Source organism: Hevea brasiliensis, chromosome 5, assembly GCF_030052815.1.
Source record: "Hevea brasiliensis isolate MT/VB/25A 57/8 chromosome 5, ASM3005281v1, whole genome shotgun sequence".
Lineage (NCBI taxonomy): Eukaryota > Viridiplantae > Streptophyta > Magnoliopsida > Malpighiales > Euphorbiaceae > Hevea > Hevea brasiliensis.
In genome coordinates this window covers 18294387-18438565 of record NC_079497.1, presented here as the reverse complement: position 1 = coordinate 18438565, position 144179 = coordinate 18294387, and the positions used below count along the sequence as shown (strand labels likewise).

Here is a 144179-nt window from a genome sequence, read left to right as displayed (position 1 = left end):
AATTGGTCTCATATCAACTGGGGCAAAAAATTTTCAGTTATGGCCTTTTAAGTGGACTATGGTCAGGCTGTCCAGAATTGGACACTACCATTCGGAACTCAATTCCAATTTTAATCATTCAATCAAAGTCCTAACTACACCAATTGACCAATTTAAGCATCAATTGGGTCAATTTGCTTCAATTCACTAAATCCCCAAATTTTTCCTCAAAATTTTCAATTGTCAAGAACCCTAATTTTGAATTTAATTAATTTATGTCAATTCAACCATATTAATCATTCTCACATACTTTCTTAAGCTTAATTACATCTTTAATTTCATTCAATTTGATCAAACCTAATTCCCCTCCATGATAGCTAAAATTTGTGGTCTTCCCAACATGCATAAAATTTTCCCTTTCTAAGTGAGTTTCTAATTATATTATTTTCCTAATTATAATCAATTTAACTTAAAGAAAGAGACTTACCTCACTTAAAAAATTTCAAGCTTCTTAAATTCTTCACTTTTCTTCAATTTCTTTCTCCCAATCTTCTTTCCAAGACTCACAACCAAGTTTTAATTAAGGGAAACTAGGAAATTTATGGTTAAAATAGGTGGTTGTTCAAGCTCAAAATGAGCTTTAATGGTGGAAGAAGGAACAAGGAAGAGAGAGATGAGAGAGAGGTGGGACGGCTACAAAGGTGGAAGAAGAGACAATTTCTTTTATTTCAGTTTTTGTTCTTATTTTATGTGTAATTATCTTCACACTTAAATAATTAGAAATTAAAATGATTAATTGTGTCATGCTTACCTCATTTGATGATGTCATAATTTATGTTTTTCAATTTCTTTTCTTTCCCTTTCCTACACCTCTTCATGTTTTTAATTATTTTTCATAAGTTTAATTTCTTACATTTTGATGGACATTGAGGCCATGAGTCACCTCTAAGGGTGAATTGATCAAATTGCCCCTTACTTGTCAGATCCGTCTTTCCAATAGCATTAAATTGCTTCCGAAACTCTGGTTCAATTATTTAAACTGGTTCTCTATTCTTTTCCATGGTTTTCACATTTCCACTAACTTTGCAATAATTCTTAGGCCTGGGATGTCACAGTGTCCTACACGAAATTTGGGCAGCAACTGATCTCGCAGTCATTTCCCGGTATATCACCCATCATTGTGGCCTTGGCTCATTTAACCTTTTATACTTTGTTTTTCTTATTTGTATTTCTCCTTCATATAATTTCTATTAATTTTTATTTAGGACTTTTCTGAATGACATAAATATGGTTCTAAACATGCTGATTGTCAAGATAGACACTAGTCACCAAAACAGTAGAATGTTATAGACTGCTTTAATATTGGTTTCACAGCACCTTTACCAGTGGTATCTGCTTTTTCCTCAGCTGCTTCACCTCATATGCCAGAATCTCTATGGGTTCTTCCTCATAAGTGAGGTCTGGATTCACCTCAATCTCTTATACTGGTAGCATAGGAGACGGGTCTGATCTGTACCTCCTTAGCATAGATACATGAAAGATATTATGTATCTTTTCTAGCTCTGGAGGTAGTGCCAATCTATACAACAAAGGACCTACTCTTTTCAGAATCTCATACGGTCCAAAAAAGCGAGGACTCAGTTTTCCCTTTCTGCTAAATCTCATGATTTTCTTCTAAGGAGAAGCCTTGAGGAATACCTTGTCACCCACTGCATATTCAATATCCCTCCTTTTCAAATCAATATAGGATTTCTGCCGGTCCAATGCAGTCTTGAGTCGATCTCTAATAAGCTTAATCTTCTCCTCTGTCTGCTGAGCAATTTCTGGGCCAATTAGCTTTCTTTCACCCTGTAACGATTGGGCTCCAACCACTAGAGGAATTGTCTGCTTTGGCCATAAGCCTCACAGTTTTGTCCCATAGGTGGAATGGAGAACTTCCCAGGAGGTCACCCATCCTAGGATTTCTCTCAAGCGAGCACACTTAACCCTGGAGTTCTTCTAACTCTCCAGGCCATTCCACCAAAAGGCGCCTCTAGTGATTAGTTCCCCCATCTTATATATCATTACTTTTTTAATCCAAGACCATCTCCGTGCTTTGCCGATGTGGGATTTGCCTAAGGGACCTTTCTCCCCCCCTTTCGGTACTCAGCGTCCTCGCTGAGGTTTGCCCCACCATCGCCCAAGAGGACACGCTAGCGGCTCGGATACCAATTGTAACGATCGGGCTCCAACCATTAGAGGAATTGTCCGCTTTGGCCATAAGCCTCACGGTTTTTTCCCATAGGTGGAATGAAGAACTTCCCAGGAGGTCACCCATCCTAGGATTTCTCTCAAGCGAGCACGCTTAACCCTGGAGTTCTTTCAACTCTCCAGGCCATTCCACCAAAAGGCGCCTCTAGTGATTAGTTCCCCCATTTTATATATCATTACTTTTTGAACCCAAGACCATCTCCGTGCTTTGCTGATGTGGGATTTGCCTAAGAGACCTTTAGCCACTCGCGTGTCCTCTTGAGCGATGGTGGGGCAAACCTCAGCGAGGACGCTGAGTCCCGAAAGGGGAGGAGAAAGGTCCCTTAGGCAAATCCCATATCGGCAAAGCACGGAGATGGTCTTGGGTTCAAAAAGTAATGATATATAAAATGGGGGAACTAATCACTAGAGGCGCCCTTTGGTGGAATGGCCTCGAGAGTAGGAAGAACTCCAGGGTTAAGCGTGCTCGCTTGAGAGAAATCCTAGGATGGGTGACCTCCTGGGAAGTTCTCCATTCCACCTATGGGACAAAACCGTGAGGCTTATGGCCACAACGGACAATTCCTCTAGTAGTTGGAGCCCGATCGTTACACACCCACTTCATCCCAACAAAGAGGAGTTCTGCACTTCCTGCCATATAGAGCTTCATATGGAGGCATACCAATGCTTGATTGATAGTTGTTATTGTAAGCGAACTTAATCAGAGGCAAGTGTGTATCCCAACTATTTTCAAACACAATTACACAAGCCCGTAGCATATCCTTCAATATCTTAATCAACCTAGGACTGGTCATCTGTCTATGGATGGAATGTCGTACTGAAGTTCAATCTAGTTCCTAAGGCTTTTTGCAAACTACTTTAGAATCTAGAAGTGAACCTTGGATCTCTGTCTAACACAATCAATACCGGTATCCCATGAAGTCTCACTATCTCATCCAGGTATAGTTTAGCTAATCTATCCAAACTATAATCCATTCTCACAGGCAAAAAATGTGCAGACGTGGTTACTCTGTCCACAATGACCCATACTGCATCATGATTCTTCTGTGTTCTCGAAAGTCTCATCACAAAGTCCATCGTAATCCGTTCCCATTTTCACTCGGGTACTGACAATGGATGTAGCAAACCAGCTGGCACTTGATGTTCTGCCTTTACTTCTAACAAGTTAGGCATTTGGCTATATACTCAACTATATCTTTCTTCATCCCATTCCACCAATAATATTCTTTTACTGTTCTGTACATTTTCGTCCCACCAGGGTGCATAGCAAAAGGAGAGTCATGTGCTTCCTTCATAATGATTTGTCAAAATTCTACATCATTTGGAACATACATTCTACCCTAGTGTAGCAGTAAGCCATTATCATTTACCGAAAATCCAGGTTTCTTGCCATCCATAGCTTCCTCCATCAATTTCTGATATTTTTCATCATTTGAATCTGTTCTATCAATACTGGTTTCACTTGCCAAGTAACTATCATCTGCCCCTCATCATTAACCTCCAAACTAGCATGCAATGCTTTTAATTCATGCACCATAGACAAAGGAGAAACCCTTAGATTAGCCATAGTCTTGTAACTTAAGGCATCTGCTACCACATTTGCTTTTTTTGGTTGATAATCTATCAAGCAGTAATAGTCTTTAATCAATTCTAACCACCTTCTCTGCCTTAAATTCAGTTCCTTCTGGGCACCCAAATACTTCAAGCTCTTGTGATCTGTGTAGATATAACATTTCTCTCCATATAAAGAGTATCTCCAGATCTTAAGAGCAAATACTATAGTAGCAAGCTCCAAGTCATGTGTAGGATAGTTTCTCTCATGTGGTTTTAGCTGACGTGATGCATAAGCAATGACATTTCCGTCTTGCATCAGTACACAGCCTAACCCATTGTGAGAAGCATCGCTATAAACAGTGTATTCTTTACTCGGAGTAGGTAAAGTTAGGACCGGAGCTTTAGTCAAACATCTCTTTAATTCATCAAAACTCAACTGACATTTATCAGTCCACTGAAATTTTATATCTTTCCAAAGTAGCTTGGTCAGTGGAAATGCCAACATAGAAAATCCTTTAACAAAATGGTGGCAGTATCCAGCTAAACCCAGAAAACTGCGAACTTCTGTAACATTCCTGGGTGGCTTCCAATTAAGGATAGCTTCAACTTTGCTGTGATCTACCTTAATGCCTTCAGCTGACACAATGTGCCCCAAGAAAGAGATTTTTTCTAGCCAAAATTCACACTTTGATAACTTGGCATACAGTTGTTTCTCCCTCAAAGTCTGTAGCACAATCTGCAGATGTCTATTATGCTCCTCTATACACTTCGAATATACCAATATGTCATCAATAAACACAACAACAAACTGGTCTAAATATGGCCTGAAGATAGTGTTCATCAGGTCCATAAAAGTAGTTGGAGCATTAGTTAACCTTAGTGGCATAACCAGAAACTCATAATGGCCATATCGAGTCCTAAAAGCAGTTTTTGGAATACTCTACTCTTGCACCCTCAACTGGTAATAGCCCGATCTCAAATCAATTTTGGAAAATACAGATGCACCCTTCAACTGATCAAATAAATCATCTATGCGGGGCAATGAATATTTGTTCTTTATTGTTACCGTATTTAACTGTCTGTAGTCGATATACAGATGGAGAGTACCATCTTTCTTCTTAACAAACAATACTGGCACTCTCCAAGGTGACACACTAGGGTGAATGAAGCCCTTATCATGCAACTTTTGCAATGCACCTTCAACTCCTTCAATTCAATAGGTGCCATTTTGTACAGAGAATAGAGATTGGGTCCACACTAGACATAACCTCTATTTCGAACTGCACCTCTCTTTCTGGAGGTAATCCTGACAATTTTTCAGGAAACACATATGGGAAGTCACATACTGTAGGGATGTCCCTCAATGCTGGACTCTCTACTTGGGTGTTTATCACATGGGCCAAGTAAGCTTCACACCTTTTTCAGATCATTTTTCTGGCAAGTGCAGCAGAAATAAGGGTTGATGGCAGTAACTGCCTCTCCCCATGTATTACCATATCACCATACTGAGGGAAACCAAAAGTGACTATCTTCAGTCTATAATCAATCATGGCATGATGCTTGGCTACCCAATCCATGCCCAAGATAATATCATAATCTCTAAAGGGCATTTCAATCAAGTTGGATAGGAAGGTGTGTCCTTGGATCACCAAAGGACAATCCTTATACATTTTATTTACTCTAACCTCTTATCCTAACAAACTAGTCACTAACACCTCAAAATTCATTTTCTCATATGGGACAGCGTCAAGCAAGCAATGCTAGCACTAACATAGGAATGTGTAGATTCGGGATCAAACAGCACAAATACATTTTGGTTAAAGATAGAAAATGTACCAGTCACAATATCAGATGTTTTTGCCTCTTCTCTCTACCATATAGTGTATACTCTGGCTGAAGCACTACCCTGCTCTGACTAATTAACAGTATCCTGACTGCCTGAGGTATTGCCCCTACCTCTACCTCTGCCTCTACTAGCTGGTTGTGAACCTCTAGTGGCAGAACTCTGAACAGATCCTTCTGCTGTGGTAGTAGGTGGCCTAGATCTGCGGGGACTGGTGTAATCCTTTGCAAAATGTCTCATACCACCACAGTTATAACAAGTACCGATAGCCTTATAACATACCCCACCATGGTTCCTACCACAAGTCTCACAGGGACGTGGAGGGAGAGAACTTCTAGTCGTCTGCTGACTAAATTAAGGGGGTCTATGTCCCGAAAATCTCCCTCTACTAGACTTCCTACTGCTCTGTCCTCCGAAGTTCTTTCTCTTTCCAGCATTGCCACTGGAACTTTGATCCACTGGCTTCCCACTCTTCTCTTTTTCTATCTATTCTTTCTCAGATGCCCCTTCTGATTCAATCCTCTCTAGCTCCAGTGCTTGTGATATTAGTTCAGAGAAGTTTTCATGTCTAAACCCCACTACTTGCATTTTCAAACTGGGTTTCAAGCCATCTTCAAACCTTTTGCATCTTTCTCTACTAGTAGCAAGTAGACTCCCAGGATAGTAACTCAAGTGGGAAAATTTCCTTTCATACTCTGCCACTGTTCTACTTCCCTATTTCAAACTTAAGAATTCTTACAGCTTCATATCCACATACGCATCCAGGACATATTTTTGTCTGAACTCTCTGAGAAAGTTGTCCCATGTCAATACTGGCGGTTCCACCAAACTATGGGGGATTGTTTTTCACCAGTCATACGCAACCCCCTGTAGAAGTGAAATTGAGTACTCAAACTTCAACTCTTCTGTGCAGTGCAGCTTCTTAAACACCCTTTCCATTCTCTCCAACCACTGCTCTACTTCCAACGGGTTAACTGTACCCTTAAATTCAGTAGCACCATACTTGATGAACTTATCATACTGTCTGGCTGGAGACTGTGGTTGCACTACTGGTGCTTGAATTGGGGCTTGAGTAGGTATGTTCCTAGCCATTCATTGAAATAAAGTAGCCATTTGCTGATTGAACTGAGCAGGAATCTGTGGCTTGGGTGGAACTGGTGCAACTGACCCACTAACATTCTGGAGAGCTGGGGCTTCTCCCTATGCCTTAGCTTCGACTAATTGCTCAACTGAGCAATCTCCTTCCTCCATATTCAATTAGAGGGTATTCTATCTCCTGAACAAACAATACAAAGAGATTTTCCTCCGTCAGTTCATATTCATAATGTAATGCACTGTATGTGTTACACAATGACATTGAGCAGTTGTACTTATTAAAGAAAATAGTCAAATCTCCAATTCAAAACTCATTCAAAAATAATGCTTTAATATCACTGAAACATGTCACATCTTACCCCTCTGTAAGGTATAACATGATCCCATAGTATACTTAATGAATTACTGAACTTCGCCTACCGATGACTCATTAAATACACTCCAAGGGATTTTAAACTAATTTCCATTCCTTTTTAAAGTGGTGGGTAATTTTGCACAAGTATTAAAAACCTTTTAATTGAAGTTAAGTCATAATTAAATTTTTAATTAATTTAAAATCTCAGCAATTTTTACAGAAAATTCGGGAGAGTGCCATCTACAATTTGGAAAAATAGTTCTTCAAAAACCTGTGAAAACACTCCCAACATATATATCTCAATCCCAAACTCCAATATTATCAATACAACTAAATTTTCAATAATCTCAATCTCGGCAATTCATTATTTGACAAATATAAAAAGAAACTTAAATATTTCATTAAATAAAAATAACAGTTTTACATTACAAAGATTTACACAAATGAAAGATAAATTCCAAAATTTATTGTAAAACTACTCAAGCCAAATTTACATACATACAGAGTTACATATACATTACAATAAAAATTTACAGGGGTATAATCTATATACTCGGTAAAAATCCAAAATGCTGGTCACTTCAGTCCCAAGTAGCCTACTCTGCTGCCTTATCTATCTCTCTACCTGTGACAATAATAAAAAGCCATCGCTGAGCCAAAGACTCAGTGTTGCACAACTTAAAGGAATAATAATTTACACAACAATTAATCAAAATTTTTCCAAAGTAAATCAATTCGAATCTTAACACATATAAAATCATGCTTTATCTCTAAAGCCAGAAAATTTCTTAAATAAACCAAATTTCATTCCATCATCACAAGATAAATTTTGAAAAGTCACACAACTTAATCGTGACTCTAATATCCAATTCATCCCACTAGCCAAAGGCTAATGAGGAGTACCAAGGCTAGCTAGCACAATTATATGAGTACTCATTCAATTCGTCCTCAACTGGCACACACCTCAATACTTCAGCCAGAGAGGGAATACAAAACCAATTCATTCCACTATTCAAGCTAGTGAGGAATTCAAACATATAGTCATGAAAACTGTGGTTTCAAACCATTTCAATAATTATCCAAACCTCAAAATATCCATCAATTCACATACAATTCAATTTCACAAAATTTGGGCTAACAGCATAAAATTCTTTGTCAACCAAATTATTTGATATCCATGAAGTCATAAATAAATTTCATAAATCATTCAATTAAAAATTCAAATTGAAAATCAAATAGAAGTTAATTATTGTGTACAAACCTCAAATGAGTCGCCTCTTGGCCTTGACTCACTTTTTCTTTGTCCTTCCCAGTGTCTCATTCTACTGAACCACACAATTTAAAGTGTTTCAGTACTTATTTAAATCACTTTTAATAAGTAATCCAATAATTAATATTTTTATAGCCTTAATCTACCCAATACGATTTATACATTTGAATTTTTTGCATTAGGTGCATTTGTGGTTACTATTCATTTGACCAATTAGCTAAAATATTGACTTTTTCATAGTTAATAAGTTCATTAGTTCTAATTACTCCCACATACCACATTTTGGGTTACAATTGTGTTGGCATTGATTGCCAATTGAAATTCCAAACTCCTTAAGTGAAATTCCAAAATTTCAGTTTTGGGTTTCTTGGATCTACTATTTCATTGGACCTTCTACAGTGGAAATTTGGCCAACTTTCCTTTATCAAAGTTGTTTCTTTATGGCTTAGCTTTAATTTCCTTTTTGAATTACTCTATTTGGAGTTTTTTAGCTCAAGTTATAGCCATTTAACCATAACTGGCCAGATTAGTCAATTCCAGAATTCTGGGCAAGTTTTTTGGTTCTGGCAGATTTGGTAATCCAACTTTGGTTGGCAATTTGATTTGATTATAGTCAAAATTTGGAATTGTGTTCTGCATAAAAGTTGTTCTACTAAGTCTAAGTTTTCCAATGATATAAAAATTAGGTCATTTAGACCTCTCTACACCAAGTTATGACCTATTGAATAAGTACTACTCATATGGTCAATTTTGCCTAGTGGCAGGGTACCTAATCCGGATTTAACCAAATTTTACACTAACTTATAGTCGGTTTTAGGGCAAGGTTTTTGCATGAAAATTGTAACTTTAGGTCTTAATTTTCATCTCCAATTGGCCTCACACCAACTGGGGCAACAGAATTTCAGTTATGGCCATTTAAGTAGACCATGGTCAAGCTGTCCAGAATTGGACACTACCAATCGCAACTCAATTCCAATTTCAATCTCAATCACACTCCTAACTACACCAATTGACCAATTTATGCATTAATTCGGTCAATTTGCTTCAATTCACTAAATCCCCAAAATTTTCCCCAAAATTTTCAATTGTCAAGAACCCTAATTTTGAATTTAATTAATTTATGTCAATTCAACCATATTAATCATTTTCACATACTTGCTTAAGCTTAATTACATCTTTAATTTCGTTCAATTTCATCAAACCTAATTCTCCTCCATGATAGCTGAAATTTGTGGTCTTCCCAACTTGCATAAAATTTTTCTTTCTAAGTGAATTTCTACTTACTCATATTATTTTTCCTAAGTATAATCAATTTAACTTAAGGAAAGAGACTTACCTCACTTAAAGAATTTTAAGCTTCTTAAATTCTTCACTTTTCTTCAATTTCTTTTGCCCAATCTTCTTTCCAAGACTCACAACCAAGTTTTAATTAAGGGAAGCTAGGAAATTTATGGCTAAAATAGGCGGTTGTTCAAGCTCAAAATGAGTTTTAATGGTGGAAGAAGGAATGAGGAAGAGAGAGATGAGAGAGAGGTGGGACGGCTACAAAGGTGGAAGAAGAAACAATTTCTTTTATTTCAATTTTTATTCTTATTTTATGTGTAATTATCCCCATACTTAAAATAATTAAAAATTAAAATGATTAATTGTGTCATGCTTACCTCATTTGATGATGTCATAATTTATGTTTTTCAATTTCTTTTCTTTCCCTTTCCTACACCTCTTCATGTTTTTAATTATTTTTCATAAATTTAATTTCTTACATTTTGATGGACATTGAGGCCATGAGTCACCTCTAAGGGTGAATTGCTCAAAATGCCCCTTACTTGTCTGATCCGTATTTCCAATAGCATTAAATTGCTTCCGGAACTCTGGTTCAATTATTTAAACTGGTTCTCTATTCTTTTCCGTGGTTTTCACATTTCCACTAACTTCACAATAATTCTTAGGCCTGGGGTATCACAGTGTCCCACAAGAAATTTGCGCAGCAACTGATCTCGCAGTCACTTCCCAGTATGTCACCCATCATTGTGGCCTTGGCTCATTTAACCTTTTATGCTTTGTTTTTCTTATTTGTATTTCTCCTTCATATAATTTCTATTAATTTTTATTTAGGACTTTTCTGAATGACATAAATATGGTTCTAAACATACTAACTGTCTGGACAGACACTAGTCACCTAAACAGTAGAATGTTATAGACTGCTTAATATAGGGGTGTTACAATTCTCTCCCCCTTAATTAAATTTCATCCCGAAATTTTACATGATATTAGTCTTTGAACAGCTGTGGGTGCTGCCTCCTCATATCCTCCACGTGCTCCCAAGCAGCCTCCTGGCCTGAATGATGGTTCCACAACACCTTTACCAGTGGTATCTGCTTGTTCCTCAGCTGCTTCACCTCATATGCCAGAATCTCTATAGGTTTTTCCTCATAAGTGAGGATTGGATTCACCTCAATCTCTTCTACTGGTAGCACATGAGAGGGGTCTGATCTGTGCCTCCTTTGCATAGAAACATAAAAGACATTATGTATCTTTTCTAGCTTTGGAGGTAGTGCCAATCTATACACCAAAGGACCCACTCTTTTCAGAACCTTATACAGTCCAATAAAGCGAGGACTCAGTTTTCCTTTTCTGCCAAATCTCATGATTTTCTTCTAAGGAGAAACCTTGAGGAATACCTTGGCACCCACTGCATATTCAATATCTCTCCTTTTTAAAACAATATAGGATTTATGCCGATCTGATGCAGCCTTGAGTTGATCTCTAATAAGCTTAATCTTCTCCTCTATCTGCTGAGCAATTTCTAGGCCAATCAGCTTCCTTTCACCTGCTTCATCCCAACAAAGAGGAGTTCTGCACTTCCTGGCATACAGAGCTTCATATGGAGGCATTCCAATGCTTGATTGATAGCTGTTATTGTAAGCGAACTCAATCAAAGGCAAGTGTGTATCCCAACTACCTTCAAACTCAATTACACAAGCCCGTAGCATATCCTCCAATATCTGAATCACCCTATCAGACTGGCCATCTATCTGTGGATGGAATGCCGTAACAAAGTTCAAGCTAGTTCTTAGGCATTTGGCTACATACTCAGCTATATCTTTCTTCATCCCATTCCACCAATAATCTTCTATTATTGTTCTATACATTTTGGTCCCATCAGGGTGCATAGCAAAAGGAGAGTCACGTGCTTCCTTCATAATGATTTGTCACAATTCTATATCATTTGGAACACACATTCTGCCCTCCTGTAGCAGTAAGCCATCATCATTTATCGAAAATCCTGGTTTCTGGCCATCCCGAGCTTCCTCCATCAATTTTTGATATTTTTCATCATTTTGTGCAGCCATTTGGATCTGTTCTATCAATACTGGTTTCACTTGCCAAGTAACTATCATCTACCCCTCATCATTAACCTCCAAACTAGCATGCAATGCTTTTAATTCATGCACCATAGACAAAAGGAAAAACCCTTAAACTAGCCATAGTCTTACAACTTAAGGCATCTGCTACCACATTTGCATTTTTTGGCTGATAATCTATCAAACAGTCATAGTCTTTAATCAATTCTAACCACCTTCTCTGCCTTAAATTCAGTTCCTTCTGAGTGCCCAAATATTTCAAGCTCTTGTGATCTGTGTAGATATAACATTTCTCCCCATACAAATAGTATCTCTAGATCTTTAGAGCAAATATTATGGCAGTAAGCTCCAAGTCATGTGTAGGATAGTTTCTCTTATGTGGTTTCAGCTGACGTGATGCATAAGCAATGATATTTCAGTCTTGTATCAGTACACAACTTAACCCATTGTGAGAAGCATCGCTATAAACAGTGTATTCTTTACCCGGAGTATGTAAAGTTAGGACCGGAGCTTTAGTCAAACATCTCTTTAATTCATTGAAACTTTGTTGACATTTATCAGTCCACTGAAATTTTACATCTTTCCGAAGCAGCTTGGTCAGTGGAGATGCCAACATAGAAAATCCTTTAACAAAACGGCGGTAGTATCTATCTAAACCTAGAGAACTGCGAACTTCTGTAACACTCCTGGGTGGCTTCTAATTAAGGATAGCTTCAACTTTGCTAGGATCTACCTTAATGCCTTCAGCTGACACAATGTGCTCTAAGAAAGAGATTTCTTCCCGCCAAAATTCACACTTTGATAACTTGGCATACAGTTGTTTCTCCCTCAATATCTGTAGCACAATCCACAAATGTTTGTTATGCTCCTTTGCACTCTTCGAATATACTAATATGTCATCAATAAATACAACAACAAATTAGTCTAAACATGGCCTGAAGATAGTGTTCATCAGGTTTATAAAAGCAGCTGGAGCATTAGTTAACTCGAATGGCATAACCAGAAACTCATAATGGCCATATCGAGTTCTAAAAGCAGTTTTTGGAATACTCTGCTCTTGCATCCTCAACTGGTAATAGCCCGATCTCAAATCAATTTTGGAGAATACAACTGAACCCTTCAACTGTTCAAATAAATCATCTATGAGGGCAATGAATATCTGTTCTTTATTGTCACCTTATTCAACTGTTTGTAGTCGATACACAGACGGAAAGTATCATATTTCTTCTTAACAAACAATACTGGCGCTCCCCAAGGTGACACACTAGGGCGAATGAAGCCCTTATCAAGCAACTCTTGCAACTGCACCTTCAACTCCTTCAATTCAGCAGGTGCCATTCTGTACGGAGTAATGGAGATTGGGTCCACACCAGGCATAACCTCTATTTCGAACTGCACCTCTATTTTCGAAGGTAATCCTAGAAATTTTTTAGGAAACACATCTGGAAAGTCACATACTGTAGGGATGTCCCTTAATGTTAGACTCTTTAGTTGGGTGTTTATCACATGGGCCAAGTAAGCTTCACACCTTTTTTGGATCATTTTTCTGGCAAGTGCAGTAGAAATAAGGTTTGATGGCAGTAACTGCCTCTCCCCATGTATTACTACATCACCATACTGAGGGAGATCAAAAGTGATTGTCTTCAGTCTATAATCAATCATGGCATGATGCCTGGCTAACCAATCCATGCCCAAGATAATATCATAATCTCTGAAGGGCATTTCAATCAAGTTAGATAGGAAGGTGTATCCTTGGATCACCAAAGGACAATCCTTATACATTTTGTTGACCCTAACCTCTTGTCCTAACAGACTAGTCACTAACACCTCAAAATTCATTTTCTTATATGGGACAGCAATTAAGCAAGCAATGCTGGTACTAACATAGGAATGTGTAGATTCAGGATCAAACAGCACAAATACATCTTGGTTAAAGATAGAAAAAGTACCAGCCATAATATCAGATGTTTTTGCCTTTTCTCTCTGCCACATAGTGTATACTCTAGCTAGAGCACTACCCTGCTTTGACTGATTAATAGTGCCCTGACTGCCTGAGGTACTGGCCCTACCTCTTCCTCTGCCTCTACTAGTTGGTTGTGAACCTCTGGTGGCAGAACTCTGAATAGATCCTTCTGCTGTGGTAATAGGTGGCCCAGATCTGCGAGGACTAGTACAATCCTTTGCAAAATGTCCCGTACCACCGCAGTTATAACAAGCACCAATACCCTCTTAACATACCTAACCATGGTTCCTACCACAAGTCTCATAGGGACGTGAAGGGAGAGAACTTCTGGTCGTCTATTGACCAAATCGAGGGGGTCTCTGTCTCGAAAATCTCCCTCTACCAGACTTCCTACTGCTCTGTCCTCCAAAGTTCTTTCTCTTTTCAGCATTGCCACTAGAATTCAGATCCACTGGCTTCCCACTCTTCTCTTTTTCTGTCTTTTCTTTATCAGGTGCCCCTTCTAATTCAATCCTCTTGTAACACCCCTATGTTCGGTAGTGCGTTCTACTGCTCCGGTGACCAGTGTTGTCCCGACAACTAGGATGCCTAGAACTACACTTTGATATGAGGGAGGAGATATAAAATAATGAAATACGAGAAAAGAAAATACAAGAAAAAACAAAGGAAAAATAATAGCAAAGAAAGGTAATCAAGTTAAGCGAGCCGAAAACCCTAGCGATGGGTGACCGCACCGGGAAGTCACGGCGTGGACCGTTGACTAGCCCTGGACTGCGAGGAACCCTGGAAAATATTTTTTAAGACTTAAAGAGATATCAATTGAAGTATAAATATCATTAGAAATATCAAAGAAAAATTAATTAATTAGTACAAAGAAAAGTGAGAAATCGAAAAACAGACAAAACCCGGTGTTACCGAAAAATTGGGAATGTAACCCGAACAGGGGCATTATGGTCATTTGACATCCCGAATTATCTTTTGACCTAAATGTCCATTAAAAATAAATAATATTACACTTAGAAAATAAAATGAAAAATTAATTTGGTGGTACCTAATGTAAATAGCCAAAAGTGGAGTGAAAATTGTGTAAATAACACATTTAACATATTATATGATTTAAATTTGGTGAGTGGGCCACTATTGAATAAATTAAGAACAAAAAGGGGCAGGTGTACACCTAATATGCAATCTGCAAATTCATTTTCTCTAAGTTCTTCATCCATGCCGAAATGGGAGAGGTGACATCCTCCATTGCCGTTTCACTTAAAGCTTCCTCCACTCCTTCATTTCACCTCCAATCACTTAGGTTTCTTCATTAAGTTTTATCCCCACATCACAAGGAAGAGTTTGATACTAAAATCAAGAAGTTTAGTTAAGGTTTAACAAGTCCCAACCAAAGGTAAGTTTGTATTTTTGAATATTGCTTTGTTAAAGTTTGTATACATGTTATGGGTGTTTGCTATGTGAAGGAAATTTTAAGTTTTGAGGAGTTCTTGATATATCAATTTTGGACAGCCATGGAGTTGTATGTTTAATGAAATATTCATACATATATTTGATGAGAAATTATGTTGATTAGGGTAATTTAATGTCCTAGTAAATTATTCCACATGTATATGGTGATTGTGCACTTGGAATGGAAATTGATGAATTGTAGGACACTTTGGCATTGTGGAACAATTCAGCAGCCTTGGGACTCTTTGGTGAATGTATGAATTCATGAAGATATTGGCAGAATTATGACATTGAGGATTGATGGATATGTATATAAATTAGTGGTGGAAATTGTATGAAATGATGAGTAGTGTTATGTGTATTTATGGTTGTAATTGAACTTTATGAATTAGAGTTTTATTTGGTGTATTGAGAATGTTTGTATTCTGCCCAAAATGATTTTTATGTGAAGTGGTAAATGGTTTTGGTAATGTGCCAAAACAGAATGGGTAAGAGAGATGGACTTAGAGTAAGGTAAATGTGTAATTGATACATGTTTATGCAAGGTAATTAAGGACAACCTACATTTTAGCCCATAACTTTAAATGTGTAACTCCAATTGGTATGAGACCAATTGGAGGTGAGACTAGGCACAAAATGTGCCAACTTTCATTGAGAAAGCATACCAAAATTCTGCTTTCAATGTAGCATGAAAAATGACCAATTCGGATTAAGTACAATTGAGGCCTAAAAACTAACCATTTGGGCAGCAGTTAGTGTTTAGCCCATAACTCACTCAAAACAGGTCCAATTGACCTGAAATTTTAACCATGAATAGTTAAGACCCATACCTACAAGTCTCATGAAGACATCAAAGCCCAGAAATGACCATAAGCAAGTCAAACAGCTTGCACAAGTTCGGGTCCAAAAACTGGCCGAACCAAAGTTGACCAAAATTGACCTAAAATGACCTAATTTGATGCTATTTGACCAGCAATAGTAAAATGACCATAACTTGGTCTACATAACTCGGATTGACCTGAAATTTTGCCCCGCGTGCAATAAGACATAGATCTACAAGTTTGTAGTTTTGATCGAAACCCGAAAACCGAGGAAACTAGGTCGTCCGGCTAGGTCAAACTAGTATACCGGAATTCAGTAAATTGCAATAAAATGCACTAAATAAGGAAATGAAATTGGTAACGAGTACCAACCCTAAAACACTATCGAATATGACATATTAGTGACACTAAAACCTAATTTACCTAGAACGCATTGAGGGTCGGTATATTAGGTGATTAAGCAAATAATAGCTTTCAGTGAATTATTTGTCAAACATTATCGATAGAGACAGTTTAATTTAGTACTGAAACACTTCAAATTGTGTTTCTCAGTTACCAAAGACTCAGGAAAAGGGAAGGAAACACTGAGTCGGATCAGAGACGATCATCGAGGTTTGTGCACAACAACTATTTCATTTGAATTTTTCAATTGAAATGAATTATGACTATTTGTACATTATTGTTTTAAATTGTGGAAATGTGTTTGAATGGATATTTATTGCTTGAAAAGCATTGTAAATGATTTGAAAACTGTGAGAAATTATTTGAATGATATTGATGGATATTTATTGCTTGAAAAGCATTGTAAATGATTTGAAAACTGTGAGAAATTATTTGAATGATATTGATGGATACTTATTGATTGAAAAGTATTGGAAATGGTTTGAAACCACAGCTATCATATATATTGATTGTATTCCTCGCTAGCTTGTCTAGTGGGACAAATTGAATTCCCTCTCTGGCTGAAGTGTTGAGGTGTGTGCCTGTTGAGGACGAATTGGATGAGTACTCATATTTTTACTAGCTAGCTATGTTATTCCTCATTAGTCATCGACTTTTGGGACGAATTGAACTTTGGAACATGATTAAGCTGTGTATGATTTATTGATATGTACTGTGAGATTGTGAAATGAATTTAAACTCTTATTGACATATACTGTCTTTTGAATTCAACCATGATCTGACTTATTAAAATTTATTGTGATATTGAGAAATGGAGTTTAAATTCTTGTTGACAATTACTGTCTTGAAATTAACTATGGTTTTAAGTATCCACTACTTATATGATTTATGAATTGTGATTTAAATTATATTTGGTTAATGTTGTGCTCCACTGAGACATTGTCTCAGCGATAGCTTTATTCTTTATCGCAGTAGACAGACACAGGCGTGCAGACTAGGCTGCTAGTACCTCCAGCGAGAGATTACCGGGTATAATGAGTATACCAACATTTTGCATTTTGTACTGTAATGTATGACCACTGTATGTACATATTGTTTTTGGTTTTGAGCAGTTGTAAATTAAAATTGTACATTAAAGTTGTAAAATAATTATGAGTTATTTTGGTTGGTAAAAATTGTATTATATTTCTTGTATCGCAATCTTTGAAAAATCACTGTGGATTTGAGTTGAGAAACATGTTGTGTTGAGAAAAATGTTGGAGTTGAGATTTGGAAAAATATTGAAGTGCTTCTTACAGGTTTTCTGAAGAACTGTTTTATCCAAAATACAGATGGCACTCTGCCAAAATTTTTATAAAAATTCCAAATAATTCAAATATGTTTGTTCTATCACTACAATTCAAAAAGGTTTTTAATACCTGTAAATAGTGCTCACCACTGTAAAAGAAGTAAGAAAAGTTTTTAAAATCCCTTATAGTATATTTAATGGGTTATCAGTAGACGGAGTTGGTAATTCATTAGATATACTACGGGATCATGTTATGCCTTACAGAGGGGTAGGGTGTGACACCTCTCTAGCTTCAATGCTTGTGATATGAGTTCAAAGATGTTTTCATGTCTGAACCCCACTAGTTGTATTCTCAAACTGGGTTTCAAGCTGACTTCAAACCTTTTGTATGTTTCTCTACTAGTAACAAGTAGACTCCCAGCATAGTGACTCAAGCGAAAAAATTCCCTTTCATACTCTGCCACTGTTCTGCTTATTTCAAACTTAAGAATTCCTGTAGCTGCATATCCACATATGCATCCGGGACATATTTCTGTCTGAACTCTTTGAGGAAGTCATCCCATGTCAATACTGGGAGTTCCACCAAACTATGGGGGATGGTTTTCCACCAGTTATACGCATCCCCCTGTAGAATTGAAATTGAGTACTCAAACTTTAACTCTTCTGTGCAGTGCAGCTTTTTAAAAACGCTTCCCATTCTCTCTAACCAATGCTCTGCTTCCAACGGGTCCACTGTATCCTTAAATTCAGTAGCACCACACTTGATCAACTTATCATACTGTTTGGCTAGAGACTATGGTTGCACTACTGGTGCTTTAATTGGGGCTTGAGTAGGTATGTTCTCAGCCATTTGTTGGAATAAAGTAGCCATTTGCTAAGCAAACTGAGCAGGAATCTGTGGCATGGGTGGAGCTGGTGCAACTGACCCACTAACATTTTGGAGAGCTGGGGCTTCTCCTTATGCCTCAGCTTTGACTAATTGCTCAACTGAGCGATCTCCTTCCTCCATATTCAATTAGAGGGTATTCTATCTCCTGAATAAACAACACAAGGAGATTTTCCTCCATCAGTTCATATTCATAATGTAATACATCGTATGTATTAAATAATGACATTGAGCAGTTGTACTTATCAAAGAAAATATTCAAATCTCCAGTTCAAAACTCATTCAAAAACAATGCTCTGATACCACAAAAATATATCACACCTTACCCGTCTGTAAGGCATAACATGATCCCGTAGTATACCTAATGAATTACAGAACTTCGCCTACCGATAACTCATTAAATACACTACAAAGGATTTTAAATCAATTTCCATTCCTTTTTAAAGTGGTGGGTAATTTTGAACAAGTATTAAAAACCTTTTAATTGAAGTTAAATCATAATTAAAATTTTAATTAATTTAAAATTTCCTCAATTTTTACAGAAAATTCGGCAGAGTGCCATCTATAATTTAGAAAAACAGTTCTTTAAAAACCTATGAAAACACTCTCAACATATATATCTCAATCCCAAACTCCAATATTATCAATACAACTCAATTTTCAATAATCTCAATCTCGGCAATTCATTATTTGACAAATATAAAAAGAAACTTAAATATTTCATTAAATAAAAATAACAGTTTTACATTACAAAGATTTACACAGATCAAACATAAATTCCAAAATTTATTATACAACTGCTTAAGCCAAATTTACATACATACACAGTTACATATACATTACAATAAAAATTTACAGGGGTATAATCTACATACACGGTAAAAATCCAAAATGCTGGTCACTTCAGTCCCAAGCAGCCTATTCTGCTGCCTTATCTACCTCTCTACCTGCGACAGCAATAAAAAGCCATCGCTAAGCCAAAGACTCAGTGGTTCACAACTTAAAGGAATAATAATTTAAATAACAATTAATCAAAATTTTTCCAAAGTAAATCAATTCAAATCTTAACACATATAAAATCATGCTTTATCTCTAAAGCCAGAAAATTTCTTAAATAAACCAAATTTCATTCCATCATCACAAGATAAAATTTAAAAAGTCACACAGCTTAATCATGACTCTAATATCCAATTCATCCCACTAGCCAAAGGCTAATGAGGAATACCAAAGCTAGCTAGCACAATTATATGAGTACTCATTCAATTCGTCCTCAACTGGCACACACTCAACACTTCAGCCAGAGAGGGAACATAAAACCAATTCATTACACTAGGCAAGTTAGTGAGAAATTTAAACTTATAGTCATGAAAACTGTGGTTTCAAACCATTTCAATAATTATTCAAACATCAAAATATCCATCAATTCACATACAATTTAATTTCCCAAAATTTGGGCTAACAGCATAAAATTCTTTGTCAACCAAATTATTCGATATCCGTGAAGTCATAAATAAATTTCATAAATCATTCAATTAAAAATTCAAATAAAAAATCAAATAGAAGTTAATTGTTATGCACAAACCTCAAATGAGTTGCCTCTTGGCCTTGACTCACTTTTTCTTTGTCCTTCCCAGTGTCTCATTCTACTAAAATACACAATTTAAAGTGTTTTAGTACTCATTTACATCACTTTTAATAAGTAATCCAACAATTAAAATTTTTATAGCCTTAATCTACCCAATACGATTTATACATTTGAATCTTTTGCATTAGGTGTATTTGTAGTTACTATTCATTTGACCAATTGGCTAAAATGTTGACTTTTTTCATAGTTAAGAAGTTTATTAGTTCTAATTACTCCCACATACCACATTTTGGATTACAATTATGTTGGCATTGATTGCCAATTGGAATTCCAAACTCCTTAAGTGAAATTTCAAAATTTCAGTTTTGGGTCTCTTAGTTCTACTGTTCCATTGGACCTTCTACAATGGATATTTGGCTAACTTTTCTTCATCAAAGTTGTTCCTTTATGTCTTAGCTTTAATTCTCTTTAATTCTCTTTTATAGAATATTTGGCTAACTTTGGAGTTTTGTAGCTCAAGTTATAGCCATTTAACCATAACTGGCCAGATTGGTCAATTCCAGAATTCTGGGCAAATTTTTTTGGTTCTGGCAGATTTAATGATCCAAATTTAGTTGGCATTTTGATTCAGTTATGGTCAGAATTTGGGATTGTATTCTTCATGAAAGTTGTTCTACTAAGTCTAAGCTTTCCAATGATATAAAAATCAGGTTATTTGGACCTCTCTACACCAAGTTATGACCAATTGAACAAATACTGTTCATATGATCAATTTTGCCCAGTGGCAGGGTACCTAATCTGAATTTAACCAAATTTTATACCAACTTGTAGTCAATTTTAGGGCAAGGTTTCCACATGAAAATTGTAACTTTGGGTCTTAATTTTCATCTCTAATTGGCCTCACACCAACTAGGACAACAGAATTTCAGTTATGACCATTTAAGTGGACCATGGTCAGGCTGTCCACAATTGGACACTACCATTCACATCTCAATTCCAATTTCAATCATTCAATCATACTCCTAACTACACCAATTGACCAATTTAAGCATCAATTGGGTCAATTTGCTTCAATTCACTAAATCCCCAAAATTTTCCCCAAAATTTTCAATTGTCAAGAACCCTAATTTTGAATTTAATTAATTTATGTCAATTCAACCATATTAATCATTCTCACATACTTGCTTAAGCTTAATTACATCTTTAATTTCATTCAATTTCATCAAACCTAATTCCTCTCCATGATAGCTGAAATTTGTGGTCTTCCCAACATGCATAAATTTTTCCCTTTCTAAGTGAATTTCTACTTACTCATATTATTTTTCCTAATTATAATCAATTTAACTTAAGGAAAGAGACTTACCTCACTTAAAGAATTTCAAGCTTCTTAAATTCTTCACTTTTCTTCAATTTCTTTCTCCCAATCTTCTTTCCAAGACTCACAACCAAGTTTTAATTAAGGGAAACTAGGAAATTTATGGCTAAAATAGGTGGTTGTTCAAGCTCAAAATGAGCTTTAATGGTGGAAGAAGGAACAAGGAAGAGAGAGATGAGAGAGAGGTGGGACGGCTACAAAGGTGGAAGAAGAGACAATTTCTTTTATTATAATTTTTGTTTTTATTTTATGTGTAATTATCCCCATACTTAAATAATTAGAAATTAAAATGATTAATTGTGTCATGCTTACCTCATTTGATAATGTCACAATTTATGTTTTTTAATTTCTTTTCTTTTCTTTTCCTTTGCTGCACCTCTTTATATTTTTAATTATTTTTCATAAATTTAATTTCCTACATTTTAATGGATATTGAGGCCATGAGTCACCTCTAAGGGTGAATTGACCAAATTGCCCCTTACTAGTCTGATTCGTCTTTCCAATAGCATTAAATTGCTTCTAAAACTCTGGTTCAATTATTTTAACTGGTTCTCTATTCTTTTCTATGGTTTTCACATTTCTACTAACTTCTTAGGCTTTGGGTGTCACAATGTCTCACACGAAATTTAGGCAGCAACTAATCTCACAATAATTTCTTGATACGGTCACCCATCACTGTGGCCTTAGCTCATTTAACTTTTTATGCTTTGTTTTTCTTATTTATATTTCTCTTTCATATAATTTCTATTAATTTTTACTTAGGACTTTTATGAATGACATAAATATGGTTCTAAACATCCTGACTGTCTGGACAGACACTAGTCAACAAAACAATAGAATATTATAGACTGCTTAATATATGGGTGTTACAAGTAAACCTTAGATAACTTTGATCGAACATGCAAGCTCTTGTGTGTTACTCCATTAACAATTTAGTCAAAGCTCTCATTAGTTGATTTAGCATGTAAAGTTGTCCCTCACCCATGCTTGGACCCTCTTCACCTTCTCTACCAACTCATTTTCGTATAGGTTTATTTTCACCACTATCACAGCTTCTTTTGCAGCAGCATTGGTGGTACCTCCATCAGACACAATGATAGTTATCAAAGAAAGGAAAGAAAGGAAAATTATGGCTTTAATTTTTCATCAAAGGAAGGAAGCAGTGAGAGATAAAATGCTTGGCTTCATGCTCGAGTTGCTTCTCTTTTCATTGAAGAAGCTCAACTTCTTGATATATATAAATTTGAGGTGAGGAAAGGATGGAGGGACTAGTTAGTAGACAAAATAAAAAGTTAGAAACTAACAAATGTAATTATCAAAACCAAGAGACGAACTAGCAAATCTTGATCAAAGTGTAGGAAGATTGATTAGCCAAAAAGAAGGAGGCCCATTTATCAATGGAAGGTCCACAATCTTGTTAATGATTGAGGTTAATTCAAGAATTTTGTTGTGTGAAGACAAGTGGGGTGTGTCCCCAATTCCACCTACGCCATTCTTTCCTCTCATTCCTAGACTCACCAAAGCGCTCATTTCCCTCACGGTCTATACAACTTCTCAGCCATCTCACCACTGCTTTTCCCCTAACCCAAAGCAGCCGAAGCACATTAATGTTGATGATTCAAAATCAAAAGGGACGGCCTTTGCTGCAACAAAGTTGAGCTCAAAATTAACAAATGTTGGTATGGCAGAGGCTTGTTTGATGGTGAAAAGTGGGCTATTGAAGTAATAATGTGGAAGATCTCTGGCAAGAAATTATTGCAGGTAAATTGAATTTGTCGAGTTTCATTTATGGCAAATACAGAGAAACTGAATAGAATGAAATGAAAAATGTGAATGGTAGTAAAATTGAAAGAAGCAATGAGAAGAAATCAATGGAGGGGGATGCAAATAAGGAGTTGAAGAAGGCATTGTTACTATCCAAATAACTTGCTAAGTAGTCTAGTCACTAGTCACTCCTTTTTTAATCAATAAATGAAAGAAAATTTATTTAAATATTTTGTTAATCAAGTGATGATGGGCTCAATTTTATTTACATGTTAAGTAGAGATTTTTTTTTTTTAACTTATAAACCAAATCAAATAGTAATCTACTTATAATTTTTTACTTATAAGCAATTTTGATTAACTTATAAGCTAAAGTAAACATTCTCTTAAATTAGGATAATTATCAATGTTGTCTCTCAATTTTATGAGTTTTTTTTTTTATAAAAGTTACTAAATTTTAATTTTTTTTCATAAAACTTATTGAATTTCAAGTTAAATTCATAAAAGTTATTGTAACTGAAAATTAAAAATTTTTCAAATTAATTTACTGACCTATCAACTATTTTACAAATAAAATTACTTATTATTGATGAATGAGAAAATGGAGAAAAGGGAGGGGTTTGACAACAAGGAAGGTAGTTGAATATGTTTTATGCATCATATTTTCTTTTTTTTTTTTTTTTAAAGAAATTAATAAAATAAGATAATTTTATTTGTAAAATAATTGACAGATTAATAGGCTAATATGAAAACCTTTAATTTTTGGTTATAGTGATTTTTATGAAATCAAATTAAGGTTCAATAAGTTTTATGAAATTAAATTAAGGTTTAATTGTTTTTATAAATATATTTATAAAATTAAGTAATCGCGTATGACATTTACCCTCTTAAACTATTTAAAATTAACATTTAAGTAATCTTATCAAATAATTAATTATTTATTTTTAAATTGATTTATAAGTAAAAAAAAATTAAATAAAAAGTTAAAAGTAAATAGTTAAATTAAATATGCTTTTAGTATTTGATTTGATTTAAAATCAAAAAAAAGCTTTTGGTTTAAAAAAAATTATTTAAAATAAATTAAAAGCTACAAATAAAATACACATATGACTTATGTACTTATTTTAAAATTAAACTAAATAAAAAAATATTATTCTAATATTTTAAAAATATCAATGTTGTCCAATTTTAACATCCAAAATACTTAATTGATATATTTTTTAGTCATTTTGATAAATTAATTTACTTTTAAATACTTTTTAATTAAATACTTAAATTATTTATAATTAATTTTAAGTAAGTTTATTAAATAATTAATTATTTATTTTTAAATTAACTTATAAATTAAAAATATATTCTAAATTAAAACTTAAAAAAATAATTAATCAAATCCAATATTACTCAACGTGAAAAATAATAAAAATTTAGATTTTTAATGTAATAGAAAAAAGTTAAGAGTCAAATAAATTATTATACACTAATGAAATATTCTCTAGAACCGTTAAGTGTGAATTTGAATTTAATTAAAATTAATTATAAAAAATTAACTTAAAAAAAATACATGAACTCAAATGTGAAGAAAAAAAAAAAAACACACACACACCGAATAAGTTCTAACCGACATGAGAGGCTGAGACCACGCCCATTAATTATTATTATTATTATTATTATTATTATTATTATTATTTATCTTCTTCCGAACGCCATTTTGGAGCTACTAACACACGTAGCATCTTGATGCTATGCCTAAGCCATTTTTGTTTTCTATCCACTGCATTTTCCCTACAATTATTGCTCCTACCACACCAATCGCCACCAGCCCAGAATCTCTCCCACTGAGCTTCCAACACGGAAAAAAACAATCCAGAAACAAGAAAACAGAAAGAACTATACTTTTCCTTCGCTTTCATGGAGCACCCACCTAGTTCTATAATTTTCATTTCGCCTGAACCCCCACCCTTCCCTGCACCGCCCAGAAGCGTAGATTTGTCTCCTCTCGAGTTCATTCTTGGTCTCCTCGCTGTTATCACCATCCCTGCCTTGATCTACACCTTCTTTTTCTCTATCAAGTGCCCCCCTAGTCCTTTCAGGAGGCGGCGCTGGACCGATTCTGGGGAATTTCCCGGCATCGATGAGAACCCAGCTGAGAATAAAGAAGCGGTTTCGGATGTCAAGTATCAGAAGGATACCCATGTGAAGGATATTGGAAGCGAGTGTCCAGTTTGCTTGTCTGTTTTCGCTGATGGGGAAGAAGTGAAGCAATTGAGTGTGTGCAAGCATAGCTTCCATGCTTCTTGTATCAATATGTGGTTGAATTCTCATTCTAGTTGTCCTGTTTGTCGAGCTTCTGTTCCTGTTAAACGTCCTAATAATGGGACGTCGACGGCGGTCTCCTCCTCCTCCTCTCGAGCCGATGATCTCCACCGTGGTTTGCCGGATGCTACCTCTTTGGTTTGAGTACAAGATCTAGCTTCTTACTTTAGCTATAGCTTTCTTAAATGGGTATTTAATTTTGCTTGTTCTTGTTCAATTCCTGTTTGTTTTTGCTTACTAAAGAAAGAAAATCAATCTTGATAAGAATTGCATAATTCTTTGCTTGCATATATTCTAGCAATCCACTGATTGTGAATTGTCAATTAAATTAGAAGAATTCAGAAGGATTTTCCCATAAATGACTCCAAGTTGAAGAAAATGGAGGATGAGGTAGGTAGATATTTGATACCTCAAAGACTTATGTAGATCTCCATCATTAATTGAAATGACAAAAATATTAGTACATCAACTAATTTTTCTTTCTTCCTCATCATTGATTCCAATACCAAATTTGAGAAATTTTTACTCATTACCCAGCATTTGGCTGAAATTATTCTTTTGGTGTATGTATTGTAAGACTCACAAAAGCAAATTCCATGTACTTTTTTTTTCCTATAAATTCTATATCCTTTTGAATCTCCTCTTCCTCGTTTTATCTAACACAGCCAACCCCAAAACTAATTATTTAATATGTATTTTGTCTTTCGTTGGGCTATTTAATTCTTTTATTAATTTTTTTATTAATTAATAAATTTTAATATAAATAAAATTATTATTTAATTTCTTTATTTTAATAAAATTAATTAATTAATTTTTATATTTAAAAAAATTTATTATTTAATTTTTTTAATATTAATTAATTAATACATATATTTTAAAAAATATAATATTTTAAATAACATATTCATACATAAAAATGATAATTTTATTGTGTAAATATTAAATTTAAATTTATATTTTTTAAAAAATTATTTAAATATTTTCATTTGAATTTTTATATGATTTTTATATTTTATTTGTTGAGAAATAATTTTTTTAGAATATTATCTTAATTGCATGAAAAAGATCTGAGGAAACTGATATCATTTTTTATCAAAAATGAAAAATAAAGAGATAATGAAAAAAGAGAGTGTGAGTGTTGGGAGAAAAAAAAATGAAAAGAAAATAAAAAAAAAATAAAAAGAGGAGAGTCAAGATAATTTTGATATAAAAAAATGATTAAAGAGGTTAAAAAGTTAATAAAATTAAATAATAAAAAATAATTAATATATTTTTTAAAATATAAAAATTAATTAATATTATTAAAATAAATAAATTAAAAAATAATTTAATTAATATTAAAATTTATCTATTAATAAAAAAATTTATAAAAATAAAATATAAATATATTAATTAATTTTATTAAAATATAAAAATTAATTAATAATTTTCCCTATTACCTAACAACTTTTATGATTGTGATTAATTAGCTGGAAAGTGTCAACAGTGTAGTGGTAAATTGTCAATTTCTTTTAATTTAAGACAGGATGGCGAAGTGCCTTTTCAGTTAGATATATACAACTGAACAACTTATCATATAAAATTCTTGACTTTTTCTTCTTAGAGATAGTTTTGGGTAGTATAATCATTAAAATTACTTTTTAAAATTTAAATCATCTTAAATTTAATTAAAATTTATTAACAACCATCAAAATTTATCTTAAATTTATTATTATTATTATCTAAAAAATGTCTAAATCTATTTAATTTTATATATTTTAATTAATAATTTATATTTTTAAAAAATTTAATAATTTTATAAAATATTAAAATTTTATTTTATTTAAAATAAAAATATAAAATTTATAAATATTATTATAAAAATATATATTTTATATTTAATTAAATATTTATATAAATAATTCAAATAATAAATACTTAATATATAAAAATAAAATTCATTATGAATAAAATTATTTAAACACGAATTCAATTATATATTATTTAAAATTAATTATATATTATTTAAATCTATTTTATTAGAGTTTAATCAATTAAATATATATAAAAATTTAATCTCTTGTCATGCCGTGAGATATTAAAAAAGTTTTACATAAAACTCAGTGAATTACAAATGATAAAATTAATATATAAAATATGTAAAATTATATATTTATATTGATAAACAGGTGAAAAAAATTAATATAATTTTTCATATTGTAAAAATTAAATTAGCTGTCAATTATTATTTAAAAAAAAATACAAACTATACTTAAATCTTATTTCGTTAAAATTTTTAACTTTCTGAAAAATGAAATTCTCATTAAGTAACGTGCTCCCATGGCAAATAAGTTACTTTTTTTTGAATCGAAGGATGTCGCTTTTTTTATTTTTTAAGAAATAGAGTTGAAATGATAATTGAAAAAATTAAATTTATTAATTTTAGGAAAAGTTGAAATTTCCAAGTGAATTTATCCAACCAAACATGGTGTTATTTGTAAGCTTTTTGGTCTTGCAAATTAGCCGTCGATTTTGACTGGAGGAAGACTATTTTAATGGCAATAAAGTCTTAATTTAATTTATAATTATTATTTTAACGTTGTAATTGTTTACTTGGACTAATGATGACCATGTTGAATATAGTTTCAACAACCAAGGGCCCATCTTAACCAATTCAGGTCCCACCAGGGATGGCTAAACTTAGCTGGGAAGACACAAGCAACTTGGAACGCATCATGCCATTGCGACTTGTGAATTTGTCACCTTCATATGATGTTTTGTATTTTTTTTTCTTTTCAAAAATTAAAAAAAAAAGAAAAATAGGGAGAGGATTTTTTTTTTCTGTAGGAAACAAAGCACAGGGGCTTAAATAAAATATATTATTTATTAAATAAATAAAAATTAATAAATTTTTTTTATAAAAATTAATATGTCAAAATTAAATATTTTAACTTATTAAAAATTAAATGAAATTGTTGTTACTTCAAAATTATAATGAATGTTTTATATTATAAATTACTATGATAGTCTAAAATTGAATTTTTTTTTTCAATTTGTTTTAAATTTATTTTTTTAAATAATAATGAAAAGTAAATTCAATTAAAGAAATATAAAAAGTTATTCTAATAATAAATTAACAATTATTTCTAATAATATAGGATGCATAAAAGATATTTTAATAAAAAATTATACTTATTATATATTTGAATAATAAATGTATATATTACATTTAAACTTTTATATATATATATATATATATATAATTTAAAAAGTGAGGGACCCCCTATTTAATTTTAAAAATACAATTAAATTTTTAGTTTCACCAAAATAAGAGGAATTTAATTATTTCAATTGAAATTTAAGTTGATAAATTAACGATATATACTATTTTATTGATAGATTAAAAGGTGAAAAATAAATTTATTTAATTTTAAAAATATATAAATTAAATTATATATTTCACTAAATATTAAGTACTAAAATATAAATTAACTTATAAAATATTTATTTTTGAAAAACTACCATCATACCCCCTTAAATTTTTAAAATTTCAGGGACCAATGCCTTTAACCCTAAGCTTCCTCCATCGGTGTGCTTTATATTTTGAGGTAATTTTTAAAAATATATTATGTGATTTTATATTTTATATTTTAAGAGTTAAAATTTTATTTTTTATTAAATAAATATTTTATAATTTCATATAGCAATTACTTTATTTTTTTTATTAATAATATACTAACGTGACATCTACCTAATTTAGTGTTTGTTTAATTGAATTTGCACTCTTCATTAATTAATGGTTAATCAATGGATCGTTAAAAAGAATATTTGGATAATGAAAAATTTATTATTTAGTATTTATATTTTAATGAACTTAATTATTATTTTTTAAAAAATATATTATTTAATCATTTATTTTTAGTTCATTAAATTGCCTTTTTATTAAATTTTTTATTTATTAATAAATTTTAATATCATTAAAATTGCTATTTAGTTCTATATTTTAGTGAAGTTAATAATAGTATTTTTAAAATATAAAGATTAATTAATTAATTTTATTAAAATAAATAGATTAAATAGTAATTTAATTAATGATAAAATTTATTAACTAATAAAAAATTAAAAAAAGAGACTAAATAGTATATTTTTTAAATAAAAATATAAAATAATTAATTTTACTAAAATAAAAAAATTAAATAAAAAATAATAATTTTTTCTATAATAAATGTAAAAGCTGACTTTTATAACTTTAATCGATAGCTTTTGAACTTTATAATTAAACCCTAACAATATTGAAAATTTCAGCTTTTAGAAATCAAAAGCTAGCTTACTATTTATTTTACACAAAATAACATTTTTTTACTATAACTATATCAATTTATAATTAGAAATTAAAATTATTAAAATACACATATATAATTAAATTTCAAAACAATTAAAAAATCACATATTAATAATTTAACAATAAATAATAAGAATTTTTTTTACAAAAATTAATATGTCGAAATTAAATATTTTAACTTATTAAAAATTAAATGAAATTGTTGTTACTTCAAAATTATAATGAATGTTTTATATTATAAATTACTATGATAGTCTAAAATTGAAATTTCTTTTCAATTTTTCTCAAATCTATTTTTTTAAATAATAATAAAAAATAAATTCAATTAAAGAAATATAAAAAATTATTCTAATCATAAATTTGTTTTATCACATCACACACACACAATTATTTCTAATAATTTAGGATGCATAAAAGATATTTTAATAAAAAAATTATACTTATAAATGTATATATTACATTTAAACTTATATATATATATATATATATATATATATATATATATATATATATATATATATATATATATATATATATATATATATTAAAATGTAAGGGACCACTATATTTAATTTTAAAAATTTAACAATTAAATTTTTGGTTTCACCAAAATGAGAGGAATCTAATTATTTCAATTGAAATTTAAGTTGATGATAAATTAACAATATATACTATTTTATTGATAGATTAAAGAGTGAGAAATAAATTTATTTAATTTTGAAAAATATATAGACTAAATTGTATATTTCACTAAATATTAACTGCTAAAATATAAATTAACTTATAAAATATTTATTTTTGAAAAACTACCATCATACCCCTAAAAATTTTTAAAATTTCAGGGACCAATGCCCTTAACCCTAAGCTCCCTCCATCGGTGTGCTTTATATTTTGAGGTAATTTTTAAAAATATATTATGTGATTTCATATTTTATATTTTAAGAGTTAAATTTTATTTTTTATTAAATAAATACTTTATAATTTCATATAGCAATTACTTTATTTTTTTTATTAATAATATACTAACGTGACATCCACCTAATTTAGTGTTTGTTTAATTGAATTTGCACTCTTCATTGATTAATGGTTAATCAATGGATCGTAAAAAAGAATATTTTGATAAAGGAAAAATTATTATTTGATCTTTATATTTTAATGAATTTAATTGTTATTTTGTGAAAAATACATTATTTAATCACTTATTTTTAGTTCATTAAATTGTCCTTTCATAATAAATTTTAATGTCAGTTAAATTACTATTTAGTTCTATATTTTAGTGAAGTTAATAAAAGTGTTTTTAAAGTATAAGGACTAATTAATTAATTTCACTAAAATAAATAAATTAAATAATAATTTAATTGATAATAAAATTTATTAATTAATAAAAAATTGAAGAAGGGACTAAAAAGTATATTTTTAAAATATAAAGATAAAATATCAATAATAACAATACTTATCATTTTAGCTAATAATAATAATAATAATAATAATAATAATAATAATAATAATAATAATAATAATATGGGTAAATGGCTATATATATTATCGTATGACAGTGGGTGGGAAGAGAAAGGGAGACAGATATGTAGGTATAAGAATATTTTTAAAGAGAGAGAGAGAGAGAGAGAGAGAGAGAGAGAGGTATAAGGTTATTTTTTAGAGACAGAAAGATGGTTGAAATGTGTCAGGGGGTTAGAAGTTTGGGAACTAAAATGTAATTTTTAGGGACTAAAGGGGATATTTTGTATCTAATTTCATTTATGTAATTTTAGGGGTGTGATGGCTCAAACATAGTGATGTCTCCTCCTGCCACAACCTATTGTGTTCCTAATGCTCTTTAAGAGAGAGTGACTAGTTGACTACCGTGGAGCAACCGGTATAGCTAACCTCTGGCATGGTGAGTTTCTATCCTGCTACTCCTTATACATTCCTCCTACCTACAAGTGATGTAAGAACAATCGATCTAATCGTATTGATTGTGATAAATGAATGAAAGAAGTGGCCTGTTCTTGATATATTTGTCCTCATTCTTTATTACGCTTGAGATTGTTAATATACGATGCTTGTGATATTTTTCTCGATTGGCTTACCAAGCCATGCTAATATAATCAGCTTGTTGGACAAATTATTGTGAGATTCTCTTAGCTGACTTGTCTTGAAAGAGTTCAAACTAAGTGCCACACAGTCCCAAAGATGTTCTTACACTAGGCCTGTGACAGTTAGTCTCAGAGCAATCACCTATCAATGGATGGTAGAGAGCATAAAAGAATTTACTGTGTGTATTAACACCCTATAAAAAAGGGGTCGAAGTGATTTCACTTGAGGTAATGAATGTCCCATTGATTGCCCTGCCAAGCATTCTAAAAAAGCGTAAGCAAGGTGATTGAGTTCCACATTTGTTGAGAAAGAGGAGGTCTTGTTCCATATAAGTGGGGGTTGCTACATGTTTCCTTAGTTGCATCTCTTAGGGAGAGGATAATGACCATAAGTGGGGGTGCTGCACACTTCATCAGTTGCATCTTTTTGGAGAGAAGGTAATTATCCCATGAGAATTTTAAGGGAATAACAAGAAAGCTTGAGTCAGTTCACCTCAGCCTTGAGCATTGAGATAAGCACATTGAGGCATTGAAAGAGAAATTGAGTATCTTTGGCTATGGTAGCCTAGCTATATAGGGTAAGGTGGCGTAATAGAGCTTGAGGCCACCCAAAATCCCATGCTTATAAAAAATATCTTTTAGCCGTGATGGCTAAGCTTTCTTGGGGTTAGGGTGAGCTAATAGAGCTTAAGGCCTCCCAAAATCCCATGGTCATAAGCAATATCTTTTGGCTATGGTAGCTCAGCTTTCTAAGGGTAAGGATATGCCAATAGAACTTAAAGCCACCCAAAATCCCATTTCTTTTTGTTGGAAAGATCAGTTAGGTAACTTTGAGAATAATATGCCAGAGTTTGAGGCAGTGGCCTATCATATATAAAAGGTATTGTGAAAAACTTCAAATCTTACCACTTCTCACAATTGTCTTGTAAGGATTGTGGTTGACATTAATGACGATGTCGAGGAGACTATGAACATGATTCAAGGTGAACTTGCTGGTGAGAGCTACCAATAATTCTAATGTGACTGCCTATGAGTTAGGTAAGGCTAAAATTCCGAAACCAAAAGGCTTTTAGTGGAACTCGCAACGCGAGAAAGGTAAAAACAACTCCTTCTTTAATATGAAATTGTATTCCAATGCTACTCAAAATGATTTTGATAAAGACATGTTAAAAAGATAGTGCTAATGTATTTGGCTAAATGATGCCAAACTGTGGCAGCATGCTAAAGTGGAAGAAATAATAGTAGAACTGGAAGCACTATTTTTACCTTAAGTAGGTAGCTCATAACACAAGATGCGAGTTAAATGAAATACAATAGATAGATTGAATCCAGGAGTATGTGGAGACCTTTGTAACACTCATGCTAAGATAGCAAGGGCATGGTAGAAACATATAAGTTATTCAATTCTCTAATAGGCTTGAAACTTTGGGTAAAGTACTAGTTGACGAGACAAAACATGAAGGAGCTCAATAAAAGCTTGGTCAAAGCAAAAAGTCTAGACAATTGCCCTATCAAATGGGGTAAGGTTTTGAGTGGGGGAGTAGATTGGAGTAACCCCATTCCTAGAGGGAAAAGGGGAGATAGGCTAGCAAACCTAGGAAGAGAACAATTTTGTGCGAGATCGTGGGATAATTAGTACTAGAGTTCAAACAACTTAATAGTGGTTGAGCTTAGAATATCAATGTAACACCCCCGTTGCATAGCCTGGTATATTTCACTGTTTCGGTGACCGGTGTCGGTCCGGACAATTAATGGGATTAGGGCCACACTTAAGACAATTTGAGAAGCCATAAACACAAATAATTAGTAATGTTTAATTAGTTAACTATAAATAAGAAAAACGGAACATAAGAAGTTAAACGAGCCGAGAGTCACAGCGATGAGTGACCTCCTCTGGAACGACTGCGAAGTCGTTTTAAACTCAAATTTCGAACCGTAAAAAGTGACGCTGCGGTCCTTAGGACCCTTATGAACACAGTGGAAAAGAGAAAATCACGAAAAAGAACTATTAAGTCAGTCAAATAATTAGGTCAGGGAGCCGGAAGAAATATTGGATTATTTGCAAACCGGGATGAACAGGCAAGGGGCAATTTGGTCAATTGACCCCGAGAGCTGACTCCTGACCTAACTGTCGAATAAAATCGGAGAAAAGAAAATTTTGGAATCGAGAATTAAATTAAAGAACTAATAGAAAAATAAATAAAAAAAAAAGAAAGAAGATGGAAAAGTCAAACTGATGACATCATGCATGATGTCATAAAGGCTTAATTGATTTATTTTATTAATTTGGGAATTTTGGTCTTCCTAAGACATAAAAGAAAAGAAAAGAAAAGAAAAGAAAAAATAATAAAGTCATCTTCTTCATCAAAAATGTGATTCTCTCTCCCTCACCCTCTCCCTCACCCAAAACCTCCATTAAAGCTCATTTTGAGCTTGATCAAATCCCTAATTCCACCATAGAAAAATTAGCCACCATAGTTAAAGCTTATCTAGGCAACTTGAGAAGAGGATTGAGCAAGAAAGAAAGAAGGAAAATTTGAAGGAAAGGAGGAAGAAAATTGCTACACAAAGGTTAGTATGCTAAACTCTTCATTTATCCATTCAAATGCACATGTGATGGTTGAAAGTGAGCTTAGAACTTGATTAAATGAAACAAACATGGGAGAATGACCATTGCTGAAATTTGGCCTGGTTGGGAGGAGTATGGTTTGCATGAATATGATGCAATTGAATGAGTTTAGAAACTTTACATAGTTAAATGATTAACATTTAAACCATTAGAACTAGTTAAAGGCATGAAAATGATGAGTTAGGGTTTTCAATGCTAGGGTTTATGAACCAAAAATTTGAAGAAATGCATAAATGGCATGTTTGACCTATTATGAAGTGAAATAATGGTCAATTATGATCAAATGGATTGTGTGGGAATGGTAGGAAATTAAACCAAATTCGTAGGTTAATGGTCATGCTGCTGGCAGCATGACCAAACCCACTTTGAAGGACCAAAACTCAAATTTTACATGTCCAATTGATATGCCACCAATTGGAGATGAAAATAGACATAAAAGAGCACAATTTTCATTAAGGAACCATGGCTAAAAACTGACCAAAACTTGGTGAAACAATTGACCAAAGTGGATTGATTGCAGGATGCCACTGCACTAAACTGACCAAATGAACAGTAACTGTTCATTTGGTCATAACTCGAGTTAGACAGGTCAAATTGACCTGAAATTTGGCCAGGGGTTAGAGGTCATATAGATATAAAACTTTCATGAAGAACACCAACCCAAATTAGGCCATTAACCCTTTCAAAATCATTGAGCAAAATTAAATTACTGTACTGAGATTCTGCAAAATTTTCATTGAGCAGCAATGTTTGGATGGCTATAACTCTCTCTAGAAAACTCGGATTTAGGCGATTCTTGAACCGATGGAAACATAAGACATAGTACAACATTTCATATGAAGAAAGTGAGACCAAATTATGAACTTAACTTGATCAAATTATTAACCAAAGTTGGACCAAAAATCTGCCAGCACCAAAATCTCAGTATGAACAGTACACGTGAACAGTAAACTTATTTTGGCCATAACTTGAGCTACAAAACTCCGATTGAGGTGATCCAAAAATGAGAATACACTTAAGACAATAAGGAACATTTTCTATGAAGGAAGTTTTGTCAAATTCCAACAGTAGATCGACCAATGGAACAGTACAACTTCGGAGAACCAAAACCGAAAATTGGCAATTTTGCCAAAATGACCTAAGCTTTAAACAAATGACCAAAACCAACAAGTTTGGTGACCAAAATGTGGTATGTGGGTGAAGTTGGAGTTCTCATACCCATTAAGCCTTAGAAAGTCAATAATTTGACTTGAATAGTGCAGTGAATAGTAACCCGAAACACAAAATTTCGAGAACGTCGAATTTAACACGTTAGAGCTAGGTAAATGTGAAGTTAAGTTTATTTTGGATTTATTTTAAGTTTTAGTATTGAAACATTGGAAAATTTCATGTTTCAGTGGAAAAGAATACCGGGACAGAACCCGAGGAGTCGAGTCAAGGCCAACAGGCGACTCGTTTGAGGTTTGTGCACAACATATACTTTTATAATCATCTTTTGCATATCGTTTTGAATAATGTGAAATATTGGATTATGGCATTCTTATGATGTTTGATCTAAATTGTTGAAATTTATTATGTATATTTGAAATGACAATGTTTAGCAAATTGTTAAGATAAGTTTTGAAACCACAGTATCATGACCATATATTTGAACACCTCACTAGCACGACTAGTGGGGGTAATTTGTTTTGAATTTTGATTCCTTCTCTGGAGAAGTGTTGAGGTGTGCCAGTAGAAGAGGATGTGAATGGATATCCATATATTTGAGCTAGCTAGCCTTGTGATATGATTTCTCTTTAGCCTCTGGCTATTGAGATTCTATTTGTTTCGAATGGCGTGATCTAACTGTGGGTTTTATGAAATGTGTTTTGATACTTTGAAATGAACTTGGTTTACATGTAAAATCTTACAATGCATGATTGTATTAAATTTTCATGTTTAGCCAAATTTTTGAATGAATGTGCTTTAAGTTTGCATAAAGATTATTTTAGTATATTGTGCACCACTGAGTCCTAGTACTCGGATAGCTTTATTCTTTGTCGCAGATCTGAAACTAGAGGAAGCAGATCGAGTCTTTGAGGTGTGAGAAGCTACCAGCCTAAAGTTTTCGGGTATAATTTATACCCTAACTGTAAATACTTCTTTTGATGTATATATTGCACATAAATGTATGGACATGTAAAAATGGGTCTTGAGCAGCTTGTACACAAATTTGTATGAAGTTTGTAATAAAGTTTAGTTTGTGTTTCTTTTGATATAAATTTGTAAGGTTGTGTATAAATTATTTTGTTTTTAATGAAATATGAATGATATTGATTGACAGTATTTTGAGAAATTGATTGAGTTTGATTGTGAAACCGAAGTAGGGGTTGAGAAAAACTTTTAGAAGTGCTTTTTACAGGTATTTGAAGAACGGTTTTCTCAAAATACAGAGGAAACTCTGTCAAAATTTTTACAGAATTTGCGAAAAACTAAAATGGACCAAAAATATTAACTAGTTTTAATTTTAACTAAATGTTTTAAATACTTATTAGAAATGCTCACCACTTGTCAAAGATAAGAAAATTGTTTTAAAATCCCTTGTAGGGTACTTAATGAGTTATCGGTAGGTGAAGTTCGGTAGTTCATTAGGTATTCTACGGGATCATGTTATGCCTTACAGAGGGGTAAGGTGTGACAATCAAAGTGCTTTTCTCTATGATGGATGACATCGCATCTCTTAATGTTCTCACAAAGATGTTTAAACATTTTAGGGGCCATCTGAGAAGAAAAGAAGGGTCCCGAAAGAAAAGAACAGAGAAAAGAAGATAGTGCTTCATCAATGGTAGATGCCTTATGATTCTTTGGAGTCTCGAACAAGCAAAAGCTAAAACCAACTACTTAAAAGGGATTAATGCATATTGATTGGTGTATCACGAGAAAAACAGCAAGAGCTCTAGTGGACACATGAGCCATTAATAACTTCATGGTAGAAGTGATGGCATCCCATTCTGAGTTAGACATACGAGAAGATATGGGAAACATAAAAAGCTGTTAACTCCAAGAGCATGGAATGTCATGGGAGTGAACCATTGAGTAGTTTACTAAAAGGGCCTAGAAAAGATTGTTTTCTCTTGACAGGAAACCAACCCTGTGTAGTACTTATAAGTTTCATTCCCATTTGTTAAAAGAAATTGATATTGGCTCTCCAATTTGAGGAAAGATGTACGAAAACTTAAGGAAATTGATGAACGTATGGGGAATAAACCCAAAACCATGTGGGTGACACGATATAGTATCTTTGAATTTCTTGTACCTTTTGAACTAACAAATGCTTTGGCTATCTTTTGTACTCTAATGAATCAGTTTTGTGATTATCTCGACAAGTTTGTGGTGTCTATCATGATGAGATCGTGTGTACAATTCTACTTTGAAAAAACATAAGGTACGCCTTTGCTCTGTTTCTTAAGAAGTTGAGGGAGAACAAACTCTTTCTGAAGAAGAAAGAATTTATTATTGCCCAAACTTGAATCAAGTTTTGGGCCATGTGGTCAAGAAAGGCAGTATCCGCATGGACTTAGTCAATATGAAAACAATCCAGGAGTGAACAAATACCTAAGTGCATCATGCAATTGAGATCTTTACTGAGTTTGACAAACTATTATAGGTAGTTCGTGTAGGCTTACTTTTGGAGGATATGCTCTCTTATGGAATTGTTGAAAAGGGAAATAGAAGGGAGGGGATAGATAAGTGTCAAGCAGCCTTTGATAACTTCTAACAGGCAATGGTAGTGGTGACAATATTGATCCTTCCAGATAGGATGAACTTTAAAGTTCAAACTGAAGCTTCCGATTAGCATTAGGAGGAATGTTGATACAAGAAGGTGATTTATTGATTTTGAAAGCCGAAAGATAAAAGATACATAGACTTGATATGTAGCTTAAGAGGAAGAGTGACTAGCAGTTGTGCATTATTTTTGTACCTAGATACGCTATTTATTGGTATCTAAGTTTATGGTGGAGATAGACAATACAGTGGTCAGTCTGACATCCAAACGAGTAGGATGGCAAGAATGTCTGGTTGAAGTAGATTTCCAATTTGAGTATAAATTGGGGAGTTCAAATAGAGTTGCAGATACATTAAGTAAGAAGTCAGATTTGACATTCCCAAAGCAAATAGCACCATTGTTTAATAATAGAGGAATTGTCTAGTAATAAAGGAACTACCACACTGCAGGAACAAATTTGGAATAACTTGCAGAAAGCCTCCCAAGTTATAACTCTAATAAAACTAATAGTAGAAGGGAAGACTAGATAGTTTGGTTGGAGAATGACCTTTTGATGACCCAGAGTGATCAAGTGTATGTCGGCGAGTAACTTGAGAAAAGTATTATTATAAGAATGTCTTGGTACTCTATGGACAGGACATCGGTGATAGCAACACACACTAACTTTGTTTAAAAAAAAAAAATAAAGTTACGATTGGCCATAATTAGAGGATAATGTAAGGGAATAAATGAAGACTTGTTTATTATGTTTGCAAGATAAGGTGGACTGACAGAGACCTATGGAATTGTTACAACCACTACTAGTTAGTGTAAAAAGTGGGAAAATGTTTCTCTTGATTTCATTATTGGCTTATCGAAGGTGGGGGAATATGATCATACCTTGGTGGTAATTGATAGACTTTCTAGATATGGACTTTTATGACAATGTCAAAATATTATTCAACAGAAGATATCGATCGTGCATTTTTTAAAAAAATATGGTGAAGTATTGGGATGTGCCAAACGAGTATCATTAGTGGTCGAGACAGTCGATTTATGAGATCATTATGGTTAGAGTTGTTTTATATCTTAGGCTTTAGACTAGATGTCTGAACCAGTTTTATCGATAAATAGACAGTAAAACAAAGAGCTGGAGGACTACTCGTGACATTATCAATGCCAATTACAAGAATTGGGTTTCATTACTTGATATTGCACAATTTAGTATTATTTCCAATTTTATTTGTTTTAATTTTTTGAAAAGCTCTACTACTAACAAGAGTCCTTTTGAGATTGTTACAGGTTAGCGGCCTTTGGCGCTTATACTCTAGATGATCCTTATACAGGTAAAAATCCTAGAGCATACCACTTCATGGAGGAAGGGGAACAGAATGCAGAGATTGCAAAAGTCCAGATAAAGGAAAAAAACATCTAGACACATAAGAAAATAGGCAGATGAGAATTGAAGGACACAAGAATATGCAGTTAAAAATCAAGTCATGGAGAAGCTGTTATTAGATTAAGATTCCTTCACAACCAAGATAAGAGACTAGTTCACAAGTGTGAAGTGCCAGTATCATTTGTTGATGAAGTAGGCCAAACTGTTTATAAAGTGGAGTCACCAGAGTGAGCAAAAGACTTAACTAGTTTTTGTGAAACCAAACCAAAGCCATAGCATTCGGATGAGAAAATAATAGTCATAGCTGATCTTTCACACTAATAGTCAACAAAAGAATCAAGGAGACCCTAGCAGAGCGAGTTGTCAGAAATAACCAAGCACGCACTATTTACTTGTCAAGTGAAAAAGTTTGAGCAAGTAGACTATAGTTCGGAGAAGGAAATAGACCATTAACCACATGAGTGAAGTAGATACGCATTGTATTCTTTTCCTTCACTAAGGTTTTTTCCACTGGGTTTTTCCTAGTAAAGATTTTTAATGAGGCAGTATTCCATTGCGTATGCTACAACAACCACATGCACAATGCATGAGAGAGTTGGCACAAGCTCAGTCAATGAGGATGTCAACCATTTGAGTGGGGGAGAATGTTAGGGGGTTATAAGTTTGGGAAGTAAAATGTAATTTTTAGGGACTAAAGAAGATATTTTGTATCTAATTTCATTTATACAATTTTAAGGGTGTGATGGCTCAAGTATAGTGATGTCCTCTCCTGTCGCACCCCATTATGTTCCTAACACTCTTTAGAGGGGAGTGACTAATTGACTACCGTGGAGCGACCGGTATAGCTAGCCAATGGCATGGTGAGTTTTTATCCTGCTACTCCTTGTAGGTTTCCCCCTGCCTACAAGTGATGTAAGGACAGCTGATCCAATTATATTGATTATGATAAATGAATGAAAGAAGTAGCTTGTTCTTAATATATTTGTGCCTCATTCTTTATTACGTTTGAGATGCTTGTTCTTATACGATGCTTGTGATATTTTTTCCGATTGGCTTGCTAAGCCATGCTAATATAATCACCTTGCTAAACAGATTATCATGAGATTCTTCTGGCTAACTTGTCTTAAAAGAGTTCAAGCAGAGTGCCACACAGTCCCAAGGGTATTATTACACTCGACCCATGATGAAATGGAGGGGGGGTGTGTGCGCGTCTCTCTCTCCCTCTCTCTCTCTCTCTCCTACCCATATATATATATATATATATATATATATATATATATATATATATATATGAATGAATGTTGTGCTATTGTTGATCTTTGATGAGATATTTGACATCGTTGTCTTGGTATGCGCTGGAGTAGGATATGATGCTTATGACTAAGTGAAGGAAAGCACTCTTGATGAGGCCAATATAAATTGATTTGTTTTTTTTTTTCCTTTTGCTTATTTTTTATGTGTATTTCCAATTTAATAGTTTTGGTTTTTTGGTTTCTTGCAGCTATTAGACCAATGGGTTTTTTTTTTTACTAGAATCGGACTCTCAATAGACCATGGTTTTGTTACAATGCCAAAACAACTCAAATTAGATGTCATAGGAGAAGAAGGTCAGCCCAGTTTTCCTGGATATTGACAAAGGGAATTAGAAGATTAGGCTTGACAATATGCTAATAATTTGATCATTATTGCTGGGCAAGTTGATCCAATTCCTACAACTATAAGAGAGATTGGACCATCAATTATATAGCAACTCAAATTCTTTTAATCTTTTTTTGGTTCCAACATGCAGATTCCAACTATTCTTATTTTCCTATAAAAGAAATAAGGCTTTGTTCAAGAAACTTAAGCGGCAATCATAGCTAGTTTTAGTACTACATGTGAAGTATATGAATTAGGGATGCCAACGAGTATGGTACCCACAAAAATCATCCTACTCAAATTCAAACTTAATTAATATTATTAATACTTGAACTCATCCCAAAGCCGATTAAAATTTATCATTAACTACTCAAACATGTTCCAAACCTAATTATTATTACTCACAAAGATTTTAATTAATAATCCCATAAAAAATATTTTTTTAATAATAATTTATATTTTTAAAATTTAATAATTCTATAAAATATTTAAATTCTTTTTATTTAAATATTATATATAGAAATTTATAAATATTATTATAAAAAATATATTTTATATTTAATTAATTATTTATATAAACGTATTCGAGTAACAAATGCCCATTACGCAAAGGTCAAATCCTATTTGAATCAGTCATGGATATTCTTTTTTAAACTTTAATCCATCTTAAACCCGATTATATACTACCCAAACGCGTTCTATTAGGATTCGATCGGATTGAACATTTGTATATATCCGACCCGTTGCCATATTTATTGAGAACTTCTTTATAAGCAGGGGAGTGCATTTTATTTAAGTTAGAATTTTTACAGTTGTTAATTTGTTATATAAATATGCATTTGTGGTGGGGAAAGACTTCATCCAAAGATGACAAGAAGAAAGCAAAGTATCATTGATGCAACACATTAATAATTGAAGATTTCTTTAGAGGAGCAAAGCAATAGTAGATCAGGAGGATCTCAGGGACATTGTAGTGATATTGTTTCAAAAAGATTATCTAGATCACAATTGCCATCAAGGTACCATCACCTTCGATGCTAAGTAGCACGTTGTCAAAGTTTTGCACAAAGGCCTCATGCTCAACCACTTCCACTTTCGTTTCCCTTTACAATTCCTATTTCTAGGGTGTACCATACATCAAGCATCAAGTCTCATGTATCAAACATTTATCCTTTCTTTGGATTGAGAGAAATCAAGAGAGAAAAAAAAAAGAAAAGAAAAACATCAAATAAAACAGAGAATTGAAAAGAAAGAAAAACAAAGAAGGAGACATTTCAACCCAAAATATTTCTTTCCAAATTGGTGGGAAATGTAGAAAATTATCGTAAAAAACTTATTGTTTCCCCATGAAATTGATTTTACTCAATTCATGCGTGTTAAAAACACATATGGCCTTTCTTCACATGTGAACTGGATTGTTGGCATGTTAAGGATGCGTACAATTCCAATGTGAAATAAATGTGTGCCAGTCTGACTTCTGAACAGGGCGATTAATGGGAAAGAAAGGACCTAAGCTTCCCTTGGGTTATCTAACTCTACTAGGATGCACTTTATTAGGATTTCTACTCATTCAACTTTTGTGAATTTAGAAAAAGATTTGATCGCTTGAGAAATTTAAATGAGAGCTTGTGCATTGAAAAGTAAAATTATGCTTAAAAAGTAAATTGGTCATTACAGAAAAAGTAAAGATTGCATTAGAAAAGTAAATTGAGCACTTGGCTGAAAATTAAATCTATGCATTTGAAAAGTAAATTGATCGCTTTGCAGGAAAATTAAATCTTTGCATTGAAAATATAAATTGATTGCTTTGCAAAAAAGGAAATTAATCGCTTAGAAAAGTATGAAAAAGTAAATGATCACTTTGTAGAAAATCAAATCATTGCTAAGAAAGTAAACTGAACATTGAAAATTAAATGGGCTAATTGCTTGAAAGAAAATATGAACAGAAAAGCAGTAATTTACATTGAAAATGAAAAAGATCGCTTATAGGAATTAAAATATGTGCAAGAAAAATGTCAATTGATCGCTTGAATTGAAAATAAAAGACTAATTGCTTGGTTGAAAAGTAAAATACTACAAGAAAATGTAAAGATTGCTGAATTAGAGAAAATTTGAGCCAAGACATTGTGTCTATCAGGTATTGATTGATTGGTTGTGTGTTGTCCTGCTTTTGCCTAATACATCAATTTATAGAGAGGCTTTGCTTGGTGGCCAAACCAAGTAGTTACCACTTCTCCACCACTAGCCACCTTTTTCTCCCACTAGCCCATTACTTGCATAATTTCCATAACCACCCATTTTCTCCCATAACCACGCATTACACCACTTGCCCACTTACCCACTACTCCACTTCCATGCTTATCTTCAGTAAATATTTTTAGACACTGAATAAATAATACCCACTTGTAAGGATAATTATTTAATCAATCTGATTCCACGCAATTAATACCAATTGACTGTTGATCTTCTGCCAAGTTGAGCTATGGGCTTGGTCTCATTAAATTGGCAATTTAATTTAATATTTGATACTCAATTAACTGTGGTCTAAAAATATTAAAATTAAATTGTGATGTAAATAAATGCTCCCACATGTATATAGCTTGAGGAATTAGGTTGTATACATGTAAAGAAGAAGTTGAATGTCACCTTGGTGGTCACTTGGCTGTCTTGAACTAAACTTGTAATTCTGTAGCTTCTATATTGCTCTTATTATCTTGCTTCCATGGAGAAATTTTTAAAGAATTTAATTTATTGAATAAAATTGGTAATATTAATAGAGCTAAAATTGTACCCAATAAATTAAATAACAGAATATTTTAATTCTATTAAATAAAATTTAACTAGCAATGTGCCAATTAAAATTTATTTAATAAAATTTTCGCATAACTAAGGTCATATTTTTCTCTCAACTCTTTATTTTATATATATATATATATATATTTGTACACACCATGCTTTTTTATATCTCACAATCCATGGATCAATTTTCTCACAACCTAAATAGACCTTGAAAATTAAGATAATATAGTATTTTAATTTTAAGAGGCCCACTCATAATTTATTTTTCTCTCACCCAATTATAATGGACCCATCAACTCTCTTTCCCATAAATAATAACCCAGTCTCACAATTTCTTTACCCAAATACAATGGACTTTAGCTTTCTCAAGATGGGCTTGATTCACAACTCTCATAAACCCACCATTAACCATTTAACAATGTCAAGCCTATTCTCTGAATCATATTATCCAAACATATTGGACCCAAAAAATTTCAATTGGACTGGACCCAATCTCACACCACTCTCATGATTGGGCTTAAAATCACCATTCTAGCTTATGCAAATATAAGCCTATTAGCTCACATAAACACCCTAACCTCATAGGTAACCCAAATTAACAAAAGACCAAGACCCTCACACATTCTTTCTCTCTCCTATCATCGACTTCTCTCTCCCACTCCCAATCTCATGCCATCTCTCTTCCTACCTCTTAATTCTCTCAATTTCTTTCCCAATCACACAGTTTTCCAAACTCACATCACTCTCACTATTTGGCTTAAAATCGCCATTCTAGATCACCCAAATACAAGCCCATTAGCTCACATAAATACCCAAACCTCACAAATAACCCAAATTAATAAAAGACCAAGACCCTCACACATTTTTTCTCTCTCCCATTGGCAATTTCTCTCTCCCACTCCCAATCTGATGCCATCTCTCTCTCCACCTCCTAATTCTCTCAATTTCTTCCACAATCACACAATTTTCTCTTAATTCATTTTCCTCATCACACAATTTTCTCTCAATTCCCTTTCCCAATCACACACTACTTGCACTTTTTCTTCCAAATTCCCACAAAACCTCTCAAACTTCACAAACCCATATCATCTAACACTAAAAAATTGACAAACAAGGAGGAGGGACATCCATTGCCGTCGACCAAGAGAGGAAGAAGAAAGAGTTACTGGCCAAGGGAAGACCTAAGGCGACGTGACGCAAGGAAAGGAGGAAGAATGGGGCAATGCCAGGAAGAAAGGGAAGGAAAAGAAAAGAAAAGAAAGGAAAAGAAAAGAAAGGAAGAAAAAAAGTGTAACGACCCGATTTCTTTTTAATATATATAAATATATAGAAAATATTTTAAAATTTTGATTATAAATTATTACTATCTTATTCAAGGTACCAAATTAGTATTTTCATAATAATAATATTTTACTTTATGAATATTATTTTTACATGTATTAGTGTTACTATTATTTTAAATTGTTATTTGTAATGTTGTCATTATCTGAAAAAAAAAATAATGTTAATTAAGATTAAATTAAAATACTAATAATTAAATTTCTTTAGATTAAATTTATTTTTATTATTACCAAAGTTTTATTAAATTTAAATATAATAAAAGAATTTTGGACCTACTTGAATACACTAGAAAGTTTAGAGACCAATGGGGTAATTAAAATTAAAAAAAAAAGATAAAAGAAACCTAGAAATCATGCAGCAACCCCCCCTCTCATCTCTCTCCCATTCACTCTCTTTCCCTCCCCCCTCTACACTTTTCTCTAGCGACCCATCAACCACCACCGTCGGTGAAGCACCCAACAGCTCTCCCACAGCGTGACAACATCGGCGAGGAACTAGGCGGTGATGAACTGCAGCAACGCCGGCGAGAAGAAAGAGGAGAGAGAGAGAAATCACGCATAAGGGACCCAACTTCCCGATGTCATTCTGGCCACTTATGACAACCATTTTTGGTGGTTCCAAGTGCCATGAACTTCTAGGATGACGAGCTTTCAGATGGGACTAGTGGTGAAGGAGCGGAAGCATGAAAAACATAAGTTTAGATCATTGAATTCAAAAATTTTTCTTCTAGGGTCTCATGCATCATGCAAGATTCATTTTTATCTATTTGATTTCAATGTTAAACAACATATTAAAACACTTTTAATATGTTTTTGGATCTACATTTGCCATTTAAGATTTTAGAATTAACAGATTAATTCATTAGAACCCTAGATTAAATCAAGAATAAGTACACTAACCTTTTGATGCACTGCAGTTGTGTTTGGCACCTTTGGGATGCGCCTAGGACACCGGATGTTGTCCCTCTAGCTTGTCCACACCAAGATCACCAATGGCAGTGAATAGCTTCTCAAGCCTTTCCAATTAATTAGAAAATCAGGTTTTGCCTTTAGAGATGTTATAGATGTATTTAGGACACTAGAAATAATTTCTAGTATTTTTAATTCAAGACAATGTTGGCTATTCTCTTTAAATTGATGAGAGATGAAGAAGAAGAGAAGGGAGAGGTGCTTTGGGTGGCGGTACCAATGAAACAAATAGTAGCTTGTATTTTTTTTTTCATCCTTTCCCTTATATAGCTAGGTCACCACTTAAAATCCTTGCCACATGTCACCTTCTGATTGGCTCTAGATTTAATTGACCCAATCACATTGTGCCAAGTGTCAAACCTATATTTAATCTTGACTTTGATCATCTTACATGATTAAAAGACATATGGCAAACTTATGTGTAGTGCCATGTGTCACCATCTCATGGTGCCACATGTCACCCTGTGAAATGACCAAAATACCCTTGTGTCTTAATTTTGAGTTTTCAACCCAAAATAATTATTTCTTTTCTTCTAATCAATTTATATCAAATATAAATTAATTAATTAATCTCTATTAATTAATTTCTCATAATTAAATTCATATTTAAACACTTTAAATATAAATTTAACTTATACTATACATCCAATAACCTAGATTTGATTTCAAGTCATGCTAGGGACTTTGCAATCTAATTGCAAACTAAACCTATTTAATTAATCAATTAAACTCTTTAATTAATTAATTAATTAAATCACATTTAATTTGGTGATTTCTTGTGTATGTGTGTGACTTTCTAGGCTCATCACTAATTGGCAATAAGACATGATATCAACTCTTAATATCATCAGAACTCTTATAATTTCTCTAAATTATTTTATGCACCTCATAAACCATGGTTAACACCTAGCATAACATGCCATGGCCACCCAATTAGCAATAAGATTTACCTTAAATGAATCTATAATCATATGTTACCATGTACTAGAATCTCTCTGTTATGAAATCCCAACTCGAGTTGGAGTCATGGTTTATGTCAAACCCCATTTGCTATGAATATTATGTTCTCTTTTAATTCCAGTTCTTGATTAAAAAGATTTTCTCATTAGAAACTCTTTTCTGATTAAATCTATCTGTCCTAGCCAGGAACTTGAAACATTAAGAACAATTAAATGAATATAAGATTTTATCCCTATTTACTTAGGGTAACAGATTCAATCTTGATTAACACCTACCTCCATATATAACTAGTAGGAGCCAACACATGCCCATATACCCTTACACAGTACAAGTATGAAAAAAGTATCAAACTCAAACCACCTATATACAAGATAACTATGCTATCGATGAAGGAACGGAAGCGTGAAAAACACAAGTTTATACCATTGAATTCAAAAATTTTCACCTAGGGTCACATGCATCATGCAAGATTTATTTTTATCTATTTGATTTCAATGATAAACAACATATTAAAACTCTTTTAATATGTTTTTGGATCTGTATTTTCCATTTAAGATTTTAAAATTAATCAGATTAATTTTAGAACCCTAGATTAAATCAATAACGATTACACTAACCTCTTGATGCACTGCAGCGTGTTTGCGCCTTTGAGATTCGTCTTCAGGACACCAGATGTTGTCCCTCTAGCTTGTCCACACTAAGAACACCTATGGCAGCCCTTGAACAGCTTCTAAAGCTTTTTCTATTAATTAGAAATTCAAGTTCTGCCTTTTAAGAGATTAGAGATGTAAACAGGACACTAGAAACAATTTCTAGTGTTCTTAATTCAAGAGATTGATGGCTAATCTCTTTGAATTGATGAGAGATGAAGAAGAATAGATGAAAAGCCTCAAAGTGGCGTGACAAAGGAGAGGAGTGGCTGCTGGTTATTTTTCTTTTCATAACAACACTTAAATAGCTAGGTTAACACATTAAACCCTTGCCACATGTCACCCTTTGATTAGCTCTAGGTTTAAGTGACCCAATCATATTGTGCCAAGTGTCAAACCTATATTTAATCTTGATTTTAATCATCTTACATGATTAAAAAAACATTTGGCAAGCTTATGTGTAATCCCATGTGTCACCATCTCATGGTGCCACGTGTCACACTGTGAAATGACCAAAATGCCCCTGTGTCTTAATTTTGAGTTCTTAACCCAAAATAATTATTTTTCTTCTTCTAATTAATTTAGATCAAATATTAATTAATTAAATTAATTAATTTCTCATTAATTAAATTCATATTTAAACACTTTAAATATAAATTTAATTTATACTACACATCCAATAATCTAGATTTGGTTTCAAGTCATGCTAGGGACTTTGCAATTTAATTGCAAACCAAACCTATTTAATTAATCAATTAAACTCTTTAATTAATTAATTAAATCATATTTAAATAGGTGATAACTTGTGTATGTGTGTGACTTACTAGGCTCATCACTAATTGGCAATGAGACATGATATCAACTCTTAATATCATCAGAACTCTTTCTTACCATAAATGATTTCTCTAAATCATTTTATGCACCTCATAGACCATGGTTAACACCTAGCATAGCATGCCATGGCCACCCAATTAGTAATAAGGTTTACCTTAAATGAACCTATAATCATATGTTACCATGCACTAGAATCTCTCTGTTACAAAATCCCAACTCAATATGTAGTCATGGTTTATGTCAAACTCCATTTGCTATGAATATTATGTTCTCTTTTAATTCCAATTCTTGATTAAAAAGATTTTCTCATCAGAAACTCTTTTCTGAATAAATCTATCTGTCTTGGCCAGGAACTTGAAACATCAAGAACAATTAAATGAACATAGGATTTTATCTCTATTTACTTAGAGGAACAGATTCCATCTTGATCAACACCTACCTCCATATATAACTAGTAGGAGCCAACACATGCCCATATACCCATACATAGTACAAGTATGAAAGCAGTATCAAACTCAAACTACCTATATACAAGATAACTGTGCTATCTCAGGTCTAAAGATTATATGCACTGATATGATTTATGACAAAACATTGACAAGAGTAAACTTCATGTGCTTGTCATAAGTGTCACTGGTTCGGCCTACTTATCATTTATAAGTGCCTATCATGTTTGTTATATGGCATGAGACTCACCATTCCATCTTATTTATATCTCATATAAATAACTTGGGAACAAACATGAATACAATCTTTCTGGATAAGTCATGTCCTTATTATGAAGTATCCTCGATTGTGAACCTATTTATGATACTTTGTGCGAGAAATATTGTCACTCATATTCTTAACAACTTAAGAATAATATTTCTAACAAAATATCAATGGACCTTTTCTATTATACATAAATATATTATGTAAATGGAAAAGTGGAAATGCCTTTTATTAATAAAAATATGTACAAGATACATACTAAATGATATGTTCTAGGGCATACTACTAACAATCCCCCACTAGTACTAGAGCCATTCATTATAATATCTTAGACCCATCTTCTTAAGATGTCGGTCTAACTGAGCTTGTGATAAAAGCTTGGTGAATGGATCAGCTGCATTTTTCAGCTGATGCTATTTTCTGCATGGCTATATCGCCTTGCCCAACTATCTCTCTGATAATGTGGTAGCGACTTTTTATGTGTTTGGATTTCTAGTTAGACCGAGGTTCCTTATATCCAAACAACTTCTTTTGTAGCATTTGATGCAGTAATATACTCGGCCTCTATAGTGGAATCAATAGTCGTACTCTGTTTGGAACTCTTCCAACTAACTGCACTTCCATTACAAATGAACACATACCCAGAGGTAGACTTTCTATCATCGATATCTGATTGGAAATCAGAATCAGTATAACCATCCAATTGCAAGTCCCCACCTCCATAAATCAAGAATAAATCCTTAGTTCTTCTCAAGTACTTAAGGATATTCTTGACAGCTATCCAGTGTTCCAAACTTGGATTGGATTGGTACCTGCTAGTCAAACTAACAGCATATGCGAAATCTGGCCTAGTACACAATATTGCATACATCAAACTTCCAATGGCCGAAGCATATGGAATCCTGTCCATTTTATCTCTTTTTTCAGGTGTCTTTGGAGATATCTCTTTAGAAAGGTGGATACCATGTCTCACTGGTAACAATCCTCTCTTGGAATCAAGCATGTTAAACCTCTTTAACACCTTTTGCCAAGTATAGACTTTGGGATAAACTAATTATTCTTTTCATTCTATCTCTATAGATGCGAATCCCAAGAATATAGGTTGCTTCCCCTAAGTCTTTCATGGAGAATGTATTTGACAACCATACCTTTACAGTTGTCAACATACCTGTGTCATTACCCATCAACTGAATATCATCCACACATAAGACAAGGAAAGTGATAGCACTATCACTAACCTTCTTATATACACATGGCTCATCCTCATTTTTGATAAAACCAAATGACTTAATGGCTTCATCAAAACGGATGTTCCAACTCCTCGAAGATTGTTTTAACCCATAAATAGATCGCTTTAGCTTGCGCACTTTGAAACCATCTTAGGATTTAAAACCCCTAGGTTGTTCCATGAAAATATTTTCTTCAATGTATCCATTGAGAAAAGCTATTTTGACATCCATCTTCCAAATCTCATAATCATAGTATGCAGCTATTGCTAATAAAATCCTAATTGATTTAAGCATGGCAACATACGAGAAAGTCTCCTCATAGTGAATTCCTAGCCTTTGGCGAAACCCTTTTGCTACTAGCCTTGCTTTATAGGCTTCTACCTTTCCATCAAAACCAATTTTCTTCTTGAAAACCCATTTGTTCCCTATAGGTACAATACCTTCAGGTAGGTCAACAAGATCCCAAACTTGATTCTTATACATGGAATCAATCTCGGATTTCATAGCATCAATCCATTTTGAAGAGTCTATATCCGATATAGCTTCTTCATAGGTAAGTGGATCATTTCCATGATCTACTTCTTCATGAGTAGACAACTCTTGTTTTTCTTCATGAAGGAAACCATATCTCCCTAGTGGGTGAGATACCCTGGTTGTTCTTTGAGGAACAGTTGTAGATGTTTCATCAATAGGTGTAGGTTGACTAGATGGATCCATATCCATTTGATCTGTTGGTTGGTCAGAATTCTCCAATTCTAACTCTATTTGCCTTCCTTTGCCTCATTCTTGAACAAACTGTTGTTCAAGAAATGTGACATCTCTACTTACCACATCCTTTTGTGATGTAGGCAAATAAAAATAATATCCAAAACTATCTTTTTGGATATCCAACAAATTGACCCTTTTCTGATATGGTTTTCAATTTATCAGTGTTCAGCTTTTTAATATAAGCTGGACAACCCCAAATCTTAACATGCTTAAGACTTGGTTTTCTTCCATGCCATATCTCATAAGGAGTGGAAGATACTAATTTTGATGGAATCCTATTCAGAACATGCAAAGTTGATTCTAATGCAAATCCCCAAAAGGAGATTGGCATATCAGTATAGCTCATCATACTACGTACCATATCTAATAGGGTATGATTTCTCCTTTCAGATACACCATTCAACTATGGTATTCTTGGAGGAGTCAGCTGGGAAACAATGCCATGCTCTCTCAAGTATTCATCTAATTCAGTACTCAAGTAGTCACCTCCACGATCTGATCGAAGAGCTTTAATACTTTTTCCTGTTTGATTTTCTACTTCAGATTTAAATTCTTTAAACTATTCAAAGGATTCATGTTTGTATTTCATCAAATACAAATACCCAAACCTTGATTTATCATCAGTAAAGGTAATAAAGTAATGAAAACCATCTCTAGCCATTTCCTTAAATGGACCACATACATCACTATGTATTAGATCCAAAATATTTTCAGCTCTTAGTCCTTATCCAACAAAGGGTGATCTTGTCATTTTGCCTTGAAGGCAGGATTCAGAAGTTAGAGTACGTCCAAAACCCAATGAGAATAAAATCCTCATTTTCTCCAGCTTTACAATCCTATCTTCTACAACATGACCTAACCTTAAGTGCCAAATATATTTTGAACTTGAGTTAATTTTCATCATGGCATTGCATTTTTTTAGATTGCTTGCATTAGATTTGTATTTAACATTATTATCTAGATAATAAAGCCGATCATGCATATAACCCGAACCAACATATTTATTTCCAAAATAAATATTGCAAACATCATTTATAAACTTAAATTCATAACCATCTCTAGTCAAACTAGATATAGAAATGATGTTCTTAAAAGGCATCAAGTACATACAAAAACTTATTTATATACAAAACATGTCCACACATGTATAAAGATTTAGATCCTATGGCTAAAGCTTCAACAGTTGAGCTTTTGCCAACCCGGAGTCTAATATCTCATTACTGCAAGTTGCTTCTACTTGCTATACTCTGGGCAGTTCCTATTCCTGTGCCCATTCTTTTGGAAGTAGAAACACTTTCCTTTGCCTTTGTCAGCTTTGATATTTGTTTTTTTCTGTTTGGCTATCTTCTTGTAAGATCCTGGAACTTAAGGTTTCTTTTTCTAATTGCCCTTCTTCTTGTTGGACTTTCCAGCAGAAGAAGATGCAATCAAAGCTACCTATTTTCTTTTATTGCTTGGCATATTCTTTTAAGCAATAACCAGCATGTTGAGTAAACCAGCAAAGGTGCATTCCTTCTTAGTCATATGGAAATTTATCACAAAATTTCCAAATAACTCAGGAAGGGACTGAAGGATCAAATCCGTTTGCAGTTGGAAATCCATGTTAAAGTCAAGATGTTCCAACTGCTCAATCAGTCGAATCATCTTTTGGATATGGTCCCCAACATTCTGTTCCTCAGACATCCTCATGCAGAACAGCTGTCTAAATATCTCATACCTAGCATTCCTGTTGTGCTCACCATACAACTCTTGTAGGTGAAGGAGGATCTCACTCACACTCTACATGTTCTCATGCTGCTTCTGTAACTAATTACTCATAGAAGCAAGCATGTAACACTTGGCTTTCATATCATGCTCCTTCCACTTGTCCAAAGTTTCATGTTCCTCTTGTATGGGCTCTGGAGGTAAGGGACTAGGAACCTGTGAGTCTAGAACATATCCTATATGTTCAAGGTTCAGGACAAGTTTCAAATTTCTTAGCCAATCAAATAGATTAGGTGCGATCAAGTATGCTTGCAAGGATATTGGATGGTGGTGGTTGTTCTGTGCTCATTATTATCAGAAAATTAACTGCGGAAAAATAACCAGATTAATTAGTAAATGTATCATGTATTTAATCAAAATGATTATGGTCTTTTAATCCAATCGGTCCTCCCACTAACTTAGCGAATCCTACACTTCCAAAGTAGAAAATGAAAATCCTAGTTGGATGGATTTCTAGTGGGTGATTGAATTCTTATAATCCTATTGATTATCCTCAGGCACATCCATTATTGGAATTACAATAAACTATAAGTGAGCAATTCCTTGCCCATCATATCTCATGTGAGGTTCAATCCTTTACCTAGCCCCTAATGCTTAAACTCTCAAGCACATCCATTATTGACTTATCTTACATTAGTTAAGTTGATCCCATTGAACCAGTAAACATGCAAATAATTTTAATGTCCTCAGGCACATCCATTATTGGCCACCAAACCATTTACATATTTACAACATCTCATGCTTAATAATTATTCTTAAGAAAATCTCTTAAATTAATTGCATCATATGCAACTATTTAAAATTTCTTGAAATAATTGCCCCAATGGAGGGCCCATGTTATAATTACTTTAATTATTCCATTTCCAACTTAATCATTTGTTTGGAAGATTTGGTGGTCGTCCTAATTACTATTAAGGTCTCACTTTGCACATTATCCAATTAACATGCATGTATCATATACTTGCATACATTCCCATCATTCCTTCTTAGTCATATGGAAATTTATCACAAAATTTCCAAATAACTCAGGAAGGGACTGAAGGATCAAATCCGTTTGCAGTTGGAAATCCATGTTAAAGTCAAGATGTTCCAACTGCTCAATCAGTCAAATCATCTTTTGGATATGGTCCCCAACATTCTGTTCCTCAGACATCCTCATGCAGAACAGCTGTCTAGATATCTCATACCTAGCATTCCTGTTGTGCTCACCATACAACTCTTGTAGGTGAAGGAGGATCTCACTCACACTCTACATGTTCTCATGCTGTTTCTGTAACTCATTACTCATAGAAGCAAGCATGTAACACTTGGCTTTCATATCATGCTCCTTCCACTTGTCCAAAGTTTCATGTTCCTCTTGTATGGGCTCTGGAGGTAAGGGACTAGGAACCTGAAAGTCTAGAACATATCCTATATGTTCAAGGTTCAGGACAAGTTTCAAATTTCTTAGCCAATCAAATAGATTAGGTGCGATCAAGTATGCTTGCAAGGATATTGGATGGTGGTGGTTGTTCTGTGCTCATTATTATCAGAAAATTAACTGCGGAAAAATAACCAGATTAATTAGTAAATGTATCATGTATTTAATCAAAATGATTATGGTCTTTTAATCAAACCGGTCCTCCCACTAACTTAGCGAATCCTACACTTCCAAAGTAGAAAATGAAAATCCTAGTTGGATGGATTTCTAGTGGGTGATTGAATTCTTATAATCCTATTGATTATCCTCAGGCACATCCATTATTGGAATTACAATAAACTATAAGTGAGCAATTCCTTGCCCATCATATCTCATGTGAGGTTCAATCCTTTACCTAGCCCCTAATGCTCAAACTCTCAAGCACATCCATTATTGACTTATCTTGCATTAGTTAAGTTGATCCCATTGAGCCAGTAAACATGAAAATAATTTTAATGTCCTCAGGCACATCCATTATTGGCCACCAAACCATTTACATATTTACAACATCTCATGCTTAATAGTTATTCTTAAGAAAATCTCTTAAATTAATTGCATCATATGGAACTATTTAAAATTTCTTGAAATAATTGCCCCAATGGAGGGCCCATGTTATAATTACTTTAATTATTCCATTTCCAACTTAATCATTGTTTGGAAGATTTGGTGGTCGTCCTAATTACTATTAAGGTCTCACTTTGCACATTATCCAATTAACATGCATGTATCATATACTTGCATACATTCCCATCATTCCTTCTTAGTCATATGGAAATTTATCACAAAATTTCCAAATAACTCAGGAAGGGACTGAAGGATCAAATCCGTTTGCAGTTGGAAATCCATGTTAAAGTCAAGATGTTCCAACTGCTCAATCAGTCGAATCATCTTTTGGATATGGTCCCCAACATTCTGTTCCTCAGACATCCTCATGCAGAACAGCTGTCTAGATATCTCATACCTAGCATTCCTGTTGTACTCACCATACAACTCTTGTAGGTGAAGGAGGATCTCACTCACACTCTACATGTTCTCATGCTGCTTCTGTAACTCATTACTCATAGAAGCAAGCATGTAACACTTGGCTTTCATATCATGCTCCTTCCACTTGTCCAAAGTTTCATATTCCTCTTGTATGGGCTCTGGAGGTAAGGGACTAGGAACCTGTGCGTCTAGAACATATCCTATATGTTCAAGGTTCAGGACAAGTTTCAAATTTCTTAGCCAATCAAATAGATTAGGTGCGATCAAGTATGCTTGCAAGGATATTGGGTGGTGGTGGTTGTTCTGTGCTCATTATTATCAGAAAATTAACTGCGGAAAAATAACCAGATTAATTAGTAAATGTATCATGTATTTAATCAAAATGATTATGGTCTTTTAATCAAATCGGTCCTCCCACTAACTTAGCGAATCCTACACTTCCAAAGTAGAAAATGAAAATCCTAGTTGGATGGATTTCTAATGGGTGATTGAATTCTTATAATCCTATTGATTATCCTCAGGCACATCCATTATTGGAATTACAATAAACTATAAGTGAGCAACTCCTTGCCCATCATATCTCATGTGAGGTTCAATCCTTTACCTAGCCCCTAATGCTCAAAATCTCAAGCACATCCATTATTGACTTATCTTGCATTAGTTAAGTTGATCCCATTTAGCCAGTAAAGTTGAAAATAATTTTAATGTCCTCAGGCACATCCATTATTGGCCACCAAACCATTTACATATTTACAACATCTCATGCTTAACAATTATTCTTAAGAAAATCTCTTAAATTAATTGCATCATATGCAACTATTTAAAATTTCTTGAAATAATTGCCCCAATGGAGGGCCCATGTTATAATTACTTTAATTATACCATTTCCAACTTAATCATTTGTTTGGAAGATTTTGTGGTCGTCCTAATTACTATTAAGGTCTCACTTTGCACATTATCCAATTAACATGCATATATCATATACTTGCATACATTCCCATACATCTCATGCATTCATGGATAATAAATATGGTATGATCATGGATTTTATAAGGGATTCAATTCTGAGCCACCAAGAATTGAATCAGGGCATTCCTAGGTGCATTTGATTCATTCATATTACAAGAGTTGCTGAAGGAGTACATAATCAACACTTGATCTTGAATTCCTCCCACTGGTGCCACCAATGCTCTTGACCTCCTTGATCTTCTTGCAATCCAATTACATAGTAATCCTTTACATACCAAGGCGAATTTACAAGAACTAAATAAATGAAATTACAACTCAAAATATTACAACCTTTATAATACATGCCCAAAATAAATTAAAATAAATTAATTAATTTACAACCCAAAGAAATATAAAAGAAATAAATCCAATCACATTGGTCTTTTATTGTCCATGATCATCTATCATGCATATCACTATTTAACAATTAAATAAAACATACATACTTAAATTAAATTGAATATCTCATATTCAACTTAAAAATATAGATTTGAATATGATTCAAACAAATTTAAAAATTCATATTTGAATCACATTCAAACAAATTTAAAAATTCAGATTTGAATCAAAATTTAATTATGTGATTAAAACTCTAATTAAACAATTTAATTAGACATAAAATGGACATAATTATGAGCATTAGATCATACAACAATTGCACAAACATTGCCCAAAACCATGCACACCATAAGGAGTGCACAAACCATGCGCACCATGGTGCAACCAAGCATGCCGCCACTTTTGTTGGTCCAACTAGTAATGAAACAATCATCTCATGATCAAATCACACAATTAAATCATATAAGCAATAATCTAAATGGCAAATATAGTGGCTCTGATACCAATTGAAGGAGCGAAAGCATGAAAAATATAAGTTTAGATCATTGAATTAAAAAATTTTTCTTCTAGGGTCTCATGCATCATGCAAGATTCATTTTAATCTATTTGATTTCAATGTTAAACAACATATTAAAACACTTTTAATATGTTTTTGGATCTACATTTGCCATTTAAGATTTTAGAATTAACAGATTAATTCATTAGGACTCTAGATTAAATCAAGAACAAGTGTACTAACCTTTTGATGCACTACAGTTGTGTTTGGCACCTTTGGGATGCGCCTAGGACACCAGATGTCCCTCTAGCTTGTCCACACCAAGATCACCAATGGCAGCCCCTTGAACAGCTTCTCAAGCCTTTCCAATTAATTAGAAAATCAGGTTTTGCCTTTAGAGATGTTATAGATGTATTTAGGACACTAGAAACAATTTCTAGTATTTTTAATTCAAGAGAATGTTGGCTATTCTCTTTGAATTGATGAGAGATGAAGAAGAAGAAAAGGGAGAGGTGCTTTGGGTGGCACACCAATGAAAAAAATACAAGCTAGCAGCTTGTATTTTTTTTCTTTTCATCCTTTCCCTTATATAGCTAGGTCACCACTTAAAACCCTTGCCACATGTCACCTTTTGATTGGCTCTAGGTTTAATTGACCCAATCACATTGTGCTAAGTATCAAACCTATATTTAATCTTGACTTTGATCATTTTACATGACTAAAAGACATATGGCAAACTTATGTGTAGTGCAATGTGTCACCATGTGAAATGACCAAAATACCCTTGTGTCTAAATTTTGAGTTCTCAATCCAAAATAATTATTTCTTTTCTTCTAATCAATTTATATTAAATATAAATAAATTAATTAATTAATCTCGATTAATTAATTTCTCATAATTAAATTCATATTAAAACACTTTAAATATAAATTTAACTTAAACTATACATTCAATAACCTAGATTTGGTTTCAAGCCATGCTAGGGACTTTGCAATCTAATTGCAAACCAAACTTATTTAATTAATTAATTAAACTCTTTAAATAATTAATTAAATCACATTTAATTTGGTGATTTCTTGTGTATGTGTGTGACTTACTAGGATCATCACTAATTGGCAATGAAACAAGATATCAACTCTTAATATCATGAGAACTCTTTCTTACCATAAATGATTTCCCTAAATCATTTTATGCACCTCATAGACCATGGTTAACACCTAGCATAGCATGCCATGGGCACCCAATTAGTAATAAGATTTACCTTAAATGAACCTATTATCATATGTTACCATGCACTAGAATCTCTCTGTTATAAAATCCCAACTCGAGCTGGAGTCATGGTTTATGTCAAACCCCATTTGCTATGAATATTATATTCTCTTTTAATTCCAGTTCTTGATTAAAAAGATTTTCTTATTAGAAACTCTTTTCTGATTAAATCTATCTGTCCTAGCTAGGAACTTGAAACATCAAGAACAATTAAATGAACATAGGATTTTATCCCTATTTACTTAGGGTAACAGATTCCATCTTGATTAACGCCTACCTCCATATATAACTAGTAGGAGCCAACACATGCCAATATACCAATACACAGTACAAGTATGAAAGCAGTATCAAACTTAAACTACCTATATACAAGATAACTATGCTATTTGAGGTCTAAAGATTATATGCACTGATATGATTTATGACAATACATTAACAAGAGTAAACTCCATGTGCTTGTCATAAATGTCACTGGTTCAGCCTACTTATCATGTATAAGTGCCTATCATGTTTGTGATATGGCATGAGACTCACTATTCCATCTTATTTACATCTCATATAAATAACTTGGGAACAAACATGATTACAATCTTTCTGTATAAGTATCATCGATTGTGAACTAATTTATGATACTTTGTGCTAGAAATACTGTCACTCATATTCTTAACAACTTAAGAATAGAATTTCTAACAAAATATCAATGGACCTTTTCTATTATACATAAATATATTATGTAAATGAAAAAGTGAAAATGCCTTTTATTAATAAAACATGTACAAGATACATACTAAATGATATGCTCTAAGGCATACTACTAACAAGTGGCACTTCGTTTGGTGGCTTGAGGACGAAGAATCGGTGAGGGAAAGTTGAAAGAAAAACACATGGGTTTCAAGCTTTCGGGCCACTTTTTTAGTGCTTCGACCGTTGGATCGGAAATCTGAGGCCACTAATGGATTCAGGGCAATGAAATCTTCGAGATGGGAATGGCCTGCTCCAATCGAATACTGTTTGAAAAAGGCGATCATCGGACGATCTAGATCGCTTGATGAGATTTTCAAACTTTTTCAATTCTCAAAAATTAAAAATAATTTTATGATAATTATTAACAATTTTTGAGCTTCTTTTAAGTGCAATCGAATCAATATTAGCTCACCAACACCTGGGATCGAGTTTTTGGCCAGCTCCTGCTGTCTGGCGGCCTATCCCAAAATGTCGCCAATATTATAGTCAATCCTAGCATTTTTAAATGCTCTAAATGCATTCCAAGCATTGGAATCTGCATTGGTGAATCCAAACATTAAGTTTTCTTAATTACCTAGTATCAAGTTTAGGATGAAAAAATTCATAAAATATTCATGGGTGATTAGAAAATTATAATTCTTTTTGCAATAGTCTTATAACCTTGTTAAGGACCATGAGGCAAAATTTTAGAATTTTTAGAGCTCGTTTGAATATTTTTAAAAAATGTAAGTTTCAGGGACTAAAACATAATTTTTCAATTTTATGAGTATTATCTGTTTTGAAGGGCTCAAGAGGGGCCATATGACGTTGATGGGATATGGATTGAGGTGTTTGGTTTAGAAGAGTTATTTGAGTCCTTTTGCAAGTTAGTTATGTCCTAGGTATAGAGAAAACTTTACCAAATTTTCAGCATAAACTAGGCTGTCTTTGACTCTTTCAAAGTTTTGTTTTAAGTAAATATTGATAAGTTTGTAATGTAATTGTAATAGGAAAGGACAATGACTGCAAGTCAGAGAATAATAAGTCATAGAATATCAGTAGATAAAAGGGAATATAGAAATGAAAATTTAGATAGTTGGTTTCAAATGTAACAGGAGAGAAATTCAAATGGCAATGAAAGTGCTAATCAGAGTGGTCGAAAGACCAAACCTGAGTAGTACAAAGGTGAAGATGACCTAGCAGAGATAATGAAAAGTACAGTTATCTAGCATAGCTGTCAGGTCAAGAAGAAGAATGGAACTGAAGAATAAAGTAATCAAGGTTCTATTTTGGGTAAGATAAAAGAGATGAATTAAAGAGCAAACCGAATAGCTAAGAATAGGACAAGATTAGGAAGATCAAAGTGAGATATAAAGTATATAAGGTGCCATCCTAGGCAAGGTCAATAGGATAAACTAAAAAGCAATATTGGAAAGCCCAAAATGAGATTACATGAGTGAGGATAGTTGTCAAGATATAGAATCTAGAAGTGTAGGACTTAGAGCAGGTCATAGTTCGAGCAGTGTTAGGAGCCAAAACATAGAGTTCAGAGTTATAGGATATGGATCAAACTCTATTGTTTCCCAAGATGGAGTAGATAGCTATGGGATAAGATCCATTTAAACTTCTAACAGTGTAAGAAAAGTTAGTTAAGGATTGCAACCAGAGCAAGCAAAAGTTATGGGATATGTAATGGTGCCTTGAACTATCCTATCAGGAAAAGGAGTGAATTAATAAGTAGTAAGTTAAATAAAAGTAAACCTAATGGTTCAAATAGGCATAACGAGCAAGAGGGATGGTGGAAAATAGCACATAGGCTTAGGTCCTGAAAAGAGATGGCGAGATAGCATTTATAGGGTCTGCAATAAAGGGTTAGGCAAGCATTTCAGGAGGACCAATAGGTCACTTTATAAGGAAATAGGAATGAAAATAAGTGATAGAACGACAGTAGGACATAAAGCAGGAAGAGATATGTATGATTGATAATCACAAGTCATTGAGAAGTACTAGGATAAGGGTTATGGCAGTAAGTATGATTGGAATCAATTCTGGAAGAGTTTCTTAGTGAGAGGTATCTTCTAGAATACAGTAAGATGTAGGGATGCAAAAGAACGAGGGTAGGCATAAAAGGTAAAAATGGAGTATAAGTAGAGATAGTAAAGCTTCAGATAATATGTTAGGTAATCAGTGGTACAACAGAAGGATGGTCACAGCTGATATCTTATAAAAAGAGATGATGAAATTTCAAGAAGAAGACTAAATAAGCAAGGAAAAATGTATTGAGGTGACCCAGTATTTAAGAATTTGGTAGGTACCAGTCTGTACACATTCTCCTTAAAAGAAAATGACGTTAAGTGTGTACCTAATGTTAAGTATGAAAGGACAAGTAGAGCAGTGACAGGAGTTAAATCGAGTTAGTTACCAAGGCTTACAACCCTTCAAACTATAAGCTGGAAGAAGTATTATTTGTGGGTGAGTTTCAATAGATGAAATTATTGCTGATGGATAAATTTAAGGCTAAAATTTAGAAAGCTGTGGGCAGTAGATGTAGCTATATTAAGGAGAATGAATGCATGAAACATCTTGTCTGGAATTATAGCATAGCACACATTTTTCACAGCCATGTTAGTTCGGGTGGAACTTATAGTTTCAAAGGCTCCTATCTAACCTGATGAGCAATTTCCTACAAAGGGGAGTAGGGAATGATAATGTTGGATGGCCAAGTTGGGAAAGGAGATATAAGAAGAAATTTTCTATGGTCAATTATAAGTGTCACATAATGTGAAGGATGTGCTAGTAGGAGCCAATCGTAAGATCAGAATTCCAGAAGTAATGGAACTAGTAATCAAGATAGGAATAAAAGATAAAAAGAAGGTTAAAGTTGATGATGAGATGGACATCCTTAAATAAAAAGGTATAAGGGTGAGAGAGAACAAAGGTTAAAGAATAAGTACAAAAGGTTAGAAAGATATCTACAATAGCAAAAACAGGAAAAGGAAGTAGATAAGATCCAAACGATAGGAGAAAAGCTTGGTAAAATTAGTTACAATGATAAGAATAAGAAGGAATAAGTATGCTAGGGACACAATAAGAGATGTTTAAAATAAGTTATGATAAAATGGTTGGTTAAAGGAATATAGGGGCCTCAATTTAAGTACTAATGTGTCCAGAAGCACGTTAGATAGTAAGAAGTTTCAAGAAAGAAGTCAAGGAACTCTTTTTTCAAAAAAAAAAAAAAGAGTAGGATATGATAAGTTGTATTGACTGGGCGGCTTGGGAATACAGACCTTTGTCAGGTCAGGGAAGAGACTCAGTCCACTTTCTAGTATTGATAGGTAGAATATGGATGTTCAACCCTTGGATGGAGCTCTACATGACTAGTTACATAAGATGGATAAGATTTGGTCTAAGGACCTTAGTAATGACACAAAAAAGATTGGAAATTCAAAGTATCATGGGAGTAAGAAGATGCATAGGTGCTGACCATTGAGGTCATAGGACAAGTAAAGATTTCGAATGAGATGCTTATGATAGGTGTTATAGGAAAGCATCTCATAGGATACCATAGGATAAGGAACATAAGTCATGTCTTTGTGGAGCAGAGGTTGTTGAAATAGAGGAATGGGGACTAAACTCACTAAGAGACATGTTGGGGCGCAATGAAAGAGGGGAGATCCAAAGTTGATTGAAGTTATGAGATATCAAATCAAGCACGATGGAGCTATAGTGAGCACTTGAGATGTCAAAAAAATGGTCAAAGAATAGTTGATGGGTAAGAGTCCCTCTAGGAAAGGATGATGATAGCTAGGACACTGCAGAAGAGTCAAAGAGTAGTAGAATGTAATCTACATTATATGAAGAGTTGAAGAATAAAGTGTTTTAACCATCTTTGCATAGTTGAAGGAGTAAATGCTTGCACCTATCTTAATAACCTTCTTTTCTTTATCCCCGGTGTATTCGAAAATTCGAGGATGAATTTGTCTTAAGGGGGGGAAGAAAGAGGAGAGAGAGAGAATAATCATGCATAAGGGACCCAAATTCCCGATGTCATTTCGGCCATTTTTGGTGGCCATTTATGGTGGTTCCAAGTGCCACGAGCTGCCAGGATGACTAGCTTTCAGATGTGACCAGTGGCACTCCGTATGGTGGCCGAAGGAAGGAGAACCGGTGAGGAAAAGTTGGAAGAAAAACACATGGGTCTCAAGCTTTCTGGCCACTTTTCTGGCAATCCGACTGTTAGATCGAAAATCTGAGACCACCGATGGACTCAGGGCAATGAAATCTTTAAGGTGGAGCAGGCCCCGCTCTGATGGAACACCTTTTGAATAAGGCGATCATCGAACGATCCAGATCTCTTGGTGAGATTTTTGAACTTTTTTAATTCCCAAAAATTAAAAATAATTTTGTAATAATTATTAATAATTTTTGGGCTTCATTTAGGTGTGATTGGATCGATAATAGCTCATCGACACTCGGAACCGAGTTTTCGGCTACATTTAGCTGGCTGGTGGTTGGTCCCAGAATGTGGCCAATATTATAGTCGATCATAGTATTTTTAGATGCTCCAGACGTGTTCTAAGGATTAAAATTGGTGTAGATAAACTCGAACTCTAAGTTTTCTTAATTACCTAGTATCAAGTTTAGAATAGAAAAATTCATAAAATATTCATGGGTGATTAAAAAATTATAATTCTTTTTGCAATAGTCTAATAACCTTGTTAAGGATTGCGGGGCTAAATTTTAGAATTTTTAGAGCTCATTTAAATGATTTTTATAAAATGTTAGTTTTAGGGACTAAAATATAATTTTTTAATTTTATGAGTATTGCCTTCTTTAGAGGACCTAGGAGGGGCCATATGATGTTGGTGAGATATGGATTGAGGTGTATGATTTAGAAGTGTTATTTAACCCCTTCTGCAGGTTAGGTAAGTCTTGGGTACAGAAAAAACTCTGTCGAATTTTTGACAAAACCTAGGCTGTCTTTGACTCTTTCAAAGTTTTGTTTTAAGTAAATATTGATCAGTTTGTAATGTAATTATTTAGGTAAGCCAGGCCAACCTTCCTCCTCTGCCCAGCCGCTATAGTGACTTGTGAAGTACTGTGAGTAGATATTGATTTTACTTATAATTTCAATATTATTATATATTCAAGGCATGTTCATGCATCACTTATAGATATATGTATATAATTATTGGCTAGGCATGCCTTGTATTGCATTTGTATTTAATGACATTGCTATGATTGTTGCTTTATGGTGATCTGGAGCCACATGTATGAGTTGGTGTGCATGTGGTGTGTATATGGATATGGGTAAGACGGGTAGACGCAGCTGGAGCTTGACTCGCTGGGACTCGATCCTTATTATAGATAAGTCGGGGTAGGCACAGCTCGAGTTGATCTCACTGGCCCCCACATTTGGATATTAAAAGAAAGTTTGGCTTTGAGTTAATCTCGCTGGTAGAGGTGGGAACTAAGAGAGTTGTAAAGGAGATCAGCTCCCATATATATATATATATATATATGTGTGTGTGAGTATGAATTTGATACACGGGTGTGTGAGTTCTCCAGATTGCCTTTGGTGTGACTATGACTTGACTTGTTTGAATTGTGCGAAGATGTTGCATTTCATCCTTAGGGATGCATTAGCTTTAGATAGTTATAGAAATTGCATTTAAAATCAGTATCTTACTTTATGAGTCAAATGCTCACTCCTGTTCACTTTATTTTTCCAGGCTACAAGAGGAGTTCTTTTTCAGAATAACCTGTTTCCTTCCTCGCAGGTTTATTAGCAATTATTTATCTATATTATTATTTTCCAAAATTATAATATAGAACTCCGCATGTGTTAGCAGTAGTAATAATCTTGTCAGGTGCTATGTAAATTTAAGTTTTGGTGTTTTCAATAAATGCAAAAAAAATTTATGATATTTAAATAGTTTGCAAATGGTGGCATCAAGATTGAGCTAGGCTCCCCTAACTTTAGCATCTGATGCATATCAGGTTGGTTTGGCCCGAATAAAAATATAATATTTTATTTTGATTTTATTTGCATGTTGGGCCTCAGATTTTAGCCCTGATTATAGATTTGGAAAACAGTAAGGCTTACTACAGGCCTCGGAGGCTTTATATCGGCCTAGGTCCTAGTGCCGGTCTGGCCAGTGGGATCGGGTCACGACAAAGTTGGTATCAGAGCTTAGGCTTTAAATTCATGAGAAAGTGTGTACTTAGAGTTATCACTTGGGGAGTATAGGATCCTATTTCGTCTTCTTCTGTAATTCCTTGTTTCTAGACTCTACATTATTCCTTGGTTAGTGTAAGATGCTTCAGTTTGGTGTCTCAGTTTTTGTGGAGCACATGGTGATGTGAGCTAGAACTAGCTGACATGTTGAGGTTTGCCGTGGGGACACGTACTCCAAAGAAATGTTATTCTCTATCATAGTGGGGCTGAATGGTGTGCCTATCTAGTGTAAGGCACGAGGACATAAAAATATTTTTTTTAACAGTATAGCTACCCTAGATGGCAGTGAGGGTACCACTACTGGCAGTCATCGGTGGATGGCCTAATCAGAGTAAGTTCATGGTGTTAGTGGATTTAAGAGAGATAAAATATCAAAAAATCAGGTATGTTGGGATGTACAATAGTAGCTATACAATATTCTTGATGTTTGTGCTATAAACTACAAATTACAGTACCGACATAGGATTATTATGTAGAGCTGCATGCTTTCTCGTGGTGCACCATGATGAGGGTGTTTGCAGATAGTCTTTGTTTTGGTATAGTTATGTAAGAACAAAGTTCTATTTCTATAGAAGGGATTGGAAATATCAAGGTCACAGTTGGGTGATAATTAGAGTCAATAACTCAGTTGTCCTAACTTGAGCGTAGAGTTATAGCATGAGTGGCACGAGATTAGAGGTTTTTAATATGGTTGCAATGTAATGATGACACCTACTTAGTGGGATCATCTAATCTTTGGAATGAGATCATTGGCAGTATTGGCATTATGGTGGACATATGGCCTAAAGTTTAATGAAGGTAACACCTTCTTTGTGTGACAGTGGGGCATAAGTATGGCTCTACTCTCTAATGGAGACTGGAGGTTATGAATAATGTTCGTAGCCTATGAAATGGCATTCTAGGAAAGTTTACAATATAAAAAGAGAGTAAATAGCCTTATATAATTGTGGAAATGCGGTAGATATAGTATGCCTCTTACAGTCAGTTATGCTATAGAGTATAGTAATGCCTTTTCTGGAGAGACAAAAGAGTACCACTAATATAATGATCTGTGGAATGGTGTCCTAAATGGGATAGTAGGGTGATAGAAAATAGTTAACTCAAATACCACCTTAGGGAGAGTACGATTTTCATTGCAATGATCATAAGGGATTAGATTATGATGGATGCATAGCTTTTGAATAACAAGGGAAAAAGGGGATCCTATAGGTTCCCTCCTTGAAGGTATTAGAGGGTAGTTTGTAGTTAAGCAGAGGATAGGACAACGACTGCAAGTCAGCAAAAATAAGTCATAGAATATCAGTAGATAAAAGGGAATATATAAATGAAAATTTGGATAGTTGGTTTCAGATGTAACAGTAGAGAAATTCGAATGGCAGTGAAAGTGCTAGTCAAAGTGGTTGAAAGACCAAACCTGAGTAGTACAAAGGTGAAGATGACCTAGCAGACGCTAAAAAGTATAGTTATCTAGCATAGCTACCAAGTCAAGAAAAAGAATGAAGCTAAGGAATAAAGTAATCAAGGTTTTATTTTGGGTAAGATAAAAGAGATGAATTAAAGAGCAAACCAAATAGCCAAGAATAGGACAAGATTAGGAAAATCAAAGTGAGATATAAAGTACATAAAGTGCCATCCCGGGCAAGATAAATAGGATATACTGAAAAGTAATATTAGAAAGCCCAGAACGAGATTACATGAATGAGGATAGTTATCAAGATCTAGAATCTAGAAGTGTAGGACTTAAAGCAGGTCATTGTTCGAGTAGTGTCAGGAGCCAAAACATAGAGTTCAGAGTTATAGGATATGGATCAAACTCTATCTATTCTTGTTTCCTAAGATGGAGTATGTAGCAATGGGATAAGATCCATTTAAACTTCTAACAGTATAAGAAAAGTTAGTTAAGGAATGCAACCCGAGTAAGCAAAAGTTATAGGATGTGCAATGGTGCCTTGAATTGTCCTATCAGGCATAGGAGTGAATTAATAAGTAGTAAGTTAAATAAAAGCAAACCTAATGGTCCAAATAGGCATAACGAGCAAGAGGGATGGTGGAAAATAGCACACAGGATTAGGTTCTGAAAAGAGATGGTGAGATAGCATTTATGGGGTCTGCGATAAAGGGTTAGGTAAGCATTTTCAGTATGACCAATAGGGTCACTTTATAAGGAAACATGAATGAAAATAAGTGACAGAACAATAGTAGGAGATAGAGCTAGAAGAGATATGTATGAGTGATAGTCACAAGTCACTGAGAAGTACTAGGATAAGGGTTATGGCAGTAAGTATGATTGGAATCAATTATGGAAGAGTCTATTAGTGAGAGGTATCTTCTAGAATACAGTAAGATGTAGGGATACAAAAGAACGAGGGTAGGCACAAAAGGTAAAAATGGAGTATAAGTAGATATAGTAAATCTTAAGATAATATATTAGCCAATTGGTGGTACAACAGAAGGATGGTCACAGCTGATATCTTATAAAAAGAGATGATGAAATTTCAAGAAGAAGACTAAATAAGCAAGGGAAATTGTGTTTAGGTGACCCAGTATTTAAGAATTCGGTAGGCACCAGTCCGTACACATTCTCCTTAAAAGGAAATGACATTAAGTGTGTACTTAATGTTAAGTATGAAAGGATAAGCAGAGCAGTGGCAAGAGTTAAATCAAGTTAGTTATCAGGGCTTGCAACCCTTCTGAACTATAAGCTGGAAGAAGTACTATTTGTGGATGAGTTTTAGTAGATGAAATTGTTGCTAATGGGTAAATTTAAGGCTGAAATTTGGAAAGCTGTGGGCAGTAGATGTGGCTATATTAAGAAGAATGAATACATGAAACATGTTATCTAGAATTATAGCATAGCAGACATTTTCCATAGCCATGTTAGTTCGAGTGAAACTTATAATTTCAAAGGCTCCTATCTAACCATGATAAGCAATTTCCTATAAAGGGGAGTAGGGAATGATAATGTTGGATGGTCAAGTTGGGAAAAGAGATATAAGAAGAAATTTTCTATGCTCAATTATAAGTGTCACATAATGTGAAGGATGTGCTAGTAGGAGCCAATCATAAGATTAGAATTCTAGAAGTAATGGAACTAGTAATTAAGATAGGACTAAGAGATAAAAAGAAAGTTAAAGTTGATGATGGGATGGACATCCTTCAACGAAAAGGTATAAGGGTGAGAGAGAACAAAGGTTAAAGAATAAGTACAAAAGGTTGGAAAGATATCTACAATAGCAAAAACAGGAAAAGAAAGTGGATAAGATTCAAAGGATAGGAGAAAAGCTCAGTAGAGTTAGTTACAATGATAAGAATAAGAAGGAATAAGTATGTTAGGGACACATAAAGGGATGTTTAAAACAAGTTATGATAAAATGGTAGGTTAAAGGAATACAGGGGCCTCGATTTAAGTACTAATATGTCAGGAAGCATGTTAGATAGTAAGAAGTTTCAAGTAAGAAGTCAAAGAACTCTCTTTTCATACTAAATAGTAGGATATGATAAGTTGTATTGACTGGGCGGCTTGGGAATACAAACTTTTGTCAGGTCAGGGAAGAGACCCAGTCCACTTTCTAATATTGATTGATAGAATACGGATGTTCAACACTTAGATGGAGCTCTACATGACTAGTTACATAGGATGGACCGGAGTTGGTCTAAGGACCATAGTAATGACACAAAGAAGATTGGAAATTCAAAGTATCATGAGAGTGAGAAGATGCATAGGTATTGACCATTGAGGTCATAGGACAAGTAAAGATTTCAAATGAGATGCTTATAATAGGTGTTACAGGAAAGCATCTCATAGTATACCATAGGATAAGGAACATAAGTCATGTCTTTATGGAGCAGAGGTTGTTGAAATAGTGGAATGGAGACTAAAGTCACTAAGAGACATGTTGGGGCTCAATAAAAGAGGGGTAAGCACCAAAGTTGATTGAAGTTATGAGATATCAAGTCAAGCATGATGGAGCTATAGTGAGCACTTGAGATGTTAAAAAAATAGTCAAAGAATAGTTAAGAGGTAAGAGTCCCTCTAGGAAAGGATGATGATAGCTAGGACACTGCAGAAGAGTCAAAGAGTAGTAGAATGTAATCAACAGTATACGAAGAGTTGAAGAATAAAGTGTTTTAACCATCTTTGTATAGCTGGAGGAGTAAATGCTCGCACCTATCCCAATAACCTTCTTTTCTTTATCCCCGGTGTGTTAGAAAATTCGAGGATGAATTTTTCTTAAGGGGGGAAGAATGTAACAATCCGTTTTTTTTTTTAATATATATAAATATATATAGAAAATATTTTAAAATTTTGATTATAAATTATTACTATCTTATTCAAGGTACTAAATTAGTATTTTCATAATCATGATATTTTACTCTATGAATATTACTTTTACACGTATTATTGTTACTATTATTTGAAATTGTCATTTGTAATGTTATCATTATAAAAATAAATAAATTAAAGTTAATTAAGATTAAATTAAATACTAATAATTAAATTTCTTTAGATTATTTTTATTTTTATTATTACTAAAGTTTTATTAAATTTAAATATAATAAAAGAAATTTTGACCTACTTGAATACACCTAAAAAGTTTAGGGACCAATAGGGTAATTAAAAGTAAAAAGAAAAAAGATAAAAGAAACACAGAAATCTTGCAGCAACCCCCCCCCCCCCTCCTCATCTCTCTCTGGTTCGCTCTCGTTCCCTCCCTCCTCTTCAATTTTCTCCAGTGACCCATCAACCACCATTGTCGGTGAAGCACCCAGCAGCTCTCCCATGGCATGATGACATTGGCGAGGCATCAGGCGGCAATGAATTGCAACAACATCGGCAAGAAGAAAGAGGAAAGAGAGAGAAATCGTGCATAAGGGACCCAACTTCTCGACCATTTTTTGTGGTTCCAAGTGCCATAAACTCCCAAGATGACTAGCTTTCAGATGGGACCAGTAGCACTCCGTATGGTGGCCAGAGGAAGGAGAACCAACAAGGGAAACTTGAAAGAAAAACACATGGATTTCAAGCTTTCCGGCCACTTTTCCGGTGATCTGACTGTTGGATCAAAAATCCGAGAACACCGTTGGACTCAGGGCAACGAAATCTTCAAGATGGGATAGGCCCCAATCTGATGGAACACCTTTTGAAAAAGGCGATTATCGCACGATCCAGATCGCTTGGTGAGATTTTTTAACCTTTTTAATTCTTAAAAATTAAAAATAATTTTGTGATAATTATTAACAATTTTTGGGCTTCATTTAGATGCTATCGAATCGATGATAGCTCACAAGTGCTCGAAATTGAGTTTTCGGCTAGATCTGGCTGCCTGGTGATCCGTCGCAGAACGTGGCCAATATTATATTCGATCTTGGTGTTTTCAGACGCTCCAGACGCGTTCCAAGCATTGGAATAGGTGTAGGTAAACTCGAACTCTAAGTTTTCTTAATTACCTTGTATCAAGTTTAGAATAAAAAAATTCATAAAATATTCATGGGTAAATAGAAAATTATAATTCTTTTTGCAATAGTCTTATAACCTTGTTAAGCATTACGGGGCAAAATTCTAGAATTTTTAAAGCTCGTTTGAATGATTTTTACAAAATGTTAGTTTTAGGGATCAAAATATAATTTTTTAACTTTGTGAGTATTGCCTTCTTTGAAGGGCCTAGGATGGGCCATATGATGTTGATGAGATATGGATTGAGGTGTATGATTTAGAAGTGTTTTTTGAGCCCTTTGCAGGCTAGGTAAGTCCTAGGTACAGAGAAAACTCTGTCGAATTTTTGGCAAAACCTAGGCTGTCTTTGACTCTTTCAAAGTTTTGTTTTAAGTAAATATTGATTAGTTTGTAATATAATTGTTTAGGTGAGATGGGCCAGTCTTCCTCCTTCGTCCAGCCACTGCAGTGACTTGTAAAGTTGTAACACCGCGAACTTCCGAGCTCTGAATAATACCATTTTTGGCCTGTGACTAGTACTATTCAAAAATACCTTAAGGACCAAAAATAAAAGGAAAATTAATGAGATAAACACTATAAAAATTCAAGTAAACCAAAGACCTAAGGACTCATCAGGTATTATGAAAAAGAATGATTATGACCCGATGAGGGGTATTTTGGTCAATTCACTTCAAGAGTTGATTTTTGACCAAAATGTCAATTAAATTAAGTGAAATTTATGAATTGAATTATGAAGTAATTTTTGAGGAAAGATTTCAAATAAAAATGGGTAAATAAAATTGAAGAAATAAAAATCTAGAATTTTAATTCTATTTTGACCCAATTAAAATTTTAGGACGAATGGGTTTTGGACAACTCAATTAAAACTAATTAAATAAATCAAAATAGAGATAAATATATAAGGGAAAAACCCTCTTCCTCCCTCCCGAAATTGTGTTGCCCCATTGCTCTCTCCCTCTCTCTTTTTCTTTCATTCTTCCACTTACAACCTCTCTCAACCCTTGATCTCCCCACTTGTCCTACATGGATTTTCCATCTTATTGGTAGATAACAATAAATTAATCCTTGTTTGAGAGATTAAAAACAAGAACAACAAGAAATTGGAAGAGATTTGAAGTGGAAAAAATCATCAAGTGAGGTAAGCTCTCTCTTTCATGCTTGATCAACCAAGTATGCTTTAAATCAAGTTTAGGTGTGATGAATTTACATGAGAAAGCATGAAAAACATGCATGAATCTTGAAAGGGATTTTTGGCTAGCTTGGGTAATCTAGGGTTTTGATGGTTTTAATTTAAATTTAATATGAACCCTAACTAAAATGAGGTAGTATGTAAGATTTGTGAAGGGAAATTACATGGAATTTGCATGAATTGGAAAATGGAAAATTAGGGTTCATGGGAAAATTGGGCCTTTTAATATATGAAGTGTAATTAGTGATTATAATGACAAATTATGGTTATTTGAAGTCCCTTGAATGTGAATTGACATTGAGTTGATGAATGGAAGTAATGAAATGGTAGGATTAGGGAAAATTACAAACTAGGGTTTTGAAAAATTAAGGGTTTTATGCTAGGAAGTGTCATAGATTTATTTAATGTTAAATTATGGTTATTTTGGGTGGATTAAATGTGAATTGAGGTTGGTTAATGGAAGTAATTAAAGAAGTGAAAAATTTAACCATAGGCAGCATTTTGCACACTGAGTTCAGTGTGCTTGGCAGCCCATAAGTTTGAGCTACACAACTCCAATTGGTGTGAAACTAATTGGAAATGAAACTTAAGACATAGGGCTAGAATTTTCATGAAGATACCCTACCTAGAAAATGACTATAAACTGCCCTAAATGAACCTAGAAACTGGAAGTGAAATTCTGGAAATATGCAAATTGACTATATAAACAGTAAACTTTGTAAGGCTATAACTTTCTCTAGAAAACCCCAATTTAGGTGATTCTTGAATTCATAGAAACCTAAAACATATTAGAACACTTAATATGAAGAAATTAAGGCCAAATTATGAATTTAACCCATTTAAATTGCTAAGCAAAGTTGAGTCACCAAATCTGTCAAAATCTAGAAATCTGCAAATTGACCATATGAATACTAAATTTTGCAAGGCCATAACTCTCTCTAGAAAACTCCAATTTAGGTGATTCTTGAACCGATAGAGACATAATACATAGTAGAACATTTCATATGCAGAACTTGAAGCCTAATTATGAACTTAACCCAACCAAATTGCCAAGCAAATTTGAGTCGATAAATCTGCTAGAACATAAACATGAACATAAACAGTAATTTTTGCATGGCCATAACTTTCTCTAGAAAACTTCGATTTAGATGATTCTTAAACTGAATGAAACCAAAAATATAGTAGAACATTTCATATGAAGAATGTAAGGCCAAATTATGAACTTAACTCAATCAAATTGTTGGACAAAGTTAAGTCACAAATCTGCCAGAATCAGCCATACGTGAACAGTAAAATTTATTTGACTATAACTTTGGCTACACAACTCCAAATGAGGTGATTCAAAAAGGAAAATAAAGATGAGACCTAGAGGGACAATTTTCATGAAGAACACCTCACAAAATTATGATTGGAACTAGGTAAAAATTGGGTTCAAAAATTAGGGCACCAAGCTATCTAAAATCCAAAACTCTTTAAAATTTACGAAGTTAACTTGGGATATATTAGACATTCATGTAATGAGTACTTGGCATCAATTGAGATGAGTATTGAGGTATTCTATTTGTATATTTTCAGTAGAGAAAGAGGTTGGGATGGACAAGGAGAAGTAAGTAAAGATAAAGGAGTTCATTGAATGTTTGTGCATAACTAACCTTTTTCTTTATTTTTAAACTCGTAAATTATTTGGAATGAGTTTATTTGAATGGGTTTGCTTTGAACGAGTTTACTTTGAATGAAATATGGTTTTTCTCTTACATTTAAGAAATTTGTGTATTGCCACCCCTTTATGGGTTTTATGATGATTTGAATATGTTTATTGTTTTGCAAATGTGATTTTTGATTTAGAAACTCTTGAAAATTGTTTTGAAACTACAGTTAGCACGACAATCCCCTCGGAACTCCCCAGTAGTAACAACTACTTGGGGTTTGATATTTGATATGATTATGTCCCCCATTAATAATGGTTAGTGGAGTGAGACTATATGAGTACTCATTAGCTAGCTAGTCGGCCCTTCTCTCATTAATAACGGTTAGTGAAGTTAAGATTGCTTTGTCGTGGTGTACAACATGACATTGATCGTGAAATTTTGTGTCATGGTCTAAATTGTGTGTTGATATTGACAACACTTATGCTTTGTGAATGGTGATTTGTAAAGTATGATTTCTCATTTGATATGTGATTTTAATAAATGATTCTTATGGACTCAAAAAGTTTTGTGATGCTATCATGATTATGCAAATATATGATTTCTTCTATTTTGACAAGTTGTGTTTCTTAAGTTTTAAGTTATTAGTTGTGCACCACTGAGTGATATACTCAGTGATAGCTTATTTATGCTGTCACAGGTAAAGAAAAGGAGAAGGCTGCCGAGTGAAAGACTTGGAAGCATCATTTTGGTTTTGACTGTGGGTATATATCGTAGGTATACCCCTGTAATTTCCTTTTGATGTATTTTGTACCTATATATATGGATGTACGGACATTGAGCAGTTTATATTTAAAAGCATTACCTTGCTATCACATTTTTAGCTTGTAACTATTTGTATTTTATTTTGAGACTTATGCAAAATGTATCTTTTTGTCACGACCACACCTATGGGCCGGATCGGCACTAGGACCTGGGCCAGCCTAAAGCCCCCGAGGCCCATAGTAAGCCTAACTATTTCTCAACCCAACTCTAAGGCCCATTTGGGCCCAATTTCAAGAATTCAACCGGATAGAGTCTGGCCATAAAATGAACCATTTAACAGGGAGTTTTTGACTCACCCAACTTGTAAACACAATATATAATAAATTGGGGAGCTCAGCTCACCCTCCACATAATCAAAATGTCATAATTTTCATATCATAACAGCAAAAAGGCAATTTAGAGCACTCACACACCCAACACTGTCAAGCAATACATATATGGGAGCTGATCCCCTATACAACCCTCTTCTTTGCCAGCAAGTGTCTCTTAAGCCGGACTTTCGCTTAATAAACCAAATGCGGGGTCCCAGTGAGTGTCTCTCAAGCCGTGTCTACCCTGAAGGATCGGGTCCCAGCGAGTGTCTCTCAAGCCATGTCTACTTGTCCTGTCCATATCCAATACCATAACACACGCAAGCCACACACACACACTACTCCAAATTACCACAAACAACATCTATGGCACTTTAACAATTATGAATGCAATATAAAACGTGTCTAGTGTTTAACTACATAGATACATATTTATAAGTGATGCATGGGCATGCTTGAACATATAATAATATCGAAATTATAATTAAAATTAATATTTTACTCACAAACTTGAACTGAGGTCACTGTGGCGGCTGGGCGAAGGAGGAACGCTGTCCCAACTCACCTGAAAATTTTATTGCAATTATTTAATATATTTGACTCAATACAAGTTTAAAAAAGACCAAGGACACCCTAAGTTGTGCTGAAAATCTGGTAGAGTCTCTCCTATACCTATGACCTACCCAACTTACAAAATGGTTTAAATAACACTTCTAAACTCAACCCATATCTCATCTTCACTATATGGCCCCTCCTGGGCCCTCCAAACCAAGCAATAATCACAACATCAGACAACTCAATTATAAGACTTCAAAACTAATATTTTTCAAAAACTATCCAAACTAACTTTAAAAATTCTATAAACCTACCCCGCAATCCTTAACAATATTATAAGGCTATTGCACTAGGAATCGTAATTTTCTTATCTTTCACAAATATTTTATAAATTTTATTCTAACCCAATACAAGGCAAAAATTAAGTAATGTAGAGTTCGAGTTTACCTATGAAAAATCTGACAACTAAAATGCGTCCAGAACGTCTGAAAACAGTAGGGTAGCCTATAATCTTAACCTGGTTCTGAAATGATTTTAGCAGTTTATCTGCTCGGCCCGAAATTGCAAATCCGGACGACGATCGTATTTTCATGAAATGAAAGTTCATACGCGAAATCCACAATACCAGGGTTAGAATAATATATATATATATATATATATATTATATATATATATATATATATATATATATATATATATATATATATAATTATTTGAAAATTAGGGATGTTACATTCTTCCTCCCTTATAGAAAATTCATCCTCGAATTTTACACAAGGCAGAACAATGACACATAGTTGCATATCAAACTTATGAGTACTTGCTACGCATATCCCGCTCTAACTTCCAAGTGCATTCCTCCATAGATTAAGTCCTCCATGGGACTAAACATAGGGATTTGCCTTGACCAAAGTTGTCTCATCTGATAGTCTACTATGGCTACTAGTTGCTCCTCAAAGATCAAATTCTCATTTAACTCTACTGTGTCTGGTCGCAGCACATGAGAAGGATCGAGAACATACTTTCTAAGAATGAAAATGTGGAATACTGGGTGGATATGAGAAAGGTTTGGTGGCAACTCTAACTGATAGGCAACTGCTCCCACTCTGTCTATGATCTTAAAAGGTCCTATATAACAGAGTGCCAATGTGCCTTTTCTTTCCAAATCTCATAACCCTTTTCATAGGAGAAACCTTTAAGAACACAATCACCCATTAAAAATTTTACATCTTTCCGCCTTGAATCTGCATGGATGGTTAAAAATTTTTATGTCTATCTGCCTAGTATGCCAGCTACCATCCTCCTTTTGAGTCTAAACCATCACATCTGACTACTCATTTACCCCTCTTTTTTTTTTTGTCATCTCTAGTACTCATTATAACTCCACTACTCTCGACTTGATATCTGATAACTTTAATCAACTTTGGTGCTTACCTCACTTTTATTACGCTCTAACGTGTTTCTTGGTGACTTCAGTCCTCATTCCTTTGTTTCAATAATCTCTGTTTCCCAAAAACATGACTTATGTTCCTTACCCTATAGTATCTTATGAAATGCTTTCCTGTAGCACCTATCATATACATCTCTTTCGAAACCTTTACTTGTCCTATGACCTCAATGGTCAATACCTATAAATCTTCTCATTTCCATGATACTTCAAAATTTCAATCTCTTTTGTGTCATTACTAAGGTCCTTGGACCAGCTCCTGTCCATCTTATGTAACTAGTTATGCAGAGCTCCATCCAAGTGTCAAGTGTACCCTACACCACTTATCAATATTGGAAAGTGAAATGGGTCTCTTCTCTTATAGGACAAATGTATTTGTATTCCCTGACAGCCTAGTTAATGTAACTTTATCGTTTCCCACTCCTTTGCTGGAATGGAAATATCTAGACTTCTTCCTAGAGCTTCTTAGTATGTGGCCTACTTCTGATACATTGGCACTTAGATCGAGGCTCTACTGCTCCTTTAATCTATCATCTCATAATAACTTGTTTCAAACATCTCTTAGTGTGTTCCTAGCATACCTATTCCTTCTTATCCTCATCATTATAACTAGCTCTACCAAGCTTTCTTCCTTTCCTTTGGATCTTATCCACTTTTTTTTCTTATTTTTGCTATCATTGATATCTTTTCAACATGCTGTACTTGTTCCTTAATCTTAGTCCTATCTCACCCTTACACATTTTCCTTCAAGGATGTCCATCCTATCATTAACTTTAACTTTCTTTTCTTTTTTTTTATTTCTTAGTCTTATCTTGATTACTAGTTCCATTACTTCAAGAATTCTAACTTTACGATTGACTTCTACCAGCACATTCTTCACATTACGTAACACTTGTAATTAACCATAGAAAATTCTTTTTGTATCCCCTTTTCCAACTTACCTATCAGAACATTATCATTCCCTACCAAGCTCATCCTGGATGGATAGGAGCCCCATAAATTATAAATTCCATCTGAACTAACACGGCTGTGGGAAATATATGCCATGCCTTAGTTCTGAACAAGATACTTCACATGTTCATTCTCCTTAATATAATCACATATACTGCCCATAGCTTTCCAAACTTCAGCCTCAACTTTTCCCATTAGCAACAATTTCATTCGCTGTAACTCATTAGCAAATAGCACTTCCTCTAGCTTATAGTTCAAAAGGGTTGTAAGCCCTAGTAACTAGCTCAATTTAACTCCTGTCACCTCTCTAATCATTCTTTCATACTTAATATTAGGTATACCATTATCGTCATTTTCGCCTTAAAAGATTGAATATGTACTAACACCCATTAAATTTTCAATTAATTGGGTTACTTTGACATGACCTCTCTTCTTAACATAATCTCCTAAAATCGAAACATCAGCCAATTTGAAAAGGAGAAATGTTCTCCCACCATTTATGGTATACCATTGTTTGATAAACAAGATTTAGCTCATACCCCTTAGTCTCCCTTTTTAGTTTCATTATTTCTTTGTAATTATTGTGCGTTATTACAAGATATCAGTTGTATCTACCATTTGTTATACTGTTGTCCTGCTTAACATATCATCTTAGAATTTACTATTTCCTTTTTACTCTTCATTTATCTTCTATACTTATAATTATTTGTCCAATGCTCATTATACTTAGTTATATTCTAGAAGATAAAAGCACTCATAGATTCTTTCATATATACTCCAATCTTACCAATAATCACTCCTCTAATCCATGTATTTCTCAATATCTTATAATTACGCCTATACCTATCTTGTCCTATTCTGACCGTTATTAGCGTTCTGCTACATATTATCATACTATTATTTATTTATTTTTTTATTATTACTCTTTTTTTTTTACATAATTATTCTATCGATCACACTGAAAATATATGTCTAACTCCAATTTTTGACTCTAGGTCTCACCACTCTAAATTTTAATATCAAGCCTCTGTGACATTATCCCTCATCTTGCATATTTATATCCCTTATGTTGACTTTTATCCAACTTACTCCTACTGATCTTGCTTCTTTATCTGACAATACAATTCAAGTTACCACAACACGCTCAACAGTTACTACCTATTTTGGTCGCACACCTCACCTAATTTCCATTCTATTGTCAACAACCAAAAAAGGTTCTTATGTCATTGCCCCATTATCCTACCTTAGGGGTAGAAAATAGATAAGGTCTAATCCAGATCCTGTAAGTCTAAGCTTTAGGCTCAATCTCCTAACACTACATCAATTATGACTTGCTCTAAGTCCTGTACTTCTGGGTTCCATAACTTAACAATGTTCTTCCTAATGCCATCCTTTTCTACGCTCTCTATCCTTTTTTTTTTGTTTATCTCGTTTACCCTTCCTAGAACCACATTCACCTCCTCGGTATTTTGGCTTTATTCTTCCTAATCTTATCCTAATATGTTTTTCTAGTTTATTCTTTAGCCAACTCTTTTTATCTTACCCAAATCTGAACTTTCACTCTTCCATCCTTTAGCTCTATTTTCTTTTTGAACCTAATTGTCATATCAGAAACTTATACCTTTCCACTATCCCTACCACGTCATCTATACCTCAATATTACTCAGAATTGATCCTCTAACTACCCTAGCTAGACTTCTACTGGCATTCAGGCTATTGAAGTGCGGTTCAAATGCAGTAAGAGAGATAGCCTGAATACCAGTATAAGTCTAGCTAGGGTAGTTAGAGGATCAATTCTGAGTAATATTGAGGTATAGATGACGTGGTAGGGATAGTAGAAAGGTATAAGTTTCTGATATGACAATTAGGTTTAAAAAGAAAATAGAGCTAAAGGATGTATATTGTTATGGAAAGTCAATCACTATGTTATGGAAAGTCAATCACTATATTATTTCTCTTTATATTTTGTATTCTGTATTCCTATTTAGGATTTCTTATTTAGGATTTCTTCCTAATTAGTAGAACACAATTATAGGAATCAATTGTATATATATACCCATGTACAGATTAATTGAAATAAAATGAGAATCATCTCTTTCTACATGGTATCAGAGCAGGTCATCAATCTAGGGTGACTATTTGTTCTCACTACCCAGCTCAGGAGAGACCTTGGCCGCCGACCGGCCATTTCAACCCCGATCAACATCGCCGGCGTCGTCTCAACTCCCTCATTCCACCACTGTGTGCTGTTGCTTGATCCAGTATAACCATTAAAGGACTTCTGAGATTTGGCTCTCAGATCCTATTTTGGTATTTGCTTGATTTGTGATTTTGGGTTATTTTGCTGCTATAAGCACTTTGGATTAGCGTTTCGGTTAGTTTTCTTTGTCTCAACAAATAGCAGACAATAAGAATGTTATTTCTGATGTGATTCCGGTGATGACTAAGATCACGGAACACAAACTTAATGGTTCGAATTACTTGGAGTGGAGTAAGACTGTTAGGGTCTGTTTGCGTAGCATTGATAAGGATGATCACCTTACTAAAGATCCACCCACTCATGATACACGACAAACTTGGCTAAGGGAGGATGCTCGGTTGTTTTTGCAGCTTCGGAACTCGATTCATAGTGAGGTAATTAGTTTAATTAATCACTGTGAATTTGTTAAGGAATTAATGGATTACTTAGATTTTACGTGATACGGTAAAGGGAATATCTCCCGTATTTATGATGTTTGTAAGGCATTCTCCGTCTTTGAGAAAGAGGATAAGTCTCTCATGGCTTATTTTATGGATTTTAAGCAGTATATGAGGAATTTAATGTATTGTTGCCTTTTAGTCACGATGTGAAAGTTAGTGAGCCCAACGGGAAATGGCTGTTATGAGTTTTCTTGCGAGCCTTCCTTCAGTATGAGACTGCTAAATCTCAGATCCTCTCCAGTTCTGAGATTTCCTCTTTGCATGAAACGTTCACACGGGTCCTTCGTACAGAGAGTACTCAATCTTCACAGCTTGCCAGTAGTGCTCTTATTAGCCGTAATCCAAATGGACAACAGGGTAATAGAAGAGGAAGTAGAGGAGGAATTACAGGCAATAGAAGTAATCAGCGTAATGGAGAGACTAGTTCTAATCAGGACTCAAGAGGAGTCATTTGTTATTATTGCCATGAGCCTGGCCATACAAAATATAATTATACGCAACTTGGAGAAAAATCAGCGATCACAGATGGCAAATATGGCAGCAGAGAATTCCACAGTATCTTCCTCTGAGAAAACTATTTTGGTATCTGCAGAGGATTTTGCACAATTTTCCTAGTATCAGGCATCTCTAAAGCCTACCAGTTCCCCTGTCACTGCGATCGCTGAGTCAGGTAAATCCACTACATGCCTTGTGTCTTCTTCATCCAAATGGGTTATTGATTCTGGTGCGACAGATCACATGACAGGTAATTCTAGTCTTCTATCTGCTTTTCAGTCTAATCTCACTTCCTCTACTATTACTTTAGCTGATGGTTTTACTTCTTGTGTCATGGGTTCTGGAACTGCGAACCCGACTTCGTCAATTTCTTTGTCTTCTGTTTTGTGTCTACCAAAATTCTCTTTTAATCTACTTTCTGTTAGTAAACTTACTCGTACCTTAAATTGTTCTGTTTCCTTTTTTCCTGACCAGTGTTTGTTTTAGGATCTTACGACGAAGCAGATTATTGGTAGAGGACGCGAGTCAAGTGGTCTCTACATTCTGGAAAATCATGTACTGCGGTCGCTTGTTTGCTCCAGTACCTTAACACCTCTTGAAGCTCATTGTAGATTGGGTCATCCTTCTTTGTCTACCATAAAGAAGCTGTGTCCTCAATTTCAGTCTTTATCAGTACTAGAATGTGAGTCGTGTCAGTTTGCAAAATATCATCGTTTGCCTTCTTTGTCTAGAGTCAATAAACGGGCTTCATCTCCTTTTGAGTTAGTTCATTCTGATGTTTGGGGTCCTTGTTCTGTTACATCTAAAACTGAATTTCATTATTTTGTTACTTTTGTTGATGATTACTCTCGTGTTACCTAGTTATATTTAATGAAGAATCGTTCTGAGTTGTTTTCTATCTTTTGTGCTTTTTGTAATGAAATCAAAACTCAATTTAATATTTCTGTGCGCATATTAAGAAGTGACAATGCCAAAGAATACTTTTCAGCACAATTTCAGCCTTATATGACACAAAATGGCATTCTTCATCAGTCTTCCTGTGTGGATACCCCATCCCAAAATGGCATGGCCGAAAAAAAAAATCGTCATCTTCTTGAGGTAACTCGTGCTCTTCTTTTTCAGATGAAAGTACCTAAACACTTTTGGGCGGATGCAGTTTCTACGGCATGTTTTTTGATCAATCGTATGCCGTCTTCTGTCCTTAATGGGGATATTCCTTATACTACTTTGTTTCCTACAAAATCTTTGTTCCCTATTGAACCCCGTATTTTTTGTTGTACCTGTTTTGTGCGTGATGTTCGTCCACAGGTTACTAAATTGGATCCAAAATCTCTCAAATGTGTCTTCCTTGGGTACTCCCAGCTCCAAAAAGGGTACCGTTGTTTCTCTCCTACTCTTAATCGTTATCTTGTTTCTGCAGATGTCACATTTTTTGAGTCTATTCCATTTTTTCCTCCATCATCTGTGTATGAGAGTCAGGGGGAGGAGGATGATCTCTTAATAAATACTGTCCAACCAATGTCTAGTCCTCTCCCACAGCCTGTTCCTTCTGTCTCTAGACCTACTCGACCTCCCGTTGTTCATGTTTATTCCAGGAGATTGGAGATTCCTGACTCAGATCCTCCACCAGCTACTTCGTTGGGAGATCCTATACCTCATACTGATCATGATTCTGATCTAGACTTACCCATTGCTCTTCGTAAAGGTAAACGTTCATGTACTTACCCTATCTCTTCTTTTGTTTCTTATAATCAATTGTCTTCTTGTTCTCGGTGTTTTGTTACTTCTTTAGACTCTGTTCCTATCCCTAATACTGTTGATGAGGCACTATCTCATCCTGGCTGGTGTGATGCTATGAAAGAGGAAATGGAGGCTTTAGATGCTTCTAATGGTACATGGGAACTATTGCCTTTGCCCACTAGTAAGAAAGCTATTGGTTGCAAATGGGTATATACAGTAAAGGTAAATCCTGATGGTTCTGTGGCTAGGTTAAAAGCAAACCTTGTAGCAAAAGGATATGCTCAGACATATGGGGTTGATTACTCTAATACTTTTTCTCCTGTAGCTAAACTTACTTCTATTCGCTTGTTTATCTCTTTAGCAGCTATATATGATTGGCCCCTGCATCAATTGGATATCAAGAATGCTTTCCTTCATGGTGATCTTCAGGAGGAGGTGTACATGGAGCAACCACCTGGGTTTGTTGCTCAGGGGGAGTTGGGTAAAGTTTGTAGGCTTCGGAAGTCTCTTTATGGCTTGAAACAAAGTCCTAGGGCATGGTTTGGGAGATTCAGTGAAGCGATCAGAATTTGGTATGCAAAAGAGTAAGTGTGATCACTCAGTATTTTATAGGCAATCTGAGGCTGGTCTAATTCTCTTAGTAGTCTATGTGGATGACATTGTCATCACTGGGAGTGACTCTGCAGGTATTTCATCTCTTAAAACCTTCCTCCAAACTCAGTTTCAGACCAAAGACTTGGGATTGTTAAAGTATTTCTTGGTTATCAAAGTTATGAGAAGTAAGAAGGGTATTTTCTTGTCTCAAAGAAAATATGTCCTCGATCTATTGACAGAGACAGGAAAATTAGGTGCTAAGCCTTGTAGCGCACCAATGACTCCAACTTTACAATTGTTAGCAGGGGATAGTGAGTTGTTTGAAGATCCAGAGAGATACAGGAGATTGGTAGGAAAATTGAACTACCTTACAGTCACTCGTCTTGACATTGCTTATGCCATTAGTGTGGTAAGTCAGTTTATGTCTTCCCCAACTGTTGCTCATTGGGAAGCCTTGGAACAAATCTTGTGTTATCTGAAGGGCGCTCCAGGAAGAGGTTTGCTATATGGTAATCATGGGCATTTGAATGTTGAATGTTTTTGGATGCCGACTGGAAATTTGGATCTAAGGTTGACAGGAGGTCAACTCTGGATATTATGTTTTTATTGGAGGAAATTTGGTGTCTTGGAGAAGCAAAAAGCGAGTGTAGTTTCTCGATCTAGTCTTTGAATCCGAATCTGAGCCATGGCACAATCAGTATGTGAGGTAATGTGGATACTTCAATTACTAGATGAGACAGGTTTTAAGACCTCCCTGCCTGCGAAATTGTGGTGTGATAATCAAGCTGCTCTTCATATTGCTTCTAATCCGGTGTTTCATGAGCGAACCAAACATATTGAGATTGATTGTCACTTTATTCGTGAAAAGATTCAACAACAGATCATCTCAACAGGACACATCAAAACTGGAGAGCAGTTAGGAGATATTTTCACAAAAGCTCTGAATGGAGCTAGAATTGACTACATTTGTAACAAGTTGGGCATGATTAACATCTATGCTCCAACTTGAGGGGGAGTGTTATGGAAAGTCAATCACTATATTATTTCTCTGTATATTTTATATTCTGTATTCCTATTTAGGATTTCTTATTTAGGATTTCTTCCTAATTAGTAGAACACAATTATAGGAATCAATTGTATATATATACCCATGTACAGATTAATTGAAATAAAATGAGAATCATCTCTTTCTACATATATATATACATATTCTATGATTTATCGATGCTAACTTTTGTCCTTTTTCTTTTACTTTATTTGGAGTATACTTTAGTCTTAAGCATTAAGAAGCTAAGGAACTTAGGGAATAGCAGTCATACTTCTCCTGCGTGATCTCTATTCTTACCCTTTTGGACTACATAATACCCCCTACAACCTTAGGGAGGGGATCTGTAGCAACTTTAACTTTTCATATCCTTTTAATTAGCTGAAACTTAAAATACTAGGTATCCAAACCCGTCATTCAATTTAAAGGCTTACATACATCTTGATCTTGCATCTTATAATTCCTACATGGAACTTGTACCCTCTCCAGAACACCTGAGCTAACAACTCTCTATCTCACGCTACAATCCCATCTGGGATACTACTCCATAAGTCATCATTATCAGTAATAACCTTCGATCCCTTCTGAAAAGATAGGACTATACCCTAACTTACTGCAACAAAGGTACTATATTTACCACCTTGCCAAAACCATGTCAAATTAATGACTCTCTTATCATATCATAGCTCTGTAAATCATCAGTTCATAGTTTCGACCTTCCCTAGGTAGTAGGGTTGTACTTTACACCTTGTTGATACACACAAGATATACTATTCTCACTAAGCTCTAAGCAAAACGTCTGTCGTACTGCAAAAACCATCCAAAATTCCATACCGAAGACCAGATGGTCTCACTCTATAAATGTCACCTTTACTTTGCAACTAATCTGCAACCTCTGGTCTGATGACAACTCTTGATGTAACTCGAGCTCATGCTAGGGTAACCGAGTTACTGACTCTAGTTACCAACCAACTGTGACCTTTCAATATTCTAGCTCTAGATCCCTAACCAGGGGTTTCCAACTCCTCTGCAGATATAGAACTCTATTCTGGCATAATTGTACCAAAACAGAGGCCATCCGCAAACACTCTCATTATGGAGCACCACGGGATGCATGCAGTTCTACACAATAATCTGATGTTGGTACTGTAATCTGTAACTTGCAGAGCAGACATTGAGAATATTGTATAGTTACTACGATACATCCTAACAGACTAGGTCTCATAATCTCTTATCTCTCTTGAATATACTATTATCATAAACTTACTCTGATTGGATCATCCACTAACGACTACCAGCAGTGGTATTCTCACCCTTATCTAGTGCAATTATACTATCAAAACTCACCTTTATGTACTCGTGCCTAGCACCAGATAGGCACAACACTTAGACCCATACTGATAGAAATATAGTATTTCTTGGAGAACGTATTTCCATGGCAGACATTAACGTGTCTACTAACTCTATTTCACACTTCTATGTACTTCACAAAACTGAGGTGCTAAACTGAAGCACTCTTATATTAACCGAGTGATGAGGAACCGGTTGCACCAATTCCACACCAAGGGCCAATAACTAGAGCAATGGCTAAGAAGCTTCAAGGCTTGGTGCATAAGCACATCACCAAGTCCATCCTCTTGCAAGTATTCGGTTTGGACTTGGAAGAGGGAAGCCAGCCTTGCTGTACATTCCTTTGCATATTTGAGGAGCCAAGAGACCAAATGGCATCCGTCCAAGTTGGCATACATGTGGCAGCCACCTCAGCAAATCCATCCTAGTTGGCATCCAATGTGGCGTCCATGTGGAGTGCCTAGGTGGCAGCACAATTGGCAGCCCATCTCCACCAACTTTTTGAAGATGCTTTTGTCCATTTTGCAAAGATTGAAAGCCATAACTTTGTCTAAGAGCTCCAGCCATGCTTCAACTATTTATAGGAAAAGCAAAGTTACTACTTTCAACTTCAAGACAAAACATCTCTTTTCAGATTGTCTCTCATTTGTAGGCTGCCAAATCTGACTTTTCTATTAATGTTTGAACTTTGTATCTATTTTTGGAGAGATTGGTGTATTAACCAAGACTTGCACATGTCCCATGGTTGTTGAAATGTCTTGGCAGAATACACCAACCCATATTAGCCTTCTTTTGTTTCATTTAGAGAACAGAATTCATATGGTAATTTTTTGAGCAAAATTGCTGGAGCTTTGCTTCAAAGTTCTTCTTAGAACTCTCTCCATTTTTTTCTTAGCAAATTCTTGCCTTGATTTGTTAAGTTTTATTATATGTTCAAGGTTGTTCATCAGCATAGGTGAATTGGTCTTGTTCTTGGCTGTCTTTCTTGGGAATTATATTTTCAGTTCTCCATCTTCAAGGTGAAGGGTTGAAGGTTCAAGGGAGTTTCTTGGCTTGTTTTGAAGACGGTCCTTTGGTCTTTCTTCTTAGTGGAATCAGCTACTAAGGGTAGAGACCGTATCATTTGGTATCAGAGCTTAGGCTCTCTTCAAAACAGGTTGGTCATCCATTTTGTTGTGTTCTTGTTTTCTCCTTTCTCCTTTTTTTATCTTCCTTGTGTTTCAGCCTTGAAGGTTCTTCAAGTCCTTGTGTTGTCTGGTGTTTGTAAGAAAATCTGAACATATTCAAGGCTTAGTAGTGAGTTTACACTCAATACTACTAATCTTAGGGTATATTAGAGGCTTTCTTGCATCTGTCCTTGTTTCCCTAGTTTTGTCACATTTGTGTTGTTTCCTACCTTAAGCCTTTTCCTCACAACTTGGTTATTTGCATCTTTGTGTCTTGTGAAGTGTGTTGTTGAAGTGTTTAGTGTTGGATGTATATGTTGTGTGGTTACATGATATAAAAAAAAAAAGAACAAAAAGAAAGAAGAAAAAAAAAAGGTGCTAAAGTGTATGTTTTAGTGCTGGAATATTGTAAGTTCAATATTTCTATTTAGTGGCTGTTTTGGGGGAGGTGTAACCAAACCAACCCAGAAAATTCTAAAACTTCATTGGGGTGCTTTGTAGACGAAATTAAGCCTAGAAATCAAATTTGGTGTAAAAATTCTACCGTTTACTTGGTGAACCAAATTTAGCACCTATTAGGCCAATTTGGAGTCCAAAACTTCAAGGTGCTTTCTGGAACCTCTAGACTTGATTTTCCTACTAAAACTGTGTCTTGTTGCTGCTCTTAAAACAGTTTTACAAAATTCCAACTTTGCCTTTTTCGGGGAGAGGCAAAAGTAGCAAGCTAATTTCGACTCCTATTTCACTTCATTGCTCTAGAGCTTGGTGTCTTCATTTCTTGCTTCAAGTGTCATAACAAACACTTATTCCACACGTTTTGCTTGAGTTTGTGCTTGAACATATATTAAAACTTGATTTAAACTTGCTGGAATTGCATTAGTTCTAACAAGAACTTGGTAAGCAAGCTTGAGTGGAAAAAGGCATTGAGTGGCAAGAACTTCAAGAGGGTAAAAGCCTATAAACTGAGTACAAACACTTGAGTGACCAAAATTGAGTGAAATTGGAGGTTGTTTTCTGTTTTGCTAATTTTTTTTGTGCAAGTGTTAAAAATGTCACAAGAACAAACTAGTGGGCTTAATATGGATAATCCTTTTTACCAACAAGCACTTGTTCAGCATTTGGAAATAATTGGTAGACAATTGAGCAACCTAGCTGACCGAATTAAAAGATTTGAGTAGAATAGTGGGAATGGTAGACAAAACACAAATGAGGGGCAGAATAGGGCTAGGGGATCTAGAGTGAACAATGCACCACCTATAGATGATTGGGGGGATGAAAATGATGATGATTCTGATGAAGAGGATGACCAGCACTCTGCAGCACATGATGACCACCATAGACCGAGAGGGATGAGAGGTAATAGGGGTGGAAGAGGTGGAGCCAGAAACTTGAGAAGTGGTAATATGGAGGAAGCAAGAGGGAGAGGGAGAGTGGATGGTAACATTAATGGGATCAAGATGAAAATTCCACCATTCCAAGGCAAAGCCAATCCGGATGCATATTTGGAGTGGGAGAGAAGGTTGATCTCATTTTTTATTGTCACAATTATAGTGAGGAAAAGAAGGTGAAGCTTGCAGTAGTTGAGTTTATAGATTATGCCATAGTTTGGTGGGATCAATTGCTCACTAAAAGAAGGAGAAATGGGATGAGGGGTGTTGAAACTTGGGATAAGATGAAGCAAATCATGAGGGACAGATTTGTACCTCAACATTACTATAGGGAGTTGCACCAAAGGTTGCAAGGGCTGGTGCAAGGAAACAAAAGTGTGGAAGAATATTTCAAGGAGATGGAGATGGCTATGATAAGAGCCAATGTAGAGGAGGATAGGGAAGCCACTATGGCTAGGTTCCTAAAGGGGCTGAATCTTGATATTGCCAACATAGTGGAGCTACAACACTATGTAGAGCTTGATGACATGTTAAATATGGCGATCAAGATAGAAAAACAACTAAAGAAGAAGAAAGCATTCAAGATGGGTGTAGGTATGAATTCGAGCAACAATGCTCCATGGAAACCGAATTGGAAAAAGGGTGAAATTTATGATTCCAAGGCTGTTTCTAAGGAAAAGAAAGAGGAGACTAGGGGTGGGGAAAGGCCTAGTGTGACTGAGAAAGGCAAGGGACATAATACCTCTACTGGAAGAACTAGGGATATCCAATGTTTTAGGTGCCTAGGGAAGGGACATTATGCATCTCAATGTCCTAACAAGAGGGTGATGGTGATGAGGCAGAATGGGGAGATCGAATCAGAAGATGATGATGTTGATGATGATGATGCTAGTGAGAGTATGCCTCCTTTGGAGGAAGCTAGTGATGTAGAGCATGCCGTGGGAGGTAATATTCTGGTGGTTAGGCGTGCACTAAGTGCACAAGCAAAGGAAGAAGAGGGAGATGCACTACAAAGGGAAAATATTTTCCACACTAGATGCTTGGTGAATGGTAAAACTTGTAGCATGATTGTAGATAGTGGTAGTTGTGTGAATGTTGCCAGCACACTCATGGTTGCGAAGCTTGGCATGTGCACCATGAAGCATCCTAGACCATACAAGTTGCAATGGCTTAATGAATGTGGGGAAATTAAGGTGAACAAGCAAGTGATGTTGGGTTTTTCTATTGGAAGGTATAAGGATGAGGTGTTGTGTGATGTGGTGCCAATGCATGCTGGACATATTTTGCTAGGGAGACCATGGCAATATGATAGGAAGGTAGTGCATGATGGATTTAGGAATAGTTACTCCTTTGATCATGATGGACGAAGGGTTACTTTAGCAGCATTATCACTCGCACAAGCTTTTGAAGATCAATTAAGGATAAAACAGACCATGAATGAGCAACAACAAAGAGAGGCCGAGCTAAGAGTGCAAAAAGAGAAAGAAAGAAAAGAAAGAGAGGAAAAAGTAAGAGGGAAAAATGAGGAAGAGAAAGAGAAGAGAGAAAATTCCAAAAGAGTGAAACCAAAAGGAAAGGGCTCGGGGTAAAAGGAGAGTTGTGAGAAGAGTGGAGAGAATAAAGTCAGTTTGCTAGCAAAAGCCAAGGATGTGAGGACTGCATATTTTTCTAGTATGCCAATGGCTTTGCTAATTTGTAAGGGAGCTTACACCAATGTTTCTAACCTTGACCAATCCATTCCTAGTTGTGCTTTGCCCTTATTGCAGGAGTTTAAGGATGTCTTCCCTGAAGAAATACCTAATAGGCTACCACCAATTAGAGGCATAGAGCACCAAATAGATTTTGTGCCTGGAGCTGTAATCCCAAATAGGCTAGCCTATAGAACCAATCCGGAAGAGGCTAAGGAACTTCAAAGACAAGTGGAGGAGCTTCTAGCAAAAGGCCATGTTAGGGAGAGCATGAGCCCATGTGCCGTACCCGTTCTTTTGGTGCCTAAGAAAGATGGGAGCATGCGCATGTGTGTGGATTGTAGAGCAATCAACAAAATCACTGTAAAGTATAGACATCCCATACCTAGACTTGATGATATGCTTGATGAGTTGCATGGTGCATGCATATTTTCTAAAATTGACTTAAAGAGTGGTTATCACCAAATTCGCATGAAATTAGGGGATGAATGGAAAACTGCCTTTAAGACTCAATATGGACTATATGAATGGTTAGTCATGCCATTTGGCTTGACCAATGCACCTAGTACATTTATGAGGCTTATGAACCATGTGTTGCGTGCTTTCCTAGGAAAATTTGTTGTAGTGTATTTTGATGATATCCTAGTATATAGCCAAAATATGCATGATCATTTGCTGCACTTGAGACAAGTCTTTGAGGTGTTGAGAAAAGAGCACTTGTATGCCAATCTTAAGAAATGCACTTTCTGTATGGACAAAGTTATTTTCTTAGGATTTGTGGTGAGTGGCAAGGGAATTGAGGTTGATGAGGACAAGGTAAGAGCCATTAGGGAGTGGCCTACACCTAAGTCTGTGAGTGATGTGAGGAGCTTCAATGGGTTGGCTATTTTTATAGGAGATTTGTAAAGGACTTCAGTACCATAGCCTCACCCTTGAATGAAGTTGTAAAAAAAAATGTGGGATTCAAGTGGGGGGAAGAACAAGAGCATGCATTTAATTCACTTAAGGAGAAATTGTGTTCTGCACCTTTACTTGCTTTACCTGATTTTTCTAAAACTTTTGAGATTGAATGTGATGCCTCTGGAGTGGGTATTGGAGCTGTTTTGAAGCAGAAAGGAGACCGATTGCCTACTTGGTGAGAAGCTAAGCGGGGCTACATTGAACTACTCCACTTATGACAAAGAGTTGTATGCTCTAGTGCGTGCACTTGAGACTTGGCAACACTACTTGTGGCCGAAGGAGTTTGTCATTCATAGTGACCATGAGTCACTCAAGTACTTAAAGGGGCAGAACAAGCTCAACAAGCACCATGCCAAGTGGAGTGAATTCATTGAAGGTTTCCCATATGTGATTCAATACAAGCAAGGCAAAGAGAATGTGGTGGCTGATGCACTTTCAAGGAGGTACACTTTACTTTCCATGCTTGACGCTAGACTTTTAGGCTTCGAACATGTGAAAGAAATGTATGCTAATGATGATGACTTTGGGAAAGTGTTTGCCTTTTGTGAACATGCTGCATATGATAAATTCTATAGGCATAATGGTTTCTTGTTTAGGGAAAATAAATTATGTGTGCCTAAATGCTCAATTAGAGAGTTGTTTGTTAAAGAATCACATGCTGGTGGTTTAATGGGATATTTTGGGGTTGCAAAGACCTTAGAAATTTTAAAGGAACATTTTTATTGGCCACACATGAAGAGGGATGTAGAGAGAGTGTGTGCTAGATGTGTGGCTTGCATGAAGGCAAAGTCCAAAGTAAGGCCGCATGGTCTATACATGCCATTGAGTGTTCCTAGTGAACCTTGGGTAGATTTATCCATGGATTTCATTTTGGGTTTACCTAGGACAAAGAAAGGCCATGATAGTATTTTTGTTGTTGTTGATCGTTTTTCCAAGATGGCTCATTTCATACCATGTCACAAGACTGACGATGCATCTTACATTGCTTCTTTGTTCTTTAGGGAGATAGTTAGATTGCATGGCATTCCTAGAACAATTGTTAGTGATAGGGATGTGAAATTTCTAAGCCATTTTTGGAAAGTCTTGTGGGGAAAATTAGGAACAAAACTTTGTTTCTCCACCACTTGCCATCCACAAACGGATGGGCAAACAGAAGTTGTCAATAGGACCGTGGGCACTCTTCTACGTGCAATGATTAAACAAAACTTGAAAGCTTGGGAGGAGTGCATACCATTCGTAGAATTTGCATACAACAGGTCTATGCATTCATCTACTGGTTATTCACCATTTGAACTTGTATATGGTTTTAACCCACTAACTCCTTTAGATTTGTTGCCTTTGCCTACTAATGAGCTTGCTAGTTTAGATGGCAAAAGGAAAGCTGAAATGGTGAAACAAATGCATCAAAAAGCAAAGCAACAAATGGAGAAAGTGAATGAGAGAAGGGCAGCCCAAGCTAACAAGGGGAGAAAGAAGATGGTGTTCCAACCTGGTGATCTTGTATGGGTTCACTTGAGAAAGGAGAGGTTTCCTACACAAAGGAAATCAAAACTTCAGCCTAGGAGTGATGGACCTTTTGAAGTGCTAGAGAGAATTAATGACAATGCATATAAGATAAACCTTCCAGGTGAGTATGGTGTAAGCGCTTCATTTAATGTGACTGATCTTGCTCCTTTCTATGCAGATGATGACAATTCGAGGACGAATTCTTTCGAAGAGGGAGAGGATGATGAGGAACCGGTTGCACCAATTCCACACCAAGGGCCAATAACTAGAGAAATGGCTAAGAAGCTTCAAGGCTTGGTGCATAAGCACATCACCAAGTCCAACCCCTTGCATGTATTCGGTTTGGACTTGGAAGAGGGAAGCCAACCTTGCTGTACATTCCTTTGCATATTTGAGGAGCCAAGAGACCAAATGGCATCCGTCCAAGTTGGCATACATGTGGCAGCCACCTCAGCAAATCCATCCTAGTTGGCATCCAATGTGGCGTCCATGTGGAGTGCCTAGGTGGCAGCACAATTGGCAGCCCATCTCCACCAACTTTTTGAAGATGCTTTTGTCCATTTTGCAAAGATTGAAAGCCATAACTTTGTCCAAGAGCTCCAGCCACGCTTCAACTATTTATAGGAAAAGCAAAGTTACTACTTTCAACTTCAGGACAAAACATCCCTTTTCAGATTGTCTCTCATTTGTAGGCTGCCAAATCTGACTTTTCTATTAATGTTTGAACTTTGTATCTATTTTTGGAGAGATTTGTGTATTAACCAAGACTTGCACATGTCCCATGGTTGTTGAAATGTCTTGGCAGAATACACCAACCCATATTAGCCTTCTTTTGTTTCATTTAGAGAACAGAATTCATATGGTAATTTTTTGAGCAAAATTGCTGGAGCTTTGCTTCAAAGTTCTTCTTAGAACTCTCTCCATTTTTTTTTCTTAGCAAATTCTTGCTTTGATTTGTTAAGTTTTATTATATGTTCAAGGTTGTTCATTAGCATAGGTGAATTGGTCTTGTTCTTGGCTGTCTTTCTTGGGAATTATATTTTCAGTTCTCCATCTTCAAGGTGAAGGGTTGAAGGTTCAAGGGAGTTTCTTGGCTTGTTTTGAAGACGGTCCTTTGGTCTTTCTTTTTAGTGGAATCAGCTACTAAGGGTAGAGACCGTATCACCGAGGAACAACACAGAATCTAGAAACGAAGAATTACAGAAAAAAGACGAAACAAAAACCTATACTCCGCATGTGACAACTCTAGGTGCACACTTTCCCATGAATCTAAAGCCTAAGCTCTGATACCACATTTGTCACGACCCAACCTATGGGCCGGACCGGCACTAGGACCTAGGCCTGCCTAAAGCCCCCGAGGCCCATTGTAAGCCTAACTATTCCTCAACCTAACTCAAAGGCCCATTTGGGCCAAAATTCAAGAATTCAACTGGACAGAGTTCGGCCATAAAATGGACCATTTAACGGGGAGTTTTTGACTCGTCGGACCTGTAAACACAATATATAATAAATTAGAGAGCTCAGCTCACCCTCCACATAATCAAAATGTCATAATTTTCATATTATAACAGCAAAAAGGTAATTTGGAGCACTTACACACCCAATGCTATCAAGCAATACATATATGGGAGCTACTCCCCTATACAGCCCTCTTAATCCAACCTCTGTCAGCGAGTGTCTCTCAAGCCAAACTTTCGCTTAATAAACCAAATGCGGGGTCCCAGTGAGTGTCTCTCAAGCCGTGTTTACCTCAAAGGATCGGGTCCCAACGAGTGTCTCTCAAGCCGTGTCTACCCGTCCTGTCCATATCTAATACCATACAACAAGTACGCCATGTAAATACACTACTCCAAATTACCACAAATAAATCCGTGGCACTTCAACAATTTTGAATGCAATATAAAACATGCCTAGTGTTTAACTACATAGATACATATTTATAAGTGATGCATGGGCATGCTTAAACATATAATAATATCAAAATTACAATTAAAATTAATATTTTACTCACAAACTTGAACCGAGGTCACTGCGATGGCTGGGCGGAGGAGGAACGCTGTCCCGGCTCACCTGACAATTTCATTGAAATTATTTAATATATTTGACTCAATACGAGTTTAGAAAGACCAAAGATACCCTAAGTTATGTTGAAAATCTGACAAAGTCTCCCCTATACCTATGACCTACCCAACCTGCAAAATGGTTTAAATAACACTTCTAACTCAACCCATATCTCATCATCATTATAAGGCCCCTCCTGGGCCCTCCAAACCAAGCAAAAATCACAACATCAGATAACTTAATTATAAGACTTCAAAACTAATATTTTTAAAAAACTATCCAAACTAACTTTAAAAATTCTATAAACCTGCCCCGCGGTCCTTAACAATATTATAAGGCTATTGCAATAGGAATCGTAATTTTCTTATCATCCACGAATATTTTATAAATTTTATTCTAACCCAGTACAAGGCAAAAATTGAGTAATGTGGAGTTCGAGTTTACCTATGCCAAATCTGACATCTGGAACGTGTCCAGAACGTCTGAAAATGGTGGGGTAGCCTATAATCTTGACCTGGTTCTGAAATGGTTCCAGTAGCTTATCTGCTCAATCCGAAATTACAGATCCGGGCGACGATCGAATTTCCCCGAAATGAAAGTACATACGCGAAGTCCATAATATCAGGGTTTGAATAATATATATATATATATATATATATATATATATATATATATATATATATATATATATATATATATATATATATATATAATAATTATTTGAAAATTAGGGATCTTACACTTTTATAATAATAAGTTTATTTCCTCTAATGAATGTTTACTTGATATGTAATTGAATTTTAACTATTCCCATGTAGTTTTCCGTAAAAGAATTGATAAGATAAAAAGCAATGATTTGTTTAAAATCCCTTGTAGCATAATTAATGGGTTATCAATAGGTGTAGTTTGGTAATTCATTAGGTATGCTATGGGAACATGTCATGCCTTACAAGGGATAAGGTGTGACAAAAGTACTGTGAGTAAATATTGATTTTACTTATAATTGTAATATTATTATGTATTCAAGGCATGTTCATGCATCACTTATAGAGATATGTACATAGTTATTAGCTACGCATCCCTTGTATTGCATTTGTTTTCGATGACATTGTTGTGGTTGTTGCTTTATGGCGATCTAGAGCCACATGTGTGAGTTAGTGTGCATGTGATGTGTATATGGATATGGGTAGGACAAATAGACACGGCTGGAGGTTGACTCTCTGGGACTCGATCCTTATTACAGATAAGTCGATGTAGGCACAGATCGAGTTAATCTCGCTGGCCCTCGCATTTGAATATTAAGAGAAAGTCCGACTTTGAGTTGATCTCGCTAGTAAAGGTTGGAACTAAGAGAGCTGCATAGGAGATCAGCTCCCATATATATATGTGTGATTATGGATTTGACGCGCGGGTGTGTGAGTGTTCCAGATTGCCTTTGGTATGACTATGACTTGACTTGTTTGAATTGTGTGAAGATGTTAGATTTCATACTTAGACATGCATTAGCTTTAGATAGTTATAGAAATTATATTTAAAATTAATATCTTACTCTATGAGTCGCACGCTCACTCCTGTTCATCCTATTTTTCTAGGCTACAAGAAGGGTTTTTTTTCCAGAATAACCTGTTTTCTTCCTTGCATATTTATTAGTAGTTATTTATCTGTATTATTATTTTCCAAAATTGAGATCTAGAACTCCACACTTGTTAGCAGTAGTAATAATCTTGTCAGGAGCTATGTAAATTTAAGTTTTGGTGTTTTTAATAAATGAAAATTTTTTTAATGATATTTAAATTGTTTGACAATGGTGGTATCAGAGTTGAGCTAGTCTCCCCTAACTTTAGCATCTGATGGATATTGGGTTGGTTTGGCCCGAATAAAAGTATAATATTTTATTTTTATTTTATTTGCATGTTAGGCCTTAGATTTTGGCCTTGATTATGGATTTTGGAAATAGTAATGCTTACTATGGGCCTCGGAGGTTTAATGCCGGCCTAGGTCCTAGTGCCGGTTCAATTTGTGGGATTGAGTCATCATAAAATGGAAGAGAAAAGAAGAAGAAAGAAAGTAAAAAAGAGAAAACGTGGAGAAAGGGTATGTTTTCTTCACAATTTTTGACAATTTCGATGTATCAGAATTTTTCGGGTAACAAGAAATTACTTGATTTGATGATATTGATATGAAATTGTATGATTTTAATCATTAAAAAATTTATGACTGATGACTTATTGATGAATTTGATGAGATTGTATGAATATTTTTGGGTATCAGAACTTTTTGGGTAACAAATAGGCTAGACACAACTAGGATATTTTTCCAGGCTACAGGAGGAGTTCTTTTTCAGAATAACCTGCTTCCTTCCTTGTAGGTTTATTAGCAGTTATTGAGATCTAGAACTCCACATGTGTTAGCAGTAGTAATAATCTTGTCAAGTGCTATGTAAATTTAAGTTTTGGTGTTTTTAATAAATGCAAAAAATTTTTATGATATTTAAATTGTTTGAATTGATGAAGGAGCAACTACTATTTTGCGCATAGTGGGAGGGGACACAAGAGATTTTTCTATCTCAGTTGGATTATACCAAAGTTTAGTTGTAAGCTCTTACCTTTTTACATTAGTTTTAGATGAATTGACGAAACATATACAAGAGAGTATCCCTTGGTGCGTGATGTTTGCTAATGATATTGTCCTGATAGATAAGATATGAGAAGGAGTCAATAGAAAGCTGAAGTTTTGAAGAAGCACTCTAGAGTCAAAGGGCTTTAAGTTAAGTAGAATGAAGATAGAATACATGCATTGCAAGTTCTGTGAAGGCCGAACTAGGGATAGGGAAGGAGTTAGTTTGGATGGAGTAGTATTACCCCAAAGTAATCACTTTAAATATCTCGGCTCAATCCTTCAAGTAGATGGGGGATGTGAGAAGGATGTTAGTCATAGGATTAAAGCCGGATGGTTGAAGTGGAGACGTGCCACAGGAGTTTTATATGATCGCAAGATTCCCAATAAGTTAAAAGGAAAATTTTACCGTACAGCCATACGACCGGCCATATTATATGTAGTGAGTGTTGGGCACTAAAGAAATCGTATGTGTCTAAGATAAGAGTAGCAGAGATGAGAATATTAAGGTGAATGAGTGTCCATTCTAGACTAGATAAAGTCCGTAATGAGAATATTAGAGAAAAGCTAGGAGTGGTGTCAATTGAGGATGAGTTGAGAGAAGGGAGATTGAGGTGGTTTGGTCATGTGAAGCGTAGACATACACAGGCTCTAGTTAGACAAGTAGAGTACATTAAGTTAGAGGATAGAAAGAAAAGTAGGGCTAGACCTAAACTGACTTAGAGGAGAGTAGTAGAACATAACTTAGTAGCATTATATATTTCCAAGGACTTAACCCAAAATTGTTTAGAGTGGAGAAAGAGAATCCATATAGCCGACCCCAAATTTTTGGGATAAAGGCTTAGTTGAGTTGAGTTGAGTTGAAATTATTTGAAAATGGTGGCATCAGGGTTGAGCTAGGCTCCCCTAACTTTAGCATCTGATGGATATTGGGTTGGTTTGGCCCGAATAAAAGTATAAAATTTATTTTCATGTTAGGCCTTAGATTTTGGCCTTGATTATGGATTTGGAAACAGTAATGCTTATTATTGGCCTCAGGGGTTTTATGCCGGCCTAGGTCCTAGTGCCGATTCAGTTTGTGGGATTGAGTCATGACAAAAAGAAAGAGAAAAGAAGAAGAAAGAAAGTAAAAAAGAGAAAACGTGGAGAAAGGGTATGTTTTCTTTGTAATTTTTGACAATTTCGATGTATCAGAATTTTTTGGGTAACAAGAAATTACTTGATTTGATGATATTGATGCGAAATTATATGATTTTAATCATAAAAAAATTTATGACTGATGACTTGTTGATGAATTTGATGAGATTGCATGAATATTTTTGGGTATCAGAACTTTTTGGGTAATAAATAGGCTAGACGCAACTAGGATATTTTTCCAGGCTACATGAGGAGTTCTTTTTTAGAATAACCTACTTCCTTCCTTGTAGGTTTATTAGCAGTTATTTATCTGTATTATTATTTTTCAAAATTGAGATCTAAAACTCCCCATGTGTTAGCAGTAGTAATAATCTTGTCAGGTGCTATGTAAATTTAAGTTTTGGTGTTTTTAAGAAATGAAAATTTTTTTTATGATATTTAAATTGTTTGAATTGACGAAGGAGCAACTACTATTATGCGCACAGTGGGAGGGGACACAAGAAATTTTCTTATCTCAGTTGGATTACACCAAGGTTCAGCTGTAAGCCCTTACATTTTTAAATTAGTTTTAGATGAATTGATGAAACATATACAAGAGAGTATCCCTTGGTGCTTGATGTTTGCAGATGATATAGTCCTGATAGATGAGACACGAGAAGGAGTCAATAGAAAGCTAGAGGTTTGGAGAAGCACTCTATAGTCAAAGGGCTTTAAGTTAAGTAGAATGAAGACAGAGTACATGCATTGGAAGTTCTATGAAGGCCGAATTGGGGATAGGGAATGAGTTAGTTTGGATGGAGTAGTACTGCCTCAAAGTAATCACTTTAAATATCTCAGCTCAATCCTTCAAGTAGATGGGGGATGTGAGGAGGATGTTAGTCATAGGATTAAGGCCGAATGGTTGAAGTGGAGACATGCCACTGGAGTTTTATGTGATCGCAAGATTCCCAATAAGTTAAAAGGAAAATTTTATCGTACAGCCATATAACCGGCCATGTTATATGATAGTGAGTGTTGGGCACTGAAGAAATCGTATGTGTCTAAGATAAGAGTTGTAGAGATGAGCATATTAAGGTGGATGAGTGGCCATACTAGACTAGATAAAGTTCGTAATGAGAATATTAGAGAAAAGGTAGGAGTGGTGTCAATTGAGGATAAGTTGAGAGAAGGGAGATTGAGGTGGTTTGGTCATGTGAAGCGTAGACATACACATGCTCTAGTTAGACAAGTAGAGCACATTAGGTTAGAGGATAGAAAGAAAAGTAGGGGTAGACCTAAACTGACTTGGAGGAGAGTAGTAGAATATAACTTAGAAGTATTACATATTTCTGAGGACTTAACCTAAACAAGGAATCAAGCCACAATTAATGCATCCCAAAAAAAGCCCTTTCCAAAATCCCATGCTACTCCCAAGAATATTTTAGTAAGGTAACTCTATGGAACACACCCAACACCAAAAATCCAAATCTCAAGCCACATTGCAATTCAACTTAAACTACCTAAATCCACTTCAAGCCATTCAACTTTAACACATAGAGCATGCACACATACTCAATAGCCAAAATCTTTAAACAATGAAACTTTTAGGCAATGAGAAATACCTTTTAAACTATATTGATGATTGTACTTTTCTTCTCATAGCTAGTGTGACACCCCTTACCCGTCTACAGTGTAGCCGAGCAAGTTATGCCACTCAGTGTGCCGGAGCACCAGTTTATGTTTCTATTACAATTTATCCCTTTATAATTCATTTATTTTCAATTTTGATAAATCTGAATTTATCCGCAAATTTTAAAAAAATCCAGCAGAGTGCCGGCTGTAAATTAGAAAAACAGTTCTTCTGAACCTGTTTAAAACACTTCTAAAATAATTTCCAAATCCAAAATCCATTATACACATTCAAGTCAATCTCAAATCTCAATCTCAAATCACAATACTATTTTCAAAAACTTTTCTGTTCACTTTATCATTTGAAGCATATTCACAAATAATTCTCAACATTTCATTTATCAACATACATAATGCAAAAAACCTCAATAATATGAAATTTCATATATTTACATTAATAAATAATTATAGGAGTTTATAGTTACAATCCAAACTAATACAAAATGCAAAATACAGAAGGGTTGTGACACCCCTTATCCGTGTACAGTATACCCGAGTAAGTAATGCCACACGGTGTACTGGCACACTCTAATATATACCTTAATTTGTATCATGCTTTTGAAGCTAATTTATAAAATATGATTTATTTAAGCCATTTATCGAAATTATTATTTATTTGAGGTTCCGAAAATTTTAAAGAAAATCCGGCGGAGTACCGGCTAAAAATGGAGAAAAACAGTTCTTCGGAACCTGTTAAAAACACTTCCAATAATTTCCAAACAATCCCAACTTCAATTTATCAACAAAATCTCAATATTAGGATCTCAACAACATTTCAATTCCAGTACTCAATCATCCATCACATGTGATGATCACATATAAATCACAAGTAAACATTTACTTTTCCATTCACAAGTACAATTTTCATAATTTACATAAACATCAATATACATTACACAAGTTTAATTACATATGAAGAAAAATCAATATTTAAGTTACAAAATGTCAAAATGACACCTATTGTCCTACCAATGCACAGCAGAAGTTGAGGTGACACGGACATCGAGCGAATCGCGGATGGACTCACCCATCGTGGTCTCTGGGCTCACGATCGGGATCTCCAGTACCTACGCGTGGCAAAAGCAACGCGCTAAGCAATAATGCTTAGTGGTGCAATAATATAATAGAAGAAATAACATGAAGTAAATATGTATTGCATGTGGATGTTTTGTTTGTTTTGTATTTGTATATCCATTCATTTCGTTACTTTGCCCACTTTCATTCATGTAGTTGCCCAAGTAACCTATACTAGATGACTGGACTAGATAACCGGTAAACTGGCACTGGGTACCTAGTACCTCGGGCCGTCACACCATCGGTCACATATGCATCTCCCGGTGTGCAACAGAACAACTAATAAGCTGTAAATAATATCAGGCACAAGGCCAAGTCTCAATACAAAGTCAGAATGGCTAAAAGCCATGAAATCACAGAATGGCATATTTCCATGTGCAGTACTGCTAACTGAACCCTATTGGCATGCCAAACTATCCAAACCAATCTTGTTAGGTATACTAGGGCATTTGAAACTTTTAAATTCTTTAATTTGTGAATTTCAAGTTTTGGTGTCACTATTCACCTTATTGGTCAACAAAAATGTTGACTTTTAGAATAAAAATATGTATATTGACTTTGGCACTCCCTACATACCACATTTGGCATTCCAAACTTGATGGCATTAAGCATTTATACCATTTCAAAGTTTAAACCAACACAAGCAGAATTTTCAGTTTTGGTGAGTCAACTTCACTGTTCCATTGGACACTATTACTGTGGAAATTTGAAGAAATGTAAAACATGAAAGTTGTTCCTTATTTTGTCTAGTTGAATTTCTTTTTTTGAATCACTCCATTTGGAGTTTTGTAGCTCCAGATATGGCTCAAAAACCACAGCTGGCCGGATTGCCAATCTGCAGAATTGACCATATCTACAGTAACAGAAACAGTAAATAGAGTCACTTGGTTGGATGGGTTCTGGCCATAATTTGGGGTAGGTTCCTTCATAAAAGTTGTTTTTCTATGTCTTAACTTGTTGCTGTAAAAATTTCAGGTCAATTGACCAAATCTACAGTGAGTTATGGCCAAATGAACAGTTACTGTTCATTTGGTCAATTCTGCAGAATCAGTTCAGGGTATCCGGATTGGGGCCAAGTTTTGGTCCTCTTGCCTTGGTCTTTTGGGCATGGTTTCTTCAGAAAAAATGTGCCATTATAAGCCTAGTTTCATGTCCAATTGGCCAAACACCAATTGGATCAACACAGCCCAAGTTATTTCAGTACAAGTGGACTGAAATTTGATCCCTATCTTTCTTTGTCCTAGGGACTGCAACCTCACTTTGGAATCCCATTCTTCATTCTATTTGTTGGTCAAATTACCTAAAATGGTCACTAATTGACCATTAAAATGCTCTCTAATAATTTCCTAAACCAAGTTTACATTTTGCTCACAAAACCCTAATTCAAATCCATGTTTTTATACAATATGTCTTAGTTAGCTTTTTAATCATTGTTCTTGTATTTATAAACTTCCAACATAACTCTAATTCACTTCAAGCTCATAAAAACACTCCCTCCTATTCCATAGCTAGGGCAGCCGAAATTCACAAGCTCAAACACATAGGTTTATGTTCATTTAAATCACAATTCTCACTAAGTTTCAAGTCCCAAACCATGAAAATAAAGAGTTTAATGAATATAGGTGCACTAACCTCAAGTGGCAGAATTTTTCCAAGCCCCAAACTTCAATTTCCTTCCTCTTGTTGGCTGCCAAGAGCTTGTTTAAGGTGTGGGGTAAAGTTTTAATGAAGAGGGGTTAGGGAAATATGGTGGAAATGATGGAGATCTAAAGCTTGAAAAAGCTTGAATGGAGGTGGCTATGGAGGTGAGTTTCGGCTGGTCTTTTGGGGAGGGTGGCTGCTGCAATTTCTTTCTTATTTTGGTCTTCTTTTATGTCTTTTAATAGTTTAGTCAAATGGTAGATTAATTGTGATTGGTCATAGTTTATAAATGACATCATCAAGATGTCATAAATGAGCTTTTCTTGATTTTTCTTTTCTTTTCATCACTACTCAATTTCAATTTAATTTCTAGTAATATTTCTTCATATTTTATGTCATATTAATTATTTACTTAACTGGACAAGTCGGCCAAAAATCACCTCTGAAGGCGAAACGACCAAAATGCCCTCCGTTTGGCTTAACGGGTCAAAATTGTCTGTACCAATTGAAAAATTTTTCTAGGTATTTTCTTGGAATTCTAATGCCATAGGAACCTCAATAACCCTTCTCTGGAGTCCCAAAAATTATTTTATAATTTTTCCCCCCGGGTCTAGGGCTCCTCGTAGCGAGAACCGCAACTTCCCTCCGGTTACTCATTACTTGGGCACCGGCTCGTTTTACTTGGTTGTATTTTATTTCTAAAATTTTTACTAAATTTTTCTTATTAATTTTTGAGTTAATTATGGTTCCTGACTTTAGTTTAAATATTTTTCCGGACATTCTAGCTTTCTGGACCGACACCGGTCACCGGAACAGTAGGATGTACGGAGTGGTTATCGGGAGGGTGTTACAACTCTTCCCCTCTAATTTAAATTTCGTCCTCGAAATTTACCTGATGCAAAGATTTGAGGGAACTGTTGCCTCATCGTCTCTTCACTTTCCCAAGTTGCCTCCTCGGTGTTGTGGTGCCTCCATAGCACTTTCACCAATGGAATTTGCTTGTTTCTCAATTCTTTCACTTCCCGAGCCAAGATCCGTAGAGGTTCTTCTTCGTATGTCAAATCCGGCTGTATTTCAATTTCTTCTCTGGAGATGACATGTGAAGGATTTGAGCGGTATCTTCTGAGCATAGACACGTGGAACACATTGTGGATCTTGTCCAGCTCTGGTGGTAAAGCTAGCCTATAGGCCACTGGACCCACACGTTCGATGATTTCATATGGGCCAATGAACCTAGGGCTCAACTTACCTTTCCTTCCAAACCTCAATACCTTCTTCCATGGTGACACCTTGAGGAACACTTTGTCGCCAACCCCATATTCTATTTCTTTCCTCTTCAGGTTGGCATAAGATTTCTGTCTGTCTGAGGCAACCTTTAAGTTGGCTTTGATTGATTTTACCTTCTCCTCACTGCTTTCACTATGTCTGGCCCTACCAGTTTGTCTTCGCCCAATTCAGTCCAGCACACTGGAGTTCTACATTTTCTCCCATACAGTGCTTCATATGGGGCCATTTGGATGCTAGCTTGGTAGCTATTGTTGTATGCAAATTCTGCCAGTGGGAGGTATCTATCCCAACTTCCCTCAAACTCAATGACACAACTCCTCAGCATATCCTCAAGGACCTGACATATATTTCATGTTATTGTTATCATTTCTATTCAATATTTGTATCAATTTCATTGGTTTCAATTGTTTACCTGGATTAATTTTTCTGATTGTCCATCCGTCTGAGGATGGAAAGCTGTGCTGAAATGGAGTTGTGTACCCAAGGACTCATGCAACTTCTTCCAGAATCTTGATGTAAACCTTGGGTCTCGATCAGATATGATGGAAAGTGGAATTCCATGCGATCTAACTATCTCAGCGATATACACTCGCTAACTTCTCCGTGAGTAGTCACCCTAATCGCGTAAAGTGTCTCGACTTTGTCAATCTATCAACTATCACCCATGCCGCATCATGTTTCTTCCGGTGAGAGGTAGACCACTTACAAAATCCATGGTGACCCGATCCCATTTCCATTCGTATACGTATAGGTCAGAGCAAACCCGATGGAACTTGATGTTCCGCTTGACTTGTTGACATGTCAAGCATTTAGTCACATAGTCACCTATATATCTTTTCATAACAGGCCACCAATACTTAAGCTTCAGGTCATGATACATATTTTTACTTACTGTGTGCATAGCATATACAATGATTTGTTCCTCTTTTATAATACTGGTCTTCAATTCCCCATCATCCGGTACACAGTCTTCCTTTGTAGTACAGACACCCATCCGCTTTCACCTCATAGTCATTGCTTTTCCTCCGAGATCTTGCTCATAATAGCCATTAACTTCTCATCCGCTTTGCCCATCTAAAATCTATCAGCGAGTTTGGCCTCACTTGTAACTCAGCCAAAATAGCTCCATCTCGAACCAAAGATAGACGGGCATTCAATGATCTCAAGGTTGTCATGGATTTTCTGCTTAAAGCATCAGCAACTACATTTGCCTTCCCAGGATGGTAGTCAATTACACAGTCATAATCCTTCAGGAACTCAATCCATCGCTCGCTCTAAGGTTGAGCTCCTTCCGGTTGGCAAGTATTTTAGGCTTTTGTGGTCTGTAAATGTAGCATTTTTCACCATACAGGTAATGCCTCCATATCTTCGGTGCGAAGATAATTGCTGCAAGCTCTAGATCATGGGTAGGATAATTCTGTTCATGTGGCCTTAGCTGCCTGGAAGCATAAGCGACCACCTTCCCTTCTTGCATCAATACACATCCTAACCCATTATGTGAGGCATCACTGTAGACCATGAAGTCTTTTCCTGACACTGGCTGTGTTAACACTGGTGCCTCTGTCAACATAGCCTTCAATTTCTCAAAACTGGTCTGACATTTGTCATTCCAGTCAAATCTGACATTCTTGTGTAACAACTTGGTCATTGGAGCAGCTATTAGGGAAAATCCCTTCACAAATCTTCTGTAATACCCAGCTAGCCCCAAGAAGCTTCGACCTCGGTTGTATTCTGGAGGCTTCCATTCCAAAGATCGCTTCTATTTTCTTGGGATCCACCCTAATCCCATCAGCTGACACTATGTGTCCAAGGAATGCAATCTCATTCAGCCAAAAGTCACACTTGGACAACTTAGCATACAGTTTCTTTTCTCTCAAGGTTTACAGAACAATCCTCAAATGCTCATCATGTTCTTCCCTGGTCTTGGAATACACCAAAATATCATCAATAAAGACCACTACGAACCGATCTAAGTGTGGATGAAAGATACGGTTCATAAGGTCCATGAATGCATTGGTGCATTTGTTAGGCCAAAGGGCATCACTAGGAACTCATAATGCCCATACCGGGTCTGAATGCGATCTTGGGCACATCTACATCCTTTACCTGAATCGATGATACGATGCGAGATCAATCTTAGAAAATACTCCTGCTTCCCTTCAACCGATCAAACAGATCATCAATTCTAGGCAACGGATATTTATTCTTCATACCACTTTATTCAATCACGGTAATCAATGCAAAGCCTCAAAGTCCCATCCTTCTTTTTCACAAACAAAGACCTTGGAGCTCCCCATGGTGACACATCTGGGCGTATGAACCCCTTTATCTAACAACTCTTGCAACGAAGTTTTCAACTCCCTTAATTCTGGGTGCCATCCTATAAGGAGCAATAGAAATGGGTGTCAGATCCGGCAGTTGTCTCAATAGCAAACTCGACTTCCCTTCTCGTGGCAAACTGTGCAACTCTTCAGAAATACTGGGAAGTCTCTCACTGTGGGTATGTCACTCAGTTTGGCTTAACACGCCCAAAGATCCACCACATGTGCTAGGTAGGCTTCACCTTTTCTCATCATTCTTCTTACAATCGTGGTCGAGATGACATTAGATGTAAAATCTGTCCTTTCCCCACAATGATGATCTCATTACCCTCTGAAGTTTGCAGAGAAATCCTCTTCAATTTGCAATCAACTATTGCCTGATGACGTGACAACCAGTCCATTCCCAAAATCACGTCAAACTCGTGGAAGGGTAACTCAATCAGTCGCCAAGAATTCATACCTGAATCCTTAACGCAACCCTTGTATACTTTGTTCACTACCACACTGTGGCCCAATGGATTAGTGACCGTAATGTCTTGGTCACTCTCCTACCAATATCCCCTTTCTACGTAAGTTGATGCAAATGTAGGAATGAGTAGATCCCGGATCTACCAATGCATGCAAAGTATTGTAGAGGGAGAACGCACTCGATGACGCCCGAGGCATCTTGCTCCTCCCGAGCTCGGGGCATAATTTACGGCAGCGATGCATTATCCGCCTCTCTGCCGCTCGGATGCAGCCTCGTGATGGTCCCACCTGCGTCAGTTGCGATTTTCTACCTCTCTGTGGTGCAGGAGCAGGTCTATCTGCTTGTGTTGGAGCAGTTGTAGTGGTTCTACATGGACAATTTCTCAGCTGATGCTCTGTCGACCCACATCTCAAGCAGGCACCGATTACTCTCCAACACTCCTTGTGCCATTTAAGGCGTGTGGACATGCGAGAAGATGTTGGGCTGGTCCTCGAACCCATCCTCGGAGAGCCGCCACCGATGGTGTGGACCGACTCTCCTAGGGGTGAATCGTGGCTGGGCCCCGAGACCGACCACGACCATGTGGCCGAGTGAACTCGTGCGTGGACCCTTGAACTTCTTTCCAAATGCGGTGAGCTAGACCGACCGGTCCCCTCTTCTCGCTCTCCTTCTCAGTCCGCTCACCGATTCTCACTTTTTCAACTCTTATTGCGCTTCCACTAGCTTGCTAAATTCTGTGATTCCCAAGGCAGTGAGCTGGATCTTGATGTTGTCATTTAGTCCCTCTTCAAATCTCTTGCACCTTTCAGCTTCATTAGGGACTATCTCCCTTCCATAGCGGCTCAATCGAACAAATTCCTTCTCATACTCGTCCACTGACAACTGCCTCATCCTTAGATTAATGAACTCTCTTCTTCTCTCTTCCGTATACAATACCCACATATTTCTTCTTGAATTCGGAGAGGAAGAAGTCCCAAGTTACAGCTTCTGGCTGCACTTCACTGGACACAGTGTCCCACCATTCGTAGGCATCGTCTTGTAACAAGGATACAGCAGCTTCTAAGTTCTGCTCTGGGGTGCAGTGGAGTTGTTTTAAGACTCACTGCTCGCTTAACCAATTTTCGGCCGCAATGAGTCATCTTCCCTCTTGCCAAGAAATCCACCGCCCCAAACTTTCTTAGCCTTTCCAGTGTGATTTACTGTGGAGCCGGTGGTGGTGGTGGTCTGCATTACCCGCCATTTGTCCGAAGAAGTCGGCCATTTGTTGGAACATAGCCTATGGAGGCCGAAAGGTGCTCTGCTGAGTGTGAGTAGGTTCTCCCCTACCCCCGCCTCACTGCACGGTGGAGCATGACTCTCCACTTCCTCCTCAACCGCCTCCGAGATGAAGGGTCCATATCCTATTCAAAATAAGAAAACAAACAGATCTGCATTAGTGTCACCTCGACTCTTACAAATGCAATGCATGGTATGGACTCAATCTAGGACTGTAACGCCTAAACCGTGCTCTGATACCACTAAATGTGACACCCCTTACCCGTGTACAGTATACCCGAGTAAGTAATGCCACACGGTGTACTGGCACACTCTAATATATACCTTACTTAATTTGTATCATGCTTTTGAAGCTAATTTATGAAATATGATTTATTTAAGCCATTTATCGAAATTATTATTTATTTGAGGTTCCGAAAATTTTAAAGAAAATCCGGCGGAGTACCGGCTAAAAATGGAGAAAAACAGTTCTTCGAAACCTGTTAAAAACACTTCCAATAATTTCCAAACAATCCCAACTTCAATTTATCAACAAAATCTCAATATTAGGATCTCAACAACATTTCAATTCCAGTACTCAATCATCCATCACATGTGATGATCACATATAAATCACAAGTAAACATTTACTTTTCCATTCACAAGTACAATTTTCATAATTTACATAAACATCAATATACATTACACAAGTTTAATTACATATGAAGAAAAATCAATATTTAAGTTACAAATATGTCAAAATGACACCTATTGTCCTACCAATGCACAGCAGAAGTTGAGGTGACACGGACCGAGCGAAGCGCGGATGGACTCACCCAGTCTGTGGTTTACTGGGCTCACGATCGGGATCTCCAGTACCTACGCGTGACAAAAGCAACGCGCTAAGCAATAATGCTTAGTGGTGCAATAATATAATAGAAGAAATAACATGAAGTAAATATATATTGCATGTGGATGTTTTGTTTGTTTTGTATTTGTATATCCATTCATTTCGTTACTTTGCCCACTTTCATTCATGTAGTTGCCCAAGTAACCTATACTAGATGACTGGACTAGATAACAGATGGTAGCACTTTGGGTACCTAGTACCTCGGGCGTCACACCATCGGTCACATATGCATCTCCGTTGTGTACAGCAGCGCTAACAAGCTGTAAATAATATCAGGCACAAGGCCAAGTCTCAATACAAAGTCAAAATGGCTAAAAGCCATGAAATCACAGAATGGCATATTACCATGTGCAGTACTGCTAACTGAACCCTATTGGCATGCCAAACTATCCAAACCAATCTTGTTAGGTATACTAGGGCATTTGAAACTTTTAAATTCTTTAATTTGTGAATTTCAAGTTTTGGTGTCACTATTCACCTTATTGGTCAACAAAAATGTTGACTTTTAGAATAAAAATATGTATATTGACTTTGGCACTCCCTACATACCACATTTGGCATTCCAAACTTATTGACATTAAGCATTTATACCATTTCAAAGTTTAAACCAACACAAGCAGAATTTTCAGTTTTGGTGAGTCAACTTCACTGTTCCATTGGACACTATTACTGTGGAAATTTGAAGAAATGTAAAACATGAAAGTTGTTCCTTATTTTGTCTAGTTGAATTTATTTTTTTGAATCACTCCATTTGGAGTTTTGTAGCTCCAGATATGGCTCAAAAACCACAGCTGGCCGGATTGCCAATCTGCAGAATTGACCATATCTATAATGTGAATGATAAATAGAGTCACTTGGTTGGATGGGTTCTGGCCATAATTTGGGGTAGGTTCCTTCATGAAAGTTGTTTGTCTATGTCTTAACTTGTTGCTGTAAACCTTTCAGGTCAATTGACCAAATCTACAGTGTGTTATGGCCAAATGAACAGTTACTGTTCATTTGGTCAGTCTAATAGAATCGATTCGAGTATCCGGATTGGGGCCAAGTTTTGGTCCTCTTGCCTTGGTCTTTTGGGCATGGTTTCTTCAGGAAAAATGTGCCATTATAAGCCTAGTTTCATGTCCAATTGGCCAAACACCAATTGGATCAACACAGCCCAAGTTATGGCAGTACAAGTGGACTGAAATTTCAGTCCCTATGCTACTGTCCTAGGGCAGCCTGCAACCTCACTTTGGAATCCCATTCTTCAGTCCATTTGTTGGTTAAATTACCTAAAATGGTCACTAATTGACCATTAAAATGCTCTCTAATAATTTCCTAAACCAAGTTTACATTTTGCTCACAAAACCCTAATTCAAATCCATGTTTTTATACAATATGTCTTAGTTAGCTTTTTAATCATTGTTCTTGTATTTATAAACTTCCAACATAACTCTAATTCACTTCAAGCTCATAAAAACACTCCCTCCTATTCCATAGCTAGGGCAGCCGAAATTCACAAGCTCAAACACATAGGTTTATGTTCATTTAAATCACAATTCTCACTAAGTTTCAAGTCCCAAACCATGAAAATAAAGAGTTTAATGAATATAGGTGCACTAACCTCAAGTGGCAGAATTTTTCCAAGTCCCAAACTTCAATTTCCTTCCTCTTGTTGGTTGCCAAGAGCTTGTTTAAGGTGTGGGGTAAAGTTTTAATGAAGAGGGGTTAGGGAAATATGGTGGAAATGATGGAGATCTAAAGCTTGAAAAAGCTTGAATGGAGGTGGCTATGGAGGTGAGTTTCGGCTGGTCTTTTGGGGAGGGTGGCTGCTGCAATTTCTTTCTTATTTTGGTCTTCTTTTATGTCTTTTAATAGTTTAGTCAAATGGTAGATTAATTGTGATTGGTCATAGTTTATAAATGACATCATCAAGATGTCATAAATGAGCTTTTCTTGATTTTTCTTTTCTTTTCATCACTACTCAATTTCAATTTAATTTCTAGTAATATTTCTTCATATTTTATGTCATATTAATTATTTACTTAACTGGACAAGTCGGCCAAAAATCACCTCTGAAGGCGAAACGACCAAAATGCCCTCCGTTTGGCTTAACGGGTCAAAATTGTCTGTACCAATTGAAAAATTTTTCTAGGTATTTTCTTGGCATTCTAATGCCCTCAATAACCCTTCTCTGGAGTCCCAAAAATTATTTTATAATTTTTCCCCCCGGGTCTAGGGCTCCTCGTTGCGAGAACCGCAACTTCCCTCCGGTTACTCATTACTTGGGCACCGGCTCGTTTTACTTGGTTGTATTTTATTTCTAAAATTTTTACTAAATTTTTCTTATTAATTTTTGAGTTAATTATGGTTCCTGACTTTAGTTTAAATATTTTTCCGGACATTCTAGCTGTCCGGACCGACACCGGTCACCGGAACAGTAGGATGTACGGAGTGGTTATCGGGAGGGTGTTACAAGGGCCACCTATAGTCCTAATGTCCTACCATATGCAGTGCAGATGTGAGGTGACTTTGAACTCCTGATGCAGCTCTGTAGGCTCACCCTGTCTGGTGTCTGCTGGGCTCCCCAGCTAGGTCTTCAGTACCTGCGCGTGGCAAAAGCGACGCGCTAAGCAATTCTACTTAGTGGTGACAATATAAAATAATATAAAATAGCATAAAATGAAACGAATATGCAGAATGTGTGTTTACATTTTTGGTAGACTTTACTTCTGATAGTATTTGCCTTATTACTTGATTAAACTTTGGTAAAGTTTATTATCATTGCCCGAGTAACCCATACTAGTTGACTAGACTAGATAAATGGGTAAACTGGCACTGGGTACTAAGTACCTCGTACCATCACACCATCGGTCACATTGTGTCTCCCAGTGTGCAATAGAACAGCTAATAAGCTGTAATAATGATCAGGGTTAAAACCCAAGCATATCAACTCAAATAACATAGCCAAAGGCTATTATTTCACAGAATGGCATGGGAAAGCCATGAAACACAGAATAGCATGAAGCCATATGTGGTACTGCTAACAGAACCCTATTGGCATGCTAAGCTATCAAAACCAATCTTGTTAGGTATACTAGGGCATTTTACACTTTTGAGTTTTATAATTTTTGAATTTCAAGTTTTGGTGTTACTATTCACTTCATTAGTCAACCAAAATGTTGACTTTTACATAGACAATAGATACATTGGTTTTAATCTCCCAACATACCACATTTTGCATTCAAAATTTGTTGGTATTGGTTGCCAATACCATTTCTAAGCTTAATGTTAATTAAGTAGAATTTTCAATTTTCATGCCTCATGTTTACTGTTCCATTAGTCATTTTTGCAGTGGGAATTTGGCAAAATGATAAACATGAAAGTTGTTCCTTATTTTGTCTAGTTGAATTTAATTTTTTGAATCACTCCATTTGGAGTTTTTTAGCTCAAGTTATGGTCCAAAAACCACAACTGGCCAGATTGAAATTTTTCTGGACTGACCATATCTACAATGCAGTGAATAGTGACTGCAACTCACTTGTTGGATAGGTTCTGGTCATAATTTGAGTTATGCTTCTTCATGAAAGTTGTTGGTCTATATCTCAGCTTGTTGCTGGTAAAATTTCAGATCAATTGGACAATTCTACATTAAGTTATAGCCAAATGACCAAATACTGTTAATTTGGTCATTCTGCAGAAATAGACTGCAGGTCACCCGGATTAAGGCAAGCTTTTGGTCCACTTGGTTTGGTTTTATGGGCATAGTTTCTTCACCAAAGTTGTGGCATTATGTGTCTCGTTTCATGTCCAATTGGCCTTGAACCAATTGAACCTCTACAATTTAAGTTATGGCTGCCCAAACGTGCTGGACTCATGTCCAATTTTGTAGTTCACCATGGGCAGCCACACCAACTGCAATTCCCACTAATCAAACCACCTCATTTCTTGTTTACACATAACCAAATGGTCACTAATTGACCATTAAAACTCACTTCATCATTAAATGATCAAAGTCCCATTTTTCCACCCCAAACCCTAAACCTAACATCTCAAATAATGCATTTAACTTGCATTTCATCAATCCACTTAGTGGGTACATATTGTGGGCTGCCATGATGGTCTTTTAACTTCATTAAGCTCAACACAATCAAACCCTAACCATGGCTGCTGAAAAATATGGGATGGTATACAAGTGGTATTTAACAAATTTCTTTTGAAATTTACACTCACTCAAGTTATTAAACATGTATTCAAAGTGAAAATTAAGGTTAGGTCACTAACCTCAAAGGAGTGAGATTTTTCCACTTGCTAAAGCTCTTGTTTTCCTCTTCTTTTTGCTCCCAAAAGGATCACTAAGGTGTAAAAGCAAGTTTTTGTGTTGCTAGGTTAGGGTTTAGTTGGGTAAAAGTGGGGGAAATCAAGCTTTCAAAAGCTTACTAATGGGTGACCATGGTGGGGAGGGTGGCGGCATGAAGAAGAAGGAGAGGGGAGATCTGATTTTTTTGTTTCCTTTTCCAACCCATTCTAACTCTTTTAAATAGAGTTATGCCATGTGTCAATGTTAGATTGGGTAGGAGAGTTTTAATGACATCATGATGATGTCATAAATCCATTTTCTTTCATTTTCTCCACATTTTTTGTCTATTTAATTGCAATTAAATTTTTGACAATATTTATTTATATTTTATGTTATATAAATTATTTATTTAACTAGACAAGTTGGCTCAAAAATCATCTTTGAAGACGAAATGACCAAAATACCCTCCGTTTGGTTTAACGGGCCAAAATTATCTGTACCGATTGAAAAATTTTTCTAAGTATTTTCTTAGCATTTTAATGCCATAAGAACCTCAATGACCCTTCTCTGGAGTCCCAAAAATTATTTTATAATTTTTCATAAATTTTTTTCTTATTAATATTTGAGTTAATTTTTGGTTCCTTACTTTAGTTTAAATATTTTTCCGAACGTTCTAGCTGTCCGGACCGACATTGGTCACCAGAACAGTAGACTGTACGGACTAGCAAAAATGAGGATGTTACAGCTAGAATTAGGTTGGCATCCCATTGAAACCCTTGACAAACTTCTCTCCACCTAGTGTTCCCAGTATGGATAGCCTTCATCCACCAAACCCAGTGAGTATCATTATCCATTTTGCACATATCATCCACTCTACTTGTTTCCATTGTGTTGACTTTCCATGAAACTTTAGGTTCCTCAAACACAACTATGGGAATGTTGACGTCACCCACCACAGCTATCACTCTGGTATCTCCTTAAACTTTCTGCATTTGCAATGAACTTATTATGACTTGATTGTGCTTGCAGTGACTCCTTCGTCTGCTTTTGCGTTTTCTACTCCAGTTGGAACTTTTTCATTTTTTCAGGTATAACATAGATCTTTTTTTTTTTTTTTTACACAACTAAACTTGTTTGTAGGTAGCACAAGGCACCAGCTCCCTTTTTTCACCATCGCTTATTATTGCATCTCCAGTAAGTCTTTTAGAATCATGACTTACTTCTTGTATGCTTTTCTTTTAAGCTTACCACTGCCTTTCACAAATTACCACAGAGAGATTTCCTTTCGCAGGCCTGTCTATCAATCAAACCAATCCACCACTTGCTACTACCATCATTTTAGATGATCCAGGGTAAGTGTAGTATTTCCACCATTAGCTTTTCTTTCCATGTTCAAACCATAACTTGCTCTTATCTTATTTGAATAGGGCTACCATTATTACTTCCTTTAGTCCTCCTAGTTCTTATCTTAGCCCCAATTGCTACTTCTAAAGAAATTGCTCAATGTGTCCTGTCTTACCCATTGTCTGATTCATATGAAATCCTTCTAGGCAAACAGACTATTTCTTGGGACCTTGGTTTCATGAAATCTTAGCCTCGACTATATGATGGCTGGATGGAATGGGTTAAACGTCTTTGCCCTAAATATAAGTAAATTTGGCCAGATATGTATCTGATGAAGCTCATAGACTTGAGCTTAGTTGATATTATCTATGATGAACCACTATTGACTACTCTGTTGCCATTATGGTCTTAACACTATAATTGTTTCATACTCCCACTAAGACCCATGTTTATTAATTTGAGAGATGTTGTGGCTCTTACTGGTTTATTCATCTATAGAGAAACTTCACTAGTTTTAGTTGTTGATTTAGCATCCACTTAGCCTACTCGAAAATCTAGAACATCCTTTATCAAATTCATCTCACTTCATGCTAGGAAAGGTAACATCATCGATGAAGAACATGTCCTCTTCTTGTGGGGTTTCATCAGCAAGTTCATCTTCTGCCCACCTTCAGGTAGACCATCCTTAGAGTTGTTACCCATAGCTAAGGCATTAGCTGATGGCATACCTTTGAATCTTGGTGAGATATTGTTGGGCCATCTATACTCCTCTTTGGGCTCTCTAGTCAGAGACAATGCTACTTCTAGTGGTTAACATGGCATCTTGTGGCTACTCCAGCTCTGAGCATTTCACTATTTTCCTAATCTCAAGCCATCCTCTCACACTGTCCTACCACACTATTCCTCATACAGTACAACTATAGCTGGCTGCTAGACAGCACTTAGACCTTTAGACTTGATTTACTTCTTTTGATCCCTTGACCCAGATCATCCAACACAATAGTTTTACCTCTTCACTGACCATCTTAATTGGGTCCCATGCTATCTGGATCTTGATTCTATGAGAGCTACTTTTAGCTTAATTGCTGATATTATTATTGAGGTATGGACTAAATTTGTTATTAGTCGACAGCTGTATGTTGGAGTTTTCATTAGCCGACCTCATACTTCTCCTTGTGGCTATGAGCTATATATTCCCTGCTTGTTTGCACGTCAGCTGGGGTATGTTTAGGCTGTACCTTACCTTCCCATTTTACTATCTGGTGGGCTAGCCTTTACTGATAGGATGAGATAGACTTCAATAGATGACATTCATTATGCAACTAAAGAGATCCAAAGAGCACTTAAGCACTTTTTTGCTCGTGATATGCCTGTTGGGGGCACTTGGCTATAACTTTGATTTTTCTGATTGGTGGAAAATTCGAATAGAAACTTTCCTCACTCCTCGATCAAGTATGGCTCAAAACTTTCTATTTCTGGCTTATTTTCTATTATTGTGTGATAACCATCTCCTTGTAGTTCATGCCTCAAACTCTTTACCTTTGAAGAAAGAAAAATTGACTATCACTCCATCTGGGGTTAAGATCCACATGCCATAAAGTTTTGCCAAAGCTATCAGACCTCTTCTCTCCTTATTACAAGACGTCCACCTTTAGGAATATGTAGCCTATTAGAGACTATCGATATCACTAGTTGTGACAGCCTAAAACAGACTCCTCAGGCTCCATTAGATATCTCAGTTGTGAAGTCGCCAGTTGCACCTACTTCTTTTGACTTTTGACCTCTCACTAGCTAGGATGATAGCCTAATGAAGTTTGTGGGGGAAATCCATGCTATGTTTTAAGCTGAAGGATTGGTATCTAGTTTCATATCCATTGAAGAGGATCTTATAGATCTAACTTATGAGTCCAATAAAAGTTCTAGAAAGGAACCTTCTAGCTCTACAGCTGTTGGCCCCCATGCATCCCCTTCACTTTACTGGTTAGTCACAAAACAATTAGCTTGCTAACTTTTCTTTTATTTATTACAGGTCTCGATGATGCCTTTCTTTCCATAGTCTACTTTCAGGTTGCCAGAGTTGTGCAAGTTTGAGAGTCCACTGGCTAGGCTAGATCTCTCATTCCTGTCCACCTCGATAGTTATTTTACCATCTTCAGATCCTGAGCCCAATCCGACTGAGGTTTAAGAAACTCAACAGAAACTCCATCATTTTTTAGCTTAGACCTTGGATCAATTATCTACTAATGATCTTAGTTCATGTTGATAGCTTAATTGCACTTCTATTTTGAACTCCTTTATTTGATAGTGATTAAGCCCATTTGTGCACCCTCCATACAGATCTGACACATCTCTTTAAGAGTTATCAAGGGGTCTCTTTTGAGGATAGCTTTTTAAAACAACAGTTGAAAGAGTTCTAAGATTGCAAGGCAAAGGCTAAACTGGCAGAAGCTGCCATTCTTGCTTACAGTGATGCAACTGCTTAATTCAGAACTGAATTCCAAGTTAAAAAATAGAAAATAGCCAAGCTTATTGCATAACTGTCTAAGGAATATAATAAAGCTTGCGATTTTATGGCCAATTTGATCCACATCTCTAGGCTCTAATCAGAAGAAGAAACTCATCTCCAGGACTTAGTAACATCTCTGAGTTTTAGCTGCCAATAAGCCAAGGACTGGCTCTCATGGAGGCAATATCTAGTTAAGTAGAAAAGAGAGCACACTGATGCTGGGATCGCTTCCAGTCTTCTTTGAATGTTAGCTTCCTATAATTATTTTGAGGTCTACCTTTTTTCCATGTTTTTTCTATTTCTCCATTTTTTTTTGTAAACTTATACAGTTATGTGATCGGCTATTGGATTTTGGCTTGATTTTGTTGATGGATAGTTTGAGCCCTAATTATTTTCTACTGTGAACTATTGAGTAGGGCTGAGACCTTTGCTTGTGATTATTGATTGTTGACTAGGGCTAAGCCCTTTGATGTGCCACTTTGACCCACTTCATTGTATATGAACTATTTTCTAGCAGGTACTCAATAGGCTACAAAGCCCTTCTACATGCTTTGTTTGATTTGTCTACTTTGTCTGATTTGTCTATGCATGATAGAAATAGTAGAATTGCTTCCTAAAAACTCCTCCTACTGTACTATTGTCTTGATTTTGATAATTCCATAGACCAATGACCTTAAGGCTAGGCCCATCTTAGCCAACTTAATCTCCTTATACCATTTCTTCTTGAGCTTTAGATTATGTTATCTCTGGGATACTAGGGTAGTACCTTTTGAGATAGCGTTCATTAATGCACTTTTTGTGGGGAATTCCGTCTAGGCTAGCTAGCCAATATGCGTCATGTTTTAGAACTGTGTAGACTTTGAATGGTTACTCCCAGTTGGGTGACCATTTGCCCCATTCTCTGTCTTTTGTACCTAGAGGCAAGATGACTTTCCACACCAACTCGCCTTCCACAAAGCTTTTTTTCTCTTTACCCTTTCATTGTAAGCACGAGCCATTTTCTTCTTCAAGGCCACCATTCTATTAAAAGCATCCGTCTTGGCCTCATCCAGATCCTCCAGCTCCATAGCCATAGCCTCATTATACTTCTCTGGAGTCAAACCACGCTGCAGTGCTACCCTCAAAGACGGCATTACCACCTCTATAGGTAAGATAGCATCATGACCATAAACCAAAGAAAATGGACTCACTCTAGTGCTTGACCTCTTAAATGCCTTGTAAGCCCATAAAGTTTCTGAAAGAATGCAGTGCCAATCCTTAAGATTACTTTCCAACATTTGCTCTAAAATCCAAATAATAATCTTATTGGATGACTCGGCCTGCCTATTAGCTTGGACGTAGTATGGTGAAGATTGTAATATCTTGATCCCATAATCTTCTATAATATCCCTGACCATGCTTTCAGTAAACATAATTTCGTGATCTATAGTGATTATCTCAGGAATTTTGCAGTGATGGATCAAGTATTCTTTGATGAACTTGATAACGTCTGTCTGATTTGCCTTGTCCAAAGGAACTGCTTTTACCCATTTTGAAAGTTTTCCATAGCCACTAGAATCCAGCTATGTCCCTTTGATGAAGTTGGATGAATCTTGCCAATGAGATCAATGGCCTATCCTTTAAATAGCCATGGCTTCACAATAGGATAAAAGTCTAATGCTAGGAGTCTCTAAATAGCTCTATATTTTTGACAAGCTTGGTATCCTCTAGCATAGCTAATATAGTCTCTTAAGATAGATGGACAAAGTAACCATACTTTCTGATTAGCCACCTCATCTTAATCCCGACCTAATGGGCTCCATAAATACCTTCGTGAACTTGGGGAAATGCTCTGATAGACTCTCCAATTGCCAAGCTCCTTAATAGTAATCCATTAAAGCCTTTTCTTAAGAACTCACCCTCCAAGAGCAGATAATGCAAAGTCTATACCTTCAGTTGTGGGGAGTCTTGAAGTTAGGCTTACTAAGGTATTTCATGAAGGGTACCCTTCAATCATCCAGCTTTTCATTTATAAGTACTTTTGCTAATATTCCTCTTTCATGAATAGATGGATGTCGCCTTTTTTGAATCACCAGCACCTTGTAGGCTACATCTTTTAATATTTTTAGATCAGAGGCAGCTTAAGCTAGCTCATTTGCCTCCCAATTGCTTTCCTAAAGTAGGTGTTCAAACTTCATCTACTCGAAACTTTTCAATAGCTGAATAGCCATTTGCAAAATAAGGTGCTAAGGATACTTTTGCATTTATATACCCTTGACAATTGTCTGAGCACCAACTGAGAATTTCCCATAACTCTGACTTTCTTTACTCTCAACTCTAGCAAGATTTTGAGGCCATTTAGCAAAGCCTCATACTCTGCTGATTATTTATGCATTCAAAGTCCAAATTGAAAGATAAGGCTATATTAGTTCTTGTTGGAGACACAATAAGAATTCCAACTCTGGTTGATGTTTTTATGCTTGAACCATCAAACTTTAGAATCCATGGCTTGATCTCAATCTCATTCACCTCCAAACCACCTTTAATCTCTGTTATATCCAAACATGGTCTGCTAGGAAATCTACTAATGCTTGACCTTTGACTGGTTTCTAAGGATGGTAAGCCAGAGAGAATTCCGTAAGTGCTAAGGCCCATTTTCCAACTCTTCCAGTGATGAGTGGCCTTGATAATATATACTTGATTAGATTTGTCTAGGACATCACGAACACTCTGTGTTTGATCAAGTAATGCCTTAGCTCGGTACAAACAAAGTAGAGAGCTAGACATATTTTCTCAATTACCAAATATCTTGTCTCAGTTGTCAGATGTTTAGGTAATAAATTGCTCATTCAAAGCCTTGACTATTGTCTTGGGCTAGGAAAACAACCGATTGACTCTTTTGCGATTAAAATGTAGAGTTTGAATGGTATGCCTTCAATTAGAGGCATAAGCACATGAGGTTTGGTAAAATACTACTGAATTCTCTTAAAGGTAGATTGATGTTTATCAAGCCAAACAAACTCATCCTCTTTCTTCAATTTTATTAGGTCTCTGAACTCCTTCACCTTGCTTGCCAGGTTTGAGATGAACCTTCTAAGATAGTTCACTTGTCCAAGGGACTATTGTAGCTCTTTCTTGTTTGTTTATGGCTTGGCTTTAATGATAGCTCTAGCTTTATTATGATCCATCTCCATGCCTCTTCGGTGCACTAGAAATCTAAGAAAATTCATTGCTTTTAGCCCAAAAGCATATTTAAATGGATTCATTTTCAGCTCAAACAGTCCCAGTCTTTCCAAGACCTTACTCAAGTAGCCCAGATGATCTGCCACCTTCTTTGATTTGACCACCACATCATTAATATACACTTCCATCTAGCTACCAATCATATCATAGAAGATGGTATTCATTGCCCGTTGGTAAGTAACTCTTGCATTCTTTAGTCCAAAGGGCATCAATAGCCATTCAAAAGTACCAATCACCCCTAGGCATTTAAATACTATTTTTGAAACATTGTCTTTTACAATCAGAATTTGGTTGCGGCTGGAGAACATGTCTATGAATGACAGTAACTCATGTCCAACTATTCCATTAATTAGCATTTTGACCATCAGTATCACATACACATCATTTGGTGTGGCAGCATTAATGTCTCTGTTATTCACATAGACACATAGCTTCCTATTCTTCTTCATCATAGGGACAATGTTGGAAAGCCATTCTGCATATCTAGTAGGCTTGATAAAGCCTACTTTGAGCAACTTCTCCATCTCTTTTTTAACTTTAAGCTGAATCTCTGTAGATATTTCCCTTAGAGGCTGCTTGAATGGATTATACCCCTCTTTGATAGGCAACCTGTGCTTAATGACCTCCCTTTTCAATCCAGGTATGTTATCATAGCTTCAACAAAAATAATCCCTAAATTCCTTTAGAAGCTTAATTAATTGCTTCTTTAGGACTTCATCCAAAGAGGCACTGATATATGTAGGCCTCGAGTCTTCTGTAGTACTCAGATTCACTTCTTCCAAAGGAGCTGAACCTCAGCCCTTCCATCGTCCAACTTGTGGGGCTTCCTGAAGATCTTCTACTTGTAGATCCTGTTCTGATTTTGACTCCTCCTCAGAATGTTCATCATCATAAATCATTTTTGAACTAAGCACATCTATCTCTTCTGTTATCAGCTTGTCAAACACGCTTCTAACTAGAACTTGGCAATGGCAGCAACCACCACTACCTCCTCTTCCTTAGAAAGATTAGTCATGGATCGTTTCAATGATCGGAATGTTCTTAGCTTATGCGGCATGATAACATTGGCTTTTAAGAGTTATGAAGCCTTCCTTTTGTGGCACTCCTATTGGTTCTTGATAATGTCTTTGTTGGAACATTTTTTGCCCTTAGCCTGCTTTAAAATCTGAATTGGGTTGAAATCTATATCATGCTATCTGGCTTTCATGTTACTATTGGAGATGGCAAATGATCTGTGGTTTGCCTAGATTATCTCTACATCATCTCTATTCTAGAATAATATCATTTTATGTAAGGAAGAGGGGAGATAAAGATTAGAATGGATTCAGTTTCTTCCTAGTAACAAATGATATTTTTCTTAGAATTCACCATGAAGAAAGCGGCAAGGCTGGTCTTGCTGCCAACCGTGACCTTCATTGGGATAACTCCAATTGCTTTAATTGTCTCTCCTGTGAAACCAGACATGGTAACTTTTGTGTGCACCAGGTCTTATTTTGACTTACCTAGTGTCCGCAGTATTGTTAATAGCATCACATTAACTGCAAAACCACTAGAATCCTTGAACTGGTTTGCCATTAACATGAGCCTTGATGTACAATGGCCTAAGATGTTTGGCCAACTGTGCATTTGGGTTCTCTAGAATGACTCTATTTAGATTGCCTCCTCTCATGTTCTAAACTGTAATCGAACTCATGCATCCATCTGGCTTGTTTTTAACTGTTTCTCCAACTGACTTTGTTTATTTATTTTTTACCTCTCGAGTCTCTGAATTGTTCCTCTTAGGTATTTAAAATGATGTAGGTAGCATAATTGAAGTGGCTACATAGCCAAATGGTACTAGGATCTCACCAACCATGAAACAATCTTATGCTTGCATTTCCTGATCTGGCTGAGCATTAAATGTATATCATCATCACCCTATCCTGTATGTTGGATTAATTCAAGTGGTATGTCAACTGAGGGTGGTTTGGAGTATTTAACATATAAGTCAAACTTGCTCGATGGTGGACCGAGCAAATCCCACTCTTAAGCTAATGTTAACCAAGGCTCTTTTTTTCTCTTAATATTGATTTTTGGTGCTTGTGGTACCAAAGTCCTTTTTATGGCATTGTTTGGCTTTCAGCCATTGTAACCTTCTTTTCTGTGTCCTGGCTAGTAGCTCAAGAAACTTCTCGTGTGGAACCAAATTCCATTCGACAACAAATCTGTCTTTAGATGGTACTATGAACTAAACCTTTCTTTCTAGTGCATTTGGCTTCTAATGCTCAGGTCCTGTGGTCTGTCCCACAGGTGCAACCTTCCTTGTTGGTCTCATCCATTATCTATGAAGAACCTTGTAGATTTGCTATTTAAGAACCTAGGCCAGCTTTAGCTTTAGTCCATCATTCTTCTGTGTCTGATTTTTAACTTTCCCAATCCCCAAAAATGCCTCTAGATCAATATTATTGATATTGACCATTACCACAAGTGGAAACGAGTCTTCATCTATTAGCATTGAGTTTTCACTCTTATCTGGGAATTTGAGAACACCCTTGTTAATCTTGTCCTGGACCAAATTTTTGAATGCCTAATAATAGTTGGTATGATGAGTTCAAACATCATGGTATTTGCAGCAGTCTTTACCCTTCAGCTCTTTTTTGGATGGTATCTTGTGTCCCTGTGGAAGAGTAAAAAAACTTTTCTAGCAAAAGAAAATAAAAAATCTCTTCTGCTCTTGTTATGTCAAAAGAATATTGTTGCTGGGGCTGCAGAGGGTTAGAAGAGGCTTTTCTCCATGGTTTTAGAGGTTTTGCTGGTTTAGATAAAATAGGACAGACACAACTTCTCATATAAACAAAATTAGTAATACTCAAATCATGAAAGGTTTCCTAAAAATATATGCCCTTGGAGGTTTTCCTTTTTTGGTTTTCTTCCTTAAGCAGTTCCTTATTACCTACTACTTTCGCAACAAGCTCAAAGAAGTCCCTAAATTCCATGCCTTGAAACTTCTTCCTAAGCTCAATATCTAAGCCACCTTTGGCCAACTTGATAAACTTACATTCAGGTAAAAATATTTTGCATCTATTGCGCATATTCTTGAACCTAACAATGTATGAGTCTATAATTCTCCTAGCCTTTGGTAAATCTTAGACAACTCAGTAATAGACCCTTCATATTTAGTTTTGTAAAACTGTGTGTGAAATAAGTGTTCCATGTCTTGCTAAGTGTGCACAGATTCTCTATGTAATGAAGATTACTGAAAAAAAAAAAAAAACAACGGTGGTTAGGGAATTGGGGAATAATCTTAACTTAAACATGTCAAAATTATCATAATGGCAAGATTACCACATTGAACAGTAAACCTACCAATATGTTCTAAAGTAGATTGTATCCCGTCTCTTGAGAATAAAGTGAACTCAGGTATCTTGTAACCCCTAGGGTAGGGATTATTCCTATCCACCCAGGTAGGATATTATGAAACTCAGGAGGGCCTACTTATCAAAGGCCAAGTCCATACAATTCCTAGACTATAGTCCTAAGGGTTCACGATTAACATGAGGTTCTGGGTGATGAACTATGGGTGCATGCATAGGTGGTGGTGATGCTACATGATTAATCCTAGCATTCTCTGCATTATTGGCTACATTATTCTTGATAGTATTTACATGTCAGCATTATATACATATGGGTGAGTTTTAGGATTAATATTAGTGGACAAATTACCTCCTTAATGACAAATGAATTATTTGGAGTTGTTTGGAGGACCTCATTGGACTCAGATCGGTTAGCCAATGGTTGGCTAGCCGCATTTGATGTCTACCCCCTAAGTGGTCTAGCTTCAAGTGAATTTCTTCTGGGCCCTTTGCTAATCTGTTCTAGTTGAATAGAAAGGGATTTGAAACCAGCTTCAAAAGTAGCCTTAATACTAGCTCCAATTTGATCAATGACTTATTAAGCAATTTGAGCATCAATACTAGCTATGTCCAATGCGATTATAGCCACCTCTTATGCTGAGGGTGACTCGTTATCAAGATCTTGTGATTCGTTGTCATTGAGATTGAGATCAGCTTCATTACCTACTCTTTCAAGGTCAGACCTTGTGGCTTCTTTTTCATAAAAACTTCTTGTTTTAGGCATGAAGAACAAAACTCTTTGTGTTCAAGTGTGATCTTTAAATGAAAATGAGAAGAAAGAAGAAATGAGGTCCCATTAGGTGTGCTAAAAATATTGTTTTCCTGTGAAATTGATTTTACTCAATTTACACATGTTAAAAATACATATGGCCTTTCCTTATGTATGAACTGGATTGCTGCATGCCAGGGACACGTGTGATCCCTATATGAAATAAATGTACGCCAGTCTGCTTTTAAACAGGACAATTGAGGGGAAAGAAAAAACCTAATCTTCCCTTGGGTTCCCTAACTCCCCTAGAATGCGTTTTGTTAGGATCTCTACTCATTTAGCTTTTATGAATTTGGAAAAAGATTTGATCGCTTGAGAAAACTTGAATGAGAGCTTGTGCATTGAAAAGTAAAATTGTGCTTGAAAAGTAAAATTGTGCTTGAAAAGTAAATTGGTCCTTGCAAAAAATGTAAAGATTGCATTGGAAAAGTAAATTGAGTGCTTGAATGAAAATTAAATCTGATAATTTAAAAAGTAAATTGATCGCTTTGCAAGAAAACTAATTATGTGCATTAAAAACGTAAATTGATTGCTTTGCATAAAGGTAAATTGAATCAATATTAGGGAAGTAAATTGAACATTGAAAATTAAATAGGCTGATTGCTTGAAAGAAAATATGGACAAGAAAGCAATAATTTGCATTGAGAAGTAAAAAGATCACTTTCAGAAATTAAAATAGGTGCAGGAAAAATGTAAATTGATCGCTTAAATTGAAAATAAAAGACTGATTTCTTTGCTGAAAAATAAAATGCTGCTAGAAAATGTAAAGATTGCTAAACTAGAGAAAATTTGGGCTAAGTCATTATATCTGTCAGATGTTGATTGATTAGCTGTATGTTGATTCATTAGCTGTGTGTTGTTTTGCTCTGCCCAGCACGCCAATTGATAAAGAGGCTTTGCTTGGTGGCCAAGCCAAGCAGTTACCACTTCTCCACCACTAGCCATCTTTTTCTCCCATTAGCCCACTACTTGCATAACTTCCATAATCACCCACTTTCTCTTATAACAACCCACTACACCACTTATGCACTTGGCCATTTGCCTACTACTCCACTTCGATGCTTATCTTCAGTAGATATTTTTAGACACTGAATAAATAGCACCCACTTGTATGGATAATTATTTAATTAGTCTAACTCTACATAATTAACACTCACTCACTATTGGTCTTCTGCCAGCATGAGTTATAGGCTTGATCTCATTAAATTGACAATTTAATTTAATGTTTCAGACCTATTAATTCACTGAGACAAAATATTGACATTAAATTATGTTATAAACACTTTTATACATATATATATATATATATATATATATATATATATATATATATATATATATTTATATTTATTTATATTTATAATATATAGATGTAAGAAAGAGAATGAGAGCATACTAATTATTTTTCCTTCATATTTTAAGGAAGAAATTATATTTATCTTATAGTCTAATAATGTACCCTAATAATATAGTCTTTTCTTTTCCTTTACCCCGCCATGTTAAGATCCAAAGAAAGGATTAGGATTTGTCTTCTGATCTGGGGATTTATGTTCTAGTTAAGGGGGCTCACGCAACGGAATCATCTGTTAAGTTTGGGCATTTGGGATCATTTAAAACTTCAAGGGCTTGATGGACTATGAGTTTTGTTTATGAGGTCAATTCACCATTTGAAAAAACTTTAAGGCCTTATAGAAAAAAAAAAAAAAATGCTGTTGGATGGTGTTGGAAACTGTGATATGGTTTTGGCAAACTGGACCACTGATCAACGGTTACAAAAGCATTTCAACAGATAATTGAAACAGGCACACGTTGCGCTGCGTAGCACTGCAACATATCCAAAAAAATTCAAATTAAAATTGTAACTGACATTGGAATTTCCCTCTTAAGCCTCACCCACCTGAACCCCCAACTTCAACCCACCACCCTAGCCGACACGGATTCGCCAACCTGAAACCCACCACCACCACCACCACCACAACAAATCGCTGCACAAGCCACCGATTTATGCTTATTTTCATTTTCAAATGAAAAGAAATCACAATTCTTACTCTCTGGATCGAAGAAGATGGCTAATGCCATTAATTATACTCGCTATACTTTCTCTCTTAATTATTCTTACGCTTGGCTACTCCAAATCACCTACGCCAACTGGTGTTTCTTCAAATCAATCGAAATATAGCGTTCCTGACTGGAATTTCGGTGACCGATTAGTGCTTCCGAAATTCCCGAGATTTGCGTACTTGATTTCCGGCACCAATGGCGAGGGTGCTCTAGTGAAGCGACTTCTTCAGGCGGTGTATCATCCGAGAAATTACTATCTTCTGCATCTCGATCTAGAAGCATCGGATGCTGAGAGGCTTGAGCTTGCGAAGTATGTGAAATCGGACGGTGTGATTCGTGTGTTTAGGAATGTGATGGTGATTGGTAAGGCAGATTTGATCACTTATAAAGGACCAACTGCGATTGCTAGTACGCTTCATGCTATTGCGATTTTGTTGAAGCAGGCCGGCGACTGGGATTGGTTTGTTAATTTAAGCGCATCGGACTATCCTCTAATGCCTCAAGATGGTAACGAACTAGTTCACATTTTTCTGGTTTCTTTGCTCCTAGGTCTTAACGGCTTTTGATTATATGCTTATATTGAAAGCTATAAGATATGTTTTTTTTTTTTTTTTTTTTTTTTTTTTTTTTTCTGTATTCTTTACTATTTTTAGAGTGTCCTGGCTCCTGTTCGCATTTTGACCAGGCAGATGCATGCATGGGAAATGGGATTTATATATATCTCTTATTCTACAAACTATAGGTGATATTGTGGCTCTAAGTACAAAATAGGTTAACGTGGGATTCCAATTTCTAGTAATGGGTTAAGACTGTTGTCTGGGAGTTGGGTACAAGAACCTGAAGGTTTTTTTTTTTTATCCAATGCTGGTGATTGGGCAGCTTAATTTTATGTTTCTGAAGTAGGGGAAACTAATGGGAAAAATGGGTGTATAATAAATGGTAATTTGCATTTCATAACACTTAGATTTTGAATGTTTGAAATGTTAGGTTGGCCTGATTGCTGTGAACTATCTTATGAATAATATACATTTGAAAGGAATTTCTATAACACAAATAGTGTAATCCTGGAAAAATATAAAAGTGATGTAGTCAAGGAAGTTAATGATAATTCAATTTAGAAATTATGTTGATTTAATTTTAATTGTAAAATTAGGAAGATTATATTTCTATTATTTAGGAAATATCAGGAGTGTTTCTATTATTTAGAAATTCTATCACTATTTTTGTTATTTAGGAAGTTTGTTTTGATTTAGTATTCTTGATTAGTTTCAATTATGGACAGTGATATACACTAAATGCCTATGTCTAGTATTTTATTATTAGAGATTTGATTATTATGATTATAATTGAGAATTAAATAATGTTTTGAGAATTGGTTTCTCTAGAGAATTTGTTGTTCTTTCAGGGCTGTATAGGAAATGAGTTGCTCCCGAGCTATTCGAGGCTTGGCTCGGTTTGATTTATTTTTCAAATAAGTTGAACTTGAGCTTAATTTTTAAGCTCGTTTAATAAATGATTCAAGTTTGAACTTATTGATAGTTGGCTTATTAAGACTAGAGAGCTAGCTTGTTTAATAGGTTTGTGTTCGTGAGCGAACTTGTGAACGGGCTTACGAGTTGGCTCATTTAACTAAAATTATTTAATTTTACTCTTAGTATCTGAAACATAATTAAAACTATGTAGTTTTTACCTTCATAAGCTGAAACCTAAAATTTACTAGGGCTGTAAATGAGTCAAGTTTTTTGAGACTCGGCTCAATAGAAGTTTTGCTTGGTTTGGTTTGTTTTTCAAACCGTGCTTAAACTTGTTGATATTTGGCTTGTTTTCTAAATGAGCTGGTTCAAGCTTGAAAAAAATTTTACGAGCCGAGTTTGAGCTCTTCGAACCTTGACTCAGCTTGGTTTGTTTATTCTCTTACTTTCTTTGAATCTTGACAATTTGCTTTTCTTGATTTTTGGTTTCTTTTTGTTCTGTGGCAATTTGGTATCAAAGCCTCTTTGATCTGCCTATGACTCCCTCTCCTTCCTATGAAAATCTGCTTCGAAATTTGCTGAGTTTACTGTTTGAAAAAAACTCTAGCTATTGCAAAAAGCAGCATAGCAATATAGAGCCAACCACTGTTTCTCTGCAACCACCACTGGAAATCGAAATGACACAACACCACATGTCGACAGCCCAAAATCGGGCGTTCCAATAGTACCTGCCTGGTTGCTAGTAGCTTCCAGATGATGAAGATCCATTAGGGCCAAGTGTTGACCCAAACTGGGACCTGCTTGAATTCCAACATAATTTTACTTTTGGAACTTCCTAGAACATTACTGGCTTTAGCAAATCTCATCCCCACAATTAGAAGTGAGAACAGCTAAAAGCAGCACTGAACGCAAAAAATCGATGGGTCTGATTTAACCTGAGTCCAAATTCAACCTTTTACCAGGCGTTGCCATACTTCCGGCAGCTTTGTTGCATGCCTGTGCGCCTGCGCTCCCCCTAATCGTCAGAACTCTAGTTTGGTGCCTTTGTGGTGAGACCCAACCAGTTCGAGTCAGATACACCTAAAACCTAGCTGAGCTTACTGGTTTTTCTTGCGCTTGCTTGCACCAGATCCTGCCTCGCCTTGTCAGCTGCCATGTCATTGTTGATGTAGCAATAGCTTTTGCCACCTCGGTGACAGCTTGGTGTCATTTTAGCAAAAAATTGACATGACTCTTCTTTGCTAATTTTGATGTGCTGATTTCGATTTTAAGTCCTTTTTGAGTAAAACCCATTATTTAAGATTGGTAAGGACTTTTGACTTGTTTTTAGTGAGACTTCATGTTGTGGAATGATATTGAAAGAGTACAAGATGATATCAGTTATTTCCAAGCTGATATTGAAAGACTGCATTATGAAATCAGTTATCATAAGAATCAATTAGTTTATATATGTGATTGTATAGATAAAAGTGGTCATGATCATAAGTTATGTTATTACTTGCGTGATGAATATCAAGAAATTAAACAAATTTTATTAGACAAGGAACGAGAATATCAAGATATTCATTATATTTTATGAGTTATGGAAAGATAGCTAGAAGAATGCTAGGAAGAATGTCTATTTCAACTAAAATCGCAGTTTGATGCGATAACAAGAACTTTTGTCTATTTCAACTAAAATCGCAGTTTGATGCGATAACAAGAACTTTTTGAAAATATAAAAGCAAGGCAACACCTTGAAGATGAAGTTGAAGAGAAAGATGACAAACAAGAAGAAGAATTTGAAGATCAACTTAAATTTGAAATTGAAGAACTTGAGCCTGAATCATTTGAAGCTTTTTATTGTTGAGCCTTTACATGTGGAAGAACATGTTCAAGAAATACATGTTGAAGAATCTCGTCTAGAGAAAGAAGCTGAAGTAGATGATAATGAGAATAGCAATCTTGAAATATCTATCCTAGTAAACAAAGAAAATTAAGCCATAAAAACTTCAGTGGAGACTGAAGAAAATCGAATCATGGAGATGACAACGGAAATTGAAAAATTTTCAAATTTCCTTATTCCTAGTGATTTGAAGAGCCTTTCACCTTTAATTGCGATTAATTTTCTGCGTTCAAATGTTTTCTGGGATGCAAAGGAAAATGTGAAATTATTCATTTTGATCTTGTTGCTACCATTCAAGAAGTTAAAAAATCTTGTTCTCCGAAGCCAATTCTTCATTCCTTTGCACTTCAAAACCTGAGGTCAAGTCTTCTCTAACTAGGGAAGAATGATGTATCATAGGAAGATTCAAATTCTATATAAGAATATAATTAATTTTCATTGTAAATTTAGGAAGATTAGATTTATATTATTTAGGCATATTAGGTTTAGTATTTTCCTAGTTAGGATTTAATCTATATTCCTAGTTTGTATTGATTTAGCATTCCTAATTAGTTTCAATTAGGGCTAGTGGTACACTATAAATACCTGTCTATTTATTTTAGTATAGAGTTTATTATTGTGATTATTATTGAGAATTATATAGAGTTTTGAGAATTGCTTTTGCTAGAGAATTAATTTCTCGTCCTTTGAATATTGAGAATTTGTTTCTCTTGATCTTTGATTTCTTCATATTCTATGTCAGTAAGATTTGAAATACTAAATAGAGAGTATTGAAGAAGGGAATAATATAGCAGCTACTTGAGATTAAAACTTGCATAGGAACTTTTGGAAATCCCACCACCATTGAACTAAAAGATAAGAAAGAAAACTTAAAAAAGATGTTGGCTTTTGCCATGGATTGCAACTTGAGACTGTGAGAGTATTGATGAATGCATAAATAATTAAATATTGAAGTTAGTGAATTGATTTAGCATGTTAAGTGGCCTGCTTATTTTTGTTTAAAGGGGGGAATAAAATATATGAATGTTAAATCTTATATGAATGTTAAATCTGAGTTTGGTAATTATAAAAGGGTGCCTTGCATTTAGGCTTCAAACAGGATGCTTGGACAACTACTTTTGGCATTAAAACCCTTTGAAAAATGAAAATAGGCCTTTAATGTATTGCCTGATATATAGGATTTTGTTACAAGAATTTAGATCTATGGCTATTCTGTCATTTCAGGCTCTTAATAAAAATAATCTGCTCTTTAAGTTAAGAAGATAATCATATTGTTTGCCTGACCATATTTGCTGCTTTTTGTTTCAGATATCTTGCATATTTTCTCATACTTGCCTAGGGATCTGAACTTCCTTGAGCACACAAGTAGTATTGGTTGGAAAGAGTGAGAATATAATAAACTGTTTTTATAGAGTAATACAATCTGGTGACTGTGGCATGTGTGTGACTAACTCTCTGATTACAACCTTGCAGGTATCAAATAGCGAGGCCTATAATTATAGATCCAGGGTTATATCATTCAACGAAATCCGGTGTATTTTGGGCCAAGGAGAAAAGGGCCTTGCCTGCTTCTTTCAAGCTATTTATGGGTACTGCTCTTATATCGCAAAATCACTTATCTACTCTTTTTTTTTATTTTTTTTTCCCATTATGGATTATCTATTAATCTAATCATTTAATTTTCAGACAAGAATCCATTATGGATTATCTATTAAACGAATCATTTTCAGCCCAGTATTAAGAATGTTGTATATTCTCTCATGTCTTTCTATTTTAATTTATGGAATCATCTATCAGACAGTTCATGTCTGGTAGTAGTGAATGTTGAGATGGTAAAACATTTGGGTTAAATACACTGCACTTCTTAAATGGTAAGCTAATGCATGGAGATGGTTAAGGAAGCCGTCATTCCTGTTCTAATATTTTCTTAGATGGGTTAGTAGACCATGGATCCTTGGTCAAAACCAAAAACAAGTTATGTCAAATGAAAAGAACTTCACTTTTGACACTGGCTATGCAACTAAATCTCCCTCTCCGTTCAAGAGATTACATTGCTTCATTTATTATAAGTTAAAAAGCATGAGAGGAGTTTCCTATACTTGTCAAACTCAATTTAGTGTAGGGCATAAACTACCTCAAAAAGAAATATTTCAGTTTTTCCATGTGGCTATTAGAGTTCATGATATCTTAAAAATGACAGATAGGCCTGCATGACTATATGCTAGTTTGATTGTAAGAACTACTTCACAATGATGATCTATTTTTTTCTTACTTGGTGTTGTATTTATTTCTGTTATTAAATTTGAAACAAAATTGCTTAGGTTTCATTTGGTTTGCAAAATCGAATACAGTAGAAGCAGAATAGGTATTCTATTACTATGTAATGGCAATTCTTCACTTATGTGTGAAATTCTTCTTCTATAAATTTGTGGAATATTTACTCTATGTAGTAACTATTCCACATCTGAAAGCCAAGTTGAGATTGTGACTTTATTGATTTCATACTAATAGAAATAAAATAAGCTATTCTATATATTTCTATGTTATTGTGTATACCAACCAAAGCATAGACAATATAAACTGAACAGTTTGTGTTGACTGAAACTGTTTTTGCTTATTTTGTGTATTTTATAAATAGATAGTGCATGCTTCGGTTATGCTTTACCTATAATCTTGGACTACAATATTATCTTCTTTCAGGATCTGAATGGGTGGTGCTGACAAGGTCATTTCTTGAATTCTGTGTTTGGGGATGGGATAATCTTCCCCGCACTCTCCTCATGTACTATGCAAATTTCCTGTCATCACCAGAGGGTTATTTCCATACCCTTGTGTGCAATCACAAGGATTATCAAAACACTACTGTAAATAATGACTTGCATTACATAAAGTGGGATAACCCTCCAAAGCAACGTCCAATATCTCTAGCTTTGGAACATTTTGAAGAAATGGTTGAAAGTGGTGCCCCTTTTGCTCGTGAATTTGCTAAGGATGATCCAGTTCTCAACAAAATTGATGAAAAACTTTTGAGGAGATCGGATGGGCGGTTTACTCCAGGCGGATGGTGTGTGGGCAATACTGTTTTAGGCAAAGATCCTTGTGTTGCATATGGGAGTCCAAATGCTGTTAAACCAACTGTAAGTTCTAAGAGGCTAGAGAAACTAATATTGGCACTTCTTGACTCTGAAAATTTTAGATCTAAACAGTGTAAGTAGTTCTGTAAACGCTTGATTCTTTTTATTTGCATAGATGCTTTGTTAATGAGTTGCATGGTTTCTCCATAGATTAAACGTGACAGAGACCTTGTGATATATAGAGCTGCAAATGGAGAAATTCTTGTGTGAATTTGACCTACAATGCGGGCCAAAGTTGCTTGTGAGATGCTCAAAGTTAAGCACAATAAGAGCTCTCTCGTGCTTATTTGTTCGAGGCTCGCTTAATAAATGAGAACCCCAAAAGAACTAAGTGAGAAAGATGAGTAACCACAAGAAGTTGAAAATAAACTATTGCATAATCAAAGCTTATGTCGAAGTGACCATAATCATCAACAAGAGTGAACCAAACAATGAATTCAGAAATTCTCGTTATGATTACGCCCTTTTTAGCGACATAATCAACAAAGAATTACATTCTCCAAGTACAACATGAACCGAGATAGATTTGGTAACTAATTCGATTTGGATTGAAGCCACTACTTCAAGTTTGGAAGAATTGAATCGAAACCAAATAGGTTCCAATTGATACCAGTTGCACTTGGTCTGATTTTAGGCTCGGTCTGATTTAGGGATGGTTCCGGTCCTAATTGAACATGGTTCAAATTATGGTTTCTGAGATCACGGGTCCTATTCAAGTTGATTTTGAGTCAAACCAGAATTATTCTTTTTCTAAAAAAGATTTTAACATAAAATTTATATTTCTCTCCTAAAACTGAAATTAAAAAAAAAAAAAAAGAAAAATTTTGAAAATTGCAACAATAATATAAGAATAAATTTTATTAAATGATAAAATATTATACATTGTTTAATTACATTAGGTAAATTGAATAGAAAAAATTACATTAATTTTCATATGAAAACAATAAATATGATTTTTTTTAACTTACAAAAAAAAAAAAAACTCCGCCTAAGTAGTTTGCGCTTAGCCGGTCCCAAGCCCGGATAAAGGAGGAGGGTTGCGGTAGGTGACAACCAGCGTAAAAATTTCGTCACACCCTATGATATGGATTCAAATGATATAAACGTTGGGGCGTCTTCTACTAACGACGCTACGCCGGGCCGGGTGTAGTGATAAATATGCAAGGGTGTAGGGCGTTCACCGAAAGCGACGCGCCATGCCGGCGCCCGGGTGTGGTGTTAAGTGAGCAAGGATTCCCACATCATGGACTGGTGTGGGTAAAGAAGTTAGTCCATAGGACAGATAATAGAATAAATAGTGGAACAGAACACAAGATAGACATAGAAAATAATAGAAGATATCATAGAAGGAGACCAATTAGGAAGGAGCAGGATAGGAGGAGGATCAGGGTTGGTACTTGGAATGTTGGATCACTTACAGGAAAATTAATGGAGCTTGTGGATACCTTGGAAAGGAGAAGGGTGAATATTGCTTGCATTCATAAGACTAAATGGGTAGTAGAGAAAAGTAAGGAAGTGGGTAATTCAGGTACAAATTGTGGTTTCTGGAAAGGAGAGAAACAAGAACGGAGTGGGTATAATCATAGACAGGACATTGAAAGACGCAGTAGTAGCTGTGAAAAGAGTAGGAGATAGAATTATACTAGTAAAGCTAGTACTAGACGGAGAAACAATAAATATAGTTAGTGCTTATGCCCCACAAATAGGACTAGACAGTGAGAGTAAACAAAGGTTTTGGGAAGATATGGATGATTTAATGCAAAGCATACCGAATGAAGAAAATGTTTTCATTGGTGGAGATTTGAATGGACATGTAGGAAGTGATAGGCAAGGTTATGAGAATGTTCATGGAGGTTTTGGTTTGGCAGTCGAAATGAGGAGGGAAAAAGCATCCTGGATTTTGCTATGGCATACGACCTAATACTAGCAAATACCTACTTTATAAAAAGAGAGTCACATTTAGTGACTTTCAAAAGTGGGCAACATAGAAGCCAAATCGACTTCCTCTTAACCAGGAAGACAAATAGAGCTCTATGCAAGGATTGCAAGGTCATTCCAGGAGAGGCTTTAACAAGTCAACATAGGTTGGTGGTCTTGGATGTCAAGTTTAGGAACAATTCAAGTAAGGTCAGAAATAGTGTAGCTCGAACAAAGTGGTGGGAGTTCAAAGGAGTAAAGCAAGTGAAGTTCAAAATGAGCTTCTTGAGTCTGAAGTATGGAAGCTAGATATGGAGGCCAATGATATGTGGATACAGATGGCATCAAAGATTAGAGAAGTAGCTAGAAAAGTACTTGGGGAGTCTAAAGGACATGGACCACCCTCAAAAGAGAGATGGTGGTGGAATGAGGAAGTACAAAAGGCATTGAAGAGAAAAAGGGAATGGTATAAGAAATTACCTAAATGTGATAATAATGAGGCATATGAACAGTACAAGATAGCAAAGAAAGAGGCAAAAAAGGCAGTTAGCCAAGCAAGAGCACAGGCCTTTGAAAAGTTATATGAGAAACTTGGAACTAAAGAAGGGGAGAAAGATATTTATAGATTAGCAAGGAGTAGAGAAAGGAAATGTCAAGATCTCAATCAAGTTAGGTGCATTAAGGATAAAGAAGGAAAAGTGTTGGTGAAAGATGAGGACATTAAAGAAAGATGGAGAAATTATTTTAATGATCTCTTTAATAATAGTCAAAATGGAAATAGCGTGAATATAGATTATAGAACAATAGAAAAGAATGTAAATTATACTAGAAGGATTAGATCTTTAGAAGTAAAGGAAGCACTTAAGAGAATGAAAGTAGGTAAAGCCTGTGGACCCGATGAAATACCAATTGAAGTGTGGAAGTATTTGGGAGATATGGGAGTGGCATGGTTAACTAAATTATTTAATAAGATTCTAAACTCAAAGAAAATGCGATGAATGGAGGAAGAGTATTTTAGTACCTATTTTTAAAAATAAGGGAGACATATGGAGTTGCTCAAACTATAGGGAAATTAAACTCATGAGCCATACTATGAAGTTGTGGGAGAGAGTTGTGGAGCATCGACTACGTCATGATACTTCTATCTCTCTCAATCAATTTGGTTTCATGCCCAGTCGTTCAACTATGGAAGTGATCTTTCTCATTAGAAGCTTGATGGAGAAATATAGAGATGGGAAGAAAGATCTACACATGGTTTTTATTGATTTGGAGAAGGCTTATGATAGTGTTCCAAGAGAGGTCTTATGGAATGCGTTAGAACAAAGAGGGTATCTATTAGGTACATACAAGTATTTAAAGATATGTATGAAGGAGCAACTACTATTGTGCACAGTGGGAGGGGACACAAGAGATTTTCCGATTTCAATTGGATTACACCAAGGATCACCATAAGCCCTTACCTTTTTACATTAGTTTTAGATGAACTGAAACATATACAAGAGAGTATTCCTTGGTGCATGATGTTTGCGGATGATATTGTTCAGATAGATGAGACACGAGAAGGAGTCAATAGAAAACTAGAACTTTGGAGAAGTACTCTAGAGTCAAAGGGTTTTAAGGTAAGTAGAATGAAGATAGAATACGTGCATTGCAAGTTCGGTGAAGGCCAAAGCGGTGATAGGGAAGGAGTTAGTTTGAATGGAGTGGCCTTTGTCCCAAAGTAATCACTTTAAATATCTAGGCTCAGTCCTTCAAGTAGATGGGGGATGTGAGGAGGATGTTAGTCATAGGATTAAAGCCAGATGGTTGAAGTGGAGACGTGCCACGGGAGTTCTATGTGATCGTAAGATTCCCAATAAATTAAAAGGAAAATTTTACCGTCTGACCATACGGACGGCTATGCTATATGGTAGTGAGTGTTGGGCACTGAAAGAGTCGTATGCATCTAAGATAAGAGTTGCAGAGATGAGAATGTTAAGGTGGATGAGTGGCCATACTAGACTAGATAAAGTCCGTAATGAAAGTATTAGAGAAAAGGTAGGAGTGGTGCCAATTGAAGATAAGTTGAGAGAAGGGAGATTGAGGTGGTTTGGTCATGTGAAGCGTAGACATACGGAGGCTCCAGTTAGACAAGTAGAGCACATTAGGCTAGAGGATAGAAAGAAAAAAAGGGGTAGACCTAAATTGACTTGGAGGAGAGTAGTACAGCATGACTTAGAAGCATTACATATTTCTGAGGATTTAACTCAAAATCGTTCAGAGTGGAAAAAGCGAATCCATATAGCCGACCCCAAATTTTTGGGATAAAGGCTTAGTTGAGTTGAGTTGAGTTGAGTTGTAGAAAAAAAAAATTACCAAATTAAAAAAAAAATCAATACATGTAATTTTTTACATAAGAGAAAAAATAAAAAATAAAAAATAGTTATAAATCCTCTTGAGTTAGAGCAGTCAAAGCCCTTATACCCCTCTTACCTGTTCTAAAGAAATAAACTACCTACCTTATTCTTCATTTGTTTCTAAAAGTGCATTGATATGCAAATTGTTATTAATGGTCATTTTTTTTCCTTTAATCCAATCGTCTGTATAAGCTTAGACTTCTAGTGCTTTGGAGTTCATACTAGATCGATGTTTATCTAGCATTCTCTGCCACATTAAATGCTTATTACACCACGAGAGTTGCTACAAATTTTTTTATTATCTTTGATAATAATAAAAATTCTAATCCATGTTCACCAATGAAGGATGCAAAATTAAATTCAACGCTACCATTAAATTCAAAATTAGTAGAAATATATAAATTAATTTCAGAAAGTTCATCTGTTGATATAATAAGAGAACCCACTCTTTTTTTATAATTTGAAAATAGAAAACTGTTTCAAACACAGTTAATATATAACCTTTTCAATTATCTGTTACAGTTTTAATTCTTTTATTAAACACTTTAATTTGACAGTTTGAGTGTCTGATACTGTATTCAATAGCTAAATCAAACATCTCTTATATAGCTAAAAGAATATAATCCTAGTTAAAAAATATACCCCCGCATAGGGAATGTGTTAAAGAATATGTCACTCTCTCTACTTTCCCTATGTATAGGGCCAAACAGAAAAGTAATTAGGTTCTCTCTCTCCCTCTCTATATGTACTCTCTTCTTCCTCTCTCTTCCTCTTCTCACTCTTTATACCCTCTCTCATCTCTATCCATATTTAAATTAAGAGTCTAAGTGTCAAATAGTTCTCACCGAGGACATTTTCGATGGACCTCTGACTCTTTTTTTTCCTTTATCTTGTAGGTCCCCTAGTTGAAATGGAAATAAGGCGCCCACATATACATACATACACACATACATATACACATATATATGTATGTATGTATTGTAGAAAGAGATGATTCTCATTTATTTCAATTAATCTGTACATGGGTATATATATACAATTGATTCCTATAATTGTGTTCTACTAATTAGGAAGAAATCCTAAATAAGAAATCCTAAATAGGAATACAGAATACAGAATATACAGAGAAATAATATAGTGATTGACTTTCCATAACACTCCCCCTCAAGTTGGAGCATAGATGTTAATCATGCCCAACTTGTTACAAATGTAGTCAATCCTAGCTCCATTTAGAGCTTTTGTGAAAATATATCCTAACTGCTCTCCAGTTTTGATGTGTCCTGTTGAGATGATCTGTTGTTGAATCTTTTCACGAATAAAATGACAATCAATCTCAATATGTTTGGTCCGCTCATGAAACACCGGATTAGAAGCAATATGAAGAGCGACTTGATTATCACACCACAATTTTGCAGCGAGGAGGTCTTAAAACCTGTCTCATCTAGTAATTGAAGTATCCACATTACCTCACATACTGATTGTGCCATGGCTCTGTATTCGGATTCAGCACTAGATCGAGAAACTACACTCTGCTTCTTGCTTCTCCAAGACACTAAATTTCCTCCAATAAAAACGCAATATCCAGTAGTTGACCTTCTGTCAACCTTAGATCCAGCCCAGTCGGCATCTGAAAAACATTCAATATTCAAATGCCCATGATTACCATATAGCAAACCTCTTCCTGGAGCGCCCTTCAGATAACATAAGATTTGTTCCAAGGCTTCCCAATGAGCAATAGTTGGGAAGACATAAACCGACTTACCACACTAACGGCATAAGCAATGTCGAGCAGTGACTGTAAGGTAGTTCAATTTTCCTACCAATCTCCTGTATCTCTGGATCTTCAAACAACTCACTATCCCCTGCTAACAGTTGTAAAGTTGGAGTCATTGGTGCGCTACAAGGCTTAGCACCTAATTTTCCTGTCTCTGTCAATAGATCGAGGACATATTTTCTTTGAGACAAGAAAATACCCTTCTTACTTCTCATAACTTCGATACCCAAGAAATACTTTAACAATCCCAAGTCTTTGGTTTGGCGAGTTTGGAGGAAGGTTTTAAGAGATGAAATACCTACAGAGTCACTCCCAGTGATGACAATGTCATCCACATAGACTACCAAGAGAATTAGACCAGCCTCAGATTGCCTATAAAATACTGAGTGATCACACTTACTCTTTTGCATATCAAATTCCTGTACTGCTTCACTGAATCTCCCAAACCATGCCCTAGGACTTTGTTTCAAGCCATAAAGAGACTTCTGAAGCCTACAAACTTTACCCAACTCCCCCTGAGCAACAAACCCAGGTGGTTGCTCCATATACACCTCCTCCTGAAGATCACCATGAAGGAAAGCATTCTTGATATCCAATTGATGCAGGGGCCAATCATTTGTAGCTGCTAAAGAGATAAATAAGCGAATAGAAGTAAGTTTAGCTACAGGAGAAAAAGTATCAGAGTAATCAATCCCATATGTCTGAGCATATCCTTTTGCTACAAGGCGTGCTTTTAACCTAACCACAGAACCATCAGGATTTACCTTTACTGTAAATACCCATTTGCAACCAATAGCTTTCTTACCAGTGGGCAAAGGCAATAGTTCCCATGTACCATTAGCATCTAAAGCCTCCATTTCCTCTTTCATAGCATCACACCAGCCAGGATGAGACAGTGCCTCACCAACAGTATTAGGGATAGGAACAGAGTCTAAAGAAGTAACAAAACATCGAGAACAAGAAGACAATTGATTATAAGAAACAAAAGAAGAGATAGGGTAAGTACATGAACGTTTACCTTTACGAAGAGCAATGGGTAAGTCTAGATCAGAATCATGATCAGTATGAGGTACAGGATCTCCCAACGAAGTAGCTGGTAGAGGATCTGAGTCAGGAATCTCCAATCTCCTGGAATAAACATGAACAACGGGAGGTCGAGTAGGTCTAGAGACAGAAGGAACAGGCTGTGGGAGAGGACTAGACATTGGTTGGACAGTATATATTAAGAGATCATCCTCCTCCCCCTGACTCTCATACACAGATGATGGAGGAAAAAATGGAGTGGACTCAAAAAATGTGACATCTGCAGAAACAAGATAACGATTAAGAGTAGGAGAGAAACAACGGTACCCTTTTTGGAGCCGGGAGTACCCAAGGAAGACACATTTGAGAGATTTTGGATCCAATTTAGTAACCTGTGGACGAACATCACGCACAAAACATGTACAACCAAAAATACGGGGTTCAATAGGGAACAAAGATTTTGTAGGAAACAAAGCAGTATAAGGAATATCCCCATTAAGGACAGAAGACGGCATACGATTGATAAAAAAACATGCCGTAGAAACTGCATCCGCCCAAAAGTGTTTAGGTACTTTCATATGAAAAAGAAGAGCACGAGTTACCTCAAGAAGATGCCGATTTTTTCTTTCGGCCACACCATTTTGGGATGGGGTATCCACACAGGAAGACTGATGAGGAATGCCATTTTGTGTCATATAAGACTGAAATTGTGCTGAAAAGTATTCTTTAGCATTGTCACTTCTTAATATGCGCACAGAAATATTAAATTGAGTTTTGATTTCATTACAAAAGGCACAAAAGATAGAAAACAACTCAGAACGATTCTTCATTAAATATAACCAGGCAACACGAGAGTAATCATCAACAAAAGTAACAAAATAACGAAATTCAGTTTTAGAAGTAACAGAACAAGGACCCCAAACATCAGAATGAACTAACTCAAAAGGGGATGAAGCCCGTTTATTGACTCTAGACACAGAAGGCAAACGATGATGTTTTGCAAGCGACACGACTCACATTCTAGTGCGATAAAGTGAAACTGAGGACACAGTTTATTCTTGGTAGACAAAGAAGGATGGCCCAATTTACAATGAGCTTCAAGAGGTTTTAAGGTACTGGAGCAAACAAGCGACCACAGTACATGATTTTCCAGAATGTAGAGACCACGACTCGCGTCTGTACCAATAATCTGCTTTGTCGTAAGATCCTGAAACAAACACCGGTCGGAAAAAGGAAACAGAACAATTTAAGGTACGAGTAAGTTTACTAAGAAAGTAGATTAAAGAGAATTTTGGTAGACACAAAGCAGAAGAAAAGAAAATGACGAAGTCGGGTTCGCGATTCAGAACCCATGACACAAGAAGTAGAACCATCGGCTAAAGTAATTGATGTTGGAAGTGAGATTAGGTGAAAGCGGATAGAAGACTAGAATTACTGTCATGTGATGCATGCACAGAATCAATAACCCATTTGGATGAGGAAGACACAAGGCATGTAGTGGATTTACGACTCGTGATCGCGATGTGAGGAAGCTGGTAGGCTTTAGAGATGCACGATCTTGGGAAAATTGTGCAAAATCATGCGAGATACCAAAATAGTTTTCTCAGAGGAAGATACTGTAGAATTCTCTGCTGCCATATTTGCCATCTGTGATCACTGATTTTTCTTCTGAAGTTGCAGACAATTATATTTTGTGTGGCCAGGCTCATGGCAATAATAACAAATGACTCCTCTTGAGTCCTGATTAGAACTAGCCTCTCCATTCTGTGATTATACATTTGCTGTAATTCCTCCTCTACTTCCTCTTCTATTATCCTGTTGTCCTTTTGGATTACGGCTAATAAGAGCACTACTGGCAGGCTGTGAAGATTGAGTACTCTCTGTACGAAGGACCCGTGTGAATGTTTCATGCAAAGAGGAAATCTCAGAACTGGAGAGAATCTGAGATTTAGCAGTCTCATACTCTGAAGGAAGGCCTGCAAGAAAACTCATAACAACCAGTTGCTCCCGTTGGGCCTGCTGAACTTTCACATCAGGACTAAAAGGCAACAATACATTAAGTTCCTCATATACCCGTTTAAAATCCATAAAATAAGCCGTGAGAGACTTATCCTCTTTCTCAGCACGGTAGAATGCCTTACAAACATCATTAATACGGGAGATATTCCCTTTACCAGAATACAGAAAATCTAAGTAATCCATCAATTCCTTAACAAATTCACAGTGATTAATTAAACTAATTACCTCACTATGAATCGAGTTCCGAAGCTGCAAAAACAACCGAGCATCCTCCCTTAGCCAAGTTTGTCGTGTATCATCAGTGGGTGGATCTTTAGTAAGGTCATCATCCTTATCAATGCTACGCAAATAGACCCTAACAGTCTTACTCCACTTCAGGTAATTCGAACCATTAAGTTTGTGTTCCGTGATCTTAGTCATCACCGGAATCACATCAGAAATAACATTCTTATTGTCTGCCATTTGTTGAGACAAAGAAAACTAACCGAAACGCTAATCCAAAGTGCTTATAGCAACAAAATAATCCAAAATCACAAATCAAGCAAATACCGAAATAGGATCTGAGAGCCAAACCTCAGAAGTCCTTTAATGGTGTACTGGATCAGGCAACAGCACACAGTGGTGGAATGAGGGGGTTGAGACGATGCCGACGATGTTGATCGGGGTTGAAACGGCCGATCGGCGGCCAAGCTCTCTCCTGAGCTGGGTAGTGAGAACAAATAGTCACCCTAGATTGATGACCTGCTCTGATACCATGTAGAAAGAGATGATTCTCATTTATTTCAATTAATCTGTACATGGGTATATATATACAATTGATTCCTATAATTGTGTTCTACTAATTAGGAAGAAATCCTAAATAAGAAATCCTAAATAGGAATACAGAATACAGAATATACAGAGAAATAATATAGTGAGAACTAGCTTTCAAGGCTTCATCACCTATACCACTTAGGTTTTTTTTTTTTTTAAATTTTTTTAGCGTTATAGGATTATTTATTGCCTTCTTTTAAATTTTCTAGATCCTTAATCCCTAAAGTTGGAGAAATATGAGAGCTAATGGTTGAACAAGCTGCATAATGAGATTCACACTTATTCACAATATTTTGTCTTACCTTTAATGTGAATTTTATTACATCAACCTAATATTCTTATAAAAAAATACATAAACAATCTAATTTAACCACAGGATAAAAAAAAAAAGATAAAGTAAAGATATTTATTTAAAATTATTGAGCTATTTTATTTTCATGCACCAATTGATTCCTTTAGTTCACTGTTATTCTCATGATTCTTTAAGCAACAACAATATTTACAACTTCTACTAAAAATAAATGTGATGTGGGTTCATAAATATGTGATAGGTTTTGAGTGGTATATCATTAAGGCATCACAGATTTTTTATTTGTAAATATTTCAATTATTTAGATTAGATGTAAAATATGATAATATGAGAAGAAATGCAAACACAAAGTGCCTGTTTGGCATTGACTTTTAGAAGATCCAAACTGCTTTTCTGAATAAAAGCATCATTTTAGATGTTGTTGAAAAAAACAATTTGAAAAAAAATAGTTTTGTTATTTTAGTGTTCTTATGACTAAAACTTA

General features: G+C 35.5%; 2 protein-coding genes and 1 pseudogene across 2 annotated transcripts; all 3 read left to right on the top strand.

The window, feature by feature from the left end:
• The first annotated feature begins 24955 nt into the window (after window positions 1-24955).
• LOC110662077 (RING-H2 finger protein ATL33) lies at window positions 24956-25837 on the top strand. Its single transcript, XM_021820948.2, has one exon. It carries the CDS (start codon window positions 25158-25160, stop codon window positions 25704-25706), a length of 549 nt encoding a protein of 182 aa, XP_021676640.2. The 5' UTR covers window positions 24956-25157; the 3' UTR covers window positions 25707-25837.
• Window positions 25838-88448: 62611 nt separating this feature from the next.
• Window positions 88449-115816, top strand: LOC131180083 (uncharacterized; annotated as a pseudogene).
• A 10960-nt stretch (window positions 115817-126776) lies between these two features.
• On the top strand, window positions 126777-133570 carry LOC110653352 (beta-glucuronosyltransferase GlcAT14C). Its single transcript, XM_021808944.2, has 4 exons — window positions 126777-127459; window positions 131618-131693; window positions 131783-131898; window positions 133010-133570. The coding sequence occupies exons 1-4, from the start codon at window positions 126916-126918 to the stop codon at window positions 133522-133524; spliced, it is 1251 nt and encodes a 416-aa protein (XP_021664636.2). The 5' UTR covers window positions 126777-126915; the 3' UTR covers window positions 133525-133570.
• Window positions 133571-144179: the final 10609 nt, after the last annotated feature.

What these genes read in the sequence shown, in the direction of transcription:
- LOC110653352 (XM_021808944.2), top strand. Translation starts at nt 126,916, where the DNA reads ATGAAAAGAAATCACAATTCTTACTCTCTGGATCGAAGAAGATGGCTA. An exon ending in TCCTCTAATGCCTCAAGATG is followed by an intron (nt 127,460 to 131,617) that starts GTAACGAACTAG and finishes TTTTTGTTTCAG; the next exon opens with ATATCTTGCATATTTTCTCA. An exon ending in AGTAGTATTGGTTGGAAAGA is followed by an intron (nt 131,694 to 131,782) that starts GTGAGAATATAA and finishes ACAACCTTGCAG; the next exon opens with GTATCAAATAGCGAGGCCTA.
- LOC110662077 (XM_021820948.2), top strand. Translation starts at nt 25,158, where the DNA reads ATGGAGCACCCACCTAGTTCTATAATTTTCATTTCGCCTGAACCCCCA.